At 39.6% G+C, this 144179-nt stretch overlaps 1 protein-coding gene across 1 annotated transcript; it reads left to right on the top strand.

The window, feature by feature from the left end:
- Window positions 1–19423: 19423 nt before the first annotated feature.
- FSHR (follicle stimulating hormone receptor) lies at window positions 19424–102109 on the top strand (the record flags this gene model as incomplete). The annotated part of the gene is made up of 10 exons (XM_084283500.1): window positions 19424–19575; window positions 52205–52276; window positions 75887–75961; window positions 76407–76481; window positions 83072–83143; window positions 85270–85347; window positions 88243–88311; window positions 88429–88503; window positions 93650–93835; window positions 100882–102109. 10 exons carry the CDS (start codon window positions 19424–19426, stop codon window positions 102107–102109), a joined length of 2082 nt encoding a protein of 693 aa, XP_084139626.1.
- Between the last annotated feature and the right edge of the window lie 42070 nt (window positions 102110–144179).

Raw genomic sequence — 144179 nt, forward strand, 5'->3', positions numbered from 1 at the left:
TCACCCTGCAACAGCTGTGGTTTGTCAGTGATGAATACTGGAGTTCGCAGTAGGATGTGAAAGTGTGAATATTGGCCAGGATCAGCCCTGCAAACTTGTTCCTGCTGGCATACTGTATGACCATAAGTTGCATGACTTTCTGGTGCTCTGTCAGATGATGCTAGCTCGAGATTTGGCCAAAATCCAAATCCTATCTGAGGGTACACTTCAGCTTGCTTTCTGTTTCCCCCAAAACTGTAATTTCATAGACCTTTATGGTGGTTCATATATCATGGTTGTTATTCTTTTTTTCTTTAGGCACAGTTGTGCCTACTGTTATGCCAGTATGGTAAGGTTGCATAACCACCATGCAGAAGTGAAAGATTTCAGTTTCTTAGAGTTGCTTTTATTTTTATTTTTTTTTTCCCCACAATGCCTTCTTTAGTAATTTTCTGATTTTCTTTCTCATTCAAAACTCAGTTTTCTTCCCACAGTTCAACGTCACCATTAGCATTTGGTAAAATCACTCCAAAATGTATTTGAATTGAGGTATATTAGGGTGACCAGTGGCTTAATGGCTCAACAATAAAATACTGCTTGAATAAGCTCATGGGCAATAATCAAGGTAAGAATAGATCCTCATCTTGTCTGCTGCAGTACCTGAGGTCCCTGCAGGCAGTCATTATTACAAGTTACTTCCATACACTATTTGGCCAGATAATGCCTTGCAATTAGGTCTTAAGAGTAAGCAACGGAAAGCTCTCTATTAAAGTTGATGATGCTAGAGCTTGGCAACATATCCATATCACCATTCTCCTAGATTTGTTGCCTTTTTGATGTCTCACTGTTGCTGCTCTGATGCAGGGGCAAGCTCTTTAGCCAGACTGCTGCAGGCCAAATCTTCAGCCATGGTGCTCTGTCATAGCTGCACTGAGGTCAAGGGAAATATGACCTGGCCTCTTGTAACTTACATTCCTTCATACTCCATAATGTTAGTTGTATCTCATTGGTACTTTTTCATTTCAATTATTGTCACATTCATCTTCAAGTGGTATAAATAGTGTGTCAGCATTAACTCAAGAGATCCGTTATTGGAATCTGGGCTGCTTCATGTTTTTTGCATGGACGATAAAATGTTTATAGGGTCTGTGGGGAATAGCACAGAAACAGCAAAACCTGAAAGTATGGTGAACGTCAGTCCAGTCTGGGAAGATGTCTTCACTGTCCCATATGGTTTCACTGTCATGTGTGGAGTGGCCAGACAGCATAAAATAGTCCCCAGCACTAGCTGCATAGCTGAGCAGATGGAAACTGCTTTTGTCATGCAGGGTAGAAAATAAGCATAACTGGCTAAGGACAGCACTGCATACCCAGGTTTCACAGATTATGGTGGGGTGAGGAATCTCTAACAATTGGGATAGAAAGTTGATTTTCAGCTGTCCTGCATTCAGTAAGAGGGCATCAATATGTTGCCATGAGTATTCTTTGAAACTATCAAAGCTGCTGTGGTTTGGGAGGGTGCAAAGTAATTTGCTTTGTTTTCAAACATGCAACAAAAATCTCCCTGAGGCTGGGAACACAGTACTTTCTCTCCAAGGGCACACCACACATTATTTTGCAAACAGAGGCAAAGCCATTTTAGCCATATGCCAGGCCAATCAGAAGTTATATGAGCAAGATTGGTTCATTGGGTTGCTGTGCCTGAATAGTTGTCAGCTTAGTCCAAAAGGTTGGGTTTGTTTTTTTGTTTGTTTGTTTGTTTTTCTCTTAGCCAGATGTAACATGATAGGATGTGTCATTAGTAGACAAACTGTATTATACTAAACCATTTTGTGTGAGTCAAAAGGATACAGAAAACTGTAGCAGAGGAATGAAAAAAATGAAATGTTGGTGGAGCATGGCTTTAAATTTTGCTTTGAATTTACAGTATTCAATAGATTTATATTTTGGAGAAATATTTAACACTTTTCTCCTCTGACCCCTCAGTGAGCCATGCTCCAGCATTACCACAAGGGTGATAGCAGCCTGAAGACTCTTTCTGAGTGGAAGACATAATCTGTTAAGGTGTTTAGATGGGGAGGCTATGGAAATATTTTAGCACTTTTTTTCAACCCAAAAAAAAAGGTCAGGATGTTCTGATACACTGGCCAGGTTTTAATCTATGTAACTATATGCCTCTGTGGACTTCAAATGTGGCTTGTATAGTTTGGTTGAATTCTTTGAAGAACACCTAAATACTATGTAACTATCATGTCTAATGACGATTTAGAGACAAGGGAAAGATTGGATGTTGACTAGAACGTGAGCGGGAACCTCAGCACATCTCTGCCCTTCCTCAGGCTTCCCAATGGATGTCAATGAAACTCCGTCTACACAAGGAGTCAAATTTTAACTGTACATGCAGAGTACAGTGCAAGTACCCAAAGTGACAGTGGTTAAGCTAGGGGAGACCAGGAGTCATATGTCTGGTATTGCAGAGTGGACTCTGGGGACCTCTGCTCAGCTTCCTAGTGAATCCACCCACCAGGCGTGGTGGTTTTACCCAGCTGGACAGCCGAGTTCTGCCACAACCAGTCTCTCACTTCCCCTCCTCAAATGGAAAAAGGGTGAAAATAAGATGAAAAGGGTTCAAGGGTTGAGATAAGGACACAGAGATTACTCAACAATTATTATCGCAGCCAAAACAGACTCAGCATAGGGAGATTAGAGAAATTCATTACCTGTTACTAACAAGCTAGAGCAGTGAGAAACAAACAAAAACACCTTCTCCCCAGCCACCCTCTTTGACTTCCTCCTCCCAAGTGACACAGGGGAATCAGGAATGGGGGCTGCAGTCAGTCCTTGATGCTTTGTCTCTGTCATGGTCACTCTCTACCCTTGCTCCATGTGGGGTCCCTCAATTGGGATGCCATCCTTCCCAAACTGATCCTGCGGGGGCTACCCACAGGCAGCAGCTCTTCAAGCACTGCTCCCACATGGCTCTGTACCATGGAGTTCATCCATCCCCCAGGAGCAAACTGCTCCAGCACAGGTCCCCCATGGGTGGGCGTCAGCTTCCCCTAGGCCCCCTGCTCCTGCGTGCGCTCCTTTCCACGGGCTGCAGCTCCGGCCCGGGGCCTGCTCCTGCAGGGGCTCTCCATGGGCCGCAGCCTCCTCCAGGCTACATCCACCTGCTCCATTGGGGGCTCCTCAATGGGCTGCAGCGTGGAGATCTGCTCCATGTGGGACCCACGGGCTGCAGGGGGACAGCCTGCTCCACCAGGGGCCTCTCCACAGGCCATAGGGGAACTGCTGCTGTGCACAGGAGTTTCCCCTTTCTTAAATCTGTTCTCACAGAGGCACAAACAACATTGCTCACTGGCTTGGCTCTGGCCAGTGATGGGTCCCTTTGGAGCTGGCTGAAACTGGCCCTTATCTAACATGGGGCAGTTTCTGGATTCTTCTCACAGAGGCCAGCCTTACACCCCCCTGCTACCAAAGCCTTGCCATGCAAACCCAATACACCAGGGTGTGCTATAAATTTCTCTGACCCTAAACCGGATGCATCTGTAAAGTGACACTAGAGCTCTTTCTGTACCTAGAAGTAGGGATAAAAATCAATATTAGAATTTTGCAGTGCTTTATTAACATGATAACGAAGGCTATAAAAGTACCCGAGTGTGATGGAGAAGATTGTTTTTCATCACCTGTAGAAACTCATTAGTCCACCAGCTGTTTCATTCCTTGCATTAAGAGCAACAGCAGGACCTTATTGTTCTCCTCCTCTCACAAAGAAATGTGACTGACCTCCTTACCATGTGCTGAGATCACTTGCAGGCAGATGAAGAATGAGCCTCTCCGCCACCTTCCATGCAATAATCTGCTTCCTGGCAGAAGAGGTGTCAAACAAAAACTACTGCAAGGAAGCATTTATCACTGCGTAGTCCTATAGCACCAATTCTAGCTTGCTGACACAGCTGGAACCTGCTCCTTGTTTAGACATGCCCAACTTTCCTTTCAGTGCTTATTTGCTTGCATTTAAATGTGAATGTCATTTTTCATTATTTTATATGCTAATGGACAGATTCTGATGTTTTTAAGCCACGTTTGGCAGAACCTTGTTTCAAAAATAATTCTATTAGCTCCAGTGGACCTGGGTGTCGTGGTTTAACCCGACCGGCAGCTAAACACCACGCAGCCGTTCGCTCACCCTCCCCCCTCCCTCTCTGGGACGGGGGAGAGAAATGGAAAGTGAAGCCCGTGAGTTGAGATAAAGACAGTTTAATAAGACAGGAAAAAAAAAATAACAAAAATAATAATAACAATAATAATAATGATGATACAATGGGAATAATACGAAAGTAATAATAGTATGTACAAACAAGTGATGCACAATGCAATTGCTCACCACCCGCTGACCGATGCCCAGCCTAACCCCGAGCAGTCCGGCCCCCTCCCCCCGGCTAGCCACCCCTATATATTGTTTAGCATGACGTCAGATGGTATGGAATACCCCTTTGGCTAGTTTGGGTCACCTGTCCTGGGTCTGTCCCCTCCCAGCTCTTACTGCACCCCCCAGCCTGCCCGTTGGCAGGACAGAGCAAAGGCTGAGATGTCCTTGGCTTAGTATAAGCACTGCTCTGCAACAATTAAAGCATCGGGGTGTTATCAGCACTCTTCTCATTCTAAGCCAAAACACAGCATTCCACCAGCTACTAGGAAGAAAATTAATTCTGTGCTAACTGAAACCAGGACATCTATCCACCCCTTATTCCATACCATTTATGTCATGCTCAGGTTACACTCTTTTCCATACATTCTAATTAGTCACCTATAGTAATCATGGTAGTGATAACATACAGTATAATATACTATTTAACATGGTGCAATTCAGTTCATGGGCTATTCTCACCCAGTATTAAATCTCCTTGAGGTACACACCGGACCTCTCCGTTCTTTTGCATCACCCACCAAGTATATCCAGGTCCCTGAGCGAAAACAATTCCACGAATAGGTTTGCCTTTTCCTGAGGCAGGAGTAGCCCAGACTGTTTTACCCAGCATATTTTTTACATGCACTACAGGAACTTTATCCCCATCTACAGTACGTAACAGGTTTGATTGGGCAGGTCCAGCTCGGTTGGTAGATCCCCTAGTATTGACTAACCAGGTGGCCTTTGCCAAATGCGTATCCCAGTTTTTGAACGTCCCAGCGCCCATTGCTTTCAAGGTAGTCTTTAACAGGCCATTGTATCGTTCAACTTTCCCGGAGGCTGGTGCATGATAGGGGATGTGATACACCCATTCAATACCATGTTCTTTGGCCCAAGTGTCTATAAGGTTGTTTCGGAAGTGAGTCCCATTATCTGATTCTATTCTTTCTGGGGTGCCATGTCGCCATAGGACTTGCTTTTCAAGGCCCAGGATGGTGTTCCGGGCGGTAGCATGAGGCACAGGATATGTTTCCAGCCATCCGGTGGTTGCTTCCACCATTGTAAGTACGTGGCGCTTGCCATTGCGAGTTTGAGGGAGTGTGATGTAATCAATCTGCCAGGCCTCTCCATATTTATATTTCAGCCATCGTCCTCCATACCAAAGAGGCTTTGACCGTTTGGCTTGCTTGATTGCAGCACATGTTTCACAGTCATGAATAACCTGTGCTATAGCGTCCATGGTCAAGTCCACCCCTCGATCACGAGCCCATCTGTATGTTGCATCTCTACCTTGATGGCCTGAGGTGTCATGGGCCCATCGGGCTATAAATAATTCACCTTTATGCTGCCAATCCAGGTCCACCTGAGCTACTTCAATCTTAGCAGCCTGATCCACCTGCTGGTTGTTTTGATGTTCTTCAGTAGCCCGATTCTTGGGCACATGAGCATCTACGTGGCGTACTTTCACAGCCAGGTTCTCTACCCGAGCAGCAATATCTTGCCACAATGCAGCAGCCCAGATAGGTTTGCCCCTACGCTGCCAGTTGTTTTGCTTCCATTGCTGTAACCATCCCCACAGGGCATTTGCTACCATCCATGAATCGGTGTAGAGATAGAGAACTGGCCATTTTTCTCGTTCAGCAATGTCTAAAGCCAGCTGAATGGCTTTCACTTCTGCAAACTGACTCGATTCACCTTCTCCCTCAGCAGCTTCTGCAACTCGTCGCGTAGGACTCCATACAGCAGCCTTCCATCTCCGATGCTTCCCCACAATACGACAGGACCCATCAGTGAACAGGGCATATTTCTTTTCATTCTCTGGCAACTGGTTGTACAGTGGGGCTTCTTCAGCACGACCCACCTCCTCCTCTGATGATATCCCAAAGTATTTGCCTTCTGGCCAGTCCATGATCACTTCCAATATTCCTGGGCGACTGGGGTTTCCTATTCGAGCCCGCTGAGTAATCAGTGCAACCCACTTGCTCCATGTAGCATCAGTTGCATGATGCGTAGAGGGGACCCTTCCCTTGAACATCCAGCCTAGTACCGGTAATCGGGGTGCTAGGAGGAGCTGCGCTTCAGTACCGACCACCTCCGAAGCAGATCGAACTCCTTCATATGCTGCCAATATCTCCTTTTCAGTTGGAGTATAGCGGGCCTCAGATCCTCTGTATCCCCGACTCCAAAACCCCAGAGGCCGACCTCGAGTTTCCCCAGGTTCTTTCTGCCAGAGGCTCCAGGTGGGGCCGTTCTCCCCGGCTGCAGTGTAGAGCACATTCTTTACATCTGGTCCTGTTCGAACTGGCCCAAGGGCTACTGCATGGACTATTTCCTGCTTGATTTGTTCAAAGGCTTGTCGTTGTTCAGGGCCCCATTCAAACTCATTCTTCTTGCGAGTTACTTGGTAGAGTGGGTTTACAATCAGACTGTAATTTGGGATGTGCATTCTCCAAAACCCCACAACACCTAGGAAAGTCTGTGTTTCTTTTTTGTTAGTTGGTGGAGACATAGCTGTTATTTTGTTGATCACATCCATTGGGATTTGACGACGTCCATCTTGCCATTTTATTCCTAAAAACTGGATCTCCCGTGCAGGTCCTTTGACTTTATTTTGTTTTATGGCAAAACCGGCTTTCAGAAGGATTTGGACTATTTTCTTCCCTTTCTCGAAAACTTCCTCTGCTGTGTCACCCCACACAATAATGTCATCGATGTACTGCAGGTGTTCAGGAGCTTCCCCCTGCTCTAGTGCAGACTGGATCAGCCCATGGCAAATGGTAGGGCTGTGTTTCCACCCCTGGGGCAGCCTATTCCAAGTATATTGGACTCCCCTCCAAGTGAAGGCAAATTGTGGCCTGCACTCTGCTGCTAGAGGGATGGAGAAAAATGCATTAGCGATATCAATTGTGGCGTACCACTTGGCTGCCTTCGATTCAAGTTCATACTGAAGTTCCAGCATGTCCGGCACTGCAGCACTCAGTGGTGGCGTGACTTCGTTCAAGCCGCGATAGTCCACTGTTAGTCTCCACTCGCCATTAGACTTTCGCACTGGCCATATGGGACTATTGAAAGGTGAATGAGTCTTGCTGATCACTCCTTGGCTCTCCAATTGACGAATTAGCTTATGGATGGGAATCAGGGAGTCTCGGTTGGTGCGATATTGCCGCCGGTGCACAGTTGTGGTAGCAATTGGCACTTGCTGTTCTTCGACCCTCAGCAACCCCACAACAGAGGGGTCCTCTGAGAGACCAGGCAAGGTAGATAATTGTTTAATGCCCTCTGTCTCTAAGGCAGCAATACCAAAAGCCCACCGGAACCCTTTTGGGTCCTTGCAGTATCCTCTTCTAAGATAGTCTATGCCAAGGATACATGGAGCATCCGGACCAGTCACAATGCGGTGCTTTTCCCACTCATTCCCAGTCAGACTCACTTCAGCCTCCAATACAGTCAACTGCTGAGATCCCCCTGTCACTCCACAAATATAGATGGGCTCTGGTCCTTTATAGCTCGATGGCATTATAGTACATTGTGCACCGGTGTCTACTAAAGCCTTATACTTCTGTGCGCGTGATGTGCCAGGCCATCGAATTCACACAGTCCAATAAACTCGATTGTCCCTTTCCTCCCCCTGGCTGGAGGCAGGGCCCCCCTAATCCTGGTCAGAATCTTCCTCGTTTCTGTGTTTGAAGGACTGTCTGCTGGAAGTTGGAGCAGCAAACTTTTCGGAGAATCCCTTTTTCCTGATAGTTTTTTTTTGCAACTCACGTACCCGTGCCTCTAGGGTCGCGGTAGATTTTCCATCCCACTTTCTCATGTCCTCTCCATGGTCTCGTAAGTAAAACCACAGGGTGGCACGGGGTGAGTACCCACCATATCGTCTTCCTTGTGTGGGTGAACGCCTACCCCTGACAGCTGAGACACTGCTTTGTACAGGTGCGAAGGAGAATAATCTCTCTTCAAGTTGGTGAACCTTTTCAGAAAGTTTCTCCCAAGTGTTCTCCTTTGGTCGGTGGGCACTGGTTGGTTCAGGTGGGGAGGACAATAGATTCTCTTCAAGTTGGTGAACCTTTTCAGAAAGTTTCTCCACAGCTGAGACGCAGGCCTGTAAGGAAGAGGAGAGACTTTCTTCGTACTGCCGGAGTTGTTTAGCCGCTTCACCCACTGTGGGTTCCTCATCCTCTTTCCAGGCCATTATTGCCAATGAGCTGGCATATGATGATGGTGCACTCCGTACAAACTTCCGCCACATGGGTCGTGTACACTTGACTTCATCTGGATCTGTGGATGTTTGATTGAGGTCTGGATCCTCATAAATCACTTCCCGTACGGCTAATTCCCTCAGGTACTGGATTCCCTTCTCCATAGTGGTCCACTTGCCTGGTAGACATAAAATATCTTCCTTGAAGGGATACCTTTCCCTCACAGCTGAGAGGAGACGCCTCCAGAGGCTGGTGGGTCGTGCTCCATCTGCAATTGCTTTGTCAATGCCGGCGTCTCGAGCAAGGGATCCCAGCCGCTTGGCTTCCCTGCCGTCTAATTCCACACAATTGGCTCCAGAGTCCCAGCACCGGAGCAGCCAGGTGACAAGCTGCTCACCTATACAGCGACCAAAATCTTTTCGCACATCTCGTAGCTCGCGCTCGTTTAGGCTTCGGGTAGTTACTGTTGCTCTTTCGGCATCCTCATCTTCCTCCTCCTGAATCCTTGACGGCCCAGCGTCGTCATCATCTTCGTCATCTCTATACTTAGTTTTGGCAGAAGCCTTACCTGGATTGGCAGAAGACTCTCTGCGTTCTAAACGACTTGAATTTCTGTACCATATTTTCACCTTCTCTACAGGGGCAGCTTGCACTGCTACTGCTCGTTTCTCTGACTTTGTTACAGGGTCTGCCACAGGGGTTGGAATGCCCTCTGCAGGGTCAACTTGCACTGCTACAGCTCGTTTCTCTGACACGGCCACAGGAGCTGGAGCGGCTACAGGAGCTGGAGCAGTTGCAGGAACCGGAGCTGTAGCGGCTACAGGAGCTGGAGCTGGAGCTGGAGCAGTTGCAGGAGCTGGGACTGGAGCAGCAGTAGGAGCTGGAGCTGGAGCGGCTTCAGGAGCTGGAGCTGGAGCGGCTTCAGAAGCTGGGACTGGAGCAGTTGCAGGAACTGGGACTGGAGTAGCGGCCGGAGCTGGAACTGGAGCGACTGCAGGAACTGGGACTGGAGCAGCTGCAGGAGCTGGAGCTGGAGCGGCTTCAGGAGCTGGAGCTGGAGCAGTTGCAGGAACTGGGACTGGAGTAGCGGCCGGAGCTGGAACTGGAGCGACTGCAGGAACTGGGACTGGAGCAGCTGCAGGAGCTGGGACTGGAGCGGCTGCAGGAGCTGGGACTGGAGCGGCTGCAGGAGCTGGAGCTGGAGCGGCTGCAGAATCCACCGTAGGGGTCACAGTGGCCGTTGGATCTGTCACAGGGTTTGGAGTGGCCGCAGGGTCTGTCACTAAGTTGACAGCAGTATCAATGGCAGCTCGATAGGCATGAGCCAGGCCCCAGCACGTTACAATGATTTGTGTTACTTTGGAACTGCCAGAATCATTACACCTTTTTTTCAAGCATTCTGCCAGTTTTTGAGGATTTTGCCATTGTTCAGGGGTGAATTTCCAACACACTGGGGGTGCCAACTGCTCTAGATGCCTGCCCATATCCACCCATACTCCCTGCCACCCACAACTATACTGCCTCCGGGCAGATCTCCGGATGAGCTTCATAAGTAGTTGTTTAACTTTAAGCAGAATCTGAAGTGCATTCATGAGGCAGAACAACAAGACTATGGTATTCTGAGTATTCCAGAAATATTCAATATCTTGGAGAGCTATTGTAACAAGCTCAGGGGATAAGAGGGTGGTGAAGGAGGAAGGCAGAGTGACCCAGGAGGATACAGGGGTGGTGAAGGAGAAAGGGAGAGTAAGCAAGTAAGGAAAAATATCCTCCCCTTTCCCCTCCACAGATTGACTCTCTAATGGAGAAAAACAATAGGTATAATTGCTAATAGTTTCCAAGATGCTGTTTCCAAAGTACAGAGTCCACGATGTTACTGAGTATAAATACCAAGTTAGAGTCATGACCAGATATCTTATCGTCTCATAAGCCATTGCTATAACACTTAGTACCATAATGGTCTGAAACCAGGGCCCGGAGAGGAGAAACAACACTACAGAGAGCAAATACGGAAAATAATGTACTATAATACTCAATTTGGAAAACAGGCGCAGCAGAGTTGTGATTAAAGCAATCAGCATCATGACAAGTGACTATTAAGCAGGTCTAATCCTTACACCAATTTTAGTTTAACACACTCTGATCAGATCTGCCGTTATCTCAACCTTTCGGGCCCCACGTTGGGCGCCAAAAAGACTGTCGTGGTTTAACCCGACCGGCAGCTAAACACCACGCAGCCGTTCGCTCACCCTCCCCCCTCCCTCTCTGGGACGGGGGAGAGAAATGGAAAGTGAAGCCCGTGAGTTGAGATAAAGACAGTTTAATAAGACAGGAAAAAAAAAAATAACAAAAATAATAATAACAATAATAATAATGATGATACAATGGGAATAATACGAAAGTAATAATAGTATGTACAAACAAGTGATGCACAATGCAATTGCTCACCACCCGCTGACCGATGCCCAGCCTAACCCCGAGCAGTCCGGCCCCCTCCCCCCGGCTAGCCACCCCTATATATTGTTTAGCATGACGTCAGATGGTATGGAATACCCCTTTGGCTAGTTTGGGTCACCTGTCCTGGGTCTGTCCCCTCCCAGCTCTTACTGCACCCCCCAGCCTGCCCGTTGGCAGGACAGAGCAAAGGCTGAGATGTCCTTGGCTTAGTATAAGCACTGCTCTGCAACAATTAAAGCATCGGGGTGTTATCAGCACTCTTCTCATTCTAAGCCAAAACACAGCATTCCACCAGCTACTAGGAAGAAAATTAATTCTGTGCTAACTGAAACCAGGACACTGGGGGAGTACACTTGAATAGCAGTGGAGGAATCCCAGCAGGAAGAGCAAGGAAAAGTGAAAGAGGAAGACAGCTGCAAGAGATTCAATCACTATTTAGATTTTAATGTAGCTCTACATCAGGCATTGATTGAAGTTTGTTTTTTTGTTTAATTTGCTGTAAAAGCCTCAGCCAGAGTAGGAAGAACCTTGTTTGCCCTTCTAGGGATGCCTTAAAACACAGATGCAATATTCATTCTCACTGTATCATGTTAAAAAAGACTCCATGATTCTTTGGCTCCTAATTATCACCTCAGGCAGCTTATTTAGCCTACCTGCAATGAAGGCAAAAAGTATACAACATACTGTAACACTCACAAAGTAATTGGGCCACTTTCTAGCCTTCCTCTATCAATATTAATAAACTGCACTAATTGCACAATGCTTTCTTTTTTATCCTTTTTCTAAACCTGCTATAGGGATTTGCATCTTCTTTAGAGGCCTTAACAGATGTTAATTTGTATTCTTGTCTTTGTGGTGTTTTGTTTGTCTTGCTGGGTTTTTCTTGTACTAAGTGCCAGAAAAAAATGTGTTTCCTAAAAGGATATTTAGTGTCTTTCATGTATCAGCCTGGGCTAAGCTCTTTCTTTTCTCATGCAGAGGTGGTTTCTCCTAAGATGTATGAGGTCAACAAAAGAGAAGGTATACATTGCAGCATGACTTGAAAATAAAAACAAAAGTAGAAAGTTAAGTGATCTATGGTATCTGTCAAGATATTTCCACTTCAGACATCTTTACTATATTTCAGTGTTTGAAACGCTCATCCAGTTTGAAAGAATTTCAGCAAATCTAGTTGCTCTGGCCAAGCCACAGGTTGTCAGTTCTGTCCATAGGCAGGTCATAAGTATTAGAGGAGTTAAGCAAGTTTTCCCTTTATGGATATCTCAGCACTTCAATCCTTGAAATTCCTCATGTGTGTTCTGCCAGGCTGCTCTCTTTCAATATTAGGATATGGTAATTACATTACACGTTATGGAGGCATCATTAGGATAATTTTTTTTTTAATTCATTTTATTTCATAATAAATTGTACCTGAAAGTATTAATGAATTCTTGAATTTCAATAAGTAAGACATTCAAGTTTGCTGCTAAACTGCATGGTTTTCTGGATGGTAGGCTCATGAACTTGGAAACAGTGGGCAGGAAGCATTGCCAGGCTATTTTTTCATGGATTAAAGACTAATGGCTGAGAAGGATATTGTAACCATGCTCAAAAACAGCTGACAATATAGGTTGGAGGAAAAGCATGAATAGTTGGCCTCTGTTTTGTTTTCTGAGCCATAAATAGGATAACAAAAAAAAAAGATCAGGTAGCAAGGGACATCAGGAGGTGTCCAGTCCCATCTTCTGCTCAAAGCAAGGTCAGCTGTGAAGTCAGGCCAGGTTGCTCAAGCATCAGGTCTTTAAAACCACCAAGGAAGCAGACAGCACAACCTCTCTATTGACCTGTGCCACTGCTTGAATGTCCTCAGGGTTTGTGGTCCAAGGTTCAGGGCTTTGCATTTGTCCCAGTTGAATTTCACCACATTCTTGTCAGGCTGTTTCTCCAGTCTGTCTAGGCTCCTTGGAAACCGGAAATTAGATCCTTAATTCCTGTGGAATTTTAATGAGGTTTAGGTACACAAGTTTTCTGGTGTCTTCCCATTTAAACTATTCCTCTACAGATAATAACATGAACAATGGGTTGTTGCTATTCTTATGGATATGTCTATCTTTTGCTACAGTTATGCAAGGTTTCTCTTGCCTCATACCTCTGGCCTTCAGATACACTTTGCTGATGGCGAAAGGCAACAAAGAATACATCGTGCAAAGCTAGGCAGTCTTCAATGCTTCTTGTGCATTGTTTTGTTCTAGTCAAACCGATTCACAGACTGTGCAAAGTAAAATTACTTGCATAACTAACTGTGCTTTTGCAGACAAATGAAAGAAACCTAGTAGATGGGCTGTACTTTATTATTGACTGGGGATGAACAGACTCAAGCCTGGAGAGTATTAGATGGGGTGGCAAGGCCTATTCTTTAATTTCTGTGTTGCCTGTTGCATAAGATTTCTTCATTCCTAAAACACATGAGGTGCTTATATTTTTAGGCTGCCTCTGAAAAATCATGTAGATGAAAGGCTGGGCAGGAACTTGTCCACCATCAAAGCCACAGAAGTATCAGGCAGAGTGAAGTAGTCATAATTCCCTTGCCCCCTAGATCATAATGCAAGATCATAATTCTCACTGCAGGAAAGCATCAGCAAAAATGTTAGAAGGAGGTGAGACTTTCATGCTGAGAGGAGTCATTCCCTAGTTTAAACAGGTAGACAGCAGATGCTAATTAGGTTTTAAGGTGGGGTAGGGAGGCAACAATAACAGGAGGGAAGAAGTAAGCACAATGCACTTGGTTATTGCTTTATTACATGTAATGCTGTACAGCATGCAGCTCTGTGGTCTGCACAGGTGCTATTTAGTAAGGGAATTGAGCACGGTCAAGTTTTGAAGCCAAAGGGCAGGGGGTCACAAACATCTGTGTGAGACTAATTCCATACAGTTTTTTATCCTTTCTTTATACCAGTGTTTCTTCTCTTCTTGAGTGAATGCACTCCCTCTGGTGGCTCATTTACTATCTCCGTTTCATTTCTTTTTCAGTTAAGGCTGCATGCAAGCAACTGGCTAAAAACTGGGAGAGCTATAATGTTATGCTTTTATTCAGCTAGCTTAATGTTTTATGTTCTCAGCACTGAGGGCATAAATAAAGTTTTGTTACCATAAAAGTCAGTCAAAGAAACTCTCTAAGACTCAATTTGGAGTTTTAGAAAAGAGGCATTCTTGGATTGTGGCACTGGACACACGGGACCACTCCATCTAGTGTGCATGCTGAATTGTTCAAGCTACAGGGGTTATATGCTATTGGATTATACATATTTATTAGATTTCCAATACATTATTAACATATTAATATAATTTCCTGTAACTCATTAACATATGTAAATGTCCTTGATGCACATGCATTTGTTTCTGCTGGTGGTCTTTGGAGGTCTTCTGGTTGTGGTAGATAGTCTTGCCACTGTGTTCAGTGGCTGAACCCAGTTCTTGCGCATGCTCAGGTCATCTCCTTCTTCCTTATCTTATTGTTTCAATTTAGACATGCATACTAGGCTAAGTCATTTATATATCCAAGGACCTATGCATACCATGAGTTCCTCACTGCTTCTTTTCAGACACATCCTCCAGGTCTGAGTTATCTTGCCCCCCCTCCCCGATCCTGAGATACAATTCTTCATGGTCTTACAGATAATGCTGACTAATTAGTGAGTAAGGTAGCACCAGAGATTTCTAGACTTCCTTCTATGTAGCTAAACATAGTAAAGGTTTGGCCTATCTGTTCATAAAACATGTCAGATTTTGTTCTATTTGTCTATCAGGGAGAGAGCTAGTCCTTCTGACTCCATATCTGTCTAGCCATTCAAATGCCTTTTAAAATAGTCTCCATTCATAAAAATAAATAAATAAAATAAAACTTAAAAATAACAACAAAACCTATTCAAAAAGAAAATTTCTGAGATGAAAAAAATATATATATCAGATAAATGTTTTGTTGGCCTCAGTGACCCACTCTTTTAAAACCCAAGTTGATCATTCACAAAAGGTAAATCAATGATGTGTCCAACTCCCTCTTATTATTTTCCTCTTAGGTGTCTATCTGTTATGTCTCACACTAAGTTTTTCAGGGCAGAAAATGCCATTTTCTGATCATAACACAATAGGAAAATAAATGTCATTACTGCCTGCAAAGCCTACAGAAAAAAAAATGTGCTGGAAACCATCAAAGAGTGAAAAATCTTCACTCTGAATTATGAACTTCTTTTGGATGTGGTTTGCATGTCATCTGTTCATACAGGCAATTTATTTGCCTGAATATTTTATAGAACAATTATAGTTGAGGAAAGCCAATCTTACAGTGGTATTCAGTAATTAAACACTATTCTGAGACTAGGAAATATCATTAGAAAGAGTGTTTACTTAATTAGATATCATGTTATGTTTCAAAACAGAGAAACACAAGCAGAAACTGTTGCAAACTTGCTTGCTTGTAGGTTGATGTACTCCAATATTCAGTAAACATTCTGCTGTACAAGAAAACACTTTCCACAGCTCCAGAAGTTATATTTGGGTGCTGAGTTGACCATGTCTTTGCACTGCAGTAGAAGGACTTTGAGTTATTTTGGTGTATTTGAGGCAAGTTTAGTTAGGACAAGAGGTAAAGAGCTGGGATGTTTCCTTTTACTTCTCGTTGTATACCCAACAATCCAGGTGACAGGCACCTTGGTCAGTGGGTGGCATCTACAAAACACCTCAGTTCCTTTAGGTCAGTGCTTGCATAATTAGGCCAATGCTAATTTAGAGGCCAATCCTATTAACCAGATTCATTTACTACTGTCTTTAAAAAGAGCTCTCAGTGACCATATAACACTGAATTAACTGTCTATCCCAGAAGTCATCTAATTACATAATTTACAATATCATTGTTGAGTTTCTAGCATAATTCACTTGATTGCATGTTTGTTGCTACAGTGCATCAATTTGAGGAAATTTCTGTTTCCTTACTCGGGAAAACAGTTTACACTCTCAAGACCAATTTGCCAGCTGGAGCATAGTTCTTCTACAAAAGGATGCAAAGGCTCCTAGAAATATCTGAAGGCATCATCATCTCTGCATTTATACTTTTGCTAGTATGTATGTCAGTGATGACACATCACAATTAACTATCTGCACGAAAGGTCCTTACTCCTAGCATCTGAGCGTCTGAGGCTAGCAGAGTATGCTTCTGGAGCATGTCTATGAACGTGTTAGTTTGCCCCCTCTGTTGCTTTGAACAAGCTACTGAAGAAAAAGTAAAAAGCCCTGTGGTGACGTAAAGATGCAGGACATATATGTGACTAGCTTTAAGTAGCTAGTCACAATGGATCTCCTTTCATGGTTCTTTGGGTTCCCAGGCATGTTGTTTATTCTACCATGGTGCTCAGGAAGGGCTTGTGAGTCCAGCCACCCCAGGAAGAGACCAGGAGATATCTTGGCTTTTTTTTTCCTCCTTTTCATGGGTTTTCATCCTGGGGGGAGACGATTGTATTCCTGAACTGGTAACACAACTGTAAAGGGAGGATCATCACCTGATTGATTAATCCAGGGGGCTTTAGTGACGTGGCTGTACGTCACTTGACAATAGAGAGCAGAAATTTGGAGAGAAATACCTGGTTCATTGAATTTAATGATAACTGGATATTTCCCTCAGTCTTACCTCCACAGTATTTTGACAGAACCATGGGTTTAGGCATTTTTATATTATTGAATAATCAGCATCTCACCTGTTGTAAATGAAAGTGGAGCAGTGTGTACCACACTGATAAAAATGCCTCACCAAACAAAAACAGGAAGGAGAGAACCTCCCTCCAATTTTTCTTTATTAAACTCATAATTTGTTGCTGGGCATGACCTGATGTTTTAAGATGTCTCCTTTTCACTAACTGTTTTAAAATAAAGCACACTTGGCATAGTTTTGAAAGTCATTAATAACTGAAAATATCCCTAGTGATATTTTTTAATCTCCTGACTTGTGCATATAGAAAAATTGTTACTATGATCTGCAACAAATTTTGTAGTTTGATATATGAAACCCAAAGTTAATCAAATTGCTATGTCTTCACATTTGTCCTATTTATTTTGACATTCGGAGAATGTTACCACTTTTTAAACTTTGTTATAAATATTACTATCCATTTCATCAGTATAACATGACCATTTATACTGATGTATTTCAGAATGAAGAGATATGGCTTACACTCATTTGTAAACAAATGAAAATGTGCCCTGTATATTACTGAGGTCTCATTTTTGGTGGGTTTTCTTTTTTTTTTTTTTTTTTCGTGTTTTTTTTTTTCTTCTTTTTTTTTTTCAGCTGACTTTCAGTCTGTAGCTGCAAAAATGAAGATTTGCTATTGAAAAAAAAAAACAAACAAACAAACAGAAAACCTAGTATAAGTTGTCTTCCTGGCATTCACTTAAATCATGAAGGGTCTAGTTAGTTGTTCATCTTTCAGTGGAATGCAGCTCTTTTTTTTCACTAAATTGGAATTTGTTTGACCATAAAACTTACTCCTGCAGTTTTCATCCCATTGAACATGAAGGAAAGTAAAAGTTTTGCTCATTAAAGAAGGTCTTGTAGGTCTAAGATATTTCAAAGGAAACAATATGTATATAAAAGTCTTTTCCAACCTAGATGATTCTGTGGTTCTGTTCTATATATTCTATATTTCATATACTTATATATGAAAAGAACAAGGAAAAAATCATTTTTTTTTAGCAATCACTCTGATTCTCATGACACTTACTTAAGATGGCTTAACAAAATGGACTCTATTTTACATATATAGCTAATTTAATGCTCTTACAATTCATTACAAGCCTACCATTGTTAGAAAGAGATTGTCATTATTTTTTTAATAACTTTTTCTGTGTAAATATCACTCTTCTCATCCTGAGTAGGCTTGGGTGACTGGGGAAAAACAGCAAATATTTGGTAAAATTATGGTAACAGTTAAGTTAACTTAAATAATTAGTTGAGTTATTTTTTAAACTGAATTAACCCCACTCAGAAATATGTATATTTTGGTACTTATTTTAAAGGTGAGAATGGTGGAAGTTTTTCTATCAGCTCCTTATAGAGAAAAAGATGCTCTCTTGTGTCTCGTTAGCTTTACCTACATTTTTGATTATGGAGGAATTGTGGGGGGGGGGAGAGGAAAAAAAAAAAAAAAAAAAAAAAAACAATTTAACAGCTACTTTTAACAAGATTACAATCTTTACAAGCAATCTGAATAACTGAGTGTGAGTCAATTTCAGCAGTTAACCATGGAAATCCATCTACTGAGTTTACTTATCAGGCAAGCAACTTAACAGCTGTGTGTGTCTGAAATAGCCATTTACAGACTCAAACAAACAAGCAAAAACTATGTATCTCTAAACTCTCATTTCAAGTGTCTTCTAGACAAATCCTGGTTCCAGATGACAGACTAGTGCAGAATGACAGAGACAGGAAAGAGTTAGTAAGGTCCCTTCCACGAGGATTAATATTTGTAACAAGAAAGACAATTTTACTTATTCAACAAGTAAATAGATAAGGTCTCAAAGATGGGATTCTGTGTCCAGGCCTTATGATGATGTTCTTGAAGCTAGTTTGCTCCTGTTGTGTCTCAAATCTGTTAATTTTCCAGATGATGAAATTAGGTTACTGGTCTCCAGGGACCACTTGGGTTGTGGCATTTTCTCTCTCTGTGTTCATTTAAAGGTGCCAAGGAAGAAAGGAAAAGAATCAGAAAGTGCATGTAGAATAATCACAGTTAAAAATAAAGGTGTGTTATTTAGCTCTAGCTTCAGTGTTATATAGCTTTTAATCAAATTGATTATATACTTTATAAAATACAAATACACACACATATGTATATATTTACCTAGGAGCAACGTAAAAGCAGGGACTCTTGGATCCATGAAGGGAAGCACAAATAGTACCTCTCCTTCCGTGGCAACAGTGCCTAGAATCTAGGACATGAAAATACTTTTTTTTTCCTTGTCTTACCAAGTAAAACATACAAAAAACCATAGCTGAGATGGAAGGCCCCTTTTCCAGTGTAGATATGCAGTGCATCAAAAGCACTCTGGGGCCTGTGATTTCAATGACACTTAAAATAGAAAGTAATATTATAAAATAAATATTACAAAAATATTATAATATAACTTTATTATGGAAAGCCATCACTTCTCTCCATCCCAACAGCAAGTCCATAAAGGATTTCTGGCAATGAAGTGAAACTTGCTTAGAAGGCCTCCCCTACAAGTCACGTGCTTCGTCTCAGCTTTTAGGGCGGATCTTTGACGCAGGGAGTCTCTCTGAGTTGCATCGTGAGGTCTTCACACTCCTTCCTTCTAGATGGAGGATAAGGGGGCAGATGTGAAGACAGAGATGTTCTTGGTTCTCACATGCTCACTGATTCTCCTGGCAAGCTGCTCCAGCTGCCAGCACCACACGTGCCACTGTGCAGGCAGGATTTTCATCTGTCAGGAGAGCAAGGTGGTCCAGCTTCCTCGGGACATCCCCACCAATGCCACTGAACTGTAAGTGGGGAGAGGGAAGGGTTGTGAGTAGCAGCCTTCTTGCTGGCTTTCAAAATAAACTTCTGCCAAGGATCGGGTTTGGAGGGATCACTGGGGAAATTTACTCCAGCTGTTGGAAAAGCACAGAGCTTCCTCTGACACTCACTTAATTATGGCTTGAAGCTCCTCTCCCTCACTCTTATCGTGCTCACTTTAAAATCTCTGTTAAGAAAAGACGCAATATGGTATAATGCAAAGTGCAGAGTACATTTTAAACAGGATTCCTTGGTACTGTAACAGTAACTTGAAGTATTAAGTCTTAGCTTTCTTTACAGCTTACTCTCACATTGTCAAAGCACATAGTACAACTTGTCTGCCCCAAACAACTTGGTGAGCATTTCTGTCTGTGCTGGAGGAGCTTTCAGAAGCTTTGGGCTTATTTGGCAAGAAGTAGTTTATTGTTTTTTGTTTGGAAATCATGAAGGCATTAAAGAAAGGGCTGCAATGAGGTTCAGAGAGTGACTCTCCTCTATCAGAGGAGCAGCATGACTGAGTTGAAGAGAGTGAACCTTGTAAAGATACAATATTGCGCTACTCAGAGAAGATTTTTTTTTTTTATCTTAAAGCTTCTTTTTGTTTTCCATAAAGTAACATGAAGAATATTGTATGGCAGCTGTTTTCTGTGTCACTAGAACAGGCCAGCAAGAAAACTCATGCAATGTCAAGCACATAACTGTGCAAATGATTGTTTTCTTTATTCTTTTTTTTTTTTTAAAGCAATTTATATTGCCCATTGCCTACACCCACAGGTGTCTGGCATCATTAGGACCTAACACAAAAAAAATGAAAGGAGTCATCCTTGGTAAACCCTTTTATTAATAACTAGAGAGGCAAGTTTGGAGGGAGGACACAAGGAGGAATTATATGTCCCTGGCTGAAAAATATGTCTCTATAAATATGTCCGTATCCTGACCTTACAGACCATATATATCCTTGGTTAACGTCCCACAGTTTTCCTAGCACAGAAGTTTTGTTTCATTCAGAAGGAGTAGTCATTATGCTCACTGAATAAGCAGGCTGTGGTGAAAACTTGAGAAAAATGCCTGAATTAACCACATAAGGTCAGTAAAAGTTTAAATCATTCTCTCAACTAGAGGGAAAAAATAATCCATCTGTAATTTGTGTCATCTAAATCTTGGGTAAATTGTGCTCCAGGCACACACTGCTAATTTTGTTTAATTTTGCTTTGATTGTTTCATTAGATTAGACAGGTAAGGGTTGCCTTCCAGGGATTTAAAAAAAAAAAAAAAAAAAAAAAAAAACACTTTATTTTTGCAAAGAAGTAGAATTTTAAATCACCAAAAACACCTGCTAGTAAAATGGGGTTTGTTTCCAGTAGATTCTTGTTAACTTCTCTAGGGTTTTTTCATGTTGCTAATGTGCTGGTTCTTTGGCACAACTGTGTGTTCCCTGAGACAGGCTGACTACAACATGATGTGACTGTAAACAGCAGCTGAATTCTTTCTTCTTGCAGTGTTGTATAAATATTGCAGTTTGAATCTCTTGACTTGACTCTCTTCCCATTTACACCAACTTTTGTTTCCTTAGGGGGCAATTTTTGTCCTGTCAAATCACTATAGCCCTGGAATTAATTTTAGTATACCTTAAGAATTTGTCCGTGAAAACTCTGTAGATTCTAGTGCTAATGTGGCAAAAAAACAGATGCATTAGCTGAGGAGTTTTAAAGTGACAGATAAACCTTAGATCCCCATTCAAGGTTAAAAGGGTTTTCTGGAAAGGTGTTTTCCTAAACTGAGTACCCAGTGGATTGTTTCAGCTGTCTGAAACAGACTTTGCCACTCCAGATGCTGTTGCAAATGCACTGTTGGTAGCAGGGAATAAGATCTCTTCGTGTTTCTTCCAAACACCTCAAGGAGTCAAAAGGGTTTTAAAACCAGTGTAGCAACGTGAGTGTAAATGGCAGTGGCATCTAAGGATCCTCTGTAGGACATGCGCACAGATTTCTCCCTGCCAAGTACAGCTCCTGCAAGGTGCTTTTTTCACTTAAGAACTCATTCTGAATGTGCTGGATATGGTTTATGGTTAGACATACGTGTGTGTGTCTGTGTTAGTCAGCATTCTTGAAGCTCTTCACCTTCTATGAGAAGGTGGTCTAGACAGCTTTCCTAAGCTACCCTAGTGCCATTTAAATGATGAAAAACATGCCAATGAAAGCATTGGAGAGAGAACAGAGTAAGTCTCAAGCACTTCTGTTTCTGTGTGTTTCTGTTTCACTAAAGATGTTTAAGTTGGGACCGTGTATGTGGCATTACTAAGTACTATGTTACTTAGTAAAAAATCTCAGTATAAAAACATTGTCCTCACAGAACCACCAGCTGTATGCTGTACAGCAGCGCAAAGTTCACACTCTTGATACAAGAGCTGGGGCTCTGCTCCTGACTGGATCAGCACCTGCTTTGGCAAGGGTGGCACAAAGGGAAGAGGGGTTTGATAGAAGTAGGTACTGAAATGACTGTGAGAAATTCATATGTCTGTGACTTAAAGTACTGGAGACAAGTCACGAGAAAAAGGAGGCCAAAAGTTGAGATGGAAAGCTTAGGATCATTTGTGTCAGTGTATTATTAATCACCATGGGGGGAGGAGGGTTCAACTAATTATGGCAGTTCAGTCCTTGAAGATTTAAAACAGTTTTTAGGAGTCAGTGTTAATCTTAGCAGTCCATTCTTATTCACTGAGATTTTATTTAGTCGTTGGAGATCTTAACTAGAGAAAGTAACGTAAACAAAAATAACTTGTTCTCAGAATAGAAGGGATCTTTCCTAAGACTTAGCAAAGTACTTTAAGCAGAAATGTATAAATTTCAACTGGGAATCAACTAGAAATGCCAGGAAAAGCTTACTCATCTCTTACAGCACCCTTTCTTGCTTTTGGGTTTCTCATCTGAGAAGAGCCTTAAACCATTCTTACCCCAGGGAAACAGGGAGCAGTACACAGCAGTTAGGGGCACTCATGTGGGCAGTATAATATACCTCTTTGACAAAATAAAGCATCAGTACAAGGCAGCTTTGTAAGGGAAGTGGGAAAAGGTTGCATGGTCCAATTCTACTTGCAGTTGGCAGAGTTATTAGTGAGACAAATATCAATATCAGTGTTTTATCTGCATCCTGTAATTAATGCTATCATAAAAAAGTGCTATGAAATCAAATTTGGTCATACTGCTTTCATTATAAAGAGAAACTGTCTCCCACTCATTTAATTTCCTGATTTGCTGCTGCTCCTAAAGGTTGCTGTTTTGACAATTAATTCTCCTTAGCTGATACAAAAGTGAAGCAGCCCACAGCAGCAGGGAGATGTGGACCAGTAAATACCTTCTGCTTCCCTGTATTCAACACCATGGAGATGTTATAAGAAACATCTCTTGAGAATGGAGGCTACTCAAAGAAAGCTTGCAAATATGTCACTCAGATAATTAAAAGTTCCCTTGTGAGCAATAGTTTAAAGTGTTAGCAAGCCAGAGGCTTCAGCAGGAGAATGGTGCCAGTTTTGGAAAGAAGCAAATAAGGTGATTGAAATAATTGACAACAGAAATGGTCAATCATTTTGCACCCATCCAAATGCTGCCTGAGAGAGAGGAAAATTGCAGGTAAAACAAATAAGGCCTAGGACTGGTCATATGGTGTTTTGTATTTTACAATACCTTCACCAGCTTCACTAACCAGTTCAGCCATTGATGGAGCAGTTTAGATGTATGTTATGCAGAAGATTTTCTCCCAAGAATCTGCAAACTATAAACAGTGGTATTTTTTCTTGCCCTTTGCATAGGTGTTTTTGTACAACTGCTCAAGGATATTTATTTTAGACTATCAAGTCAAGGCTGGGTAGATGTCTGCCCACTAGAACAGTGGCTGCCTTGAAATAGCAAGTTCTTTGTTATGAACTAAATGAGTCAGATGTGCTTCCCCAAGACACAAGCTACAAATGATGTGAACAGTAGCTGCAACGCTGTCAAAGACAGCTGCAATTAGAATTTTTTATGCTTTCACACATACAGTTGAAAGCACATTGAAACCTGCAAGCAATTACAGCTCTTACTCAGGTGTTTATACTGGAGTACTAACCTTAATATAAGACAGACAGGGTGATGAAGACAAGCTAATGAAATGAAGACCCATGAAGCTGTCAAATACTTATGTTACAGTAGTTAATTATATAGTTAATCAATAAATCCATGCATTATCAGAAAGGGATGGAAAATATTTGCACTGCAGAGCACATTCAGAGTGTATTGCATGCTATCTAAGACTCTTTTTTTCCCTTTTAAGCAGCATTGCCTCTGCTATCAGTGTAGGAAAAAAAAAAAAAAAAAAAAAAAAAAGTCTGTAGTGTTAAATTCTTCTCTTTTCAAATTTATGACCAGTTCATACTTTGAAGCAGAAAGCTATAGAACTTGGTGTATGATCGCTGGCTGTACATTGCCTGAGAGGTCCAATGCTTATGTTGGATTCTGTATTTGACATTTTCACTGTGAGGATAAAAAGAAATAAGCAGAGCATAACAGAGAATAAAGAAAAGCCCAAGGAAGGAAGTGACACTAAAGAAGGATAATAAACTCTGCAGGGCAGATCCTCAGCTAGTATAAATCGCCAAGTGTATATCTCTATAGAAACATCCAGCTTCTACAGCTTTAGAAGCATTTTAAGATGAGGCGGTGCACTGTGTGCAATACGAGGGGCTTTGTGCTGCAACCCACTCTGCTGGATTACTCATTGTACTGTGGCAATAAATACATATGCGTGACTTTCACCTGACTTACAGTGACTGAGATATATGATCTAGTCTGAAGATGGATCGGTGTGTGCACGTATCTTTGAAATGATTCATATTCATGTAATGTATCTTTGAAATGAAAGTGCATTCACTTAAAATGCAATGACATGTATATGACTTGTTAAATCAGTAAGCTCTTTCCGGGGAAACACAGTGAAGGACAAGACTTGATTTTTGCTTTCACAGGGCACTGAGAGGGTAACAAGGCCTGTGACACTGGAGTCAGCTACCAATTGACTTCTGCTGTACAAATACTGACTTTCCTAGTAGTCTCTGTCTTGCACATGCATATAGAAAACAGAGCTGGTTCCCCATGAGGCATAAACTGGCGTCCTAGTCTGTCTGGAGCATCTCCACTCCCATTGCATTTTTGGAGATGCTTGTCTATGCAAACAGGTGTCCCTAGGACAGAAGGTGTTTCAGCTCTCCTCCAACCAAACCAGTAGCTTCAGTCTTCACTATTTTACTTACTATTCTGAAGCACTGAAGTCATAAACTGTAACTGTCAAATGGAAGTGCTCGTTATAGGATGTTTAAAAACATTCCAGTTTAGGAAACAGAAGTTACAGAAGCACTGATCTCTGAATTTTGTAATTGATAAAAAGGCAAGTAATTCTTGCAAGCTATGAAACTGGGGAGAGAAATATTTTGTTTGGGACTTCACCGATGTGGGACATTTCTGTTCTTCCTGTGTCTTTTTGTGTTAATGAGGAAGATAAAAATATTTACAGTATAAGTGATATTCAGAATCAAAGATTTGTATAAAGATTGGGTAATGAAGTATATGCTTGTTTTTACATTAGCTCAAAGACTGTCCCAAGCACAAAAAGAACTGGGCTCAGGTCACTTCCCAAATGTCTGATAGCAGATGGAAAGAGTCTTGTCAGCTCTGTGTACAGTCTTCAAGTTAGACATTTTTGATACAACCTACTTCACTTCTACTTACAAAGAATCGTAACTTGCTTATTGAATGAGTTTATTATCAATGTTTTCTAAAGTGTTTGGAGGATTAAACAAATCATTTGTAGCTGTTTCATTTTCTTCTCTTGTCTGGAATAGGATATCTTTATCTTGGGTGCCTCCCCATTCAAATCTTGTCTCATTTAATTATAACCTAGGAGAGCCTGGCAGTAATGTGATTTATAAGATGCAAGCTGGTAAGCACCAAGGTTTAGCACAGAGGCACAGCAAGAGAGAAAAGTCCTGGTAAGATCAGAAATAAGTAGTTTTCAAACTAAAATGTGGTTAAAACGGAGAAGTTGTTAAGCTCAGGGGGCATTGCAATGGAGAATGGAGCTCAACCTTTTATCCTTCTGATAAGAATATGAATCAAAAAAGAGACTTGAGGAATCTTGAATTCACTAGTGTCCTGCAGCAGTTAATTTTCCTTTGCTCTAAACGGTATGCCTCACTAAACTCTTCAATCATATAAATGATTTCCTAGCTTCATTTACTCCCCTTTCTATGGCTTCTCACAACTCATCGGTTTTCACTGCCCAGAATTAAAACACTGATTTTTTTAGACCTTGTTGCTTTCTCTTTCCTAATATTGAAATCTGTTAGTTTCATGTCACATCCCATCCTGTGATACCAAGATTCTCTGGCCCAGAATCTTATTGATACCTGTGTATAAATATTACTAGGTGGGAGAGCTCTAGGATGAAGTTTTTAAGTGTTTTTATGAGTTTGAAGGACATGCTTCTCAGATGATTCTGTGTTTCTGTTGTAGTTGTTCAGCTTAGCTAAATTACCCTCCCATTCCTTTCATAGGGGCCTCAGGCTATTTATGCTGAGGTGGATGCAGAAGGATGCATGTTTGTCCTCCCCCATGCCAAAGGGGTTCTCATTGGCCTGGGATCATCAATGAAAATATTAGGTACATGGAGAGCTTAAAAAGAAGAAAGAGAACAAGAAAGAGAGCGGATAAGAGCCAGAACAGAATGAATGGTCATATTTAAGATCTCAAGTGAATATACTGTCCTGGAGGGGATAGCTGCTCTAAGTGCCTGCAGTTTGTATACAGGAAGGGGTCCTCTGAAGCCAAACCAAATTATCTAGCATAGCAAAGAAAAATAAACCTGTCAGACACCTAACTGAGGAATGGAAGAAATCCATGCAAAGTTCAACATACTTCAGACAATCTCTTCTAACTTGACAGCTTTTTACTTTAGTTCTGCTTAACTTTTCCTGAGTGTCCTTGTGAAAGCAAGCTAAAAGATAATTGGGGTAGGTTCACAGCTAATTTAAATTGTCATAGCTTCATTAACTTCAGTGGAAAGAACCGAGTTCATTTTAGTGGTCTGGCAATGAGGACCTCTGTCAGGCACTGGTTGTTCATTTTGGTGGCAGTGGACTGGCAGTTATTTGTGTGTGTATTTGGTAAACAAGATTTACTTGGCACAAAAGACAAGTATCATTTTTCATAATGGTGTATTAGTTTTGCACTGTGAAGGACAAGCACTTTGGTAGGAAAAGTCACTTTTCTTTGTTTAAGACCTTGACCTTTCCAGATAAAACTTGTAAATTATTTCACAGTCTCTGCCTGTAGTTTGATTAGACTGCACTTATTAGCAGTGAAATTTAAGTCATTAAAATGAAGCTTATATCAAATTATAGGTCAGAGTCAAGCCTGGGTTTCATATAAAAGTATAGAAAATTATTTCTTCTAATTGCCTTGTGTAAGCTATAATAAGGAGCCCAATTGCTGCCTTTATTCAGGTGCAGCTTCCTTGATTTTTGTCATCTAAGGTTAGAAAAGCATGTGATTTGTTTGCTTTGCTTAATGTTTTCCTTCAAACATCCTTATGCGCTTCAGGAGCTCAGCCTGAAAGATATGGATGCTTCTTATCTCTCATTACCTTATCAGGCCATTTCAATGTATTTTTTCATAGTTAACTAGAGGAGAATTTGCAGATTTATTACATGCAAAGGGAAATATATTTCTGCATGAAATGAAAACAGCCTTCAACCCAACTGAGCATGAACTAATCTTTGTTTTCCGTAAGTATATTTCCATAACTTGTGAGCTTTCTGAGCCTGTGTCTTTGCCTGGACTGGTTAAATAATTCTCTATCTTTGACTGTAACACATTCAAAACTTGATATAGTCAGGGCAGCCTGGACTTTGAACTTGTAGCTGCTGGGTGAGCTGTGAGCTGAAACTTTCCCCTCTGTACACCCTCTTATCTGCACAAGAATGTGGTTGCTAGTCAGCATGTTAGCATGGAAAATAGCCTGGAAATCCTGTTTCAGGAAAGTCTTTGCCAGACAGCCCTAGTAATGTTCCTACTTAAAGTTTCCCCATAGCACACATGAAGTTGTGATTTCTGATATGATGCTTTGCTCAAATATAGCCAGTTACTTGGAACTATTTTGTGAATAGTTATTTGTAAGTAACCTGTGACTCTTCAGTGGTTTTCCAAAAACACAATGTGCATAAACTTGGGGTGGTGGAGAAATTCCAAGTTTTCTGTGCTTGATTAATCTCTTGTTTGAGAATAGAGTAAGGAGGGAGCATATGTTGAAACGATGCTCAGTGGACTTTTTTTCATTTGAAAGGGGACTGTGGAAGTCATGAATTTAGATTCATACCGATTTGAACTGTTATATTAAGTAAAGCACAAAGAAATTTTTGTTTGCATTTCTGACCAATTGATATTCCAGGTTCCCTTCCTATAGAAAGCTTGTGGTTAGCAGAGGCATGAAAGGGAAGTAGCACCCAAGAACAAATTAATGGAGAAATATTAGTGGAATGCAGAAGGCTTGGGGAGAGCCCAATTTACACAGAAAGTTCATAAGCAGGGACAAACCACTCCACAATTTTAACTGTTAATGTTCCATAAGCAAAATTGTCAGCTTGCAGCATATTGACTTAATGGTTTGAGCACCTACTTCTCATAACATTTATATTATTTGAAAAATTAGCACTAGTTCTAGTCATAGACTGTCGTTCAAACAGATATATTTTAAATAATTTCTCATCAGTCTCTTAGAGCTGACCAGTCTCTACCAAGCTTAGGTTGTAACTAAAACATTTCAGTAGGTATAGGACAAATCTTGCTTTCCCTGTTCTGAGATGACTTTTCAAAATGGGTGGGATTGCTTGTGTGAGTCAGAAACGTAAGATTTAATTTATGTATAAATTACCAGCAGGCCACTCACTTCATACAGGGAAAAAAAAATGAAGAATAGGAATTACCCTGAAGATTGGAAGAGGAAGTGGGAAAAAGTGATGTGTATTTATTTGGGTTTGTTTTTCTTCATTAAAGAGCATTGTCACACAGGCAGGCTAGGAGTTCTAGTGGTTTTCTTTACGAACCTTCTGGAAAGACTTTCAGTGGTTTTATATTCTGTGCTATGCCTCATGCTTAGAAATGATCCCTGATGTAACACTCTTGCCAACTCTGGGCTTTGAGAAGTGTGGATTTCTGTGCTAACTTTGTTTCAGCTTTGATTTCATTACATCACTGCATGCGATGAATATATTTGGCTATTTACTTTTGTAGCACAGTAAACATATTTGAGGACAGAGCCTATGTCGAATGGCATGGCAAGTACTTGCATATATGAGGGCCACAGACACTCATCCAGGCAAGACAACAAACTTAGCTCCAGCAGTAGAAGTTACTGCCCATGCTGCTCAGTCTAGCATCTACAGTCTCCTCACAGCTGCAGAAAATGAGCACAGATCAGCCAAATGCATTTTTTCCTTGTTAACTACTGAGAAATAATCAATGCCGAAGTCTTTTCTCAGACGAGCCTTGTCTCGCAGCTGGAATATTTACAGACGTGGAAATTTCTGAGCAAACTATGTGTGAGAAGAGGGGCTATAAATCCCCCAACTCCCCACTACTGTTGGAAGGTAGAGGGCTGATGCTAAAAAAACTTGCCTCATCCCTTAAGTTTTCTTTGGCCAACAGAGCTACTATGGAAATTGTTTTCTTTTCTTTCTTGGAAAGTGGAGAGTCATAAAAGAAGTACAGACTGAGTCAGAAAATGACAGCAAAACAAGACATGCCCCAACAGAACAACAACTCTCTCTGGGTGGAATTACTGGTTTGGGGAAACGTTCACTGTATCTGAATCCCAGGAGTTATAAATTTCCTATTTGCAGTATTGTTGCTATGGCAGATGAAGCCCAGACCTTGTTCTTCAGCACTTTGAAATCACTATTAGTGGCCCCTGAGAGGGAATACCTTACAAGAAAATGTAGAGTTTGAGTCCACAAATATTTGTACACATCCTAATTGCTTGCCCAAGCAGCTCTGTGGCGTTCCAGTGGGACAAATCACAGGTGCAAAACTACCCATCTGTACGTATTTGCAGATTCAGGACTTTGTGCTTTTGCACTGCACAGGAAACCACTCCAGGGAAAAATAAAGAGTTGTTGAAAGCACAAATGAAATATATATGTAGAAGTTAAAATATATTTTAAGTTATTAATGAGGGTTTTAATTGTTTTAATAGGCCATATGGAGATGAGAAGACTTTCTTAGGGCTCACAAAGTTTGCTATAATTAGTAACATATTTCACAACATTCTTGATAAGTAGGTAAATATAATTTTATCCATTTCAGAAGTGGTAAAGCTGTAAGATACAAAGGAGTAGTTTCCCAAAAGTACAGGGTAACAAATAAGTTGTGTAGCTGGGACTACAGCCCCTTCAGGATCTTATTCACCAGACCATACTCTTATGACAATGTATTCCCTTACTCAAAAATAAAAAAATAAAAATAACTTTTGCACATTCATATTACTTTCTGATAAATATTTCTTATCATAAAGACTGTGCTCAGCAGCATGAAATGCAGGCCTGCTGTTTTGGATCTCCTAAATAAGGAGTCATAATGTTCAAGCAATGTATATACAATTTCAGCGGGTTTTTTTCCTCAAATGTATTTATACTGACATGCTACCAGTGCATCATTACATTTTCCAATTTCTTGTGTGCTTTCCTTGTATCAGTTTCTGTCACTTCACTAGAAGGGCAGCATTGCACAGTAGTGCTACAGTCTAATTTCAAGACAGCTGAGGTGGAGATTTTTGTGAGCATTTCAGTTACAGATAATTGTTGGATCTGTTATAGAACCATTTAGGTTGGAGAAGACCTTCAAGATCATCAAGTCCAGACATCAACCTAAATTACTGTGTCCCATCATTAAGCCACATCCCTTAGTCCTATGTCCATACATCTCTTGAATACCTCCAGGGATGGCGATGCCACCACTTCCCTGGGCAGCCCATTCCAATGCTTGACCACCCCCCTTTGAAGAAATTCTTCCTGACATCTAATCTAAACATCCCCTCACTCAAAGTCATTGCCTCACATCCTATTACTTGTCATCTGAGAAGAGACCAACACCCACCCACCTTACTAGAACCTCCTTTCAGGTAGTTATAGGGAGCGATGGGGTCTGCCATCAGATTTCTTTGTCCAGATTAAACAATCCCAGTTCCCTCAGCCACTTCTCATGTCCTCATACTTTCTAGTCCTTTCCCCAGCTTCATTGCTCTTCTCTGAAAGCATTCCAGCAACTCAGTATCTTTCTTGTAGTGAGTGGCCCAAAGATGAGCACAGTACTCGAGATGTGGTCTCACCAGTGCTGAGTACAGAGGACGATCACTTCCATAGTCCTTCTGGCCACACCATTTCTGATGCAAGCCAGGATGGCACTGGCCTTCTTGGCCAGCTGGGCATACTGCTGGCTCATGTTCATCTGGCTGTTGACCAACACCCTGAGATGCTCTTCTGCTGGGTTACTTTTCACCCACTCTTCCCCAGGCCCATACCAGTGCCTGGGTTTGTTATGACTCAAGTGCAGCACCCAGCATTTAGCCTTGTTGAATTTCATCTGATCAGGCTCAGCCCATTGATCTAGCCTATTCAGATTCCTCTGCAGAGCCTTCCTACCCTCATGTAGATCAATGCTCCCACCCAGCCTGTTGTCGTTTGCAGACTTAGTGAGGATATACTCAATCCCTTCATCCAGATCACGGATAAAAACGATAAACAAAACTGGCTGCAAGACTGAGCCCTGGGGAATGCCTCTTGTGACTGGCCTTCAACTGGGTTGAACTCTACTCATTATGAATCTTTGAGCCTGGCCATCCAGCCAGTCCTTCACCCAGTGAACTGTACACCTCCCTAAGCCACCTTCTGCAGGAGAATGCTGTGGGAGACGGCTTCAAATGCTTTAATAAAATTGAGGTGAACAACTTCTACAGCCTTTCTCAAAACTCATTATGTCTGCATACAGAGTACTAATTGACAGGTTTTCATCCATTATGAGTTTAGCTACTATCTTTGTGCAGTTTCTTAGCTATAGCCCTTCATAAATACATGAATAAATTTACAGGATATATTTTTTTAAAAGGTACATAGTATTAATGTTGCAAATAAGATTACTTTGTCTTCCTTCGTTTTTATATATGTTTTTGCAATGTTATATTGTTGTGGCTGAAACCATAGAATTCAGAGTGCATTCTTCTAGGACTTTACAGGAAGACTGTACAGCCTGGACATTGAGATATGAGTCTCAATGAAGCACCTGTCAAAGAGTACTTTCCCTTGGGCATACCGGTGTCCTGGTCTGGCAGGGACAGCCTTGTAGATTCAGGGCTGTGGACTTGCAGCAACTGCTGCTTGCCATTTTGTTTGTCTGTCATAAGTATTAACTGTCTGGATGAAGTGCTGTATGATACTAGAAAACAGGGAATGTGGCTCTTTGTTCAAGGCTTTTTTTTTTCTTTTTTTTTTGTCTGTGTCAGGCTGCCAAGAGGCGGCCTTGGTTCTAGGCATAGATTCATCAGCTTGGTGTCCTCCAGGCTGAAGAAACGTAGTTGTGGTTATCAGCTAAAATAGGGAATGAGGCAGGGGTTGCTTCAGAAGTTCCTGCTTGCACCTACCTGAAGATTTTGTGTTCCTCAGAAAGCTTGCTAACCTTTGCTTTTGAAGGGCTAGCAGGCTGCTGTTCTCTATAAAGGAATGTATACATTTCTGTAAAGCACTTTATGCTGGTATCCTACTTTTATGAACAACATCTCTGGGCTTTAGCTTATGTTGAACAGAAATACTCAGTATTTCGTGGGTCCAAACTCTATGAATTCATGTGGGCTTTCAACCTTAGAAACCCACAAGATCCAGCAGCTTTAATCTTCAATGTGATGTCAACTGCTTTTCTTAAAACACTCCAAAGACTAAAGGCAGTGCACCTAGAATAGATGGAGGCCTAAATTTCACCTTTGGCATTAAGTATAACATCATTGTAGGAGTTTCTGTTGCACTGAGCCCTTCCAACAGCATCATATTTCAGTAGCTGCTGCCACAGAATCCAATGACCCTGCTTCTGTGTTAGCATGCCTAACAGCACACTTCCAAATTATGCTTGGTTTGCATGTTCATCCAAATGTTATTCCCTCTTGTTTATTTAAAAAGAAAAGTCCATGGATCTTATTGAAAAAGTGGTAGCTGAAAATAATTTCTGGGTAAAAGAAGGTGTCAGACCAATTCCTGCCATCCTAATGCTAAAATAGCCATACTCACTATGTCAGAGGCTACTTATGCCAAATAAATGAATAAGCATCTGAAACACCTGTGCGTTTCAGGTAATTACCCTTGAATGAAGGAGGCAGGAAAATCAAAAGACATACACAAAGGCAGATAATAAGTTAGTTGTGTCTTTCTGTACTTTCTTTATGTATTATTTGTTCTCTTGTAACTTAATATACAGACCCTAAATATTGATTTGGTGAATTATATCTTATACAAACCGTGACTTTTGCCAAAAGCAGCATTAAATAATCTTTTCAATAGTAGAGTCTAATAAACAAAGCCCAGGAAATAGATGTCCTTTACAACTGTCAAACTCAGAGCAAATGTTCATTTTCTCATCACTAAGAAAGTGGTAGAAAATGACCAAGATCATGCTAGCTATTGCTCAATCTATTTGCAAGAATAGATGTAAATATTACCTTAAATAAGGAAGAAAAGAAAAAGAAAAAAAAAAAGTGCTTGCATAGTGAGATGAAATAAACAGAAGTACTGATCATTTACCAAGTGCTACATCTAACCCAACAGCTCAAAGGGTATAAATTAGTGGTACGTTTTCTCAGAAAGCTAGTAACACCAATAACCATTCATTGTCTCTCTTTTTTTTTTTTTTTTTTTTTTTTAAGAACTTAAACTTAACTTAAACTTTTTTTAAAAACGTAAGGGACCTTTTACCATGTAAGATAGAAGGAAAAAAATGGAGATCCTGCAAGGAACCTATAATTAGAAGAGATCTTAAAGTAATGATACAGGCCTTTGAAACAAAGCTGTATGTAGGTAAAGATTCTGCAATGGTAAATGTGAAACTTTACAATGACGTTTCAGGTTCAGTAGTGACACTGACTGTCATTTTTACTGGCCCTAAAGCAAAACCAAACATAGTTAACCAAGTCTCTTGCAGCGGATTCTATCAGCTAGATAAGATGTGCAGCACTTAATGTACAGTACATTTGCTGATTGTAGATGTCACTGGAGAAGAATGTGAGGCCAACTCTTTTTTTTTTGTTACAAACTCTGATCAGGACGATTCCATCTCTGCATAGAAAGATTATCATTATGTTCCTGATTAGTTTAACCTCTGTTCCCATTATTTGGGCTTATGCATGTGATAAAAGGTCTATCCAATACACATTGAAAAATCAGTGGAAGAATTCCTATTGATTCCCATTGGATTGTGCAAGAATATTGGGTCTGGTCTTTTACTGCATTGCTTTAAAACTTGGTCATCAGTACTAAAATGTCAGCTGATAAAAGCCAAGGAGCCTTGGCAACATTTTTCTCATACTACTCATGAATAGATGTGTATATAAAAATGAGAGCATTAGACAGAGAAAAGTTATTATACAATTTTTACTTCTTTAATTATCTTATGTCACAGCAAATTATCGTTGCTTTTAATTAAGCATATGTCTTTGGAGTGGCAAGATGTGCTGCCTCATGCTTTATCCCTGATGGAAATGTTTGTTTCTGTTTTGAAATTTTAATATGAAATGTCAGGGGGTGTAAGGAGAGCAGAGATTTCACATATCCTGGTATCAAGTACTGTATATTATGTTTCCTTAACTCTGTCTTCAAGGTGAGCAGTCAAGATAAGCCAGTGATCTGCAGCCCATCTAATTTGTTTTCCGATCATTTTCTTAAGTTGTTTTATGTCCAATAATCATTTCAGTGTAAGTGACACTGCTGGGAAAATCAATTCTTCCCAACTGAATAGAAAATAACTTATACTACAGTTGAATCATAATTGGTATTTTGTTTATTTTGTGAGAGTTGCAGTCAACTTCTGACTTCTTTGGCCAAGGAAGTTCTGTGTCTTCTGCAAGGGCACTGCTTGCTATGAAACATTATGAAATCTACTGCAATGAAAATGTAATAAAAAACGCTTGTGGATCTAAACTGAATTTTCTGTCAGATGGCCAGTATTATCTCCTTGAAGATTAAAAATTCTGAATATTTATTAACAAGGTGTGAGGCTATTCTGGATCACTTCTGAACCATGCTCATCACTAGAGTATGTGAATGACTTTCAGTAGTACATCTGGCACGTATTCAGTTATAATAAGGTTATTATTACCCTTTAGCTGTTTATCTGTGATTCAGCCACAGCAATGAAAAAGAGTCTTATGTTCTGTATGTGGGCACCAAACCCATGTAACCAATGGCAGCTTTTTAATGAGAGTATGAATGAGAGTTAGTGAAGGTTATCTGTACTGGGCATTACTCTCACACTTCTAAGGTGTCATGTGGTATGCAAAAAAAAAAAAAATTCGGTTATACTGTATCTGATTAAATACATTCAGGACTGGTAGTTTGGACTTCGCTTAATTTTATTAAGAAAACTGTACTGAATGGGGAAGAAAAGCAGTCTTTTGTTTTTTTGTTTTTACAGTGTTTTTTGTTTGTTTGTTTTACAGCCTCATTTAGACAAGAAAAGACACCCCTTGGCTTATAACGTTAAGCTACTGCTTAGATCGATTTGATCTGTGCTTTTGTCCTTCATCACAATTTGAGCTATTGATTATATTTATTAAAACCAAATCTCAAGAAACATAAACCTTAAGTGCTATGCTGCTCCAGATCAGGCTGGTCTGGGCAGTCTGATCTGAAGCTAATCCATTCCCTGCTGATTTCACTCTATTTTCAAGCAGAGTTCTGTTCTGTGTTCATTTTTTTTGTTTGTTTGTTTGTTTTTGTTTTGTTTTGTTTGCTTTGTTTTGTTGCTTTTCCTCTCTCTCGGGGGGGGGGGGGTGGGGGGGTGGGGGCGGGAAGAGAGAGCATTTAATTTTAAATTAAAACTGCTAATGGGAGCAGAGGGGTCTGGGTCTGGATTCATTTTTCTGGTATACAAAGTGAGACCATGAAGTTTATCTGGCTCATATTTGTGCAGATTTTTCTCTCTGCATACCACATGACACCCACACTTCACATTTCCGCACACCTAGTCTAGGTTTTACTAATTCAGTACATCTTCAGCATATCTTCAACTGCTGAGATTGGTGGCTATGTGCTACATGAAGGCATTTGATGCAGAGAATTACTCAGGGATCCTTTGGTTAATCCCAAGATCAATGAAAGCAGGATAACCCTGGAGGGATGAGGGGGAACGGGCTAAAGTTGCACCAGGGGAGGTTTAGGTTGGATATTAGGAAGAACTTCTTTACCGAAAGGGTTGTTAGGCATTGGAATGGGCTGCCCAGTCACCATCCCTAGAGGTATTTAAAAGATGCTTAGATGTAGAGCTTAGTGATATGGTTTAGTAGAGGACTTGTTAGTATTAGGTTAGAGGGTGGACTTGGTGATCTTGGAGGTCTCTTCCAACCCAGATGATTCTGTGATTCTGTGATGGTTTAGTGGGTGATATCAGTGGTAGGGGAATGATTGGACCAGATGATCTTGGAGGTCTTTTCCAACCTTAATGGTTCTAAATTATCTTTTCACAAATTATTCATTAAATCTATTCCAGAGCTTATGCCAGCTTCTTGCATCCAGGCAAGCTGTATGAAGGTGTTCTGGCAGTCTGTGTGCAGCATGAAAAGCCATGTCATCTTGTTTGCTTACAATCTAGCTGCCTCTTGGCCTCGCACAATGCCTCTGTTATTTCATGTCTTTGATCAGCGGTATTGCCCTTCTCTTTACCTCTTCTGATGGTAATATAACCTTTTGGATGTGAAGGGGATCAGAACTGTAACCTGTATTCAAACAGTGTGTGAACCACTGTTTTTTACATGGAAAACGGGGAGAAAGTTATTAGAAAAATAGTGCAGCAAACAGGTCACACAGAGCCTTTAAGCACTTGGAGTGTTATGAGCCTGAGTCTGCTTTACAGTTCAAAAAAAAATCTATTCCAGCTGCTACCATCACTTCTCCCTGCTACAAAATTCAGGGCTTTGTGTGTGAAGTCTGGGAGAAGCCAATTCATAATGCCTGCAAGCTGTGAGCGAAGGAAGAGATCACCTCTTGGTCAGCAGTTTGCTTCCTGAAGGACCTAGTCTATGTGAAAAGAAATTTCAGTCTTGCTGAGTTTCTGATTCCCTGGCTATTTTTCAGTAGATTATGTATTGCAGTTTGATATGATGAGCGGGAAGCAGCAAGCTTCAAGGAGGAATGGTTTTGAGGAAAGTGTTTCGAACATGGAAAAATAATAATAAATAAATAAATAAATAAAAGTAGTACAGGTGGAGAGGGCAGTAAGAAAGAACTTGAAATTTCATACTGGCAGCATATATCCCCTGGTGTTACAAAGATTAGCAAAATGACCTTAAAGAAGAGTTAGTGGAGAGATGAAGCATTCTTTTAATATTTTTATTATTGTAGAATGCTGAAACATTTTGGTGGCATTTATTTTTGGAAATGTTTTGTAGAGCCAATTCTCAGTGGAGACACTGAAAGCATGACCTCTGATTCAGTTTTACCTTTTGATCTTCTGTCAAAGACAGTACACTAATCCTATAATCATTTTAATCTAAGGAGCAACCTCTTCTTCTGTGATGTACAAACGTTTGCACTAGCTGTAAATATTGAATAATATTTCATCACTTCAGTCTAGACAGAGATCACCTGCTCCCAATAGTGCTAGAACAGGTTGTGTTTGCCTGTCCTCATGCTGGCATGTCAAACAGCAAGTCCTCTTCTGACAGAGCTGCCCTAGGCAGGTTTTTTGCTCCTCTGATGTGTTTCTCAGTGGAGATATGTGTGTCTCTCCAGCCCTGTCTGTCTCAGGGACATCTTGAGTGTTGTAATGTTTTTGTAGCCAATCCTCTTTACATATTTCACTTACATGAATTTATCCTTTCCTTCCTGAATGTCCACCACCCAGAGAGTCCTGTAGAAAGGAGCTGCATAGCTTAACTAGATGCTGTGTAAGAATTAAGTCCTTCCATTTTTGTAACTCTTGTCACCTAGCTACTGCCCTGATCATCATGGACACTTGTCACCTTGCTCCTCACTCCGCTTCCAGATCATTTTTGATTATGGTATGAAGACCTTGTGCAGGTCTCTGTGGAATGCCTATTATGACATTCCTTCACTTAGATAACAGTTACATCCTTGTTTCTTCCAGTCAGGTTTTATCCAATTTCACGCAAGATGTTGTCTTTCACTGCCATTCAGAGACCTTATAATTCAAGAGAGCTGATGGAAAGGTGCGTAGGAAGGGGGCAGAGGTATAGGTTTCATCCGCTGAGGCTAGATATTGCAAAGGATATATTTTTCCAAGCGTGACTGCTAAGGTTTTTCTTTGGGGTCTTTCATAATCTGCAGCTATGACATGAGCAAGTTTCTCCTGTTTCTGTTTCACCATTCTGTTGGCTTCTTTGATAGAATCATCTATGTTTATTAATTTTAGTTTAAAAAAGAAATGTCTCTCCACAGCGGGTTCATCTTCAAGCAGAACTTGGAAGGTGAAAGCACTAAGCATATCTTTATTCTGAATATAAGCTAAACTTTCATTTTCCAGTGTCATCAAGGTGGCATTTTTCTGAAAAAAATAATACTTGCTTTCAAATTCATTATAGATCCATTTTTGACACTAGTACAAGATTGTCATTGTTTGCTATTGATCTGTCAACCTTAAACAAAATACTGCAGTTAGTATGTCCTACTATATTTGTTCAGGATCATCATTTTAGCATCTAAAGGTAAATCCATGTCCAGTGGAAGGTAGATAAATAAATTCAGTATTTCATAAAACCATAGAATAGTTGGGTTGGAAGGGACCTCAAAGATCACCTAATTCTAATCCCCCTGCCATGAGCAGGAACACCTTCCACTAGACCAGGTTGTTCAAAGGCCTATACAACCTGGCCTTGAACACTTCCAGGGGTGGAGCATCCACATCTTCTCTGGGCAACCTTTTCCAGTGCTTCACCACTCTCACAGTAAAAAATCTCCTGGTAATATCTACTCTAAACCTACCCTCTTTTAGTTTAAAGCCATTACCCCTTGTCCTATCACTACACTCCCTGGTAAAGAGTTCCTCTTCAACTTTCCTGTAGCCCTCCTTAGGTACTGAAAGACTGCTATAAGGTTTCCCCAGAGCCTTCTCTTCTCCAGGCTGAACAACCCCAGTTTCCTCAGCTTTTCTTCATAGGAGAGGTGCTCAATCCTTCTGATCATTTTCATGGCCTTCCTTTGGACTCACTCTCATAGGTCTATGTCTTACTCCAGAGCTGAATGTAGTACTATAGGAGGAGTCTCACAAGAGCCTCCCTGAATCACCTCTCTTGACTTGCTGGTCCTGCTTCTTTTGATGCAGCCCAGAATATGGTTGGCTTTCTGGGCTGCAAGCATGCACTGCTGGCTCTTATTGAGCTTCCCAACAACCACCCAAGTCTTTCTCCTTAGAGCTGCTCTCAATCCATTCTCCACTCAGTCTGTGTTTGTGCTTGGGATTGCCTGGAGCCAGGTACAGGATCTTGCACGTGGCCTTGCTGAACCTCATGACGTTCACATGGTTGCAGCGGTGAGCTAGTCTTTGCTAATATCATGGAAAGTGCATTTTATTTTATTTCATTTAGTACAAGTGGAAGTATTAAGGCTTCCTGGGTTTGTCATTTGCTTCTGTATATCAAATTGGTGATGTCTGTGGGGAAGAGATCTCAATAACTCTGAAAGACTGTGAAGAAGAAAAGAAACTGTCAGGGGAATGAAGAATGAAATTGAAAGAATCCATCCACCTGCAATTTATATCCTTGTGAATGTTTCCCTCAGCAGTAGTTAATAGTTAATCTGAGAAAAGTTTGTGACATGGAAACTAGAAAGAGCTTGAAAGAGCACCAGTGCCTTGCAAATACATGGTGAGCAATGGCAATAAACGGAAGTGTTTATTGGACTTGAAAGCAATGTGCAAAGTGTGGCAGTCATTATTTGAAAACCTCATTGTGGCTGTTGCTATTGCAGTGCATGGACTTCAAGCACTCTTATGCACACAAGAAGAGTGTTGCTCTTGGTGCTCCCATGCTTGGTGTGCCATGTCCTTATTCTTCTTGCACAGACAGCAGCACAACCAGGAAACAGCTGCTGACCCCTAGCATTAGTTAGCTGGCATATTCAGATCAGAGGAAGGCCTGAGCAGAGGACATGAACAGGAGGTTTTGCTTCTTTGCATGGTGCCAGAGTAAGAGGAGGATGGGATTTATCAACTTTGTCACTATTGGTGTTCGTTATTTCAAAACATATGTATCTAAAATTCAAATGTACGTTTTAGTATGTAAAAGGAAGGAAATGATCCTCTCGCCACAGTGAGATGTGAGATCACGTGGCATAGGGCCAGCATATTTATGTTTTAACTGAATCAACACAAGTCTAGCTGGTACCCTGAGAACAGCAGAGGACATGCCGTTCACATCCTGGACCCTGCGTTTGGGAGATGCTATTTTCCCCAGACTGCAGGCTGAGTTAGTTATTTTGGCACTCATGATGCTCTTTGGAAAATACAGCACATATTGGATAGCAGAAAGAATATTTACAATTACACAGCTCACACTCAGACCCAGACTGAAGGAAAAAAAAAAAAAAAAAAAAAAAAGTACAATTGAGTCTCCAAGTGCTATTTCTTAAACAGTTTTTGACTGCTCAGGTATTTGGGAATATCAGACATCTCATTGCAACTTCAAACAAGGCTTTCGATGTATCCAAATAAATCCCAATATTTGGTGGCAGCCCTGGTACTTCTTAGGCTGTGTGCACTAATTAAGGGAAGTTACAGTGAGTGTCTTTTTATTTTATTATTCCATGATATTTCAGCTTGGTACCATTAAACAAAGTTGTCGTAGTGGTTATGAGGATACAAAGAATGTTAAAAGAGGTTGAAAAGCATGCTACTTGACACACTAGAGGGCTGAGCAATCACTAGTTGTATGAAGTTGAATGGGAACAAGTTCCAGATTCTGCACCTGGTATGGGGCAACCCTGGATATAGATACAGACTGAGGGATGAAAGGCTGGAGAGCAGCCCCACAGAAAGGGATCTGGTGGTTCTGGTCAGTGGCAAGTCAACAGTGTGCCATGACAGCCAAAAGGACCAGCTACATCCCAGGGTGCATCAAGCATGGCATTGCTAGCAGGTTGAGGGAAGTGATTGTCCTGCAACTTGTCTGCACTGGTGTGGTCTCACTTCAAGTTCTGTGTGCAGTTTTGGGTGCCACAACATAAGAAGGACATAAAACTATCAGACAATACCCAAAGGAGGGCTATGAAGATGGTGCAGGGTCTAGCGGTCAAGACATATGAGTGGCTGTGGTTACTTGGTTTATTCAGGCTGAAGAAAAGACTGAGTGGAGACCTCATGGTGGCCTACGGTTTCCTCATGAGGGTGTGGGGAGGCACTGATCTCTTCTGTCTGAGGACAATTATGGGGCCAAAGGGAACAGCATGAAGCTACATCAGGGGAGGTTCAGATTAGATATTAGGAAAGGGTTCTTCATTGTGTGGGTGGTTTGGGCACTGAACAGGCTCCCCAGGAAAGTGGTCACAGCACCAACCCTGCTGGAGTTCAAGAAGCATTTGGACAATGCTGTCATACACGTGGTTTGATTTTTGGTTGGTCCTGTGTAGAGCCAGGATTTGGACTTGATCCTCGTCGGTCCCTTCCAGCTTGGGATATTCTATTATTCTATGATCTTTCTAATGAATTAGTCAAGCAAGATGACAAAGGCATGTTATTTGGTGTTTTGCTAAGCAAGGGTTCAGCAATACATTATGCAGAAATACTTCCACTTTGAGGAGGGTTTTACCTTCAGTAAGGCATCCAACAAAGAATTTATGGAATTTTGTCCCTACACAAATTTTTTCAGTCAATAAAAATAGCATCATATATGGAGAGATTGCCAACTCAGCGAGTCCTGAGGTCTTAGAGGTAGAAACACTACACACAAAGAACACCTGTCACCTTTCTGGTATGACCTCAGTTGATGAAGAAACCACTGTTCCTCTCCCTGCTGAGGAATAAGATCCTTTTAGACACGTTCTTGGGACAGGAAAAAAACTGAAGTGACCAGCTGTGTGTAAGCCAGATAGCTATTCTTGCTCCAAATCAAAAGAGGGGAAGAAAGTTTTGAAGAAGACAATACCTAAAAAGCCCCCCATCTGCTTAGATTGTAGACATTTTCCATTACTCTATTTTCCTTGACAAGTTGCCTGCAGGAAAGAACATAAAATAAAACACTCTCTGCAGAAGAATAAAATACGTCGGACTTGTGCAATGTTCCTTTTGTTAGGAAAGTATGAAGAGATACTAATATAAATAGATACAACACTGAGAGTTTACTCAGAGTGAATTAATTTTTAATAGCTCCTCACCATAAAGATGGTTGTAAACATCAAGGTCAGATTTCAAGGAAGTTGCATGTTTTATTACATGCTATACATTTCTCTAAGACCCCTGTAAGTTAAGCAATGAGGAATGAGGAAGTGCTCTTCCAAAAGTAGCGTAGTGTCTCACAGGATAATCAATACTAATAAAGTACAGCTATTTGTAAAAATAAAGCAATCGCTATTTTCTGTTTTCTCTGTAACTGAGACAGAGTAACTTCATTCACTTATGTTATTTATCTTAGATGAAACACTTTTCACAGCATGTCTTTGACATTAATAGAAGCAATTTTGTCTGAGTTTTCAAGCTTACTGCTGGCACTTTTTGTGGGTAACTCCTTCCTACCAGTTAAACTGTTCCTGAATGTGAGCATGGTAGCTGTGATTCTGTTCTCTGAACCTAAAGAGGACTCATTTGTTTTTGCACTTTGTAACCTGTGACAAACCATTTTTTTCTCTGTGTATGTACTGAAGAGACCAACATCCTTGCGTCAGAGGGTGTTCTGCAGTCATTCTGCTCTGGGCACATCATTTGTGTTTGTCAAATGTGCTGCTTATTACTGCCTTGCATCTAAATCTTAACAAAATTATTTGTCAGACACTTTGCAAAAAGAGTTGACACATCCAGGTTACTAGCCTGAATAATCACAACTCTGGAGAGCTCAGTTCCTCTCCAGCTTTATTTCAGTGTAAAAAGCAACTCAGCCTAAATAGATGCAGAATTTTCACTAAGCAAGGAGCATAGAACATCTCAAATTGAGCTATGGTCTCGGTGTTTCATCTCTTTTCCTGGTTGTGATTCTTGTAATCTACTTTTTTTCTCCATCCTCTTTTTTTTTTTTTTTTTTTTTTTTAAATCCCAAGACTCCAAATTCACCCAAAGCTATTCAAGCAGAGGTATTTAAAGTAATTTTGGAGCTTTGTTTTCAACCATCTGCACATGTGTCCTTAGAAAGGAGCTATATACAGCATAGTGGGGGTATGAACAGTGTTACTGTTCAGTGGATGCTTTGTCCAGAAATTAAAAGTGTATCAGTTCTGAGACTAAACATGCCATGTTTTTTGGAAAACTAAGAAGAGGAGGGGAGTGAACATACAGGCATTTTCTTGATGATTTTTTCCAGTCTTGTAGTCTAACTGATGCTTTTTTTTTTCTCTTACAAAAAAATTGTGTCCTTCCTCATCTCTCCTTATCAGCTCTTAACTGGTGAGAGGCACAGCATGCAACTTATTAGCTGACCTATGCAGGGACTTGGTAGAAAAACAAATCCCACAGAGATATTTATGTGTGTCTGTGAGCAGCATTGCAACTCTGTTGGGGAAACGGGACCTCAGCAGGGCAGGCAGAGAAGTGCCTTGTTATCTATGTTACAGGATGGTGGGCACTCAAATGAAACATCAGCTGTTCCATTAAAATGCTTCACTACAGCTTTTTGTGTCTGGATGGAATTATTTCACCTAGTAAGTATTCACTGCATTTAAAATAGGAATGCCATCACTACTATTCATTGCACTTCTAATCTAATTTAAAAAAGAAAAGGAAATTGATTTTAAGGGAGACGACTAGTAAAAAAAAAAAAAAAAAAAAAAAAAACTAAATTTTCATGAGCAACTGCACATATTGCCTTTTAAATTCAGCCCTGCAAAGCAGGCAGGCATTACTAATAACCATACCATCACAGTTCTAATTGTATTTACTTTGTCTGTACATTACTTTGTCTAATAGTGCACAAATGAAAACATTTTCTTTCCCAGAGGTGCCTACTTACGTCACTGCCAGACCTGGAGAGATTCCTGAGTAGCATACCTGAAAAGATAATGTTGTCTCCCATATTTATAGGACATTTTTCAGTCAAATTTATAGTACATTTTTCAGTCAAATAGAAGAATGGTGTGACTGTCCTATCTTCAGAAAGGACACAAACTTGCATGCAGCTGTAATCTTTGCACTTTATGGGTTTCACTCCAGTAGTCTCTTGTAAAAATTTAATGTTTCATCAGTTGGCTTATTTCTGTTTGTGGTTGCCAGCTGTGATCAGATTGCTTCCATTTCTTCCATTTTAGTGGAATTAGAAAGACAAAAAAAAAAAATGTAGTAGTCTTTTACAGAAAAAAATAAAGGGCTGACTTTCTGATTACAATGCTGACCTGAAACTCAGGATCTCTAGTTACAAGCCATGACCATGTGACAAATTTCCTCTGTGGTCTAAGAAAATATCTTCTGGTTTGTGTTTGTATAACAAAGGCAAATGTAATTATTTCTGTCTGAAATTAAAGGGAAAGGGCACCAAGATACCTGTAAAAATTTATTGTATCCAATTTTCTTTTGGTTTTGGACTGAATTAATCCTTTTTCAGGACCTGATGCCTCTGTTAAAATATATGTATAGATATATATTAATTAGACCTTTATTTTGCCCATTGATTCTGTTAGGAGGTCTCGCTTAGGGGATATTTGGATGTTTTTTTTTCCTTGGAATACTCTCCTTTAACTGCTCTTCTCACCCCATGTTCATTAACCAGCTGCAGTCTGGATAACTTTTCAGTTATATGAATAGTCATTACTGAAAAATATTCTGCTCGGTTTTAGTTTTCATTTGGATGATGGAGTAGCTCTGTGAAAACAGGAGCCAGTAGTATGCTGGAGCAGTGTTTTGTCAGTACTGATGCCATTCCTCCTGATACTGTCAGACATATGAAGTCTCAGCCTCAATGTCTCATGGAACTGAGGAAAATTATATAGATCTCACTCTTTTTTTTTTTTTTTCTTTTTCCAAATTAAATCCTCATGACTGCTGAAAATAGCTTTAAAACATTATATGAATGCACTCTAAAGACATGGAAACCAGAAAAGCAATCTTTTTGCATTTAGCTCAATGATATTTGAAGCCTTTTTTGTGATGGTTTTGGATCTGGTTTATATGTTTTGAATTCCTCTCTGCATACTGATAGGAAGGGGAACCATAGCTATGTCCAAAAGCAGCTGCAGACTGCTTTGTAGATTACAGATATCTTCCCCCTAGACAGCTGATTTTCACACTGATCCATGAAAATAATTTTTTAAAATTTTAAATTTAGAATGTTTAGATTTAATCACAGTTTGAGAAAGGAATCATACGTTCATACATCATACATTTGTTTTTAGGTGAACATACTGCAACTCATGCTTCAAGATTCACAGGGTCTGAAGTCTGTCTAGGCTCTGTATGCACTCAGAACAGTGCTCTTCCATTTGCTTCAGGGAACCTGCCTTGGGCTGAGTAATCTAGCCACCTTCATGCCAAAAACACATGCAACAGCTGCCTTAAAAAAAAAGGCTGAACACAGGGTCTAAAGAAGACAGTTCTGGTTAGGGATTCAGGCAGCTCACTGACTTATTGTTAGGATTTCTGTGCTCAGTGTATGAATTTCTACTCCAAAATCAAAACTCTTAATTCTTTACCATTAACAAAGTAGGTTTTGCCCTGTTATATTATCAAATTTCTATTTTCCCTTAATGATTCATTGCAGTATTTCAAAATATTAAGAAAAATATATTTTTATGACTAATTCGAGGAAAAATATATTTATATTCATGTATTTCTGCATATTCCTCTTCCTAGAGACATATTAACTAGACCCACACCCTAGTCAAAGATAAGGCATTTCAATGAGCTGAGGGCTTATAAATTTTCTTTACAAATTTAAATCAAATCAAATCTGATCTCAAAAGAATTTCATGATTCATTCCAGTGAGAATTAATATAAACGTTTAGGGCCAGGCTGACACAGACAGATTGGTTTACACCATCTAGGACACAATCTGCAATGCCTCTTTGTTTTCTATTACAGAACGAAAAGCAAAATAATCCTTCGCTGTTGCATTGACTCACCAAGCAAAAACACAAAAAAACATGGGGCAGGATTTTGTTGGTCCTTGTATTTTGTCAAAAGAACACCAAGTAGGTCATGGCATCATATTGTCTTATCCGGAAATATAACGCAGTCTCACCTGTTGCTTGTGCTGGTACCTCAAGTGCATCTCCAAAGCAAGATGCAAAAACAAAGAAACAACAAAAGAATTACAAAGAGAATAAATTACATTTTATTGTAAATCTTTCTATCTGACAAAATACACACTGCTGTAGAGGATTAGAAGGTGATAGCATCAGTCTATTAGCTCGGAGACTAGAGTAAAATGGTTTTCAAAATTCTGTATTTATTTCTTCAGAACTTAATATGGTTATTTAGCATTATGGTCACCAAATCTTTTGGGCTTTTTTATTTTGTTTCCATATCTGACTGATGCTGTTCACTTTAACATCATGAATTTGCCATTTACATAAGCCAGGATAGACAAATGTACAAGATGCGTACATTCTGATTAACTGTGTAGATCAGAGAAGTTGGTTTTAGAGTGTTTTGAAAAAAAAAAATAAATTTAGCCATGCTTAATGAAGCAGAAATAAATGTGTTTTTTTGTGTGTGTTTGTTTTGTTTTTTTTTGTGTGTTTTTTTTGGGGGGGTGGGTGGGTGTGTTGTTGTTGTTGTTTTACTAGTTTAATTTATGATAATTGATGCAGTCCTTTGATGTGCAAGGTTATTGCTGGTGGGAAGGAGCTTTATTGAGGAAGAAAAGTAAAGGAGCTGGAAAGAGGTGGGAAGAGGGGACACCAGCTCAATCGGAACAAATTCTAGTGGAGACCTTTGCCAAAGAGTGTTTTCATAATTACTCAAGAAAAAGTTTTTGGGACCAGGGTCTGAGAATTCATTTGATGAACACAGAAAATACAGCATTTCACACTTAAGTGACCAACCTCACAAACACAGTGTATTTACACTGATTTGCTCACTGCGCCCACTTTACATGTTTTTCATGTACTTTTGTTTCTAGAGACAATTTGAAGACCTTTATGGATCTACTTTTCTAATCTTGTCATTTACCAAGTCTTTTTACTTATCTGCACCTTAGGCATCAGATACTTGAATAGTTGCATACAGTCCTCTGTCTCTTCTTGGTGAAGCCAGTCTGATTTCTGTACCTGAATTCACATAGGGCTGAATGGAAGAATATTGTTTTTTTCTGGAGTATTTTTTTCCCCTTCATGTCTTATGCTATGTCTGTCTGAACTACTTCAGCTGCAGAAGACTCTATTTTAGGAAAAAGTTCAATAAATCTCTTTGTAGCTGAAAATGTTGGAGGATTATTCAGGATCACTTTACCAGTACCTGATAATTTCTGTTCTTTGCATCATGTCTTCTACAAGCTTTGAGATTAACTTGGCACTATGATATTTCTCTTATACTAGACACAGCCTTACAGAAACAAGATGTATTTGGGTTGTTTGCTACTCATTGTGATATAAAGTTGTATAAGTCATCTGTGTCAGTGGCTTCATATTAACTGAAACCTTGCCCTCTTAAATAGCCAGGTTTAGATATCTCTGTATAAATAAATAAATCAGTAGGAGATAGTTCTGATCTAGTCCTGACAGGTCTAGCCTTAATTAGAAACAGTTTTTTAGTAGTTTTCTAATAGAAAAAAATACAGACAGCTATTCATGAGATGAACAAAAAATGATAAAAGGCATATAAAATGCACAAAACTTAGGAATGAAACGTGAAAACCTGTGGAAAGTGTGCATGTTCAGTCCAGAGAAATATCTGATAGTAAGCTTTATTGTCTCTCCAAACGTAAAAGTATTTTACTGCACAAAAGAAACCAACTACTCCCAATGGTTAGGAAAAACTATGTAGGGAATAATCAGTTAAATACTATGCAAATTTGTATATTTAAGTGCATGTTTATACTGTAATTTTTATATATATATATAAAGTGCAAGTGGGTTTGCGCAACTTTAGCAGCTAACTTTAGTTTCTATCAATAACCTCCCAAAGAATAGCTTTCAACAGATGTGTTTAAATCAGAATTTAGAAACCTCTCCAGCACTTTAGGGGTTCTATGCAATGAGAAATGGGCTAGATTTAAATCTAGTTTATACTGCTGTACATAGGTAATAACAGTAGTTATTATATCCGTCTTCTATTTCCAGACATGTAGGATGCAGGATAATCATGTTCACCACTTGGGGTTTGTTTTATTTCCTGTCATTGTTTCTGCTTTCTCATTATTTTTTAAGTTTTTGGTGGCTCCAACACTGGGGGCCTTGCTAGAATTTCTAGGATGTATTGTAGCTTATATATTGATAACACTAACCGTACTGAACTTTGGACTTTAAAAAATTATTTATTTTTTTTTAATCTGTCCAAAGGAAATCAAATCTAACTGTAATGCCTTTAGAGAGAATTCTAGGGTTAAGATCCCTCTTGTCCTCCCTCATTGCCCAAGGAGTATCATAGCCCTGGCTGTGCAATGCTTGAGCTGCAGCCAGACACAGGGAGAGGTCTCTTGGCTGCTGAGCAGCACTTGGGATGAGAGGGGTACTTGAAGCTGAGACTCCCATTCCCTGTGTCTGTCCTTCTGCTGCCAGGGCAGCACTGAGAGAGCACAAAGCCTTCCTCCACTTCAGCAAAGCTGCTGTGAGCAGGAGCTTTAGCTTTTTGTACTTGTGGAGGGCATACAAGACCTGGGTGCTTTGGACTTGAGATGGAGACATGCATTTAGTTTCCTGGGGTCTAAGTCTGCACAGCTCCCTGCTTAGGGTACAGGTTTTTGGATCACCTAACCTTTGGTCTAATCTTTCTCACACCTTGTACCAGGCACCTGGCTCTTGGTTTTTAATTTTACATCATGTGCATAACTTTTATGGTTTTCTGTGCTCTCTTTGCAGGTGCCTAAGTCCTAGCATTATTTTTTACTACCAAATAATGCATCTTTCCATTAAGCACCTGTTTTTTAAAGGATGCTTTTGTTTGTTTTGACATAAAACATGCTTGAAGAAAAGTGGACTGTATTCATTTCTTTGACTTTAAATATTTCCAGTAACAAAAACAAGGAAATGCTTATCAATTATTTTCCCCATGTGACCTAGCAAGAATTCGTACTGAATACCAGTATCTCAAGTAAAGTACAGATTGATTCTTGGAGCCTAATTTGTGAGATTTATTGACAATACAGCATGCCACTAGTTATAATGGACTCCTATTCATTATACAGTTGATAATTCAACAACTAGCTGATTCTAATTTTCAGTGTTAGTTATAACATTAAAGCTAACTTTATTAGCCTAACAGGGACATTTAAATACAATTAACCTTAGTTTTTTAAGTGGAATGTGCGACTTCAGCTATTAAACTTCAGTTCTACTTTAGCAGCTCCAGGGCATCAGATATGAAGCTCCTGAATTCTGGCACCTTATTAGCACAAGGCAGGCTATTCAACAAAGAAACCCAAGGTTTGATCCTTCTATGCACTTATGGCTTTACTTCTGTGGGTGACCTCATACATCAATGAAGGTTCTTTCTTTTAATAAATTTCAGGATCAGGCTGTAAGTTCTTATTGTGGTAAAGAATGGCATAGGCCAGTATCTAATTAAAGAATTGCAAACCTCTTGATGATCTACAGAGAGAGGATCCATTTTAGAGTATTGCCATTAAAAAAATATAGGTGGCTTTTCAGACTGTGCCCACTTTCTAGGGCTCCAAATTCAGGCATGTGTTTCTACAAAGGAGAGGTTAGAAAAGGTTTCAAAGCAGATCAAAAAGTTGCCTGATGGTTCATCTTTGCAGCACTAAGCCTGCCGGGTGTTCTGCACAGATCCAATATCTGAACTCTGAAAGTACAGACATAGCTTTGCATGCATTACACTAGCCATGTTTTCAGTAGGGCTTTACAAATTGCCTGATCCAGGTTAGGCCTTTTCTGGAAGCTCTTTAATCCTTCTAACATTTGCATAATGATCTCAATTCTGCAATACTTGTGTGACAGTATTTAGAAGCTTTTTCTGACTTACATTAATAATTGTACAAGAATAATGGAATACCAGATTTACTTTATTATCTTTTCAGAATGAGAATACAATGCATTTTTAATGCTTAAAAAAAGTATGGGGCAAAATTCACTCCTGATGTAATCCCAGTGGCATCTGTAGAGCTAAATGAGGTGTGCATTGACCAACAAACTAAATGACAAATTGATCTCATGTATGTAGCAAACATTATCTGATGTTTGATTTGTGTTATCTGCTTGGTGTTTAACACATGAGAGTTTGAGTATGACATTTATTTCTGGCAGTACTTCTCCCTACAAACTCACTGTAGGGTTTCTCATGCCTCAGCTATGCTTTCTTGACCTGGCATCTCGTCATAAGCATATCATGTGAATTATGTGTCTTTATGAGTAGGTCATGTTTATATATGCAGTGATTTGTACTCACTACCTATGAATCATTAAATGCATGAAATAAAATAATTACCTAGCTAATACCTTATTTCTCCTAAGTGAAATTACTGCTCCTAAGTTATTGCTCTTAAGTGTAGTAGATATCCTACATTTTGTTTTTTGAGTAACATCAGAAGTTTTGTAGTCTTCTTTGTTTACTGTGATAAAAGAAGAGTTCAGGTTAACAAAAAGGTTTATACGGTATTTTAAATACTTATTCTTCATAAAGTATCTACAGTGACCTTTACAAATGATTAAAATGTTGTCTTGGTTCCTGTGTGATAGAGGTGTGTATTCTGAAGTCCCAATTTTATGGCATATTATTAATTAGAAGAAAGACTGTGAGAAACAATGAAGAGTATTAAAGTGGCACTGATGGGAGATACTATCTGACTCCTTAATTTATCTTTGCAACAGCTTAAGGCTTATCTTGCATAAGCATGCATGTAGCACCTTACAACATTGTGTAAGCAACTCATCCAGGTTCAGCTCCACAGAGCTGTTTCATTCTATGCTTGAGTATCTCTCAAAAGAGAGGACAAGACGAAAAAAACCACTGTTACCTACCAGCATACAACACAGCTGTGGTGACCAGCTGTTTGTTTCTTACTGAAGCCAACAGGGTACTTGCAACTCACTGGTGGATGCTTTTTTCCCACCAGCTCCAGCAGCAGACCAACACAGTGCTGTAATTTTGGCCCAGGCAGGCAGCTGGAGACCTATGAAGCATATGAACTTTATAGCTGTATTTAGACTGTGAAGCCTTCAGGATGGAGACTCACCTTGTATCAGTGATATCAGCTTTGTATCAGTGTTGGGGCAGAGTGGCTTGAAAGTTTTGCAGAGGAAAAGGATCTGGCAATGTTGGTTGATGCCCACCTGAACATGAGCCGGCAAAGTGCCCAGGTGGCCAAGAAGGCCAGTGGCATCCTGGCTTGTGTCAGGAATTGTGTAGCCAGCAGGAGCATGGAGGTGGTCGTCCCCCTGTACTCTGCTCTGGTGAGGCCGCACCTCAAGTATTGCATTCAGTTTTGGACCCCTCACTACAGGAAGGACATCGAGGCCCTGGAGTGTGTCCAGAGAAGGGCTACAAAGCTGGTGAAGGGCCTGGAGCATAAGTCCTGTGAGGAGAGGATGAGGGAACTAGGGTCGTTTAGTCTGGAGAAGAGGAGGCTCAGGGGAGACCTCATTGCTCTCTGCAACTACCTGAAAGGAAGGTATGGGGAGCTGGGGGTCAGCCTCTTCTCACCCAGATAACTAGGGGGAATGGTGTCAAGTTGTGTCAGGGGAGGTTTAGTTTGGAAATTAGGAGACATTTCTTCTTAGAAAGAGTATTCAGGCATTGCAACAGGTTGCCCAGGAATGTGGTGGCATCACCATCCCTGGGGGTGTTTAAGGAAAGGTTGGACTTGGTGCTCTGGGACATGATTTAGTGGTAATAAGGAGTTGACTGGACCAGATGATCCTGGAGGTCTTTTTCAACCTCTATGATTCGATTTACCTTCTCTTCTATTCTAGGCCTAGGCCTCTTCTATTCTATTCTTGGCCTCTTCTGTACTGACAAAGGGTGTCACGCAGGTGTGTATTGTGAACAGTGAATAATCACATAATTTTCTCTATTTTCAGGAGATTTGTCCTTACCAAGATGAGAGTCATTCCAAAAGGAGCTTTTGCAGGACTTCATGACCTAGAGAAAATGTATGTATTGTATCAATATTTACTAGGAAACAACCATTTTACTTCAAACAACAGTTTCTAGATGCTGCTCCTTTTACTGCCTGTAAGCAGCTCCAGTCTCTGAACTCAACCTAGTTTCATCTTTCTGTATTTTTTTATTAAAAAAAAAAAAAAAAAAAGATAATTTATGTTCCAAAACACTGTTGTCATAAATACATTTTCATATCAACAAGTGGGCAGTCTTTGGTCAAAGGCCAGCAGGGAGTGTCATTGCAATCACACTCAAAGAGTTGTGCTCAACGGTTTGATGTCCAGATGGAGATCAGTGATAAGTGGTGTTGCTCTGCAGTTGGTGTAGGGACTGGCACTGTTTAATATCTTTGTTGGTGACTTGGACAGTGGGATTGAGTGTGCCGTTAGCACGTTTGTGGAAAATGCTAAGCTACGTGGTGCAGTAAGCACAACGGAGGGAGGACTTGAGACATGGGCCTATGTGAACATCATGAAGTTCAACGAGGCAAAGTCCAAGGTCTTGCACCTGGGTCAGGGTAATCCCAAACAGTAATAAAGGCTGGAAAATGAGTGGATTGAAAGCAGCCATTAAGAGAAGTGCTTGAGTTGATGAAAAACTCAACATGAGCCAGCAATACACACTTGCAGCCCAGAAAGCCAACCATAGTGCTGCATCAAAAGAAGCATGAACAGTAGGTCAAGGGAGGCAATTCTTCCACTCTACCCTGCTCTTTTTAGACTGTACTTAGCTGTATTACTTACTGTATTCAGCTCTGGAGTCCCCAGGACATGAACCTTGAAAGTGTCATGGACCTGTAGGAGTGAGTCCAGAGATGGACTCAAGGATGGTCCACAAGGATGATCAGAGGACTTAAGCAAGTCTCCTATGAAGAGAGGCTGAGGGAATTGGGGTTGTTCAACCTAGAGAAGGAAAATCCCTGGGGAAACCTTATAATGGTCCTTCAGTACCTACAAGGGGCTACAGGAAAACTGGGGAGGAACTCTTTACCAGGGAGTGTAGTGATAGGACAAGGGGTAATGGCTTTTAACTAAAAGAGGGTAGGTTTAGATTAGATATTACCAGGAGATTCTTTACTGTGAGGGTGGTGAAGCACTGGAAAAGGTTGCCCAGAGAAATTGTGGATGCCCTATCCCTGGAAGTTTTCAAGGTCAGGCTGGATAGGGCTTTGAACAACCTGGTCTCGTGGAAGGTGTTCCTGCCCATGGCAGGGGGGGGCTGAAACTAGATGATCTTTGAGGTCCCTTACAACCAAAACCTTTCTATGATTCTATGAATTAATAAATGAAGTGCCAGAAGATCATGGGAAACTGATTAATTTGAGATTTTTCTAATAGGTCACAATAAATCAATGAAAGATTAGGGAGGAAAGTACTGCGGTTCATAACAGGTAAACCAGTTCTAAAGAATAAAAAGGACTGTACTGTTCATGTTTAGAGCCAGCTGGGAGGATGTGAGAAGTTCTTTGCAGATGATAGTTCTGAAAATCTTAGCACATAAAGAGAGGAAGCATTTAATTTTAGTGATAAACCTGAAGATATAATTATGAGCGCTCTTGATGAACAGATGTATCAGGTACCCATTAGTCTATTAGGGAAGTATTGCAGCCCTCCACCACTAGTGTGATCATATGTTTCTTGATATTTTTTAGCTACAGAAAAATCTATGGGTTAACTGGTGCTAGTACCAGAAAAGGTAACAGTCACCATCAAATCTGAACTATTCTGGGGCACGTATGTTTTTTTCTAAATTATTTCATCTGTAAACAACTCACATTTTGTTTAGAAATGTATCCGGTATTTGCACTCTTACTGGAGAGGATCACAAACATATTGTTTGTCCAAAAGGGGAGAAAGGAGTCCGAGCAGGAGTAGGGAAATACACCTTAATATTTTATCTTTTCATTCTCTCTCTGTAAGGGCAAAAATGGAAAGGAATCAATTGCCAACATTTCTTTGCTTCAGCTTCTTTTTCCCCTCATACTCTTGCATAAGTAAAGGATATAGCAGAAGATGGGCACACCAGAAGACATGGCAAGTAAAGGAAATATATTTTGAACCTAGAAAAGTATAGATAGATAAAGAACAAGCAGTGAACATGCTAGGGGGATTCAAGAGTTGTTGGCCAATATCAAGTAGAACCGCAGTAAATGCTTATTTTTCTTGACAAGAAAATAAAAAGGTCTTATTTTCTGTGTTAAGGAATTACCCGTTAGGGGTAGTATCAGTACTGTGTTACCAGTTTTTTGGCACTTGTTTCCCTGCAGTCATGCTGGATTCCTTTAAGCCTAGTTCTTATGGAAAACCATTCAGCTCTCTGGACAGTGAAGTGTGCTGCAAAGTGCATTAATCCCATTATCTTTAATTACTCAGAAACCATATGTCGGATATGTATGAAGTTAACGATCACATTGAATATGATGCCTCTTAAGTGGTGATTTATTGTTGACCAAAAAAATTACATATGAATGTGAGGTAAATTTGAAAATGTATCAATGTGCTATTAGTACCTGGAAGAGAAATGGGGACAGGCAGTTTATAGCAAAATATCCTTGAAAATAAAAGTGTGATAAATATGTAAATGAGACCAATCAACATCAACCAAGAATGCAGTATTTGCAAATGGTGTGGCAAACAGATAAAATTTAAAAATGATCACAAATCCAAAACCTAACCCATAAAACATTTATCAGAAATATTCATGATAATGTAGGGCAAAAAAAAAAGTGTGCAATCAAATGATATATTTGCATATAAAAACTGAGTCTTTGTATTAAAGCCTCTTTTTTCTTGCAAGATCATGCACAAAAAGGAAGTTTAAAGCAAACTGCAGTTTATTTAAGGAACAGAGCTATTAATAATGTGATATCTCCATGTGGTAAAATGTAGATAGCCTGATGTATACAAATGAGATACTTCAATGTACTGCACGTAAGTGTTCGCATAGAACTAAATAGATTAAAAATTAGGAGAGTGACAATATATCCCGAGTGTTTTACTGATGAAAAGTAGTATCTTATGAAACCCAAAATATCTGTATTTGTTTTCACCAGTTGATCTCTAGTTGATTTCCAACAGTGTTTCTGAGAATGGGGTAGGTTTTAAGGTTCACAAATTGCAGGGAATGGTCATCTTTAGAATCATCCATAGGGGATGAGGTAGTTAAATACAAGTTAAGTCAGAGATGAGTCCTCTATAAGAATCTTAGGTCTTTTTTGTTTATATTCAAAGCAAATGAAGGTTTTTGAATACGGTCACTAAAAATGTCTGGTTTTCAAAGAAAAATCATTCAATAAGTTTTTTAATTGTTCATGCTTTCTTTATGCATTGCTGTTTCATCCTATATATCTAAACAACTGAAAACCTTGAACAAATGTTTTTTGCCACAAAATGTTGAATATTTCCAGTCAGGTGCTTTCAGTCAGGCTCCAGTCATGGTACCCATGGAAGATCTTGTTTGTTTTCCATTTGTACTGTCCAAGGAATCTCCAATATGAACAGTAGAAACCATAAATCCATATGGAAAAAACTAGTGTGACCTCAAAATGTCAGCATGGAAAATCTGATCTGCCCTCCCTGTGAAGCTCCAGTTTTAGCTGCAGATCAAAATCTTGGTTTTCATCACATGCCAAATACAGATATTGGGGGAAGAAGAAAACTTCTGGAAAACTTCTACCATTTTCTGATTTTTAAAAGAATGAGAGCCCATTTGAAGCAACTCCAGCTTGTCTTTTTCTTTTTGCCCATCTAAAGTCCTTCAGATACTGAAAAAATATAAAGTGTCCATCCTGCAGACTGTCACATGGACAAATATTTTCCAGGAAAAAGATCTTCTTTTGTTAAATAAAATGCTCTAAGATATGAAATAAATTGGCAGGTTGTGATTATAAGAGATTTCTCTTAATAATGGTGTAACTTAAGTTTTCGTACTGAAAACTATTTCAGAAACCCACAGGTCTGAGGAGCAGCCCAACCAGCTTATTGCTTTTAGCTCTGCGACTTCTACACAGCTTTGAGTTCATGTTAATTTTACAAATAGATGTTCAGGGAAGCAGCTTTGTTATTATAAGTTTAGTTTGCTGCTAAGAAGTCTTGGCCAAGACTAAACTGGACCATGGCAGCTTTTCTAGACTCCTGCTCAACCAACATATTTACACACCACCAGAACTGATTAATTCTTCAGTTACTAAAATAAAAAGCAATGCCAGACAGGCAAATAACTGGCAAAATCAATCCAGCATACTCTGCAGCTGCTATGTCATCTTCAACCTGCACTGAAAGTACTTAAACTGGAGAAGAGAAAGCCTGAAGCAATATTGAAATCTCATTTTTCTCTTGCTAAGTTTCCTACGGATTCTACAATGTAGCAAATTTTTGAATGTTGATTTAACAATGCATGACTCAGGCATCGTATTTATAGGGAATTTGGTCTGATCCTTAGTGGCTGAACTAATGATGGGGAGAATTAGGATATATTGTTATTACTCTAGGGAAAGGTGAATGCCTTGGTCCCACTTGGAAAAATCAATTGTCAGAAATGCCTGGCGCTAAGTATTAGATTTTATTTCAAGTCTTGGGGTGAGTGTGGTAGAGCAGAGAAGAAGAGGGATGGTGACTAGTAAACCTTAGCCAAAGAAGCTAGAGAACAATCGCAGCTCTGAGTCATCATGTGGATGACAGAAGCGGTCTGAGGATGCTGGTCTCCCTTGGCTTGAAATACCCCTGTAACGATTTTTGGAGGACAAACCAAGTCTGACATAGGATTTTGTCATGTTCCTGCTCTGTGTCATCAAGGAAAGATACTCAGCATATCCAGCTTTCTATGAACAGTGATATTGTTGTGGATAGTATTGCCTTACCCTGTGCAAGCCAAATAGCCTTTACTTTTGTATTCTGAAGCATCCTTGAAAATTTTTTGACAGTTATTTCTTTTGAAAGGTTTAAGCTAAAAAATAGTGCTTTACTTCATCATTTGCTATCAAATCTAACTTGTGTGCAACCCAAGAAAATTCAACCATGTGGATGAAAAATTTCTTGAACTGCAAGACATCACAGAAAAACACCTTTATTGACTTTATTTTATAATTTGCATTAATGTGAGAAGTGGTTTTCTTTTACATTTCTGGCAACAGCACATCATCGGAGCTTGATGAGCTAGATCCTTTATGAGAGCTCTGAAAATCCTGGAAAGTATTAAATCTTTTAGAGTTGAGGGAATCTGCTAGAGTTGACAGTCCTGGAAACTGAAGTCTTCTGTCCATGGAAGACAAAGATTATGTAAGCACTAGCTATCTATAGCATCCACATGAATTTGTAGAGAAAATATCTCTGGATCATATATTTATTTCATCACTCAGTGCATTCAAGATTTTATGGTTTGTTCTTTGTTTATTTGTTTTTGGTTTTGCTGGGACTGTTGACCCGCTGATAGTTCATATGTACAGATGTTGTTGGTCTGCTGTGACCTAGATACATGGGCACCAGCTTATTTCATATATGAAAATCAATCTGATATGATGCCAAAATCTTTCCTATTTGCTCTGTAGGCTAAAAGGCAGGTCATGCATTCCTTTTCAAAATTAATTATCATACAGTGTCCAAACCAAAGTGAAGTACTTGAGGATTGTGAAGATTCCTCAGGAGAGTAATTTGAGACATGCTAAATCAAGGTGCTAAATCAAGGTATAACTTGCTTCCCATGAATAGAGAAGGAACAAAGTTCTTCATTTGATTGTAAAAGTGTTATCAGGAGACTCTGGCATAGTGGAAAGTCTTTTGCTTTATTTAGCAAATTTAAGCAACCTGGCAAATTGGTGGACTCACAGTCCAGACCTTCTTCAATAGTAGCCACCAGAGCTACCTGGGATAGCAACTGGCTAAGGGATGTCCAACACCCCCTCTGCTCCTGAAATTGGTTTCAGTCAGCCCAGACATGGTTCTGTAACACTTGGCAGCATATAGCTCAGGAAGAGGAGAAAGAAGGGATTGGGAGGCAGGAACTGTGTGATCACCGAAGGATGAGTTTATGTCTTCTGGTCAAAAGAAAGCTTGTCAGCATGCTGCAGTTTCTCCAATTTTTCTTGCACAGTGTATTGTGTTCTGCCTCATTCATTATGTGTGAGGTAGTGATTAAATATGATCATTAAAATTCTTCTGAGAAAATGGATAGGATTCAATGTAGTCAAGACATTTGGAACTTGGTTCTAGTCAGGAGCTCCTTTCCATCTTTCATTGTATCCACTGGAAAAATCTGTTGCCCACCTCCCCTCCCTGCCCGGAGGGGAAAAAAAAAAAAAAAAAAAAAAAGAATTTGCAGGAGCTCCTGTGATATGCAAATTAAATAGTGCATATATATATATATAAAATTTATTCCTAAGGTGGAAAGGAGAAAGGGGGACACAGTGCAATTTGAGTATCAAAAATATGTACTGAATCAGGTAAGGATCATACTTTGGTAATAAATACTCCAGGGTATATTCTCAAAGTGAAACTCCATGGATATTGAATTCTTATCTATACTAGAGGAAGTTATGCATAACATTCTGCATCTTAGGGGCATGTCATGAAAATAAGTATGCTACTGAATTCTTTTAAATGAGTCTAAATATGCATTTTCTGTTAGGGAACAGGGAACTACAGTTCAAAAATACTAAAGCCAGTAATCAGCAGAAGCAAAAAAATTCAAAGTTCAGGCTGACATCCCAAAGAATAAATCTTTCATTGGGGCCACTTTTATGATATGGGGTTTTGCCCTCCCTCTCCTTGGTCTAATCCTGTGTGAACCAGCAGCATCTAAAGACTGCTCAGCATCACACACTGGTATGAGGGCCGTGATAAATCACATGAATTTTCCAGGTTCCTGCGGGTGAACTCACAAGTCTCAGAAGCCCCTGACACAGTTGACTATCCACATTGAACAGTGATCCATGATTTTGAACTCTCTCTTGTCTGTGTTGGAGTGTTTGCTTGCACTTCAGGCCTCTGGTTCAGCAGAAAAATCATGTAAAGAAGCTTATCCTGCACTGTATGCATTCATTAGCCGAACAGTGTCCAGGGTTTCAGTCTTCATTTCCCCATTGCTATGCTCTGCCCTTTGAAATGGGTTCCCATAAATGGGGTTTGATGGGGAGCAGCCATGCAAGCTTCTGCCAGAGCACCTGCAACATATCATCAGTGGAGGAGCTGGGCAAAGCACCGCCTTTTGATGTTGTTTCTCAGTGAGTGGCTTAGACACATTTCCTTCTAGCATGAATGCTGTTACTTCAAATGACTATTCTCCAGCCTCTGCAAATATCATCTGTGGACAACAAATTTTAGTGTTTGATATGAAAACATATGAGGCCTGTTATATCCTTAATTAAATTTATTTTCTGAAAGTAGAAGCTGTGCCTTGTGTTCTAAATACAATAAGTAACGAACCAAGACCATTTTTTTATATTCTAATCTATAAATGTTTTGCTGTATCCTTGCCTAGCATTTTGCTTTTCCTTGCCAAGGCTTATCTGTGGAAGAGATCTTACATGCTGTAATTGTTGTCACCCCTTGCACAGTTACAAAAAAGTGAAGTAGACATTTAATATCCATGTCAGTGACTCACTGCTGATGTCAAAGAGCAGAGATTTTAATTACAGCTTTGTAATACTTCAGTAAATGCATAACCTGATCTCAATCTTTTGATAATGCTTTAATGGAACAAAATCACAAATAAAATTAAAGTACTTAAAAGAAGAAGCTAGGAAATGTAAAATCAGTTCATAGTGTCCATATAAGAATTTTCTAACTTTCCAATTTAAAATGTCCCTGAGAATCATACTAATATGGTTAGTGTATGATTTTAATTGAAGTATGTTAGACTGCAAAAACCAGAGTATTCTTTCTGTGTGGTTAGGTATCTCAATGCTTGCTGATACAAAGATTTTCCATGGTAAAATCAAGGAAAGGAAATGTAAAGGAGTTGCAAGAGGATTATTATAAAAAGGTTTCTGTCTACAATAAATAAATAAATAAATAAATATCCACCACCAACAACAACAAAACAGTGCAATTGTGTAAGCAAACAGTGCAATTCTGAAAGAACTCAAACACATGTATTGAGAATGTCACAGAGGTTTCACTTCACTTGGCTGTTAGATCGAACATGTAAGCAACTTCACCTCCTGTGCCTGACAGACTTGCTGGTGGGGGGTCTATGGTTCCTGATGCACCACAGTGATGTTTCAGTGTGAATCTCTGGGAATTTGGGTGATAGCATATCCCAAAGGCATAGTAGTGCCATATCCTTCCAGGTATATCCAGCCTCTGGGTTTGCTTTAAAAAGTACTGCTACTGAAATAAATAAATAAAAGTATGCATTTTAAAAGAAAGGTAGGGTTTTTTCATTATTAATGTTTTTTATGATTTTTTCTATTAATCTTATTTGTGTGTGTTTCTAACTGCAACAGTGAGTGCAAAAGGTGTGACCTAGATGACACTATGCCCGACTAATTTTAGATGGGATTTTATTCAGTATTTATTGTTACCATTACTAAATGCTTCTTATTAGAAAGAGAAAAGTTGGCACCAGATTAGAAATGGTAATTCAATTTGAGGATGACTTCAGGAACATCTTCCCATATTAATTTTATCTAGCTTTTCCATTTATTTTAGAAATAACGCGAGTGGAATTGGCATGTTGCAATGAAGAATTGCTTCCCATTGCTCTACAAATGCTGATACAAACCTCAACATTTATGGAAAACAAATATTGAGATGAAGTCAAGACATTTATTTTCTAAGCAGGAGATGTTGATTCTCTGACAACACTATATTGCACAGCCTTTATTTCTATTATGCCAAATGATTGATGTGGATTTAATCATTAGTTTGATGGCTGTTTTGCTCAGTGGAGAGGCAGTTGAGCATTTCATCATTATTAGTGAGCTGCATTTTGATTTTTCTATAAGACACTGCTAGCCTCAATTCATCCCAGGTGGAAATCCAGTTTCATTGTGCCCATTGTTTGCTTTGTGACCAAACCAAGAACAATTTGCATACAAAATACAGTGAATATTTGTGTTGATTTTTTAAGCAGGAATATGTTTTTGATGAAGGTCTCCATATACGTGCTTCATCCTTTAAAAAATAAAGAATAATAAAGAGTGGTACCATTTGTGAGTAAACTAAACATGAAAGAATATATATATACGTAAGTATGTATATACACACATGCATACCTGTATATGTATATATGTTTATATATAGGAGTCTGGAAATGATTTCAGTTGTTAGGATTTAGAATGGAAGAAAGAAACCAAGCCAGAAAATATTTTGAATGTTTAAAGGAGCCAACGCAGCAGATGGAAATTACAAACAAATGTGAGAGAAATGCAGAATGTTGAGAAGCTATTGGTGTCTGTGTGTTTTTCAATGTAGTCAGCAGAGAATCAGAAGCTGGGGACAGTAACAGGCTGGTGTCTTTCCCCGGTCAGAACTTTGTCCCTGAGAGCTGCTAACATCAATTACTGAAGGAGGACATTCAAGAGAACATTTCTGTAACAATTACGGAGTAGTTTCTCCAGATGGAGAATACATTTTGTCCATCTCCTGGGGTGCTTTCTACTCTGAGGAGGAGAAATGTATGTAATAAATGATAAGGAATAGCTGTCCAGTGCCGATACTAAGCACAAACTCCTTGAATGGTCTCTCTGTGTTGCCTTTGTGCTGTGAAGTTTCACCACTAAAACAGGGAATAATGCAGAATTTCACTGGTGAACTAAAGTAAAATAGTCTTTGTTATTTGGAAGCATGATTTAGTTCTGTCTTGTTTGTCTATTCAAGAGAACAGAGATTTACATCTTTATGTGGAAATGTTTATCCTTTCTATGAAGTGAAGATTCTCATTAGACACGTCAGATTCTTTTGATAGTCTTGTTGTTTATTTTGAATGAGATTTTATGGTTATGTTTTTCAGCTTTGTCTTCCATAATTTTAAGACTTCTTGTGCTAGATTCTTAAGATTTTGGCTTTTCTCACCTGCTCTGTTCAAACAAACAAGTGGGATACAGTGGAATGGATTTGGTTATTTACTTCTGTTCCCGATTAGATGATGCTCCTTAGGAAAAGTGACAGTGGCAGAGCTCCATGGAGGAATTGGGATTGGACATTCCACTTGTAGGTGAATGAGAACGTTCAAAGGGGAGCAGCTTTGAGGTACTACAAGTAGAAGGAATTTTGCAAGCAGAGGTGGAAATGTGCCACTTGGAGACTGCACTGGGGAGCAGTATCCAGTGATGAACAGGTTTCAAAGAAGGTCTGAGCAGAGCTTACTGCCACTTGGAATAAGTCATTGAGGAACTCTAACCCTTCTCCAAAGGCTCTGGAAGTAAGGGGAGGGTGTTTAAACACTTTTAAGTTCTCTTCCACCTAGCCTCAATTTCCTTTGAGGTTTTTCTGCTTTATAGTTAAGTATCCTTGTTTATATTTTAATAAAAACTGCCTTTTTTGAGCTAAAAAGCCTTTTATTCTTCTTTGGATCATTCTATACAAAGGAAGGTCAAAACAGATTGTGTCAAAGCTCACAACTTGAAGTGCTGTCGTACAGCACTATCCAGATTTCCTTGCCATTACATTTTCACTGTGTGCAGTGCCTTTGCTCTTCCATTCCCAGAGCCCAAATCTCTGTGCAGAGCTGAGCTGCAGTAGAGAGGTTATCCCCAGCAGAAGAACAGAGGGCAGAGCCAAATGGCAGGACATTTTTACAGAGAGGCAAGTAAACAGATCACAGTACATCTGTGACAGCCTCCTGCCTCAGCATAATTGACAACACACACTGTTTATTTAAAAATAAGCTTTTTTTGCCTGTGTTTCTTGGTAGCAGATGTAGAAGTGCTAACAAGTAAAGTGGCTTTTCATGAACCTTCATCTGTCAGTACGAAGGAGCCTGTTTTGTGTTCCCTAGGCCCAGAATACCTCTGAAAAGCACATCATGTTTTCATCCAACTGTGCTGCCAGGCACAGAGCTTTCAGAGTAAGAGGGAACATGTTAACAGTTGAAAAAGATGGTAAAAATGATGGGAAAATTTGTCAGTGATGTGCAATCACTTGGGTCACTAGAGGAAGGACTTCCTAATGCGATGTCATCTGAGCACTGAACTTGCTTAAATCCCATTCCTTGTGTACTGTTTGTTCTCGCCTTGTTCCAGGTTTAAAGTATCCTTCCCACATAGAAATGCTGATTACAAATGTAGGGACACTGATAAAAATCTATGACATATTTATTCTTGCTTTGTTATGGTGTAAGGTCAACATCAGTCCCAACAATGTAAGCATAAGGTATCTTTTTGTCTGCAAATCTAAGAATGTTTCTATTCTCCTTGTTTTGTGAATTTGCTGATGATTTAAAAGCTTTCTACAGTTAGGTAAATGGCAAGGTTCTCCATTGCCGTGACTTCTTTTGTTCATTGGAGAGTGAGTAACAGCAGAATAGCAACCATCTACTGGGGGAGATTGTCCAGGAGTCTGCTCATTCTCTTCCAGCCATTATTGGCTCTCAGTAGCCTTTTTTAAAATCTATTGAGCTTACTCCAGCAATGACCTTGTCTAATCATATTGATTGTTACTAACTGAAGGCTAATTAGGAAGCAAGTTGCTATGGTAATTCTTGAGTCATATATATAAAGAGAAAATACAACTAAAACCACTGGTGCATGGTGACTATTAACATAGTTAAACAAATTAAAAAATATAATTCATTCAGATTAATTCTGGCATTCAAATGAAGATACAGTATGCAACAAGAAAGTTTTTCCCTTGCTACCAAACTTTACTCTTTTGTAGTCATTTTGTTCTTTTATTTGTCTGTTGTGAATTATGCATAATTTTAGGACCAAAGGACAAAGTAGAGTTTGGGTTGTTCTTCCTTGCTCCCCCATCCTTCCTCCCACACAAAATATGTCACAACAAGCTTTCTATGACAGAAGGATGACTCAGGCAAAGGGTAGTAGGACTCGGAACCTCCAGAATTCTAGGTCACTTTTCATATCCGGTCCGTGTATGTGTGATCGATGGTGTATTTTCAAATGGGTAGGTTGGTGGATTGCATACCATGAAATGCCGATCTCAGATTGTACCCTCAGGAGATGTGATTCATTACAAGGTGTGGCTGTTGCAGCCAGCTTTAATCAAAAGCCTCCTTTGGCCAAGTTTTGAAATGTCTCTGCAAAAGAGCTGGTCACTCAGTGGGTGACCAAGCTCCACTGTGGGACACTGTGGGAAGGTTGGATTATTTCAGCTGTGCTGTGGCTCATTTTTGGATGGATGGAGGATTTCACCAGTCATATCTAATAAAGTCTTTCCATCTTACTTCTAACTAAATGTGACCCAAAGGAAAACCAAGAGCTTTCTTCCCAATTTAATGGGAGTTCTCTTTCTCCTCGTATGGCACCTTACTCACCAGTCATGTCACGCACAACATTTAACTCTCCTAGTGAGTCTTCATCTCCATCTGCAGATCTTTAAGGAGAGGGAAAATAAAAGAGCATGCACCTGTTGCTACTCTTCTGGACCATTTGAATGAGGAGGCAAAACATATCTAGGAGAATCACTGAACTGGATGGGATATAGGAGTGTACTGAGTTCAGGTAGTACCCGAGTGAGTGTGAGTTTCTCAGCCTCTCTCAGTCTCCACTATACGACTTTACCAGCAGCTAAAGAAAAAAGTGAGCAGAAGTGTTAGCATGAAACTATCTGTAGGTCTCATAAATTAATCTCTTTTGTTAGTTGGGACTTGTGTGTTTATAGAGTTGTATTCATTTAACTGAAACTGAGATATAAAATTGATGACTATGAAGTGTATGCCACCTAAACAAAAGAAAAGGAGAGAGAGAGAGAGTAGAAGCTTATTGATTACGATCAACTAAATCTGAATAAAACTACACTAACAGTGAAATGAAAGCATATAATTGGAGGTTTTGCATGGTCCTTCAGTTAAATAGGTGCCACTGTAGAAATAAGTCCTGAGCCTACCATTTTGAAGTACTCACTTCATTCTACCAGCAGTTTAACGCACAGGGATGCCACAAGTTAAAAGCCTGTGTACTTACCTGCTACTTAATCCATCCAAACCAAAGGCTACTAGCTGAGAATGGGAAACAAGGGATTCACCTGGGAAATCTTTTCCCTTCCATGTCTCTTAACCAGAGAAATCTTGCAGAGGTATCTTCAAACTAGTAGAAATAATATAATGAAACTACGTTGCCTTGACTGTCAAATTATTCTGTGTAGAAGAACAAAGTATTTGTTATTCTCGATGTTTGCTTTCTGTTTATTGTACATTCCTGCATGTAAGAAAAATACAATCCTCCCCAGGGATCCACTCTAAATCCTTAGGGCTTTGGGTAACTTCAAGATAGAGAATATTTCAGAGGGAGATTTGATGATGTTCCATAATATGCGTTATATTTGTTTCCTCATTTTCTTGTGAAAACAAGCTGCTCTAGACTCAAAATGCATGTTGTTTTTTTTTTTTAGTATGACGAAAAAGCACTATAGGACTTACCTTATTGTTTTTAATTTGGTATTTAACATACACAAAACATTCATTTAAATCTGAAAGCTAAATTGTTCTCAGAGGATTGCTTTCAAGTGTCTTCACTTCTGTGTCTCTTTGTGTATTGAGCTGTGTGGTTTCTAGAGACAATACTTATTTTAAATTACAGAAAAATTATACAGCTCTCTAAAATTTAGAATGTTAATGTAAATACAGATCCAATATATTAAAATCAATGGATTTCCATGCCTTCTACAGTAAAGTGTGAAATCATCTTCAGTCTCAACCAAAGCAATGATAGTAATCAGAAATCATGCACTTCATTTTCCTTTTTTTTTATTTTTTTAATTGTATTTCATCAACACAATTTTTCCAAATGGTATTTTTTGTGGTTTGGGACATCTTCTGCTTTATCTTTTTTTTTTTTTCCCTCCTTATCAGTAATTTATTTTTTTTTAATGCTTTACTGGAAACAAGAAAGGTTTTGCCAGGCTTGTGTGGTGTGAGTACACTGCAAGTCCCAGTTTGTTTACACTGTTACAGGAAGCCAGACAGAAAAATGTCATAAGTATATGCAGTGGAGTACAGCAGGGGAAGAGATACAGCAACTTCCAAGGACAGCATCGTTTCTGTATTCAAACCACATTTCTCATTCAGCCTCCTCCATTAAGCTGTGTGGCTAGAGAGGAGTATCCCACTTACTTTTCCCTTGATGAAGGAGGAAAAACTACTTCAGATAAGGTTTTCTGCATCATCTCTATCTTCAACTTCTTTCTGTCTCCAGTTAGCCATGACACAGGAATATATGGAGAAGAGCTCCCAGGGAGACCAAAGTAGTCTTACCTAGGAGAAACAGATCACTTCCTAGCATCAGGAGTTGCCTTTTCAAAGGTTGCACCTTGTTCCTCTGAAGACTTCTCTGGAGGAATTGGTACTGAAGACTTCTGAAAGGGCTGAGTCTAGCCTGAGGAGCTTCTTTTGAAAGCACTGTAGTTGCAGATGGTAGCAGGAAGCCCTTGTTTGTCTAAACTTTCTCCAAATATGAGGTTACACAGCATAGTTGTGTCACAAACTCTCATAAACAAAGTTCATGAGCATCTTCCCTGTAAATGGAGTTCGATGTGCAGAAAGGCTCCTGCTCACTAATAATAGCGAGTAAGCACCATCATGCAGCTATTATTTTTATTGTTTTTTGTTTTAGTTTTTGTTTTTTTAATATTCTGTGTATAAACACACAAATACATACCATACAATATATTAATATATTGGATTTTCAGACAAGTTATATGACATAATTCCTTCCCCCCATGAAGACTTTCGTACCTGTGTGCAGTTTTGCAGTGTTTGCAAGTGAAGAGGATTATTTATGCCGGGGAAATGCAGGTGGAACATGTGATTTTCCTGGGAGCAAAGGTTTCATAGTGGAGATCTGATCAGTTATTTGTCAAATAAGACTCTAGATTTACTGAATCAGGCTCCTCTTTGCTGTCATCAGCTGCTTGGAAAAAAAAAAAAAAAAAAGATTAGGGATTGTATGTAATTCCCATTTTTGTATAGTGTGTCATCTGTATGTCTTCCAAGAGAGAACCTGCAGATTTGGGCTTACTGATGATTTTTGTCTGCTTTTGATAGAACAGTTGCCTCAATCAGGTAAGTCATCCTCATTACATGTTCGTTTTGTAAAGGTTTTGACTAAGTAGCTTTTTTTCTGGTGTTCATGTTTTCCATGGTATTCTGTTGCAAAGAGGGGTTTGGATTTAACTTTGGAAGCATAGTAGATCCCTTCACCAAGTAGGTTATATCTGAGTGCACCAATCAAGCAAATATTTATTCAGTAGGGTCTTGGCTGAATCTGGAGCCAAAGCTCAAAAATAAGTTTGTGGGGTCAAGCCTTCATTAGACAGAAAATAGAAGAATAGTAAGTAGTTTTTATGGAAGGAATAAATGAACACAAAGAGAAATTAAGACAGATGGAAATCTCTGTGATAGAAAAATATATTTTGCAGGAATTGTGGAACTCTGACTAAGAGAGGCCTAAATCCCTTCAAGAAGACATTTGGAAGATGTAGTGGATGAAGCAGCTGTAAGATAATGTCTGTATTCATAATTATATTTAACATTAGCCAATCTAAATATCTTTCTAATGATAGGTCAGGGGGATTTATTTTCATTGAAGTGGGTGTAACATACTGCATGATGCTCTGGCAAATATTCAGGGTCTTCTCATAAGACCAAGAACATCTTTATTGCCATAACTGAGGAGTAAGAGAGTTTCTTTTTACAATTTTCCCCTCTTAGATAAAAAGTTTATTTGTGCATTTGTGAGACACTTGTTATTCTGGATCTCCTCATTTCTGTAAGGCATTGGAGTTAGTAATGAACAGTTCTCCAGGGGCATCTCCTTTGTGTGTCTGCTTGCTTAAAACATTTTAAAACTGGCTGTTAAAGTGTCCAGGCATATCTGCTTCAAGATGGTCTCTTTTGAAAGACTTTGGGTCCTGTAAGCCAAAGTCCAAGACAATATTCCTATTGATATTTCCCTAAAATGAATTTGAACTGTAGTTTGCTACAAGAAGAGTATTGGGGTCAGGCAAGCAGCAGTCCTCTCTGGAGCAAGGCTTCCAGTTTCTTCATTCAGCTGCTTTCCTGGTTGATTATCCCCAGCATAATTTTCTCATCTGCCCAGGTCATTCTCAATAAAACTATTCATCATTAGCTGACTACCAAAGCCAGGAAAGAAGCAATAAAAGATAAGTGGCAATAAACACTGCTAGCCCATTTCCATGGGAGTTATGAGGCAGGCATAATGCTTGTGTCAGCATCTCTGGATGAGGAGGACCCTTTTTCAGCTGAACAACCACCTTCTTTACCACCAGGGTCTCAAGATCCTCTGGGGCCCATCACATCTGAGAAAGAAGTACCACTGCTAGGGTGGGTGCTTATATTTTCAAGGAATCTTTCTGCCTTTCCTATAAGCTTTCACAGTCAATGTAAAACTCTAGTGGCTTCATCACCTTCCCCACAGCAGTTTGGTTGTTGGTCAGCCAGGATGCTGGGGCAACAGGTATATCTATCTGCCCAAGTGGCTGGGCAGCACCAGGGTACAAACATCTTTCTCTGTGCCACCAGCTATGATCGGGAGGACTGAGAGTTTGTGTTTCATCTCCTCCAGAAGAGGTCCAGGCAGGGCGTCTATCTCTCTTTTTAAATGCTTCAGAAAGAGCCTCCCAATATATACGGAGGATCTCGTATGAACATATGAAACCTAAATCTCAACACCTGCATGGGTATTGCTTATTAAGTACTTTTGCTTTATAGCTACTACTCAGCCATTTTCCCTGTAGTTTGCACCTTCCAAAACTGCACACATGGCCACAATAACTCCCAGTCCACTGCAAGCAGAGTCACATCAGCATTCCTCTATTAAGAGCAGCCTGGAACTGCTTACTCAAAAAAAGAAGTGGAGATTTGGAGTTTAATTTTAGACCAAGAGAGCAGCCACAGGGTAGCAGCTCTCCATCCCAGATGTGAAGTAGAGGGTTGGTGGTGCAAGGTCAGCATGTATACTACTGGCTCCAAGCCCTGGAGCCTTCCTTCTGCTGAAGGCTGCCATTTCCTCCAAAGACCTGATCCTGGTTTGTTTGACTTGCAAGGCTTCATTCCTTTTCAGCTTTACTGGCAATAAACTAAAATTAGTATAATACATCCCCTCAGCTCTGGAGTATGAGATATCTATCCCCCCCAAAACTATACTGATTATAAAATCAATTCTTATGATGATGTGGCTTCTGTGGCTGGACTTGGTCATTATCAGCTCCAATTCTGCAGACTAATCACACGCTTTTTCAGACTAGAGAGACCAATTTAATACTGTTACATGGACAATTAATTTAATGCAACCAAACTCTCAAAAGACTTTCATCTGGATTGCTGGCATGATGCTAAAGTACTGATAGAATTAAAAACCCCTTTGCTTCAGTCAGCCATGTGGAAATTTACATTTTATTTTTCCCATGCCTGAACTGATTTACTTGAGAATATGGTGTGGTACCCTTTGGAGAAGGCAGGAAGGCACAGTATTGGCGCCTCCTGATAATCTCCTTCAAAGACTTACGTATAGACTATTTTGTTCTAAGTGTGAAATCAGTATTAATACTCAGCTGGCTAAATGGACATTACACTTAGTCAGGTCAGTATGCCGTGTGTGTGTACCTTCAGAAAAGTAAAGAGATGATGAGAAGAGTCAGTGTTTGAATTCATTTTTTGAAATGTCAATAACTACTAAGATATATTAGCCTGTAACTCCCTGGTGTTCAATAAATCATAGTAGAGAGACAAGTTTTTCATGTTCACAAGGACAGTGGCAGGATAAAGTGTCAAGTATCTATTTTTAAAAGGTTAAAATTCTCTAATACTTTTAAGAAAAATAACCTTTCTTTTGTAACCTGTCTAAATCAATGTAGTAGTATTTTGCTGTCACCATAGAGGGAAGTTTTCAAAAGGAGATTCCAGATTGGCCTGGTTTTGATCAGACCAAAACAAGTAAGAGCTCCTCTGTCTTCCACACTGAGACTGACGTACCAATGCTGAGTGTCTAATTTTTTATTTCAGACACATCACAAGCTGTTCCCAGGGGTGCTCACCCAATGAATCCTGGGTGGGATTTTCTGTGTGACACCAGCTACTGCTAATTCCTTCTTAAACTTGGCTTAAATTTTTGAATCACTAAAATCTATGAGTAAAACCAACCTGAAAAATTGCCTGATATAACTGCAGAAGTACTCTAAAGAATATGTATATCTAAAGGAAGGAAAAATTAAAATAAAATAAAATAAAATAAAATAAAATAAAATAAAATAAAATAAAATAAATAAAATTAAATTAAATTAAATAAATAAAATAAAATAAAATAAAATAAAATAAAATAAAATAAAATAAAATGTTGGCTTTCTTACCACCACCACCTTTTCTGTTAAATCAATGCAAAGCTATTGTTTTTTTGTAATATAGAGTGCCAAGGGAGGTCACCGGCACTGGGAAGTGGTACCTGGTACCTGTAGCATCAATGGTTTCCACTTCATGATCTATGTTAAACATCTATCTCTCTCTAGAATCCCAGAGTCACAGAGTCATAGAAAAACTCAAGTTGGAAGGACCCTCAAAAGATCATCAGGTCCAACCTTCCATAAGAAAATGGAGCTCGTCTTAGAAGAGATTACTTAGCACCCCATCCAATTGCATCTTGAAAACCTCCACCACATTCCTGAAGAGGTTGTTCCAGTGATGGATTGTTCTCGTTGTAAAAATTTCTTTCTTCTATCAAGATGAAAGAAAGAAAGAATTGCTTCTCCTGGTGCAATTTGTATCCATTGCCCCTTGACTTATCCATGTGGCTTCTTGTGAAGAGAGACCCCCCACCCACTCTGTAGTCACCAGTTAAGTACTGCAATACTGTGACGAGGTCCCTCCTGAGCCTCCTTTTCTCCAAGGTGAAAAGACCTAACTACTTTAGTCCTTCCATCCTCATAGGACAGGTTCTCCAGCCTTTAGATCATCTTTGTGGCCCTCATTTGGACTCTCTCCAGTCTGTCTGCATCTTTTTTGATTTGTGGGGACCAGAACTGGACACAGTAATCCAGGTGTGGCCTGGCAAGCACTGAGTAGAGAGTGATGACTGCATTTCTGTCTCTGCCAGCACTGTCCCTGTGGATACATACCAAGATCTGATTTACCTTCATTTCTGTAGTGGCACACCCTGTATATGGAAACACACACACATACGTTTTTAAATAACACATTTTCTATTGGGGAAGAAATTGCCCTATCCCTGTCTATGTGCCCCACACTGATCCTGAAAGACATTTTTCTCATAATAGATGAATAAATACCCAGTCTTTTATTCTTACATTAATTTAAAATGTGAGATCACTTGGCAGTGAGACCATTAGTTTGTGAGTTTAATGTAGTCTTGCTTTCGCTGTAAGACTTTGATTGGTTTAAGAGACTTCTTTAGAGGACTGCAAAGAAACTGGCATGAACTATAAATTCCTTGCTAATAGAATTGTTTAAAAGGCCATTTCAATGTATCTCGATTTTTATAGATGGTGCTTGGCATGCAGCTAGCTTGAAGGAGAGTATTTCCTATGCCTCATGCTGGGCTCTGTCGCAGATGTCATCGAAGCTGCAGTACCAGCCCTGCCTGAGGGCAGTTTTTCAGGCAGGTCATCTTCCTCTTCATTTTCCTGCTCTCTCCTTCCTCTGACTATTGCACATTGAAACACTGCACTACAATCAGTTCCTTCTGAACAGATAATAATGATTACTCTTTGCTGTGTTAGCAGCAAACTAAATGATTTTTCTTTGTGTGCTATTGTCACACCTTAAAGTCATCTGTTCTCTTTAAAGAAAAATAAAAAAATAGTTATCCTTCATAAAACACTTTTACTGAATTCTCTTCCCTCTTTTAGGTTGTGCTTGGGTAAACAATTTATGCTTTTAAGGATCTCTGTTTATTTCAGTAAAGTTGCGCATGCAGTGGAAACTGAGTTTAGGCAGATGCTTAACCATTTTGCAATATTGGGGTCTTAGTGGGCAGTTTGGGATTTTGGGGGTGGTTGGTTTTTCTCTTTAAGAAATTGCCCCTGATTGTTTCACATACCATATATTCAAAGGCTTGCATGCATCAGGAATTATGCTCAAATTACTGACTGGATTTTCTGTGATAGATAGCACTGGTGCTAATATTATCATTCATTACAGGCAAACAATGTAATAACAGTCCCATCTTTTGTCATGATGACATATAATAAGATCTGCATTATGAGCAATCATCTACTGATGTGTATTTATACTGTAAAACAAATCTCAGGCACAAATACTAGCCAGCAATCTGCTTTTTCTGTTTGTAGCTACTGCTGCAGGTGTTATTTGCTCTCCTCTAGAGAGGATCTGAGTCTGTTGAGTTAGTTGTTTGGTGTGAGCAGCACTGACTTACACTTCCAGTGGCAAAGATACCACTATTGTCCAAGACAGTGTTCTTCAGGATTTTGATGATCAGGGTGTGCATTTGGCACTATTTATGTTTGAATAAATTGTTCACAGAAATCATGCAAACAAAACCCAGACCGGTGCTCATTGTTCACAGCATGTGACTGCTCTCTTAAACTGAATTCTTTCTTTACTTCTCCTTCTTACCTGAATGACAGCCTGTAACAGGTACATGGAGACTCCCAAGGCCAAGAATAGTAATGTCTTCCATTAGAATAAAAAAAAAAAAAAAAAACTTCCATGCTGGGAAAAAGCTCAGAAGACTGATTCCTACCTGAAGAACTTACTTGTCTTCATGAATGTGAAGGGGGGAGGACATTCATATGGAAACCAAGTCACTCCCCAAATATCTGATCCTCCCTCACACAAGTATTATTTAATTCTTTTATAAACTTAATCTTTTAAAATCAGTTTATAGATTCCTATTCTTACTCCTCTTTCATTCCTTTCTTAAATTTGTATTCTCTTAACCTTCCAAAATGTCATGACCTGTTCATGCACTACTTTAATCAGGCCTGTATCTCCCATTTTTCAAACCAAAACAAAGCACATAATTTATCCCAGTCCTAGAAAGCCAAAACACTCTCTTGATGCAGAAACAGTCTTTTGTAAGAATTAGATTAAAATGCTTATATTGTCCAGGTTGGTTCATAGTTAGATAATAGACTGAATCATAAAAAATTATTATTCTTGACAGCCTTGAGGAAGAGATCACTACCACATTGTGGTTTCTTAATAAACCTTTTTGTCTGTGTAAGGCCAACAAATCTGTAGCACTTTGCCCTGAGCTATTTTGCGGTGTGAAATCTCTTCTGGCTAAACAGATTTATTTTGGTGTTAAAAGTTTTGCTTTTTCTATGTTGGGTTGTTTGGTTGTATGTTTTTTTTTTCAGAAAACTGCTTTTTAGACTGTGGGAAATGCCACAAAAACATCCTTGGTGGAGACTTGTGTGTTCATTCACTATGGTACAGCACAGCAGGGGCAGCACCAGCTCCCTCCACAATGAATGATAACCCTGGGAGCTGGGAGTCATCTCCTATCTCTCCCATGGACTTGCTGCATGAAGCCTTGAAAAAGTCACTTCTCATTTCGTACCCATTTTCACCACTTCCCTTTGTCTGTTTAGGTGGGAAGCTTTCAAGTGCAGCATACCTTGTGATGGCTGGGTACGTCACATAGCATGAAGGAAACCAGCCGAAGCATTTTGTTGGTGATGAAACCTAAATGATAAAGAGGGGCATGTTCACATGTGAGCTGGTGCTTCAGCACTGTTAAACTCTTTCCCATCACAGAATCACAGAATTTCTAGGTTGGAAGAGACCTCAAGATCATCGAGTCCAACCTCTGACCTAACACTAACAGTCCCCACTAAACCATATCCCTAAGCTCTACATCTAAACGTCTTGTAAAGACTTCCAGGGATGGTGACTCCACCACTTCCCTGGGCAGCCTGTTCCAATGTCTAACAACCCTTTTGGTAAAGAAGTTCTTCCTAAGATCCAACCTAAAAGGTTGGATCATCAAGGTGTGACTACAAATCGCTCCCCTACCAGTAGCCTATTGGTCAGTCCTCATCTACTTTTATTTGCTTATTCTCTAGTTACCAGAGCAGAGAGCTGGATTTCTTCTCTCAAAGCCTTGAGTATACAGAGTTATTAAACTAAAATTTACCAAACCACTGAAGTGTTTTTTAAAGCAGAAAAGGTCAGATGAACAATTTATCTTCTTTTGCAAGGCTTTTGTTGTCTTAAATGGGTGGGTAATTTGTCAGGTGTACTCCAGTTGTTACTTAAAGGTAGTGGAATAATTTTTATATTACTTGTAATAATATTGGCATTTTTTTGACTGTTGACTGTGCATTGAATCGATTGTAACACAATCCATTATTGTACCTCAGACCTATTTGAATCTATTTGCAGCTATCACAATTTCAAAAGAACAAGTTATCCAGGAGCAAGTGATAGCCACTTTACAATCTGACTATTTATTCAAGGTTTAATTCCAAAAATGTGCAAAGTTATATTACCAGAAAAATCCAATAGACCATCACACTATCACCGAGTTATATCTACATTATTATATTTACTATTTACTGATCCCAGCCCGGGAAATAGCATTTTTGCAACATTTACAAAAATGGTCATGTTGAATCTTTTGGCATAGTCATCTTCACCCCAACTTTCCTGGTCATTGTCAGCATAAGGGAAGGAATCAGTATGGGTTGCACTGCAATAATTCCCCCCTTAGTTACCAGGAGAATTCTTGAACTCTGAATTATATTAAAGCCCGAGCTATCTCTTTGCCATCCCATAGATTAAGGAAGCAATGATATATGTCCTCTGGACTAGCAAGAGATGTATTCTGGTGTGTTGATAACAGAAAACTAGCCATTTTTATTCTGCAGTTCTGTGGCTGCAAGTGGGCATTAATCATATATATAAAAGATTAAATAGGGTTTTCTCCAGGGTGTGGAAGAGTTCTTAACATCTGTGGTCTCCAGCTTCTGTCAATAAGGATGTGTCTGTTGGTGACTTAATTTTAATCTCTGAAGTTTACATCGGGTCAATATAGCAGCATGTCTTACTTGCTGAGGCTGTGTCATATTTCTTGGGAACTTCATAGCTGTTTTCTCCATTTCAATCACCTTTCATGCCCTATTTTCTGCACTGGGTTAAAAGCTTTCATTAAGTCTCCATCGGTAATTAGTGATGTCAGAGATCCAGTAGCCAGTGGTGGTGCCTTTCAATACACGCAGGTTGTGGTGACAGAAGGAGGTGCAAGACTGCTTTTTTAGAAACAGGCTTCAGCCTCAGAAGATGTATTGTTCTGGACTGTCATTGTTTGCCTTTGGTGGCAGCTCATAGGCATTTCTGAGGTCTGTTTTGTTATCTGATGTCACCTGATTTTTAAAACTGATCTGTAATCTAGAAAGAAGTTCCATGTGAGTTTTTCTCTTGTCCATTCTCTGCTTTCACCCTTTGGCTGAAAGCATTGCTTGAAATATCTTGACTTTTTAATTATTTTTCAGAGAGATCTCACAGAATGATGCCTTGGAGGTCATAGAAGCAAATGTGTTTTCCAACCTTCCCAAACTACATGAAATGTAAGTAATGAGCAATCTAAATTCAAAGAATACAATTATAAAGATGCATTATAGACAAGTATCAAGGTTTTGCAGTTTGGTTCAGGTAAACTCTGAAGAATCCATAGTAATACAAGAACATTGGAAATCTCCCTCTGTCTTTCCCATGTTCTTATCTAACACTCATTCTTTCCCTGGTCAGTATGAAACCTATCCTCAAACCACTGCTGATATCAGAAAGCAGTGGGGTCTGCCAGTCTGTGATAGGCTGCTATTTGGAAGTAGATCTGCTCTCCAAAAAAAAAAAATATATACATATATATATATATAAAATAATAATCTGTCACAGTATTGTACAGTACCACTACATCCTGGGGCAACCACACATATTTTAGGATGCAAGCACAGACAGTTTAAGATCAATATATTGATGTATTTCTTCTGATGTTTCACTTTCTCTTTGCAGAAGAATTGAGAAGGCCAACAACCTCGTGTACATTGATCAAGATGCCTTCCAGCACCTTCCAAGCCTTAGATATTTGTAAGATTTTTTTGCTTTTTGAAAGTACTATAATCATTTTAAATGATACAGATGTCTTTCCATCCAACCTGTGCTAAGCAATTTGATGATGACAAGGTAATGCCATGTCTTCGCTTCCCCACCCCACACACTAAGTTGTGTATTGTCAATCCACATTTTCATACACAAGCCTGTACGTGGTCCTCAGAAAAGCTGAAGGTAATAATGTCTATGAAGAATCTATGGAGATTCTCCAATGATCTCCACACACTAAATATTTGAGCTTTTCTAAGTAACAAGTGGAAACTGAGTGATGAGAGAAGGATGTGGGAATTTTTTTCATGGCAATGAAAACAGGTCTAAGTGGAAATTCCTCCTGCAAACTTTAGGATAAAAAATCTCTCATCTCTGTTTGCTATGGCTCTGTCTTCTGTTAAACTTCATACACATGGTCTTAAGCATTCAAATTCTCTTTTCTTTAGCAATGACAGTGCTATAGCAATGATTTTCACTAACACTGGATGCGAGATGATTAAAACCTTAGAATGCAAATGTACTGGTGTATGCGATAACTTTATTTTATTAGTCAGCTTCATCGAGAATGCAGTTTGCACAACTGTGGTTGCCACATCTGCTCTCATGGGGTTGCCATCACAATTCAGTGATAATTTAAGCCATCCTTAAAATAAACTACTACCCAAAATATTTTCACAGCTTTTAGCGTGTGACCTTAACATGACTAATGACATCTCCTCTGCTATGTATTAAAACCCAAATGAAGTCCAATTAACTCCATTTAGTGGTAATTGTTTTTAATGGCTGTAGCTTAAATAGGCTCCTACAGTGCTCTTTGCTGAACAGTATATATACCAAACAGGATATTATCTGGACTTTCATATGTCCATCCTGCTGAGCACATATACCCAACCTTCTTTTCCTTGCTCATATAAGAAGCTTTGCTGATCACAATATCTACTTTTGAGTAAATAAGTGCTTAATTGTCTGGTTAGCTGCTTCTTAAAGATGGGATAAAATCAGGTCAGTGGTCCAATAAGCATGAGTGTTTCGAGTCTCTGAAAATCACTGGTGTCTGGCAGATTCTGGGCTTAGAAATGGCAAGAGACACTGGCTTGAATTTGAACTTCAAGATTCAAGATTTAAGATTTGGACTTTAAGAGATAAGGTTTATTTAGCGCTATACAATGTATCCCATTTCCTACTGACTCCACTCCTTGTATCCCATTAATTAGGTAGTTTATTGGCATTACTGGTGTTTTCCACTGGTCCCTCCTTTCTCTGTTTTTCATAGAAAGCTTTTCCAGAAACACAATGATTTGGTGACTAGAAAATTTCTTCAGATTTAATCCATGGCCATTTAATTCAAGTTCATTTTCATTCCAAAACTTTTCTCTAATTTAAATAGAAAAAATCCATCTTTGGTGTTTAATACACTAATGGATTCATATTTCTTCCACTGTATGTTTTTATTTTATTTTATTTTAGGAGGCAAAAAAAGACTCTTGCAAGACTGTGAATAATACAAAAGATGCAGACATCATTGCTTCTAAAGTCTGAACTACTGAATGTGTCTTTCATATTAATGACAAGGTTTGAGGTAGCTGCACCTTTGGCTTTGGTGAAGTGACATCAGTTAACATCACAGGAATATGGTTAAAACACTTTAATCGAGATAGCTTTTCAGCAGTTTCTGAGCTATGTTCCCCACTTAAAAAGGGCAGATGTGTCTGAATTAGTAGAGCAGATACCTGCTGGTAAATTGGCTTACCCTCAGATGCCCTGGTCCCCCAGGGGCATCTCCAGCTGGGGTCCACACCAATTTTCCAAATAGACCACAGTGAAGCAAGAGAGCTGGAGAGGAAGTCATGTACTTGGAGAGGTCCTTGGCCCAATCTTCTGCTGTAGACCTTGCTGTAAGACCTCTGTAATCCTTCCTGGTCTGTCCCACAAAGCAGAATAGCTGACACAGGCACCCCTGAATCTTAGAATAAAGAAGTTTAGTGAGACCCACCTGCAACCAGCACAGAAAAGCAGGGTGCTCTTGTATGTGCACATTGCTTTGAGCTTGTTGTGATTCTTCCTTAAGTTTCCAGCCTCAGTGGCAGGCTGGCAGTGTATGAGACATGTAGTCTGTCTGATTCTTTATGACAGTGCCATGGTTATAACAGAACTGTTAAAATGCAGTTCAGAAAATCTTGCAGGAAAAAAATATATATGTATGTGTGTGTGTGTATGTATTTACTAGACATTTTCAGAAGGAAAATTTAAAAAAAAAAAAAAAGATTTGAGAAAAATTAATCAGTGTTAATGCATGAGATGGAGGCTAGGCACCATAGTCCATCAGTTTAATGACCTTTGCAACTGTTGCTTCCAAGACTTTATCTGTGCTGCTTCAAAAATAGTCATATAGCCACTAGATCTTATTTATTGGCAGGCAAGAAGCTCTGGCTAACATTGTCAGCCCTCTCATCAGCTTTACGGGCTCGTTATAGCCACTAGCAGTTGAACATGAATATGCTTTTATCTGTGTCAACTTGAGTACAAATACATTTTCCACTCACCCTACTCCCTTTGTCTCCTGCATCATCATTACTAGTATGGCCAAAATACTATGGCAAGAAAAATACTTCTAAAATCCAATGCTGAAATTTCCTAAGCCTTCTAGAAAAATGCAACCTAAACTTTCCTGCCAGTCTTTTAGAAGAGGATATGAAGAGGATTGTTAATTGGTCTTCTTGGATATGTGCCAAAGAGACAGACTGCTTCGAAATGGTAACTTGTTGACCTTTTCATGGGTACAAGATTATTTGTCTGGCTCTCATTAGGGAGAGCTGTGGCATTGTCTGTTTAATAATGCAGTGATGGCTTTTCAAACCTATTTTCTTTCCAAAATTAGTTCTATGTCCTTTGGTTGTTTTTACAGTGCATGCATGGATGTTCTGTATTAAGCAATCTCATCTTAAAATAGAAAGGTTTAAATGTGACACTTTTTTTCAGATCAATTTTAAGGGCATACAGCTAGATTGTTGGTGGGAAGGGAAAGGTAGGCCATGAAAATGTTTTTTATCTCTAAAATATTTTTCATTATGGAGAGAACAGCCCAGCCCCAAAGACTCGCAGATGCTTGTACATGCCTGTCCTTATCTCATGGAGAGCCTGACACATGTATGCCTGGCATGCTTCTTAAATCCAGTCTGTATTTATTGCAGATGCAGCTAGTCATGCTTAATAGAGATATCCACATTGTCTGCAATTGTCCACAAACTGATGACCCTTCTCATAGAATGGGATTTTCAATCAGAAGAGATGATCCATTCCATCCTTTTGTATGGGAGCCTCATGTTTAAAGACCTTGCCCAGCAGTGAGTGCCATGGATTATAGACTCAGCATAGCCTGCAAGGCCAGTTCACATGAGTCAGAGGACTTTCTTGCTGGAGTGCAGTACAAAGTCACTAGTGTGATTAAGGGGCACATAAATAATACGTCCCGAGTGATGCTCTATTTAACTCAGCCTACCTTGCATTTGCAATTTAGCCAACATCCTCAATAAATTGATGGAGTAAACTATGGTCCAGGTTTTGTCAGAATAACTCCTACCAACTTGGTATTAAAAAGGCCTGGAAATTTGCTCTATCTGGAAATAAGCAGCCAGAATCTTCCAGGAATTAGTTACTGAAAAATTTTTGTTCTCTGGTGCTCTTGGTGCAATGTTTTCTTAAATGCTGACTCCAGTAAGCCTTTTCAGAAAGATAATTAAAGCTTTGGAAAGCAGCCATCAGCCATTTGAAAAACAGGTTCTTACTGAGCTGTTTATATATGGCAAGGGGGAACTTAGTTAAAGCACAGATTAAAGAGGACACTTGTTTAAAGCAAGGCTACTAAGGATGTATACATTATATGGTAAACATATTGACAAAACTGTCCTTCAAGAAAGATATTCAGAAAATTGGATTATCTACATTCTAACAAGATTATCCACTTAAAGGCCTCTGGAGATTTGTTGGCTGAATAAAAAGAGAAGAGAGATCTAGGCCGCACTCTAGCTAAGTATTTTTTCAGTTCTTTTTCTGCAATTAATTAAAAGAACATCCTCTCCTATTCCTAATCACTGTTCTGTGCCTCTGTGCAATCAGTACCTCATACCCTTAGATTTACTTCAATATGTAACAATTTGTTGAAGATGCTTTTCTCTTCATCTCATGCTGCTCACTCATGTGATGTCAAATCACCAGTGTAAACTGAACCCTGAGCAATTTTGGATTACTTGAAAGATCAGTAGTATTGCGTCACGCAAGGCCTTGAATGTGTTTATTCACATATATAAGGCAAAACCCCTCCTAACCAGTATTGCATTTTGAGTTTGGATTAAGTTGCCACTGGGAGTAGTGCTTGAACAGCATATAGTAGAGTACCATCATCCTTCACTACCAGAACAAGAGGATCGAGCTTTCCTTAGGAAAGTAAAGTAGAAAGGAAAGCTTTTCATGTCTTCTTGGTTCTGCAATAACCACACAATATTTGGAAGCAGTTTGCTTCTTCATTTACCTATTAAAGCAAATGCGTGCTGTAATTTGTATTTAACAAGTGGCTCTTAAAATTAATTGCATGAATTTTTAGCGTATGACTCATTTAAAAGTAAAGGCACCTTTCAAATAAAACCCTCTACTTCTCCAATGATTTAAAGAGTGTACTTTAAAATACTATAAGGGGGGATTTGAAGGTTCTTCTTCTATTGCTTCTAATATTTTTTTTATTTTTTTTGCTAATTCCTTTCACAAAGTATAAGTGCAGAAGTACTTTAAATAATAACAGGCTTATGAAATCCACCTGTTTCATTAATCCTGCTTTCTATTTAAGTACATGCAATAGTTTTTCAAAGGCATTTTTGTAGAGCTTTCTTGGTCACACATGACAGCTGTGATTTTTAAGCTAACGTAATGTCAGACCACTCTGACTCCTGGGATGAAACAGTCAATGACATTTCATCATTTCCAAATTGGCTTCATGAATATTCACTACACTTCTTTAATTTTTTCCTACATATAATGCAATGCTTTTTGTTATGAGGAAGATAACCAGTTGGCTTTTCAATATGAACCTCTGAGAATATCCAAATACTACCTCAGAAAGCTCAGATGAGTATTCCTACAAGTGAATGACTATTTATGGACCTTTTTGGTCCTTATGGATTTGGTTGTCACAGTTGGCTGTTTGGTTTCAGTTCAGTTCATAAAACTTGAAAGTCTGCAACTGTTCTGAAATGGTCTAGGTTCATAATAAACATCAAATGAATGCCTTTACTTTTTTCCAGTCTCAAGCAGTGCTTTTCATCACCATCTAACACCATTCAAGAATGAATCTGCCCCAAAAAAATCGCATCCAGTAATGGAAGGATATTGTTCTATTTAAGTGCCAAGATAAAAAATACCTTCCATATACTACATATACTTCCATTATACTACACCTTAAAGAACCAATATGTTCAGTAAGATATTCTCTACATCTCACACAGTAAAAATACAAAGAGATAATTACCCTTTCAAGAACCCGTATTTTCTTTCTTTGGTAGCATAAGCATGGTAATGAGACATTTTGGTGGCTGGGACAAACTCCAGCTCTTCTTTCCTACTGCACTTCCCCAGCCAGGCACTCCACCCTCCTTCCAGCCATCAAACAGCCAACAACCTTCTCTTTCTGCATGGCAATATCGTTTGTTGCTCCTGTCCTACACTTACTACTGTTCTGGACAACAAAAATTGCTTAACTGGACATGGTGCAGCTCTGTCAATAGCTGTGCCTCCTTTTCCTCCCTGGCTGTGGGCACAGGATTGTCCTTCAAAGTCAGCATTTCTGGGACAGTGTTTCACAGATGTGAACAGCAAAACAGAAGCCAGCAGTGCCCAGTATGGAGGAAGGTGGTTAAATGCCGAGAATCAAGACCATTTCCCATCAAGCAAACTGCTGAAATGTTCCAATGTATTCGGTTTCTTGCTATCAACAGTGCTTGGGAACATTGTCCTAACTTTCTCTCACTTTCATGAAATAATAATATTTCCAATTGAATTAATGTATCATCATTTAGATAAGAAGATTAAAATTGTGGTAAGTGAATTTGTATTTTTTTTATTTGAAGAGCTACTATGAAAATTGTTGGACGTGGTGCTTAGTGACATGGTTTATTGGGTGACAATGGTGGTAGTGGTATGGTTGAGCTAGATGGTCTTGAAGGTCTTTTTCAACCTTAATGATTCTATGATTCTCTGAAAATAATTATCCTGTGTCAGTGTGGTTGATTTCTTAGAATAAGGTGTGGGAATTAACACTGAAGATATCCTGAGATCATCAGGAGAAAATGTAATTATCCCAGATATGTTTTCTCCCTTGACTGCAGTGGGGGAGAACTCAACTTGCACTTTTGACAAAAACCTTTTTACATTACAATATCAAGATTCTTGTGGGTAGATGCTGGGTATGTGGTGAAAGCCTACTTCTTGTGGCTTACATTTTAAGTACAATCTACTTTCTTCTTTTTTAGTTATTGCTTCATTCTTGGGACAGAATTAATAATTGTAATTTCTCCTCTCTTCTTTAGGTTGATATCAAATACTGGCCTTAGATTTTTACCTGTTGTCCAGAAGGTGCACTCCTTCCAGAAAGTTTTACTGTAAGTTGTAATGCTTTTAAAAGCTCCTTTTGAACATTTTGCTGTTCTAACAAAATCTTTCAAGATGTGATTGCCCTTATGCTTGCCTATTAGCTTCATGATAGCATTTTGGGTTGCAATTTTGTAGGCATTGATGTTAATGTCGCCTAAAAGGTCTCAGTATTCTCTAGTTCTCCTTTCTATCAAGCATTGTAGCTTGCAGTCTACTGACTACTCTTCCATTAACTACATTATAAATGCACAGCCAGATGTCTCAGGGGACTAGTAGTCCCCTGAGTTCTGTTTCAGTGGTTGAAATTCAAGCCAGGCTGGTGGAAGTGGAAATTTGTTGGCATCTGGTGACAATTCTCTAGCCTGCATAGAAGGAGTTGCTGATCTTGGTGCCATTTTCAGTAGACAGATGGCCACAACAAAGAAAACAAAAAACAAGGAAAAATAACTCTACCATGCTCATTTTTTTTCACTGGTAATAAAACTGTCCAGGGAATAAATTATATTTTTCTAAGAAAATTTCCAGTGCCAACACACTTTTTTTTCTGGAAAAAAAATGTATATATCAAAATTCGAGGTTTTTGATGGAAAAATATCTTGACATAAATTTTCCCATCAGTTCTGAGTATAACTGAATGCAGAAAACCTGAGAAATGGGCAAATATTTATTCTCTTCTTTTGAACAAGATATATTACTGGTGCATAGGACAAGTTTTGAATCTTCAAGTCCCTGATTAGAAGATTAAAATCTGCAGAAACATGAATCATGCAATTGTCTTAGTAAGAGCCATCAATATAAATAAAAATGCATAGAAAGCATACAGGGAGACACTTGAATATTGTATACCCATATAATATACAAAATACACTTCTGTAATACACTTGTAATTTTGAGAACTGCCCTTCAGGGCTCCTTGAAACCATCAAGCAAATACAATAGGTGTGGAGCTACAGAAACTTCCTCCAAAAAACCTTTATCATCAGTCTTAACTAGACTTGAATTACCATGTTCTGCTGAGAAAGAGATATTTTCTTCAGGTGAAATTCCTTACTTTCTGTAAGAATAACTAGGCCTTGACATTGCTTAAGACCTGAAGAAGACCTTAGTTCAAACCCCACTGAGGTCAATAAGAAGAATCTTGCTGGCATCAGTTGTGCCAATATTTAAATCTCAAAGATAGATCTTGATGGGTTATTGAGGTTTATAAGGGCCTCATTGTTTCCCCATAGCAGTAGGAAACTTTTGCTTCTATGGCTGCTGCACTCCCTCCCTATTCCTACCTCTGCTGATCTCAACGTGCGGAAGTGTGGAAGTGTCAGCTAATGCAGTGTTGTGAATGGTAACACAGTTGTGGTTAAATAACTGTCAGTGCAAGATAATTTTGGAATGGCTTTTAACTTCAAGCTTTGCAGATAATTCATTTTGTTCCATGCTTTCCAACAGAAACAGCATGAAAACAACCATATCCCCAGTCTAAATTATGAGTAATACTGTTTAACTTCTTTGAGGTCTATTTTGAGCAAGCAACAGAATGTATATCTGCCGTTCTTTTTGTGCATCAGTCAAAACTGCTGAAAGACTGAAATGCATACTTGTCACTTCAACAAACTGAACTGACAGGGGTCCCATGTCTGAAGTTCTTAAGCACATACAAAAGCTTATAATCAAACACATTGACATTAGGAGGGAAACTATTCATGGAACTATATTCATTTAGGTACCCTGCTGAATCAGGCCAAAAAGGCTAATAGCTTTTCCATCTTCTGTTTGGGAGGCTCAGAGAAGTGGTGGCCTCCCAACCACTCAACTTGCATTTTCTGAATAGTGTATTTTCTGGAGGAACTATTCCATCCACATTAGGGTTATGAGACCAAGGTTCTATGCATTCTAATGGCTTAAACCATTCTGGGAGGCAGGTATGGGGATGTGGAGAACAAGAATATAGAAATGCTTTGCCTTTACCTTTTTCTGTCAGAAAGGTTTGCTCTCTTAAAAACTCAAGTCATCAGCCTTTGCATAAAACAGTTCCTCAGACTGAATATAAGAAAAAATACCATGTTTGAAATATCTTTGCATATTGAGAGGCTTACAGACATGCAAAAAGGTGTAGTTTATATTGTATTTTATTTTTCAGAGATATTCAAGACAATATCAATATACGTACAATTGAAAGAAATTCATTCATGGGCCTGAGTTCTGAAAGTGTGATTCTGTGAGTAAGACATAACAAACCCATTCTTCTTCTTTCTAGCTTGTTCCTTCTTCAGAAATGGGTTGAGAGGATGGTCTCTTTTCTATCAGCTTCCAAATTCAATTATAAGTTTTAGACTTCTCCTCTACCTCCAAAATCTCTGTATTCTGCTTTACTGTCATGAAAAATGAATGCTTTTGTGGTTTTTGTTGTATTCTAATTCTGGCCCTAATTTTAGAACCACAGTGTAGAATGAATTTCATAATTACTGGTGCCAAGGTTAAATGTATTCCACCTACAACAACAACTCATGTGGTACAAATTGTGTTCAAAAGGATGGTGTGACATAAATATTTACAGTCAGACACATCATTCAAAGAAGTTTGTTACTCAGGCAAAATATATGTAGGTGTTTTGGAAATATGGTATATTTGTATACAGAGTTAATGCATTGATACAGGCCAGTTCACTATGCAGTTTCATGCTGTGTGGTTAGATGACTTTTTGTTTGATTTGAACGGTCATGTTTTTTAATAAACTACTTAGCTTCTTTGATCCTTTCTGTTAGTATATCAAAATGCATTGTGTGCTTAATAACAAGCTGCCTTAATTTTGCCTAGCCAGAGTGGAAAAATTTCCCAGTGTGTGTGCCATTTACCTCTCATACCAAAACAGGCAAGCAAGAACTGATTGATTTGGTTCGCATTGATTTTGGTGGGACACAGTCAGGCCACCAATACTTGAAGAGAGGACAGTAAAAAGTCACTTGACTGTTACTTCTCCTTTTTCCCTATCAGTTGTCCACAATCTGTATGTCAAGTTCCCTGAAGTTTTTAAACAGACAGACACAAACACACACACACACAGCTGAGATATGCATTCAGTTAACTCAAACATATTCAAGTAACAATACACCAAATGTACTTATTTTTCTCCTCTGATAAAAGTATTTGCTAACTACATAAGACTTGTTTTTGTCAGACTACTACATAACACATACCTTATTTATTTCCATAATACTACTATGGGGTGAGATATACATGCCGGATTTTAGTGGGATTTGACATCCCTATACCACTCAAGCATTCCAAACACCCAGGACCCAATGAACCTCCACAGTGTGGGGAGAGCCAGTTTTACTAGGTTTACTGTAGCAGGCTCCCAGCATGTTCAAGCCAGTAATTTGGATTACATCTAAGCTTACTCTATGCAGGGGTCAATACAGAGCAGGTGAATTTTAAGTGGGTTTTAAATATACTGATCTAGCCAGGGACTTGTGAGTAAAAGTCCATATGTCCAAGCTCTGGATCTGTGCCTCTATTGTCACTTGTTGCTATCATAAGACTTCCAGTTTATTCAGGGGAGTCAGTAAGGATGCTGGTTGAAGTGAGGAGAGAATTTGTCTCAATAGAAGCTTGCCCAGGTAACAATGCAGAAAGAACTACAATGAAACCTTGGGATTTAGTTAAAATTTTGTTTTCTCTTTTTACTGCTTGAATGCAATTTACCAGGTGACAGGAGTCCACACTGCATGGCAACAGTAATTCAGATTTTATGTCCTTAGTATCTCATTGTATTAGCATAATATTCAGTGAGAGAAAACAGTAAGAGCTAATCCAGTGATTAAATGCATCTATATCAGCTTGGCAGCTATGAATGGGTAAGACCAATGTAATGTAATAAATGTTTTAAATGCTATAAGCAGGGACATGTCTCTCCTGTGTGCCTGCTCAGTCATGTCTAATAGTGTATGCAAGCGAAGGGGACAGTGACAGTTTTCTTGATCTGACCTGACAGACACTGGAATTATGCACATCTGCCTTCCATGGTCAAAAGAGTAATCCTTTCAACCAGACCCATAACTGATTTTCATGATGACCTGAGCTCACCACCTCAGACCTCAGATAAGTGGGTCACTTGCATGCTCAGTTTTCAGTGTGAATTAGAAACCCTACATCCATGTTTGCTGATAGTTTTATTAAATCATGCCAGTTTTGCCACCTATCAAGCTTGTCATGCCCTGTTGGAAAGAGCATGAGTTACAAAGCAACAAGATGAAAGATTGCACTGTAAAGATGATAAATATAACTAACTCAAGTGTAAATTTTCAGAACCGTGAAGGGAAGAGATGGAAAGACATTAAACATTAATTACTTAATGCACTTCAGTAAAAACTTGGCAGAAAGCCCCTCCAGTTCACTACCTGTGTCTTCTCTCAGGAGAAGGATCCTGGGGAGATGGGGAGCAGGAAGGCAATATAATTTGAAGAGACAGCAGGTGCAGGAAGAACCAGGCAGTTTGTTACTAGCCTCATCCTTTTTTACTTCCTGGGTCTTGTTTTTTTTTGTTGTTGTTGTTGTTGTTTTGGTTTGGGTTTTGGTTTGTTTGTTTGTTTTTTGTTAGTTTGTTTTGATTTGTTTTTGGTTTTGTGTTTTGTTATTTGTTTGGTTGTTTTTTGTTTTGGTTTGATTTTTTTTTTTTTTTTTTTGTAATTATAGGCAAAGGTTAAGCTATTTCAAAAGCATCTTGAAAAAAAGCATCTTGTAGATGGCACCAACAGCACCAGAAAGGTTCTGGTCTCACCCATTCTGGGATTAACCTGGACCAGCTTTGTTAAATTCACTGGAGGCTTTCCAGGGCAGCAGAGCAGCACCAGTGTCTTAATCAGTACTACTTATGTTTCAGAAACTTACTGTAGCTGTCATCTCTTATGGTAATGCTGATCTTCCCTGTTCATACCTGTATCTAAATCCTTCCTGTAACTATTGGGAGCTTATCAGCTGGGATTCATAGAAATATCATAATTTACGCATTTATTTAAAAATTTTACTTGTTTGAGATCCTTTTCACTGATTTTAATTACATACATATAAATTGTGAACATGTATAAGAACATTTTTTATTTCTCTGTTGCAGATGGCTAAATAAAAATGGGATTCAGGAAATTGAGAATCATGCATTTAATGGAACCTACCTGGATGAGCTGTAACTATTTCTGTTGTTTACTATTCTGAAAATAAATTATTAGAAGGTAGCTATTTCTGCAAGATATTTTTTTTTATTTATTTCAGATTGTTTTAGCATCAATATTGTGTTTTTCAGAAACCTAAGTGACAATCAAAACTTAGAAAAATTACCAAATGAGGTCTTCCAAGGAGCCAACGGGCCTGTTGTTTTGTAAGTAATATTCAGATTTGACTTTTGTTTGTTTTTTTTGTTTGTTTGTTTGTTTGTTTGTTTGTTCTCATCATTAAGCCCCCAGAAAAGGTCAAAGAAGAACATATGAATACAAGCCTGGATTTCAACATCTCACAACTCCTGCAATTCAAAATTGGAGGTGTAGTTCTGAATATAAAAAACTGGAAGCCAAGTCAGTCTAGATCCATGTTTTCACTCTTTCCTCGGGGTTTTTGAAGTATTTGCATCCAGGGATTTATATCCAGATTCACCACACAGTGAATCACCATAACGGTGGATTAGCTGAGTTAGTTCTCAGTGCTTAAATCTGAATTGCTCCCCCTTGAACTATTTAAAACCAGTGAAGATCTGCCCTGCATCTCTAAAGCTTAGTCCTAAAGATAAAATCCCTACCCTGCAGGGACAGGGATCCCTATATATATATATATAGGGATATATATATATATACACGCATATATATATTACACATATATATCACACAGTTACAGCAGGATCTCTTTGCTGGGTGGTAGGCTGGAAAGCAAGATCTCAGCAATAGAGTTCAACAATAAGATGCTCACATCTATCAGTCATCAGCACCTCATGCTACACTTTGACAAGTTGTAAAACACCTGTGAGTGTGCACAACTTCTTGTGAGCACCAGCCACAGAACATAACACTTGCAGCAAAGACAATGATGTCTTTTTTTGTGTCACAAATTCATAGGCTCTTTTCTTTCTTCCCATTTTTTCTGGATGTCCAGAGAAAGCTAGGAGTCACCCAGAAAAGGTGAAAGCAGGTATTGGGAGCTGCTGGAAGATTTTACACAGAGATTAAAGTGGTTAGAAATCTAAAAAAATGAGAGGAGAAAATGACCAGTTAACTTTGAGTTCAGATAAGAGCACTCCTGAAGGGCTTTTTACATGTTGTTATGACACACCTATGCTACACCAATGATAGAAAGAGCTAACCTATGGGTTACCGCATTCTTCCCTGTTACCATCACTCCTTCAGTGACTTTCTCCTTTGGAAAAGACTAGCAGTGAAGTATCTTTTCAGCATCTTTTCAGCAATAACATCATTGATGTTTCTTTGGAAAAGCATTGTTTCCTGTAGCAAAGAGTAAAAGCATTTTCTTTGCAAGTCGTAGCTGATTCACAAGGTTTATCAAATAGATTTGTCTGTAGTTCAGACTCATTTGATAGTTCAATTTCTAACACTAAGTTATTTGTGCAAGAAGTTTTCTATTCCATTACTTGTATATCCACTGTTCTATGGATGGGAAATTACCTTTTTATCCTGACTGAGATCAAGAAAGCTACATCTGTCACTATAGCTTACACCTCGAATGTGCTTTGTGGAAATGATTGACCCATAATAATATCTTTGCTGGGAAAAACAATGCTGTTGAAATAAAATTTGTGTTGCAAATTGCAATGTTTTATTAGACTGAATGTCAGGATGTTTTAACTCTTGTTCTTCCTGAGCCAGTGCTCTACAGTCAATTAATAACAACTCCTATTTTATATTTCAGAATATTGAAACAGCGTGAAAGATAGACAAACACAAATAGTAATGTCAGAAAGCACAAGCCTTAGCACCTTGTCTGCTTCATACTTGGCTGCACAGTTTCAGCAATCAATGCCTTTTGGAAAGACATCAAGTTTTGAGTTACAGAATTTCAGTACTGACAGTAAGCAAGTAAATCAAATGCCTAATTAATCCCACACATATACACATTCTTTCTATACAGAAATACACTTCATTGCTAACTTGAAATTTTGTAGCTTCACTTTTCATCCACATTGTCTCGTTTAGTCTTTTCCTGGTGCTCCCATAGCTGTAGCAGCCTACATGAGCTTTTACTGGAGACCCTACACAACTCTTCATTCCACAAGCATTAAGATCATATTGGGAGTACCAGCAAATTAAAGGAAGCTGTAGGAAGCCTCACAGATTCCCCATCTCTATAAATATAATTCAGCTGCTTAATGATGGTCCATTCTGGGCTGAGTTCTCTGGCTGTGTCCTGCCTCAGAAACAGGGCAAGGTATGTCTGTGGTCTGTCCTGTCCTTGCAATTTGTTTTTGACAGAAAACACACATATGTTGGCCATGGGAGAGCTCCAGTAGATCCCCAGCTAGACAGCTGAATCCCTGAAGCACAGCCAGAGAGTAGTTTAGATACAACTGCTGAGAAAATTGGTCTCACTGATCACTCCTCTCTGATGTCTGTTCTTGCTCTCTTGCTATGTTCCTTTCAGACCTAAACGGGACTATCAGCTGGTCAGTATTTTGGCCAACCCCAGTAACTGATTCCCAGAGGAAAAGGGAAGTGTTTGTAAGAAAAGTCAGATTCATTTCACTGTTCCTGCACCGGCTGCTGTCAAAGCTGATGACTAGCAGCCAAGCATTAATAATACGACGTATTCCTGTCACTGATGCTTTCTGGTTTGATTTCTTCTGCTATTTTATCTTCTAGTTCATCTTGCTTATTTAATTTACCATTCCTGTAACTAGGAAAACATCCCAAAGAAACTCTGCGCTGAGTTCTGCTTCTGCTCGATGATGATTCAATGGATAAAGCAACCAAACTACATACACAACATCTGTGTTTCTGTTTGGGGGGGGGGGGGGGGATAGTCTGCTGATGGTGTATCAATAACTATCCCTAACAGGCATCCCAGCAAGCCCTGCAGTAGTTTACAAAGCACTTTCCTCAGCTCACTTTGGTTTATGGACAATAATGAACAGAAAAAAAAAAAAAAAAAAAAAAAAAAAAAAAACTTTTTAAAAGAAGAAGAATTTTCATGGGAAAATATTGAATATTTATGAAATTGTTTAGATATGGCCAGAGACCCAGTAATATTTTAGCTGCTGGAATATCAAGGTGATATTCCTATTCTTATTTGCTTGTTACTTCTATGCAGTATAATAACAGTTCGGAGGTACTGAAGATTTCTGGCTAATGAGACTAGGAAAACATTTTTGATTCTTGTTCAGAATTATGAACCCTTGTGAAGTTCTGTAGGCTCTTATTGATGCCATGAGTGATACTGTCTGTGGATTTAAATAGAAAGCTGCTTTTGGTGAATAATGAACATGTTCTCTAGGTGACAGTTTTCATTAGGCAGTGAACTAAGGACAATAGTCAGTCAATGAAACAACTGAGATTGTTCACTGCAACCCAATTACTACTTTAGGTGTCTAAGTCAGAAATCAAAAGCCTAAAATTTCTCTTCAGCTGCTCCTGTGAGACACAGATCAGTCCTAAAAGAACCTCAGGACCAAACCTTGGCTTCTCTCAGCCTGACCTGCAGAAGTATTTCTGCTTCCACCAGCCCATCTTGTCCTTGTTCACAGAAGTTATGACCCTAGGTCAGGGCAGCAGCATGTGGTCCATCTTCATTCCTTTGGTTCCACAATTCACTGTCCAGTTGGCAACTGAAGCTGACAGCAAGCTACAGGTGTTAATACCCCAATATGAAAACAGGCATACCAGTGGGGCAGGCACAGACTGCCTTCTGAAGGTGTTAACTGAAGGTGGGATATTCTTTCAGAGCCTGGATCCAAACCCTCCAGCTATGGGCACAGTATCGACACAAAGATCCTCTTTACCCACACCCAGTAACTGCTTTATTAGATGAATATAAATTTCTTAGATGTGACCACCCTACCCTACAGACAGAGTCAAAACAGAGACATTTTCTGGTATTAATTCTGGTTTTCAGAGAGGAAAAGAGGTGCAAATGTGCATGTTGTACATAGAGAGGATCTGAACTTCATTGTACACTGCCAAAACTTTGTCTCCCCTTCAAGTAGCACCACTCTAATGCATTAATATGGTAATAAAAGCAATTTGTGCCTGTTATGTAATAGAGATAAAATAATATGTTGTCCTGATATCGTACTGTTATAGATTAATTTACCTTGGGAGGGGAGGCATGGAGAAAATGGCAAATATTGTCAGTTCTATTCCCTTGTTAGGGGGAATTTTTTTCTTTTGTGAGAGAATAAAAAAGAGCAGCCTCAGCAAACACTGCATTCTGCATTACTCTCATGCCATAAGAGCATGGGAGCTAAGGGAGGACAGGGTGGTTTTTATGTAGTCCATTTCACTGTTGATCTAAGAGAAAGAAGTATGCACTTCTGCTGTCACAAGCTGAGGGACACCGTCTGTTCCTAGCCAAGGAAATATGTGGATGTTTTGCCCCAGCTGTTACCACCCTGGAGCCATGGAGACAGGTTCTGTGGAGATGGAGCACCACTAGTCCTTCTTCCCTTTCCCTACCTGTGTAGCGCAAGTCATGAATTAGTGTTTGCATAATGTTTTTCCCCCTGAAAGCCTCGCTGTTACTCTCTGTGATATGTTTGTAGCTGCTGCTTCTGTTGCTGCCTTTGATAGCCCATCCCACACAATAATTGCCTTCCACATAAATGCACCTCTCCTAACCTCCTGTAATCTTACTCCTTTGCTTCAGTCTGTATTCTTTGGTTTTTAAACCTCTGGAAATATTTCAATATTTTTGTTCTTCAAAGTTTGAACTACATCACTTCTGTCTCTCTTTAGTCTCTTTTCCTTCTTAATTAGTACAAAATCTGGTATCCTCAACATCTCCTCACATCTGTAACCTCCCGTGAGATTCTCTCTTTGTGTTTATTGCCTTTTCCATGGTAGGCTTTGCATGATGTGATGTTCATGAGGAACATCACAAAATTCTCTTGTGAGTTCATCAATCTATTTCATCAACCTTTTTATTTATTTATTTACTTACTTACTTACTTATTCCACCTGTAACAGCATTCTTGGATGAATAGTGTGTTTCTTTTGGTATTTACTAAACCTAGAATCATATGGATCTAATAGTTTATGTCACTGCTAATCTTTACCCAGAGGGTTGTGGGATCTTTTTCTTTTTTCTCAAATCAGACTAACTTCACTTGATTGTTGTTTGCAATGAATATTATTTAATGTTTCATTGAGAAACTCTTAATTTATCACCTGAACCTGTTTTCAGCACAAATTTCCAGCTGATCTCTTTTTAATCGGTACTCTGATACTGACTAGGACAATCTAAAACACGTATCTACTGTAGAGCTGAAGTAAATTTGCTTTTTATCATAATTTTCATATGTTTTTTTAAAGGGATATTTCCAGGACAAAAATCAGTTTCCTGCCAGGTCACGGATTAGAACTCATTAAGAAGCTAAGAGCAAGGTCTACATATAATTTAAAAAAACTTCCTGATTTAAGCAAATTTAGATCATTGATTGAGGCAAATTTCACCTATCCTAGCCATTGCTGTGCATTTACAAACTGGAAAAGACAAAAGTAAGTGACTTCATTTGTTTCTCTTTTTGATGCTTCTCAGACATTGATAGTGAATTAAACAAACTTCTTCAAAATCTGGATATAAATAAACATATAATACATACATGTTTATTCATGTTACACAGTGTACTGCCTCTCCATTCCAGGTTGGTAATAAATTTTGATAGTTGTACTAGCATCACTATTATCTCCAGCTAAGACTCTAGACCACATTCGTCATAGGGTCATCTCTCACTGGGACCTGCTGTCCTGGATCAGCCTGGAGCCACACTGAAGATATCCGACAAGAAACATGATGATAACTTTTCAGGAGGTAACTGGAAGGATATTTGTGTTTCCAGAGAAGCTGGTAAATACCTTGCCACCAATTCACATGGGTGACAGAACTACGGAGTGGGGTTAACCTCTTAACCTCAGGAAGCCACACTGATGTTGGAACCAAATAGAACAGAAGAGAACAAAACAGAACAGTTCAGTTGGAAGGGACTTACGAAATCATTAAGTCAAACCACCTGACCACTTCAGGGCTAACCAAAAGTTAAAGCATATTAATGAGGGTGTTGTCCAAATGCCTCTTGAGCACTGACAGGCACAGGGCATCAACTGTCTCACTGGTGTTTGAGCTCCCTCACAGTAAAGATGTGTTTCCTAATATCCAGTTGAACCTCCTCTGGTGCAGCTTTGTACCATTCCCATGTGTCCTATCATTGGTTACCAGGGAAAAGAGACCAGCACCTCCCCCTCTATTTCCCCTCCACAGGAAGTAGTAGAGAGATGTCACCTCTTAGCCTCCATTTCTCCAGACTAGACAATACAAGAGTCCTCAGCCTCTACTCATAGGACGTGCCTTCCAGCCCTTTTACTGGTATTGTCCTCCTCTGGATGCTTTCAAGTATCTTAACATCCTTTTTATATTGTGGATCCCAGAACTGCACACTATATTCAAGGTGAGGCCTCACCAATGCTAAATATAGTGGGAGAATCACCTCTGCCACAGATAATTCATCTGTCACATCTACATACACATGATTTTTGGACATAATTTCTGAAATGGTTGAGCTAGAGCAATCCCCTTAAACTCAAATTCACTGGGTCAGGGAGGTCTTTTTAGACTCCCAAACTAATTTTCAGTACTTGTTTTAATTTGCCATCATCAAGATGCACTGAGACTTCAGGTATGAAGTGACTCACATTGAGTATTTTCAGCTGCTCAGATAAACCTTAAATGTTACATGTGATCTAATGAACCTCATGAATTTGTGCCACTGGAAAACCTGAATGATTGGTTCCTGTGGGAACACGTTATTGTTTGAAATTCTTCTTTTACTGGAAGTCCTCAAAAACTTGGAAATTGCCATGGCAGAAAAAAACAAAAAAAAAAAAAAAAAAAAAAAAAAAAAAAAAAAAACATTATGGATCATTGTTATAATTCAAGACATTGTCTTCAGAACATGCCTAAAATTTCAAAGAAAAGTAAAACCATGCATAAACAGTACAAACTATTTGTAAATTTCATTTAGATACTTATAATAGCCGTTTATTTTACTTTTAGTAGTGTATTGTCACCTGGCAATGAAAGATGCCTGGTCCTGCTATGCTGATAGCTAGTACATATCACCTATACGTGTGTTGAAAAACTAGATTGGAAAAGTGCAAGTTTGATATTGGACACTATAGTGGTAAGGAAAGTACCTGGCAGAATCCATCCCTCATTGCCAGTTTCTGATCCAAAATTCTAAACTTTTTGCTGCAAGTGGTTATCAGCAGGTGATATTTTCACATATTTTCTACAGGCTTACTCAGGCACAGTGCTTGGTTGCCTGCTAATTAGAAATGGTTCCAGTCCTTCCAGTGTGGTGGCAGAGTGGTATTTCCAATGAGTTCAAAGGAAGCATGTTTAGTTCTAAAAAGATAAATCAGCAAAGGGATTTTTCATGTCACTTTATCATACATATTTTTGAAGGTACTTGACTTTTGGGCTGCCTGAGCCAAATCAAGACCCAAATCCTAGAATCCACACTGGAAAGTAGGCAACAGGGCTTTTTAAAATCAGGTTAAGAGTTACTGATGAAGGAAGGCAACAGGAGGAGATGGCAATGAGCTTTTAGTAAGCTCTCAGCATCCCCTCCCTCTGAATAACTTTTGTGCCACAATTACCCAGGGGAATTGAAGCCCACAGCACTCACTTCCCCCATAGTACAGCTCCACTTTGGGGCACCTCTACCCTGGCAAGTAAGAAACCAAGGAGGATACTGACAGCCCTTCCCAAAACCCGGGTGAGTGTAATTTTGCAAAGACATGTCAATGCACTGAGCAGCACTCAAAAGACAAGTGCAGATGGCCAGTGAGTTGGCCAATCTATTTTAAATGAATGAAGAGTCCTTCAAACAGCAGAAGAAAATGACTTAAGATAATTTTTTTGTAGAGTTAGTAAAACTGAATTTTTAAGGTGCATTAAAAACCTTTTTGTTTTTTTCTACAGTAGCTATACTTAAAATATTGAAAAGGATGTTAATTTCTGATTTTAAAAGCTAAAAACACTTTTGAAAGAATAGCTATTCTTTAGTTAGAGACTTTTTTTCCATTTCACTTTATTCTAGTAATTTAATTCAAAGAATATTCCACTTAATTGTAGCTGACAAGGCAAGAAGGCTTTTGTTTATTATAGAGTAGGTGTAGAAGAGGAGCAACACATTGAAATCTAGAAGGACAAGGGAGCAAGAAACAAACTGTGTCTATCTCTGTCTATCATTATGAACTCCTGTGTTAAATACATTTAGATAAACCATTTTCTGTATACAGTACATTCAAGATAGTTTTATTTCACTGTTAAAACAACCAATTCCTGGTTTCCCACATTTAAATATTAGTTAAGTTTTCAGCCAACTAGACTAGGACAGGAATCATTAGGAATATAGCATTCATTGTCCTGTAAAAGAAATGCATCACTTCTGGGTAAAGAATATAAAAATTCAGACGTGAGATCTGTATATGCTCTGATATATGATTATGTGAATAAACATATACATCTAAACTGTATCTCCCTGATCAACAGAACAAAATTGAATGCATTTATCTATGGTTTTAATGGTTGCCAGAATTATCTTTTAAAAATACCAGACGTAAATACAGAATTATTTAGATCTTTTTTTTTTTCCTGTTAACTGCATTTAAATGCAATTAAAAATGTTCATTTAATTCATAGAGTCGTGTCGTGTACTGAAATTGGTGGGAGACCAATATCCTCTCTCCAGTTTAAAGAGAGAATATGTGTGCAAGTTAGTTCTGTGCTGTGAGTCTGAATATGATAGGTATTCCCATGCACTTCAGCAGAGGTTAGTCACATCTGCAGCAGCTACATCCACTTGCATTTCAAAGCAGTTTTCTTGACAAGATGTGTGTGCATTCAAAACTGCTCAGGATTTTGAAGAGCTATTAATAGTCTGCAATGTTTGCTCACACAACATCTAGTATTCCTTTGGCAAGAGCTGCATTTGGTTTAGTGCAGCAGACATTTCTTACTCTGGTGGGAACAGTGATGTTACCTGATTTGCTGTGCATCTTCACAGGAGCCACACATTCCTCTGTAACAGTTTAGATCTCAAAATATTTCCAGGTAGTCCAGGAAGTATAAGAAGGATGCCTCATTACACTGTAAGTGCATTTCTAAGGATCACTGAAGCATTTGATGCTCATGTGGGAAATCTCAGAAGGAATTAAGTCAGGGGTGTGTGGCCCCTTTCTGGCTGCCCCATTTGCCCCAAATCAAAGATTTCCTATCTTTGATATTTCTCCAGCACTCAAGAACCTTAGACAAAATAAATCACCGATAGTGATCACCTCTCCTAAACACATTTACACCAGCTCTGTTGTGCTAATGGAAATGTTAAACCTGTTATAGAGGCAGTGCCTTCTACATTTTGGAGGATGTCCCATCAATCACAGACCTGCCAGACTGAGACACAAATTAAAATGTTGGCAGTTTTGATTATTTTCTTCCCTATTCTAAGAAGGATTTTACAATAAATATTGATCTGAAGATTTATTACACTGGAATATTGTGATGGTGGCCTAACAGGAGCTAACCTGCTTTTTAGGACAAGTCCAGTGTAGTGTGTTGAACTCTCCCATTCTCCTGTGACTGGAAAATAATATCTTTCAAGCTCAGATAGGGTAGAAGCTGGATGTTAAAACCCTCAACTTGACATAGACCATTATATAATCCCACAGGCTTTCCTTGGTATAAAGATCACCTTCTGTTTAAATATCTGCATCATTATTACTGTCCTTACACATGATCATTATTTTTTGGAGAAGCTATCACTTGAAAACCTATTTTTTAAAGAACATGGCACATAGAGTTGTGTTTGGGCCTTGTTTCATGAGAACGTAATACCAGTTGCTCCCTACTCAGTTGATGTCATTTTTTGGTAAGGATGTTCAAGATAGGGCCTAACACAGAACTCAGGTCTGGACTATTTATTCTGCTAATTACGTTTCTCAGCACATGAGATCCTGTTGTCACCAGATCCAGATGGAGTGCATGAAATAACTACGTGCACAAGGGTAGTTATACTTGTCAGAGTGCTTTGCCAATTTTAATGTTGCTTTTTAAGTTGTCCTTTCCCTGGTTTATTATTCAGAGTGTTTACTTGAGCAAAACCATGTTAAACAGCAGCAGAGTGTTGAAAATAGTCTGAATAAATGAATTATTATGATGCTTGCCTTCTCAAAAGAAAGCAAGGCCCAATCTCTTGCCAAAAATGTTTTAAATTATTGTTCTGAGAGTACAAGGGACAAATATCTCAGGACAGTCAGTACCAGATGATGGCTTTTCTTTCCCTTGGGAGTTTGCTACTGCCCGTCACTCTGCTTACAGTGCAAGGAAGCAGCCGGGAGACTCCTCACTACCTATCCTCAGAACAAACATAGTGGCTAACTCCGTGGGAGTCTGATTTTGTTTGGGAGCTCTGGGTGTTAAATAATTCAGGAATGAATAAATAATAATAATTAGAAATATTTCATTGGCCTTACATAGCTGTCTTATCTGTTAGATGGATTTAACTCTAGGTAGTGCCTCCATAATTTAGGAAAACCTTTTTTTTTTAACTCATAGCTGGGAAGCAATTGGATGAAACCAGTTTTCTTCAGTTCATTTACAAAGAACTACTAATTGCAGTAGTTTTCAGTGTTCTCAAGTGCATGTTACACTGAAAGCTGGGGGACTTTCTCATCCATTATTGCTCCTTGGAAGCATACACTCCCTCTCAGCTAGAGAACTGTTGATATATTGATCAATATGCTTGGCCCCTCACTCATCCTTACGCAGGCAGAACACAGGGGAGCGAAATGTAATGCCTTGTTATTGCTATTGTGACCTCCATAGTGCATATTTGACCTCACAGAAAATCGGCTTTCTGCCTCAGTTGACAGGCAAGATAAAAAATATTGATAATAGCAGAGGATGCTCGAAACCTCATAGGAAATGTTCCTCACCTTCTGGTGCTGGGCCTTCATTAGTTTTTCTTTCTTCCTTTTCAACTTGATTTTTGGAAGATGTAGTGAGTGCACAAAGTCAAAGGGTAAAATTGGGTTACAAAAAAAATAAGAATCTTCGCTTTTAATCTGCTACAAGTTGTTTAACCATTTCGACCTACCTTGCCTAGGAAGCTGTCCTCTCAAGTGTACTGCAAATCAGGGTGGAAGGTAACCTGTGGTCCTGTCCTGGAACATAGACACCTAATTTGCTGTCTAAATGATAGATGAAAATAGGCAGAGATGAACTGTGTTTGTTTTGCAACACACTGTCAATGGTTTTACTTGCTAACTCAAATTAAGTCTGGGTCCATCTTTATGCAATGTAATGGATGCAAGTTTCTGGGGCAGCAAACTTTAAAGGAGGTCTAGGAGAAACTTATTCAAAGTTGACCCTTTATTTCTTGCTAACAGACCTTGATATTTGTTAATTTGATGGAGCTGAGCTTCTTAGCCAAAACACTTGTTTCTTCAGTTGGTCTGTACATGGAGAAGATGGGCTTGAGGTTAATCCTCTAGGAAACAAAGCTAAATACATACTGTTAAAATAAAAATAAAAATAATTATATTAAAAAAAAAAAAAAAGTTTTACCTTCAAAGTAATTTTTTCCTTGAGACTCTTTTCCTTTATTGACTTTTTTTCCTACTAAAAATTCCCAACACATTTTGAAAGACTTTCTGACAGAAACAAAAGCAACAATTGTTTCTACAGAAATGTTGATTTAGTTTGGCTTGGCTTGGTTTGTTTTGGTTTGGTTTTACTTGTTCACTTCACTTCACTTTCCTCAAAAAACATTTTTTAAGCAAAATATTCTAACGTGTCTAGTGTTTGTATCTGTGATGGACTCTCTTTCAGAGACTATCTGGAAACCTTGTATGATCTCACTTATGTTATTTATTTACTTTAATAGACAGTGACCAATATGATAGATATACTTCTTTAAATGAATTGCACAGACTGGAGCTGTTCTGTGCCATGAAGGACTTTTGATAATGAATATGACACACTGACTGACAAAAACTTTGGGAAAAAGGAAATTTAAGAGTAATAGTAATGAACAGTGGAGTAATTCTGATTATACAGACTCCTTATCTGCACAACTGAATTGTCTCATTCTTCAAAGTCCAGTCATATGTAGGAATTCATCATTATGTGTTTCCCCCATGCAGAATCACTTATAATTGTCAGGTTACGTGGGAAATTCAGTTGAAATAGTGGAAGCTTCTTACTGAATGTTTCTGTCCAGGTGGATAACATCATCATGATCGTTAGTAAGTCAAACATCAGGCTTTCCTTTCCCATATGTTTTATGTTTTAAATCTATCTACATTTTCACGTAATATTAGATAAATAGGCACTACTCTGCCTATTAATTTCAAGCTCCAGGGAAATCGATACAATCAGCTAACCCAAAAACTGATTTGTTAATGTAAACTTCATGATTCAATGTTTGTTGTATGCCTCGTGCTATGTGCCTCAGTTTCTAACTCTTCTCTTTCTACAATTTCAGCACTGAATTACATCCAATATGTAGCATATCTCAGGCTAAGCAAGACCTTGATGAGCAACCTGGCAATAAGATACATAGACGATCTGCAGCTGAAGATTATATTTCCAACTATGCCATTGGTTTTGACCCTTCAGAGAATGAATTTGACTATGGTTTATGCAATGAAGTAGTTAACGTGGCTTGCTCACCTAAACCTGATGCTTTCAATCCATGTGAAGATATCATGGGTTACAACATTCTGAGAGTCCTGATATGGTTTATCAGCATTTTAGCTATCACTGGGAACATTGTTGTTCTCATTATTTTAATAAGCAGTCAATACAAACTCACTGTACCTCGTTTTCTAATGTGCAATCTCGCATTCGCAGACCTCTGCATAGGTATCTATCTGTTGTTTATTGCATCTGTAGATATACAGACTAAAAGCCAGTATTACAACTATGCCATAGACTGGCAAACAGGGGCTGGATGCAATGCTGCAGGATTTTTTACAGTGTTTGCAAGTGAACTCTCAGTCTACACATTGACTGTGATAACTCTGGAAAGGTGGCATACTATCACCTATGCCATGCAACTGGACCGCAAGGTTCGATTTCGGCACGCTGTGATTATAATGATTTTTGGCTGGATGTTTGCTTTCACGGTGGCACTTCTTCCCATATTTGGTGTCAGCAGCTACATGAAGGTCAGCATATGTTTACCCATGGACATTGAGACACCATTTTCTCAGGCTTATGTTATATTTCTTTTAGTGTTGAATGTACTCGCCTTTGTGATCATATGTGCCTGCTACATCTGCATCTACTTTACTGTAAGAAACCCTAACGTCATCTCTTCAAATAGTGACACCAAGATTGCCAAGCGCATGGCTATATTGATCTTCACAGACTTCCTCTGCATGGCGCCAATATCATTTTTTGCAATATCAGCCTCACTCAAGGTTCCTCTCATCACAGTGTCCAAATCCAAGATCCTCCTGGTTTTGTTTTACCCCATCAATTCCTGTGCCAACCCTTTCCTCTATGCCATTTTCACAAAGACTTTCCGCAGGGATTTCTTCATTCTGTTGAGCAAGTTTGGTTGCTGTGAAATGCAAGCCCAGATTTACAGAACAGACACTTCCTCATCTGCTCATAATTTCCACACAAGAAATGGTCATTATCCTCCCGCATCAAAAAACAGTGATGGGACTATTTATTCACTGGTTCCTCTAAATCACTTGAACTGAAATGCCTGCATGAATTTGTGTCTGAGGCAGTGTGATAATCACTTTCAACTGTGAATTTGAATAATGACTACAACATAACATGGAAACTTATTTTGATGGGAAAACATTTTTATTTCCTCTTTGCTTTTTTGTTCAATGAACAGTCTTCAGAGATGACACATGATCTTCATTAGTTCTTGAAGGACAAAGAACAAAACGGCAGTATATGTCAGAGTGTCCTTGTAGAATTGTCTTCAGAAATAAATGAGCTTATAAACGGGTATCTCATACTATACAGGCAGAGATTGCCTTCATTCTAGGAAGATGTTACCTGCTTACTGACAATTAAATAATGGTTATATGTAGTCAAAAGAAAAAAATATGTAGAATTATTTTTTTGTCTGTGAAGCATGTTGTAACAATGACCGATAATTATCTCTTTTCATTAATCATCATATCTCCTAAGGTTACAGGAGAAAGAAGTCCAGTCTTTACAGTTTTAAGCCCTCCTTCAGTACAAACTTACCAGGAATGAAAATATCTTCTGTTGCTTCCATTTGTGTTTACCATAGCAGTTGGGCTGATGCATCTCCAACTAGGTTAATGTTAGCTGTCCCACACTGTGTGTACATATTTTAATCTGCAAAAAAGTATCACATTGGGTAGGATTGTGTTGATCTAGACTGGTAGGCTCAAAGAAACAGATTTCACGTGAATTAATATCAAGGAGATTAGTTTGATTTGTTGGTTATGTTTCCAAGACAAGAAAGAGAGGAACAAAAGCAGAAGAAATCCTTCATAACAAGGAGGATGCTTCCTCAAGTTGATTTCACAAAGTTGTGTTGAAATAGCTTTTCTGGGGTTGGACCCCTTGGTTATTTGGACCCCTTGGCTATGTGGGTTGTTCTGATATGATTCCTTGGGCTATGTCAGGGTCATTGTCTCCAGATGCATCCTTTTGGCTTATGAATATTTGAACAAAAGCTTTTATGATATCCTGGACGTACTCTTTCTCCTTCCCTTATAAATAATGGTTCATGTGCAGCTTATAAGATGAGGCTCCTGACTGAAAGATGTGAAAGGCATAAGCTGCATATGTTGAAACAAGAGGGGAAAAAAAAAATCAAGATTTCCGGATTTTACAGATGTTTTGAATAACATCTGAATCTGAATGCAATCTTTTTGCAAGGCTTAAAAATGAAATGGTTTACAGGTTAATCATTCCGAAATGCATTGAGTATTTAGAGTTGGGTTGTGTTTTCTCCTGGTGACTATGCATCTATGTGAAGATATGGAGACATAAAAAAGCAAAGAAATAATCAAAAAACATGAGGGCAGGAGTCTGAACTTCATTTCCACCTCACAGACAATTCACTTTTTTTCCCCATGATATTAAAAGTCTTTGGAGTCTTCACGGGTTAATATGATGAGTTTTGAATATTTCCTGTTTACAACTCCTAACATTTCAGCAGCTGTTTTTCATGTTTCCATTCATAATTTCTCCTGTCATCAGCTTTACATGTCAGCACCTGAACCTGATGTGAATAACTACAGGAGATGATTGAGTCCTAGCTGAGAAAGGAGGTATTAGCATAAAATTAGCATAAAACAGGGGAAAACAAAGATGGGGGGATGGGGGAGAGAGAGTTGGAATTTTTGTTACTTGACATGAGTAACACTTCCTCCAAGATCCAGGAGAAGGAAGAATGGAAGAGCTAAACCACAAAGACTGTCCATCTCTGGGAAGCCCTTCTGAGTACTCAGAGGAATCATTTATTCACAAACACTTTATGTCATACACAGTGTAGTTGCATTCAGAAAAAAGCTCCTGAATCTATTCTTGGTCAAAAATTAGGGGTATTCTTTGGCAAATGCTAGACCATTTTTGTTGATAAATAGGACAAATTTATGCAGTGTGTCACATGTTTGCCTGACCATTTTCAAAGACAACAGAATGAGACCTCAAAAACCTTGAAAGGTAGTCATTCTGGATTTCCCTGTGACTGTTTCACACAACATTTAAACAACAAGCTCTTATTTCCACGGGGCACAGTCCCTGGTGCTTGTGAACTTCACTCAACAAATAGCTTATTGTGATCAGTATTACTGCCCTCAGGATCAAGCACAACTCACCCTGACTGAGCATAAGGAGCTTTTTGTGTTTGGTCATGTAGTATTGGGTCAAAAGGCAAAGCCTAGAAGGAGGAGGAGGGAAGGGAAGGGAAGGGAAGGGAAGGGAAGGGAAGGGAAGGGAAGGGAAGGGAAGGGAAGGGAAGGGAAGGGAAGGGAAGGGAAGGGAAGGGAAGGGAAGGGAAGGGAAGGGAAGGGAAGGGAAGGGAAGGGAAGGGAAGGGAAGGGAAGGGAAGGGAAGGGAAGGGAAGGGAAGGGAAGGGAAGGGAAGGGAAGGGAAGGGAAGGGAAGGGAAGGGAAGGGAAGGGAAGGGAAGGGAAGGGAAGGGAAGGGTGTTGTAGGGCCTGTACCATTCCTTTTGTGGGACATTGGTCCTTTTATAGCTGTTTTCAAGGTAGTCATTTTTACACTGGAGAAAGAAAAAATAAGAAAAAATGCAAGATACATTTTATTCATGCTTGTAATGTCAAAAAAGCCAGCTCATGTTTGGTGTGGATTTTCTCAGCACTGAACAATGTGTTTTATTTGTGTAATCTTTAAACTATTTTACATTTTCCTTTCTGAAATCTGTTTTAATAAAAACAAACAAAATGCCTTGAGAACAAGTCAGAGATATGCTGATGAAGTAAGCAATTAATGTTACTGCTTATCTGGAGTTCCATTTATGCAGTGCAGCCTCCACAACTGGGTCATTGTGACCTGCGAATGAAACTCCCGTGATGAAAGCCTCCACAATTTAAAAAAAAAAAAAAAAAAAAAAAAAAAAAAGGCTTGCAGAGAGCTAAGAAAATACAGAAAACTGTATGTTTGAAACTTCTAAAACAGGTAACTTTGCAACACTCATATGTCTTTGTTTTAACCAGTCCCTTCCATTAATTCACATTTCTTATGAAGTAAGATACAAATCATTGACAGAGTTTGGTCCTTTTTAATATATATAAATGACTCTTCTTAGATGAGACACTCTTCTGTCCCTCTTTTTGACAGGCAGTGTGTCTGATCTGAAGACTCAAAACAGAGATTCCAAGCCTCGGCTGTCATGAGGTGCACCATGGAAACTGAGTCTTTGCTAAGCTCTGTCTCACAGGAAAAGACAATCTTTTTCTATCCAGGAGCCCATTGCCAGCCCGCTCCAAAGACCATCTGACAGCTGACAATACTGTAATGACTTCTGGTTTTCCTCCCTACCGTTTGACAGGTGCTGCACAAGCAAGGAAAGGTTTCAAGACGGTGCAGAACTCCAGGGTATGTCACAGCTTGAGTCACTGTGCTGTGTAAGGAGACCAAAGGCCCACCATGACAGGCCTGGTGATCTCCCCCATTCCCATGAACCGCCAGTGACACTGCAGACTCACAGAGATAAAGAGAACAAAGGAATGTAAAAGTGCTGAACAAACGCAAGGACAATGACTTGTTAGAGACAGCCCAGAGCATAAGCTGAGCGCCAGGAGCTCGTCATGAGCACCAGACTAATATTTAACTAGTTTGAAAGGGCTGAGCACAAGGCATAAGATCCAAGCAGGCACAGTTTGAGCTTGGTGAGAACATTCCAGGGAAAAACAACACCAGAGGACTGTTTCTTCTCTCACTGGATGTGGGTGAGAGCAATAATTCATGAATATGTGTAGTTTGGAGAAAAGGCCTTAAAGAATCAATTGATTGTGATGACTTATCTAGCTGCAAACTTTTTCTTTCTTTTCAACTTTTTTTTTTCCTGCTGTTGTTTTTTTTCTTCCCATTTTTACTTGATTTACATTTCCTGTGAGTGATTGCTTGATTACTCCCCGAATCTGAAACATCCTAGACACCCTGCTACTGGTGCCTCACACCCTTACACGGCCCTTGTATTTCAGTTTCCACCAAGACCCAAAAAATGTCCAGTTAAAGAGATATGGCTTTCTTTCCTCTTATAGTGCCATCATCAGAGTGACATAAGAGATTGTGCTGGAAGTGAATTTTCTGCCTTTGGGGACACCATAAACTTTTTCTTGATCTGCCTGATAGAGGCATCGCTCCTTCAGGCATGTATTTTGAGGGGAACCAATACCTGACCTCCCAAAGCAGCACATTGCTGGTGTTGTGATGGGAAGTGAGAAATGGGGCCACTGGCATGATGGACTAAAGGTCACATCATGAACATTGCCACCACAGGTAAAGTTAATGGGAGCTGCTGGTCAAAAGCATCAATAAAAGCAAAAATCTAACTCAGTAGAGAAAATGAACCAGGAGCCATTTTCTTTACAGCATTGCTCTGGGGGTTGCACAGATACACCAAGCAGGGTTTGCTCATTAGAAGGCAGGTCTACATTTGAGCTTGTTAGGAATGCAAGATGAGGCTTTGCATCCCATTTAGCAAGCCTTCAGATCATCTGACTGCATTTCTTTCCTGTAGATTCCTTCCTAATCATTCCACTGAGAACACAGCAGATAATCTTACATTTAATTTATGCAGCTTTGTTGTTAAGAAGAGTTAATAATGCAAAATGATTTATCCTTAAGGAATAATTTAACCATCCCTCCTCCTCCCTGAAAGAAAGAGCAGAAAAGGAAGGTACATCCAGTTCAAATGGTCAGGTAACCACATACAAACCTCCTCACATGTTTGCATTCTTAATATTGGCATGTGTAATCTCCACTGTGAATTGCAAACATGAATTGCATGTAAACACTTTTCTTCAGAAGGAGTTTTTAGTCTAAGTACTTAGCTGCAGACACATATTTGAAAATCTGGGCCTTGTTGCTTTAAAATATTCATGCACAGGAACAGGATTTTACAGCTGTCATCTGGATAATTAAGCTCTTCATTAACAGTTGTTCTCAAACCAGTAGGTGACCTTTAATTTGGGATGAAAGTACTCAGGAATGGATTTCAAGCATTAAAAAACTGCAGAGTACTCCCTCTCACCCTGTCCATTGAAAATCTTTTGTAAAGCATTGGTTTTCCAAGAGAAATAGTGCTGGGTGAGACAAAAATATATTTCCAGGTCTAACAGAGCAAATGAGTGCTTCACTTAACTTTGTTGTCACTGAAATACAGTGGTGGTTTTTTTCTGTCTCATGCAGTCTTTGCCATGTGTCACCTGGATCTTTTTTACCCCAACCCAACCACCAGCAGCAAGATGCATCCACATCAAAAAAGAACCAGAAAAATCAGCAAGACCACCATGAGAGCAGTGCATGTATGGGAACATACTGTATATATGAACAGGTAGAAGATTGCCTTCTTAGAAGGGCAATCTTCTACCTGCACGATATACTTTTCTGTTGAGTCATCGTAACATCCATTGCTAAAATTCTTCATTAAAGGGGCTATTTTGGCTGAATACCCTGATAGGTGAGCACTGCTGGCTGAGTAAGGAAAATGACAAATGGAATGGATGGACAGCATCCAGGAAAACAAGATGCAACAAAGCACTTAAGAGGAGTTTCAATCGTACATCAGAAGTAGAATGATTTTCTTAATCTTAAGGCCGCATCCAGACACCAGATGATATTGGGACAAAATCTTCCATGTCCTGTGCCCTTCAGCCAGCAAGGAGAAGATACAGTCAGAGAGAGTCCCGAGGAGGCTTTCTAAGGCTTTTTCCCTTTTTTAATGTTGGCAAACTCTGAAGAAATGCAATTGAGGAGGGAGGGAGGTAGAGACAGGGAGAATTAAATTTCTCTCACTTAAAATAAGACTATACAAATAATTCTTATGGGGCAGTGAAAAGAATTGCACAGAGGAGGCTAATAAAAAAACAATGTTTAATTTTTCTAAGCTGGGTGTCCTGCAACCAATGGTCTGCACCAAGACTAATATTCATCCCTGCTCAGAGTACCAGCACAAGGACCATTTCCACAACAAATGACCTTTAAAGCAGGGCTGACATGATGTGTAAGTTTCTTTCTGGCCCTCTGCACTGCAGTGAATTGCACATCAAGCAGGTAATGCTTGCCTTTCGCCTATGAAAAATTGCTCACTTCCACCCCACACCCAGCCACTTTTAATGCACATTTCTTTACATGTCTTTTTGACTAGCAGGCTCTGCATCATGAAATTACAGCAGAGTAACTTGCTGTTTTGAAAAATGCATGGGAAAATACAGCCCTGAAAGATGGGGCTTCTAGCTATTACCCAGGGTCTGGACATTTTTTGAGTTGAAAGGCCCAGCAAGGAGACAGCCAGGCTACAGGAGCACCTGAGCTCCTATCTGCTCCAGTTGCATGGAAAATGAACAAGGGAAGAAAGCCAAGGAAAAGGGAAGGTGTTACAGGTCTCAGCCTTCAAGCAGCACCCTCTCCTCTGCAGACAGAGCCCATGGAAGCTGCTGTTCTCTTAACAGTCAAACAGATGGGATGTTTGTTGCTTCTAGAAAATGTTTTTGTATCCGTACCTATTAAAAATAAATAAATAAATAAATAAATAAATAAATAAACAGGTGAGCTCCTCTGCTGAATTACAGCTTTATTTCCCCACACACTCCCAGACACAGAAGTTGTTTCATCACCACTTGTACGATTGCTGAACCCTGCCTCATCATCACCAGGCTTTATCTTCACCTTTTCCTTCATTTTTAATGAAAATGATCCATTTCTAACCAAGTCCCTCCTACCATCAAAAAGTTTGTCTGGAATGAGCACCCTTGTCATGTGCAGAAACAGGCACTCTGTGGTGCCATCCCTTTTTGTTCCCGGAGTGCTAATGTCCAAATCAGCAGTCACAGCTGTGCCTGCAAACTAACTCAGGCCTCTTCTTCACTCCTCAGAGGTCACCAGAGCTGCACGTCCTGGCAAACTTACACATGTATATGCAACGCATGCTTTCCCTGGGCAGCATGTTAGACACTGCAAAACAAGATCAAGCCCTCAGTGCTTTTTCAAAATTGCTTTTGATCATAGGCCATGTGAGAGTATCTTGCAGAAAAAAAATGCATGGGAAATAATTGAGCATATATTGTCCCACCTACTGTGCAGGCATAAAGCAAAATAGGTGGTAGGGGCTGCTTAGAAGAGAGCAGACAATATGCTGGATAGTCCCTGCTCTTCCCCCATTTCACAGAGCATCCTTCATCCTACTGCAAAATTTCCCAGGAGGTTTGATGCAAATGTGTATGATAAGCAAGGGATCAAGACCTGAGCTGGGGAAATAAACATGTTTGGCAGCTTGTGCTTTGCTACTGCATTCTTCATGCTACTTTTTAAGAACCAGGACACAGCAATAAGATGGTGCTTGAACAGCATTAGCTGCTTGTGGTGAGTGATCCACGGGAATGAGTTGAGCTGGTTGAGTGCTTTCCTGTTTATGCCATTTCTCACTCTTTTACATCTCTTTGAACCAATGCTTTCACATCTCCCTCTTGTCTCAGCACTTGTCCCTGCCTGTAATGGACACCAGTTTTACAGAGTTACAACTAATATCTGAAACAGAAAAATATTGCAATCAAGAAAACTCTCTTTAAAAACTAACAATATACTTTTCCTTTGATTTTTTTTTTGTCTTTTTTCCTTCACAACATTCTTTGTCATCCTGAAAGGTTCTGTGAAATGGATGCTGACAGTTCTCATTTATTTGAGAGGACTTTTCATCAAAGAAAATGTTAGTGTTCTCTTCTTTCCCTCTGCACATATATTTGTCTCCTCTCTTCCCCTGTACACACAAAACTCTCTGGTTTTCTCTCCCATTCCATTTTCTAGTCTGTGCCTACAAGCAGAGACAGAGAGCACAGCTCTTGGACAGGAATTACCTTTACTCCTCAAGCACATGAACAACTTGTGCAGAGGTTTGGAAGCCTGAGCTTGGCCAGTGTTTCCTAGGGTAAGCAAGAAGCTGATGGTTGAGATGATTTGTCTGAGAAAATTAGAAGACATAGAAGCAGGAGCCTTGAACTGAAAGTATTCATGTCCTGACTTGGGATAGACTTTTACAACCAAAGAACATACCCTTCACAAGCTGGGTTTAGATAGATTGAGATTGTCTGCTGTGAAGGAGAAAGGTAGTGAGTGATGCTGGCAATTATGAGAACTGATCGTCACATTATTTACATGACACTGGCTGGCATTTACCAGTTAATAAGAGCAATAGCAGAGTAGAGAAGCTGTGCTGTGTTTAAAGCCCTGCCAAGAAAAAATAATAAAAATAAAAATTAAAAATAAAAATAAAAATAAAAATAAAAATAAAAATAAAAATAAAAATAAAAATAAAAATAAAAATAAAAATAAAAATAAAAATAAAAATGAAAATAAAAATAAAAGCACTGCTGCACTGCTGGCAGCCTCCAGCCACAAAGCCAGGCTGGCCGGGGAGGTGCATACCCACCAAAATGCCCCACACTTCTCAAGGAACCGGAATGGTGCTGGGGCAGGAAGATGGGGTGAGCTTGTGCACACACCTGCCCCCCATTCAGCACCGGTGTTTTGTGACCATCTGCTATTTTTGTATTTGTAAGCCTTCCTCACAGTTTCCTGCCCATTCTCTTAATGAGATTAACTCACACTTGCATAAAAAATCCAATCTCAATCCATCCATATTAATAATTCAGAAGCTTCCCTTTCCTCCTCAAGTCACAAGCAGCTGTCCTGGATTCCTACAGCACCCAGTGCTTAGAATATGAATGCGGTGGCATTAGTTACTCCTGTTGCTCAGTAGCAGTTCCTGTCATATCTTGCAGCATTATTTATAACCTGATTACTATGCTTTCTAGACTCAGCCCATGCATCTTCCAGGAATGGACTTCAGGCTGTCTTCTCAGAGTGGCTCCAAAGGCAGCAATGAGCATGGCTTTCTTTCTCACACCTGCAGCCTGACAAGTTTTTTTCTGGACAGCTCGGTTAACCCTTTCCTTTGCTGTGACTGAGGCTTAAGAAATTGTTATCCTCCTTCCTCCAGACTCGTTGTCTTAGGGCAATTAGACCAAAATGACTCCACCCTTAGCTTTTTCTGGTTTATCTGGTATAAGGATGTGAGATTTTAGTGTAATGTAATAAAAACATGTGTATAGTACTAGAAAACAGGACTTATTTGATGCTTTCAGTGTAGAAAAAGATAGCTTTTGCATTACAGCATATGCCCTACATGTTCATTCAAGCTTCTCTTCACCTCTGAGTCATTTTGGGCAAACAGCATAACGTTTTCTACAGAGGCATTAGGTCCTGACACTTTAATGATTGTTGTGAAGTAAAACCCAGTCAGCAGCTGCTCAGGTCAAAGATCCTTTTTGACCTCTGACTTCTTTGTATTTCTTGGAAAGCAAGGTTCTATGAATGGTCAGGAAGATTTATTTTTAATAAGCAGTTCAATTAGAAAAATACAGTTAATTTTCAAAAAATAAAAAAATAAAAAACTTACATACATCAGGAAAATGTGCTTATTGTGCCATAGCATTTCCAAACTTGCAAAGCTGGAAAGTTGGTAGGTATGACGTTTAAAAAAAAAAAAAATCCCTTTCTATAGCATCCCATCTCCTTCCCAGACTGGTGTGCAGGATGTTGCTGTGCTCTTCTGGGAGTATGGTGCCTGTGGACACGACTTCACACGTATGCACTGACTAGAATCGCTCGCTTAGAGCTGTGCTTCCCTAACATCTTTGATCAGGTTCAGGCCATCACATCTCACAGGAATTTATTGTGAGGTGCTTTCATGGCAATCACTTTATAATAGCAAAATAATAAAAATACTAATAAATTCTGGGCTTGTTTTTTTAGCAATAAAATAAGCTTTCATGTTGGAGGCTCAGAGGAGGACATGAAAAGCAGGCCTGTGCAGCAGGAGCTGACTGAAGTATCCGAATGCCTGAAAACTTTTGAAGGGTCTAGAAATCAGATGCTTTACCAAAGGGAATTCAGCAAATCTTGTGACCAGGAAAACTGGAGGTGGTGGAAAGGAGTGCCCTCCTTCATCCACGGGCAATGTCTGAAACACCCCAAAGCAAGCACAGGCTTTAAGGGAAAAACAGCTTTCTCCTGCTGCAGAAGAGCCAAGGAATCAATTTCTCCTGGATCAGCCCCCACGCAGCGGGCAAAGCAGCCTTTGGCACAGCTCTGTCTTTGGCTGCTCCCCCAACCCAAGGTCAGTACTGTGGTCAGTCCTCCTTCCTGAAGTTGCTGTGCCTGAAAAATGAATGACTCCAAGAGTGGCATGGCAGAGCACTCCCACACACAGCTGCAGAGTGTTATTTAACTGCATAGATGTTATTGAAGTACAGATGGTAATGCCTGTTTTCCTCCAGGATTATAAAAGGCAGCATTACATCATGCCTATACTGAGAAACACTCCTTCCTTAAGGACAACAGCAGAAAGCTTATCTCAGAAAAGCATGATAAAAATGCAAGGGTGCTGGCAGGTAGGGACAGGCAAGGCTGGATCCTTCCACTCCTACACCTCGTGACCTTGCCTGTGTTGCTCATCTGCTCCCTGTCCAAGAGACATAACTCACAGGGGAGAGGATGAGGCATGCAAGGGAAGGTTTGCGGTGCCTCCACTTCTGCTGTCCATGTTGCAATCATAAGTTTTATGATAGAAAGTACCAGAAGAAGTACTAAAAGGAGGTATGATGGGGATGTTGTATGTCACCTATGTAAAAATTTTAAGGTACCAAATGTCTCCTGTGGGCCTGGGAAGAGCCCAGGACCACCCCAGCACATATTCAACATCAACATGGAAGGGTCAGAGGGGACATAAGGTGGTGCCCACATAGCTGGCCCTGACCTATGGCCAGCCCTGCTAGCCCCTTGGAGGGAGGCACAGACCTCAGCCCAGACAGGTGAAACTTAACTTCTTGTCTCATCCACAAGTGAATTCACTTCACTCTTCATGTCAACAGCATCTGCAAAGTGCACAGAAAAACAAGAGCTGCAATCAGCCTGAGTCAGCTCACCATGACCAGTGTTGTAGTTTCTCCTGTGGTATGTAAAAGATCCCCAGATTTCATTTCTGCCATCTGTGCTCTTGATGATGACAGGAGTTAGGATATATTTAATACCAGGTGAAAAGTTTGAGACGGTGCTGCACACATGGGTGAACCCTTATAGAAGTTTGACAGAAAAGATTTGCTTGCAGCAAAAAGGCAGACATTCGTCTTGATATATTTTCTGTCACCTACTGCTGCAAATATGTCATTTTGTTGCTCTTTCTTCTCCTTCTCAAATAAACATTTCACCTAGGAAAAAAAAATCAGAAAAATAAATTTATTTCTATTTCTATAATAGATGCACTTTCACTTCAGGATTTTTCGCTCTGTGCATGGGTAAAGGTATACTTTCAGTATTTATTCATATATTTTTTCCATTTATGGGACGACAGATATTAATTATATCAATAAAAATACAATTTGCTCTGCTGTACTGAAGGAACAACTCCTGTAAAAGGGCAGCTTCTCTGAGGTTCTCATTATCTCCTATAAAATGTTCCACAGTTTAATGTCCTCCTCAGGATGAAGAGCATCCTCAGAGTTGCCTTGGGAAGACAAGGAAATACATATTTGAATACATATATGAATACAGGTAGTTTAAAAGTGGTGGTGCTCACTGAAGGTTTACTCTTCATTTATTTAATGATATCAGATACTGTGTGGTGATTATATGGAGAAATTAGTAATAAATCTTCTTTAATAAGAAAATAAGATTATATTTTGAAAAACTAATAATCAAGGGCATAACATTCCTAAACTACTAGCTATAGCACTGTTACCTAGTATAATATCAAGAATATAGGTGTTATATGTTGGCCTAGCCAATTCAATTTTGTTTATAAATGATAATCACATTAAGAGATAATTTATTTGAGAGAGAGATGTCTGAAAATTAATACAGCAGCAGCAAAATCTCCACAAAATAAAACCTTCAAACATATTCCTGGAGCTATTATTGAAAAGGTTGTCATATTTGTGTGAAATCACAGGGAGGGAGTGTATGCAAGCATTCTGCTCAGCATGAATGCCAAACACCCACCACAGTGCTAGATTAAATTTAATAATAATATGTTCCAAAAGGGAGATACACTGCAAAGCAGATTGCACAAGCCTTTAGTGTGTTTTGACACCCAGAAGGGAAAGGTACCAATGTAATGCTTTTTTCCACCAAACATACCAGATCCACAACAATTAACAAGAAGACTGCAAGAAAAAAAATACAACCAGTTTGCCAACAATAGCAAAATATGATCACAGAAGGGAAAAGTCAGTCTCTGAGGAAGAACAGGCTCCATATGGACTTGTTGCTCCCAAAAGGGCTGGAGATACCATTTACAGAAAGAACAGACTGTAAGCAGGGGCTTTATCCTGGAAAACACTCATTTCTTCTTAGAAGTGGTGCTATTAAGCATGTATGATTGTTGAGGAATGAGGTTGGGTTTTTTGTGCAATAATGTAACGCAAAATGAAATTACTGTAGTGTCCTATCTTTCCCCCAGTAGATCAGAGACTCATTCCAATGGGTGTGCTTGAATTTCATGAAATAATGAGCAAGGGAACCTGCAACATAAAGTGTAATTTCATATGCTCTTAGTGTGTGTGCTTTTTTTTTTTTCTTTAATATTTCCTTCCTCTCTCATTGATTTTCTAAGAGCAATGAAGATTTAAAAATAAAGGGCATCCTACCTCACATCCTCCATCATTAAACATTTCAAGATATATGTGATTTATCAGCTGAACATATGGTGAATAACACTAGCAACATGGTCAGAGCATGGGATTAATCTAAACCCCACAAAGGAACAAAACTAGACAACTCCTTGTTTAAATCATTGTGTAGATCCAGATAAAAAAATACAGTTGCCCATTGGGTATGGACATTACGCTTTTCAGATTGCTAGAGGACTATATTCTTCTCAAGGCTAGCTCAAGGCTCCCCAATTGTTTTGCTGCTTCAAGGATGAGGACAAAATAACTAACACTGAAACATTGCAGTGACAGCCATCCAGATCCCACCAGCACTGTCCTTCCTGAATAAACCAAGCCCAACTGATTTGGAAAAATCTCTTCATCATCACCACCTTGGTTGGAAGTATAGAGGAAAAATCAGATTTTTTTTTTTTTTTAATTGTCACACATCACATTATTGCTTTTTTGTTCTAGAATGTGAAGTGACTGGGCTGTCTTTATTGGAACAAGTGTTCCAACGGCCTCACATCTTGTATTAATTGTCCCTCTCCAATTAATTACATCTCCATTCCTACAGGCAAGCTGAGCAACTGAGGTTTACAGACCTGAGCAGTGTTCTACATTTAGCTCATTGGGAATCAAATAACCATGAGGAAATAGAGAATCTGATAAATAACAAATATCTAGCTGAGATTATTTCTTGTAACTCCTGCATGTAAGCCCAGACAAATGAAGGCCCAGAATACTTGCCATGTGACTTTCATTAATGATCTTGAAACAAATCAATGTGTTTCTGACACCAGAAGTTTGTGTTGCTCTGGAGGCAGCTAAATTACTCCGTTTGCAAATTCTGATGAAGATTTGCAGTGTCTAATAGATATCAAAGAAAACCCTGCCAGAGCCAGTCAAAAAACAGCAGCCAGGTGAGTTTCATATGACTTTTGAGTTTGATGGGAAATATTTCTCACTGCTGAGTAGAAAGGGGTTACTGGATTGAATTATTTCAAGCCACAATCATAACAATAAGTAATAATAATGAAAGAAAATGCAGGTATATGTCTTTGATTCACATCAGAGAGAAAAAAACAACAAACAAACATAATTTGGAACTATTGTCAAAATGTGCTAAAAGAGCTCATTAATGCTGTTAACTGAGCCTAACTCGGTGTAAAGAGGAATGATTTAAATGTGTGAATATATTCAACACATCTTCATATGAGAGCCAGTTGTCCATGCTGAGCGCTGAGTGCCCTGTAAGGACAGATACTCACCTGAGCAGCAAACCCTTCTTTCCAGAGGATCCCCATCCTGTGGTCTCAAGAAGAGATGTTCTACCATATTAGAGAGGCAAAAGCAGACATTAATGATAACTTATTGCACCAAGAACTGTTGTTCTAGGATTCAAATCTGAACCACAGTGATGTAGTGTAACCATAGGAGGCATGTGCTGAATACAGAGTTTACATGATGATTTTTCTTTTAAAAGTGATCTCATTCGTAGTTCATTTTTCTAATTCTTGTTATTTTACTGGATAGTTTGGGAAATAATGGATTTTTTTTTTTCATCTCTGTTCCATGATTAGTCTGAAAACCTACAAGAAATTGGCTTCAGGTAAGATCAGAATACTGTGGAATTTACCTGGAATATGACAATGAAAAAGTTATAATATGGATGCTCATTTTCTTCCTTCTTATCCATAATAAGAATCCTGAAGGACTGGGCTTTTTCCACCTTCCTGTGAAGCACGAGATCTTGTCCACAGGAGACATGATAGCGTGCTCTCGATGCTATCACAATCCAGGTGTCCAGCTAGTGTGTTTCCCTGACAGGATCAGAGACAAAGTCATCATCTGGCTAGAAACTGAAAAGAAATTTTTCTTCCAAATTAGTTTGAGATGATCATTGTTTCCTGGCTGACTGCTTTCATTTTTTTTGTTGTCCATCTTTTCCTGTTGCTGGTGTGGCCTACTTCCTGAATATCTGGAACTTTTTCCTTAAAAACTTAAACTTTACTTTTTCAAGAGCTGCGATGCTGGAAATGCCTTCAGCTGTCCCATGGCACAGCGTATTGGGGGGTTTGGTCTTACACTACATCTCTTCAGTTAGTTTTGTAGTTGGTGAAGAAAGGAATGATACATGCAACAAACATTCAGTGGTTCTTTAAAATAAAATGCATAAAATATGTTTGTTTGTGAATGTGAGGGGTGGGTCATGGCGACACAGCTAGTTCCTTCCACCTTCCCACATGGCAGCATTTATATACTACATGCTATTTGGGGCTAAAGCAAGCAATAAATGTAAGAGATGAAGGAGATGTTGTGACAATGACCCACAGTCTTGACCTTGCCTCTATGTCTGTGATGAGCTGAATTGAAATCCAAGATCCAAACTGTACCAAAGCCTAGCCAAAACCAGAGTCTGACAACTGATTTGTAAAGAAGTGCCTTTTTAAAAAATTCTAGTTATACTATTTCTTTGTCATTCACCACTGCATGATACATTCCTCATGAAAATATGAAGACAAAGCTGATGAGGAGTGCTGACTATGACTAATACTGTGGAGCTATGATGCTTGTGCAAAAGGAGCCTACTTTTCTTCAAATTTGTCCCAAGATCTGCCAATGGTGGTTAACGTCAAAGGATAACCAAGAGCTGTGTGCTCATGTGTGATTCAAGATACGCACTTTTTTATGAGAAATTTTACATGGAGAAAGCAGGCACTGGTGAAATGTACTATGTAAATAACATGTGGAAAAGTTTTCAGTATGTACACAGTAATAATATTAGGCAATAAAATTCCTGCCAAAATTGATTGATATGCCTTAATAATGCCTTGCCACTTTCCTAAGGGAAGAAGAACAAAATGGAACTGAGACTTGCCTGTGTTGGAGATGATATTTTGTAAGTACCTATTTCTTTTCAGTCACTTTCTAGGAAAGGTTTTTGCACTGATAGTGTAATCGTCTCCTAAAGAACCCTCCTAGTGTGCTTCTCTTTATGAACTGACATTAGCTGTTATTAAAATACATATTTATTTACATGGAATTGAAAGCACACTTATTACATTTAGCTTCTACAAGTATATGGTAATAGTAAATGTATTGGGTCACTGCACTCTTTGTAGCATGTTATCTCCTTTTAGATTCTTCTTGCAAGTATAGGAATAGATTAGAGCAAAATATATTTTAATACATAGAAAAGTACAAAGTGCTTCAAAATAAAGTCATTCATTTCCATCTGCTTTTTTTTTATTATTATTTTTTTTAAAAAGGAGTTTTGCCTAAGGGTTTGATTTCATAAAAGCTAGACAGGAGTCCTGCAGTTTATGCCATCCAGAAGCTTTTATTGTGGGGATGGAGATTTTAAAGGTGGTTTGAGATTTTCAAGCTGAGCACTTGTGTTCATAAGAAAGAACAATTTGCTGATAAGTTAGAACTGAAAAGGATCATTAAAATTCTGGAGTCTGGAGGAGGGAAAATAAAAATAATTAAAAAATAATAATATGAATCTGCCAGCGTAAACAGCAGTACAATAAGCTGCTTTGTGAGAAAAAAGCAGTCCTTCAGACAGCCTCAACCACCCTTTTAACTCTAGCAAAAATCCACTAGTTTGCCAGCTGAGCTTACTCACCTCCTCAGCCTGAAGTTACTGCTAATTTAAACCAGTGAAACTTTCCTGACTTCTAGTATTTTAAGACCAGAAAGACAATTCCAATAGTGATATGTGCATGGCAGCAGCCAAACAATTCATATTTGCTAAAGTGTTAAAATAGTACTGAAATGCAATCTTATATGCAATCTTGTACTCTTTTTGGATAACAATTTTTCCATTCACAGTTGCGTTCTGTAATTTAGCAGATTAATTGGCATACAAACCACCTAGTAAGGGCCCGCCATGACATTTGCAGACAGCTAATCTTTTAATCAAGATGGCAGATTTCAATTGTTTTGCAGAAATCAAAATGTGATATTGACATCATTAAACTGAGCAAACTGATGTTTCATAAACCCAAAGCAACAATTCTGTTATTATTTTTAATTCATTACTTATTGATTCTCTTTTATTTTTACATGATTTTTCCTCCAGAGTGCTGCAAAATTAATTGGTCTATAATTTGCTGAGTCATTCAATTCACCTTTTTAAATTGTGTCACAATATTAGCTCTGGCATTCCTCAGCCCTCATGCTGCGAGACTTGCTAGAAATCAGTGCAAGCAGGTCATAAATACCCTCAGGCAATCCTTTCCATGCTCCTGGATACAGGCACTAGATTTCTGAGATTTAAAAATGCTTAATTTCAATAGCTGTTGTTTAACATCCTCCCTAATTAAGAATAGAACAGAAAGTGTATGTTACCATGCTGAGACACAAAATCATCATTCTGCTTCTTTGTGACCATAGAACAAACCTTTTTTTTTTTTTTTGCTATATAAACAATACCTTTATTAGACTAACAGAAAGCATTGATCATAAAGACAGCAAGTCGAATAAAAGACTATCATTCCCAAAAAAAGTTTGACTTACCTAAATCTTTACACCATCATAGCTCTGAACAGTACCATTATGAGGAAAAAAAAATAAAAACTCAGTGTCAGGACTAATTTTATCATGCTTGTCTACGACTTTTCATGCACCAAAGCTAAGGTCTCATCTGTTTCTCATACATTTAAGGAATCCCTTAAAAACAAAGAGATTTAGACTGTTCAGTACTTTCTTTAGCCTCTTTTATCTATTTTCTGAATTTTCTGTAGGATTTAAGAGCCTCACATTCCCATTTCCTATATGGTAACATGTATGAATGTGTAAACATATCTGTTTTCTCATATAATTGCTGCTCTCACTTCTAATCTGCAGCAGGCTGTAACCTGTTTTTCCCTGATTGCTGAATTTCAGGGGCTTGAAATTTAATAAATCTTTCTTCAAGAGTTTTCTATTATCAGTTGTAGACTGATGTTTCAATTTTTCTCATTATCAGTTTGTCTTTTGAGAATTATCCCTTTTTAGAGAAGAAAAAAAGCAAGTGAGAGAAATTGCTGGATATATCTGTCTTCCAGTTACAATCAGTAAATGCATCTGGGTTTGATCTCTCATGTTTCATCAATACTGTTTGCTTTCTTGCACAGCAATCAAGTTGCCTTACACAACAAAGTAAGGCCTAATATGAGTGTTACCTAATAATATTTAATAGCGATTTTTCTTTCATTCTTAGAAAGCTACATAACATTTTTAGAAACTCATGTGAAAGCAGTTTTAACAACTGCTTATTCCCTCTGCTTATCTCACTCAAATTATAAAGAGATGCTCCTGGTGACCTGCAAAGGTCTTTCTCCCTCACTCTTTCTCCTCCATTCAACCACTGCCTCTTAGCCCTTCCGTATGGAGGCCTGTGACCATCAACATGCAGGAGCTCTTCAACTTGAGAAATAGATGACTCCAGGGTACAGACAGCATCTTGAATGCAGAGAGTTTCTCCAAGCTACCACAAGAACCCAAAGCCTGCTGCCCAATTTAATTTTCCTGCAGAGGCTATGGCCAGTGATTTGGGCCAGTTCCTTTTCACGAAGGGGAATGTGTAATTACTCTTGTTTATGACCCAAGATTCTTGTGTTGGTAAAAAGGTTCTTAAAGGACTGTTTTTCTTTAAACCCCTCAGTGCTTTGGTTCTTTGCATCACTGTAACCTTGAGTTTAAGTAATACAACTTGAACAAATGTACTGTGTTAGTGTCCCTTAATTCAGTCTCATTTTTATGCTGGTTTAAAATCCTTGGAGTCACTTTAAGCAGGTAACTCCCCAGAAGTTGGACAGCTGTCTTAGACCCAAGGCAATTCACACGCCTTCCAGCCCTCCCCTGTCATGCCCTGCAGTGTGCTGTCACCTGCAACTCTGCAATGCCGATTTACTGCAGGTATAAAACACTCCCTCTCTCACTTAGAAGTACTGGTGTCGAGAATCATGTCCAAAGCCTTTTTAAGATGTACTTCCTCCTTTATCTAAATCCTATAATTTTTAAGCCCAGGGGTCCCCTCCTCCTTCCAAGTACCTTCACCATGGAAAGCTCTTCTGTATGTCCGTACAACATAGTGATGTGTACCTATTGCACCAAAATTATTAACTATGCTGGTTTTGCTGACCACTATTTGTGTAATTCACTGCTGCAGCACATATAAAGTGCCTCCAGTTCCATGTATAACATAATTTCCCTAGGATATAAAGCTTTATGACCACCTGCTGCTCCACTAACAGAGGTTACAGGCAGCCCATCTTATTGTGATGCCAACTTGCAGCATCAACAGAGGTCTGGAAGACTAAACATCCACCCTGTTATACAGGAACCCTGATTGATAGCTCCACCCTCCCCCAAGCGCCATTTCCCTGGTGTTGGTTGCTGTTATAAATAAGCTGCATGCTAGCTGTTTTGCTTTCACTGACTGGTGTTCCTCAGGCAGTTCTGTACAGCCTTGGGATGAGCTGCACAGATTAGCTCTGGGTGTGCAGCCCTCGGGGATGTGTTGTTGTCAACTGTTCTCTTTTTTTTTTTTTTTTTTTTTTTTTCCCTGCAAGGGAGAGGAAATCTGACAAGTGCAGCTAGGCCTGATAACAAAGCTTTGGTAGGAGATCAAGTGAGAGAGGTGCCAGTTACTGTGTTGTGTCTCCCCCTGTTCCCTTGGCACCTAGCAGTCTATTTAAATCCTTTCTCATGTCTATAGACAAAGTCTGGGACACGTCATATTGCAGAAAAACAGCCTTCTCATCCCCACATGGTAAAACATGAGCAAGTCACTGCAAAGCATTATCTGGGCTGAGCCTGCCTCTCTAAGTGGGGGGAATGGCATCCTGCATGTTTTTGCACAAAAATCTAGAAAAAGTATTTGCATACTAAGGCACCAGTAGGATACATCCTCCCATGGCTTGCAAGTAAAAAAACATTATCTTCAGTGGGATCTGCAGATCATCACTTCAGTGTGAACTCAATACAGTACTGTGGTCCCAGACAAATATAATCATTAGGTACATAATTAAAGAGCCTTGATAGAGAAGTAGAGAGCTTAGATTTTCTCTGCACATGATACTCACCCACCTGTGATGGAAATACTGTTGTGTCTGTTGCTCAAAGAAAAAAATATCCTGAGAATGATTTGAGGATATGACAACACAGTTAAGAACAACTAATTCAAGGAGCTCAAGCTATTTATCACGTCAGGTCACCAGGGTTACTTGGTTAGGTCCCAGGGAAAAATATTTTGAGTAGTATTCAGTCTGACATCTAACAGTAAAATACATCAAAGATCAGATGGCTAGAAGCTGAAGCTAGGAAAAGCTAAAGACTGGAAATCCAATACAACTTTTAAAAAATATTTGCACTTAATCACTGGTAAATTGGATTCTCCATGACAAGATGTTGTAATATAAGGGTAGGATTTTGTTTGGTTTCACTAATAATTCAAATGAGAATTAGCTCAGGGCAGTCCTGTGACCTTGATGGCAGCTTTCAGGTTTTGGCCTGTTGTTTTCCTTCTCCTGACCTACATAAGAGGCAGAAAGCTGTTCTGCTTTCTGCCTCCCTGCCCTCCTGCCATCAACAGCAAAGGGACCTCAGCAGGTCCCACCACAGGAGGCCTCAGCGCGCACAGAAAAGGGACCCACAGCACATGCTTCTCCAGCCACTGCTGGCAGGTCAGCCCCTCAAGATCATCACATACAAGTCCATTCACCCCTTCATCCCCTTTTATTTGGTGTCCTTCAATATATAATGCTCAGCCATGTGTGAAGTTACATGCCCCCCCCTCAATGGAGTTCAGCTCCATCCACACAAACCCAGTGTTGGCATATATTTTCTTGAAATGATACATTTTGTCACTCAGCATCCTAGTCTGTAGCAACAATCTCAAGCTTATGCTTTCCGTAAGAAAACCAGGCAATGTAAGGAAACAGACAAACAGCAGAAGTGCCTTTTAAATCCCACATGACTATTGCTAGGGCAATCCTATGCTTCAGAAACACTCTGCCATTCACCTCAGAAGCACAGAAGCTCCTTTTTAAGGACTTGTTCACATACAGGCATACTGGGGTATGTCAATGCCAGTCTGCTGCAGGCAGGAGGCAATGCACGTTATTCAAAGCACAATCAGCCCCCAAGAAGATGCTAAGATGGCTCCAGGGTCCAACTCTTCAAGATTTAGCTGGTGTGACAGAGGATGCTGCCTTTCCCACCTGTCTGCCCTCTTTGCTTATTCCTGTCACCAAAGCAAGAGCTCAAGAAACAGGAAGAGTCTAATTCACAGTGCCACAGCTCATTGACTCAAGAGTTAATGCAAACCACAATTGATTGTGCAAGCAATTAATAAGTCAGTGATAAGCACAGCACTGCAGAGAGGCTGAGGGCAGGCCAAGCTATGACCCTGCTGAAAGAGTCTTAGGCTAGGGGAAGGAAATCTTCGCAACATGAATCACCTGAGTTTGTGCAGCAGAGTCACTGTAATTTAATTCTCTGAGGCATAAACTAGAGATCTACAGCCACTTAAAACACCTGAGGGACAGCATCCAGGCATGCTATGAATTTTGCTCAGTGTCTTCACACCTTCACTTCAATTTCTGATTCTCATGCAGACGTGGACCAGGAGTCATAAAACCACTTTTCAGATTCAGCCTTGTGCACCCTCCCAAGGAGTGGTTTGACCACAGAGTGTCTTAGTGCTTTGACCAGAAACTGGATTTTTGAGAAGCTGTATGTGCAACTCTCACCCTGCTTCACTGGTTGCATCCTTTACCAATCCTGATGCAAGCAGGGCATTTAACCCAAAATGCTGTTTTTGTGATTAGGTGTGAGGTGCTTACAGGCCTCATATAGACCTGATATTGTCTTATGCAGGGATTTTTTCAGTTGGTGTAGGTGCATAGCAGAGTTCCAGCTGAATAAGAACTCCAGCTCCTTGCATCCAAGTAGTGTATAAATTTTTAATGCGTAAGATTTTAAAAATTGAGTGTCCTTAATGAGGTATGGGTCATAAGTGCTTCTGCTGTTTTTCCATGTTACTAAAAACTACTATGAAGAGTAAGGTAGTGAGGTTCAGAAATGTATTTTAATCATTATGGGCAGTTTATATGAGAATTATGATTTTAGATCCATGCTGCTGAATACACGCCTAAAACCTAGCTGGGTTTTAAGAACAGCATGTCTTTTGATTTGTCTTTTACTCAAAGCCAATTAATATTTATATTTTACAGTAAGCTAAAAATAAGCTTTAAAGCTTTTAAAAAAAGCTTTAATAGAAATCTTTTCTATTTGAAACTATAACTGTTTAAACTATCCCTATCTTGTCTGAGGATGTTGCTTCCTTTAAACTGTAAGGATAGCACTTCCCTGTACACTCAGTTATAGAGAGGTGATAAGGAAATTTTTGAATCCAGTAGAATTTCATCAAGCTTATAAACATTACTACACTTTTATATTTAGTTCAGAGATTTCTGTCGGGTATTGGGCTGTTTATTTTAAATAAAATTATTTCTTTTCCATACAGCATCAGAATATTGCTCTGTGTTTGTAGAAATTATTACAGCTCAAAAGAGCCTGATCTCCACCAGTCAGGAATTTACCCTCATATATGTAAATCAGTTCCTGCATTAATTTAATAAGCACTTCTGTCTGTTCTTATCTGATCTTATGTAGAAGAGGAAGTGTTTGAAGTGAACCAGGGATGTTGGATTAGAAATCTTAGTTACATCTAGAAGACAATCAGCAGGCTGGATTAGTCAACTATTTCCAAAGTCTCTCTGCTGACACCTTTTCTGTAGAAAGTCATCGTTGGGCTCCAAGAAGAGGCAAAATGATTTGACACATACTCCCTGCAGTAACCAATGTAAGTAGATACTTCAACAAGTGTTTCTGGGCCATCACGTTCTGACCTCTTCCATAAAAGACCCTCAGGCTACTGCTGGACTCCTGCACCACATCCACATTTCTGCAGCATCCACCCCTATACATGTTTTTGCTGTGCAGCAAAAGGGAGTTGCTGTTTGCCTCCCTATAACTGAGGATCTGCTACCTGACATTTCCTAATCTGCTCCCTACATGGGTGCAGCAGCTACCAAACACAAGATAACATGGCACAGTCTCACCCTGCCTCTCTTTGTGATAACCCATTTATCTCGCCCTGCCATTAATAAGCCTTTGCAGCTCAAGAAGCAAACATCTTTGGAAACAACAGCTTAGACTTTGTCCTGATTTCACTCCAGCTCCCTGCTGACAGATACTGCAAGCAAGCTCTTATAACTTGTCTCACTTTTCTGATTAAAAGTGTTATATTTATGTGAGGCTAGAATTTAAGGCATCAGATTGGACTCCAGCCGTAGTTAAGTGACAGTGTTTGCTAGATAAGTATCCTGAAAGCTTTGCTGAGGGTTTGCTCTTCTGAAACAAACTGTAATGATACCATAAATAAAGAGTGGCACACAGGAGGGCTCAAATTGGATTTCAGCCTTAGTCGAGTGATAAAATGGCAGTGCCTTTTAACTAGGATACAAGAAACCTTTCTGCAAGGGGTCCTCCAGAAATGAAATCCAATAAATGAACACAATTAAAAGAGAGGGAGAAAAGCAAGGGGCTGTGCAAGGACAGTTTTCCCAGGTGAACTGGAAACAAAAAGTGAATATGCAAAGTACCCGGTCATAAGAAAACACGTATGAGCTCATCAATCACTTTAACCATAATCCTCAAAGACAAGTCTTTTTCTTACCTCTAAAAATAGAACTGGATCTTTAACTGTGTCAGAGCAGCAGATAATAGCCATCAAGAACCCACAGAGATCCAGCTACCAGCATGAAGATTTTATTCTGTATGAGAAAAAGCTCAATTTTAGCTTTCCAAACATAAATGGGAAACAGCATCCGGGAAATCATAGTTTCATAGTTTGCTAAGGGGAATATTTTTTCTAGGTGGGATAATAATAGTCTTTTCAGGCTATGTCACATACATAATTGGTTCTCTTTTTTTCATTAATGAATTTCTATCTCTGGCTCACTGAACTGGACCAACTGAACAAAGGTGATCTAACAAAAAATAATACACTTCATATTAGTAAAAATCATTTGATTGTAAGTATGTATGGGAGAGGAGAAGCAGACCTGTGGAAGAAAGGCCTCCTCTCCATACATCCATATAAATGAATGATTTTACTAATGTAAAGAGAAGTCTGCCGCTGTTAAGCCTTGTCAATGAGATTAGAAACAGGGCCCTGCTGTCTGCTCCTTAAAGTATATTATTTTTTGTTAGATCACCTTTGTTCATAACACGGTCATTGAAAATTTAATGTTCTTACATATATCACTGTCAGACTTTATTGCACATTCACAGAAGAAAGTAATTCCATCAAGTGATAGACTATGAAGGCTACTAAATATAGATTTATTGGAAACTCCTGTTGAAGGTAAGTGAATCCTGTCTGCCAGCTGGAATAGAGAGCTACAGTCAAGACATTTTCTTACCTGTCTTGATGTAGAAAAAATGATGACTGCTGAATTCTAAAATCAGATTATCACTGCAGTGTCTATAAGCTTACTTTTAAGTATCCAGTATTTGTCTTACCTCTCAAAGAAAAGTGATTTTAGTCCCCAGACTAACCATTTGTCCAGAATCTACTGATCAAAGCAAATCATTAGGGAGAAAAAAAGGAAAAAAAAAAAAAAAAAAAAAAAAAAAAGAAGAAAAAAAAGAGTCCCCTTTGAAAAAACATCCAGTTTCTGCATCTTACATTCAGCACATAGTTCCCAAGCCCAAACCAAAGAGCTGGTAAACAGGAAGATGATGTAGGGCATGTGAAGATGACTGCAGCTCTGTACCATAAGAGAACCATGAAATACAGCCTGGGCAGATGGGCGTGCCTCAGGTTCACAGTCTGATTCCTTGTAAGAAAGGCATGTAATTGCTGATCAGAGTAAGATAATCAGTAAGCCAATTTGCTTTTGTCTCTCTCTCTCACTGCAAGCCAGAAAGACCACAGTGGGACACAGGGAGCATGCAGCAGACCTGCTGATGGGAGCTGATAGTCAGAAAAAGGGTTGCTGTCACAACCTGCATCAAGATCTTCCCAGTGCTCCATCTTTTGCCAAAAAGGCTGGCTCTTTTGCCATATCCTGGCTGTGAATCAAGTGTCTGCTGCTGGATATGTAGCTGTGGTCATCTCTTTTGTAGATAACTCAGCATGCACTGAAGGCTGCTTTGGGCAGAGTTCACAACAGAGCCAGGATGGGCCTTAGTAGGTTTGAATCAAGCCAGTTGTAGGAAGGAAAAAAAAAAAAAAAAAAAAAAAAAGAAAAAGAAAACTGCCTTAGCAATATCACACTCACGGATTTTGGTCTCAAAGATATATTAAGTCATCCACTCCTCCAATGATAATTACTTGTATCAGAACCATGAATCTGAGGTTATACACTGATATGTATAAACTCATTTTAGAGCATTTAAAGTTTTCTCAGGAATGTGATTCTCTGCCTCCTTGCCACCCCCCCCCCCCACCCCCCCCCCCCAGGTTTTACATCATGGTTATGCATAACCCTTGTGCACTATTAGGTCTGATGAAGAAATCCCATCTTTTGACATGCAGAAGAAGTTTTGGCTTACTGGGTTTTATTGATGGAATATATTATCAGATCTGCTGTTCCATAGTTCTTATTATCTGCTATTTTCTAGTTTGAAAAATCTGTGAAGTGGGATTTATTTTGCTTAACTACTAAGATCTAAAATAATTGTGTTTTGTTTTTGTTTTTTTTAATTCATTCTATTTTCATCAGTGGTCAGGAATACTGTCTGAGTGAATCTCAGACTTTTTCCATTTGAGTTAATTGGCCTAATTTGAACTAACAGCACATTGGTAAAGGGATGGTGTGGTCTCTAAATAGTGAATCCAGCCCAGTAATGCCAGTGATTTATCCTAAGGCTCAATCTTGAAAAACAGATGTCCCCACTTGACCATACCACTAAAAGAATAAACTCTTAGTATTTCAGTTGGCTCCAAATGCCCTTTTATGGGATCAGTGATATCTTTCATTCCATTTCATTCCTCTCCACTGTTTTTAACTTTATCATGAGCTGCTGTCTTCCTACAGGAATGGTAAATCCTTCCCAAAGGCAGTACATTTATTTGAACCACAGCCACTACAGCAAAAGGATCCCCAAAAGCACTCAAGTGCTAGCACAGCTCACTGATTAAGCCTAACTGGTACCTTCCCAGCCAGCTTACAAGAGACAAGCCAGTTATATTATCAAAGCTAAGGGGGACAATTTCTTCTGTTTAAAAGTCAGTATTCAGAGCATTTAAAGTACCCCACTGATGTGGACCTGAGTCTCAAATAGATTGTGAAACTGCCCAAAGCATTCTGGCTTCTCAACGGTATGGAGCCATGTTGTAATTGTAGCTCTTTTAGTATGCCCCAGAATAGTATTTAGCCTGCAAGAAAAACAAGCATGCAAGGAGGAACACCTCCCTCCTTGGAGATACTCAAAAGCCATCTGGATAAGGTCCTGGGCAACACTCTCTAGGTGTTCCTGTTTGAGCAGGGGGATGGACATCGAGAGGTGCCTTCCAACATCAGGCATTCTGTTATTCTATGATTGATACAGGTACAGATGCAGATATCATATTGCCATCAGAGCTACAATATAATAAGAATCAATATCAACTTAGAATATAAATATCAATTCAGAATACAAAGCACAACAGTCAGAATATGTTGGTGTAGCATTGGCTAGGTTAACCTGAGTTTGGATACCCAGGAAATGATATAAAAATCATGCAAAGATCAGCTGGAATTTTTCCACCAACAAACAAGAAAAAGACTACATGGTAAATCATTTTTTTTTTTTTTTTAAAAAAAAAAAAAAAAAAACTCTAAATAAGGCAGAAAAGGGGGGGGGGGGGGGGCACAGGGAAGAACATTCACCTACCATTGGGCCACTATTTTTATCCAAAGGTTCCTATTTGCAGATACCCCTATTCACCTCAAGAATTTGCTGTTTTCTGCCCTAGCAGGTGAATATTAGTACTCTTTAGGATAATCTTTCCTTTGGATTTTAAATATTCATTCAACCCTTCACATTTATTTTTCTTCTCATTTAGTATCCCCAGCATCACTCACTGCAGATGCTCCTTGTCACAGCAGCATAGGACTGAGCCATGTTGTGCAGTATGGCACCACTCATTACTTACTTTGTGCACTGCATAATTATCTGGTTACATATAATCCTTTCCATCTGTTACCATGACAGCCCAGTTGTCTTGGGGAGGCTTCCTTGAACTCTCAATACTTCCCACACAATGGAGTCAAATGACAATTACTTCACTTAATGACATCTACTGTACACCTGGAAACCACACCATTTCCAACAGCATCCAGTGAAGAGTTAAGCTCAGTGGAGAGATAAAGATAGAGCCTAATGCTCATAGAGCATATAAATTGCACAGTGCATGTGCAGGCCAACTAACTGAAAGGCTGTCTAGCCTGCCAGATTTCACATCCACTGGGTAGCTTGGGGGGACATGCAGTAGCCACCAAATCTGACCTACACCCCGTCAGTGTCAGCTCAGATCAGAGAACTGGCAAGAGCCTGGAAAGAATGTTGCTGCTATCTGACTCTGTCAAAAGGGGTTTTATTGTAGTGGTTTTATCTTGGGGAGATGTGATCTGAGAAAAACAGAAGATGCTTAGATGCATTTTCAAAAAGAAAGTGGTAGACATATGTAAATGCTTGAAGAAAGGGATAGGGGAAGTGAACAGGACATATGAGAGGCAAGAAGGATCAGAAGACTCACATAAGGGGTGGAGAAGCAGAAAAGGGTAATAAGAGGTTAAAAGCAGTGTGATAGTAGGTAGCTAAGCAAGGTAGGAAGAAAAACAAAACAGCATCTTCTATGCTCTTTTTTTCCCTCAATCAGATGAGTTAAAGGATCATAGAATCATGAAGGTTGGAAAAGACCTCAAAGATCATCCAGTCCAACCATCCACCTACCACAAATATTGACCATTAAACCATGTCCCTAAGTACCACATCTACCATTTCCTTAAACATCTCCAGGAACGACGACTTCACCACCTCCCCAGGAACCCATTCCAATACCTAACACTCTTTCTGAGAAGAAATTTTTCCTAATTTCCAACCTGAACTTCTCCTGGCACAACTTGAGGCCATTCCCTCTAGTCCTATCACTAGTTATGCGTGAGAAGAGGCTGAACCCCAGCTCCCCACACTTCCAGGTACCTTCCAACTACCTTTCAGGTAGTTGTAGAGAGCAATAAGGTCTCCCCTGAGCCTCCTCTTCTCCAGACTAAACAACCCCAGTTCCCTCAGCCACTCCTCACAGGACTTATGTTCCAGGCCCTTCACCAGCTTTGTAGCCCTTCTCTGGACATGCTCCAGGTCCTTCTTGTACTGAGGGGCCCAAAGCTGAACACAGTACTTAAGGTGCAGCCTCACCAGAGCAGGGTACAGGGGGATGATTGCCACCCTGGTCCTGCTGGCTACACTGTTCCTGATACAAGCCAGGATGCCGCTTGCCTTCTTGGCCACCTGGGCACACTGCTCGCTCATGTTCAGCCAAGTGCTGACCAACACCTCTGGATCATTTTCCTCTGCACAGCTTTCCAGCCACTCTGCCTCAAGCCTGTTGTGCAGCATGGGGTTGTTGTGGCCAAAGTGCAGGACAGGATCCAACACTTGGTTTTGTTGAACTTTATCCCATTGGCTTCTACCCTCCTGCAGACAGACACTTCCCCCCAGTTTGCTGTTGCCTGCAAACTTACTGAAGGCGTACTCAATTCCCTCACCTAAATCATCAATAGCAAAGAGGACAGGCCCAAACACTGACCCCTGGGGAACACCACTTGTGACCACTCTGGGCCCAGCCATCCAGACAGTTTTTAACCCAGCAAAGAGTGTACCTGTCCAAGCCATGGGCTGCCAGCTTCTCCAGGAGAATATTGTGGGAGACCATGTGCAAGGCCTTGCTGAAGTCTAGGTAGACTATGTCAATAGGCTTTTCCTCATCCACCAGGCAGGTCACCCGCTCATAGAAGATGAGGTTGGTCATGCATGACTTGTCTTTCATGTACACATGCTGACTGGGCCTGATCCCCCAGTTTTCCTGCATATGCTGTGTGATTACACTCAGGATGATCTATTCCATAAACTTCTCCAACACCAAGGTCAGGCTGACAGGCCTGTAGCTCCCCAGGTCCTCCTTATGACCCTTTTTATAGATGGACATCACAATAGCAAGTCTCCAGTCATCCAGGACCTCTCCAGTTGACCCAAGACCACTGATAGATTTTGGAAAGTGGCTCAGCAATCACATCCACCAAATCCCTCAGCACCCTCAGAGTGATCTCATCTGGCCCCATGAACTTGTGACTGTCCAGGTGGAGCAGGTCTCTAACTGTTTTCACCTGAACTGTGGGAGGTTTCTTCTGCTCCCCATCCCAGACTTCTAGGTTAGGAGGCTAAGTACCCCAAGGATAAGTGGTCTGGCTAATAAAGACAGATGTAAAGAAGGCATTAAGAACCTCAGCCTTTTCCTTATTCTCAGTTGTCATATACCCCACCATGTCCAGTAAAGGATGGAGACTGTCCTTGTCCCTCCTCTTACTGATAATATATTTGTAAAAACCTTTTTCATTTTTTGTTCTCTTTTACCACAGTGGTCAGATCGAGCTCATGCCAGGCTTTAGCGTTTCTAATTTTCTCCCTGCATATGCCAGCAACTTCCTTGTAATCTCCCCACGTTTTCTGTCCCTTCTTCCACCAGACATAAACTCTCTTTTTCTCCTGGAGACCTAGGAAAATTTCCCTGTTCAACCACACCAGTCTTCTTTCCCACCAGCTCATGTTACAGCACACAGGGACAGCCTGCTCCTGCATCTTGAAGACTTCCTTCTTGAGGAGCATCCAGCCTTCCTGGACCCCTCTGCCCTTCAAGACTGACTCCCACATGACCCTCCCTACCAGTGTCCTGAAGAGTTCAAAATCTGACCTCCAGAAGTCTAAGGTAGCAGTTTTACTGACCCCCCCCCCTGACTTCACCAAGGATAGAGAACTCTACCATGTCACGGTCACTCCAGCCAAGGCAGCTCCTGACCACAGTATCTCCCACCAGTCCTTCTCTGTTTGTGAACAGCAAGTCTAGCAGGACACCCCCCTAGTAGGCTCACTAACCAGCTAAGTCAGGAAACTGTCTTCTACACACTCCAGGAACCTCCTAGACTGCTTCCTCAGGGCTTATGTCTGGGAAGCTGAAGTCCCCCACAAGAGAGAGCGCTGAAGATTGTGTGACTTCCACCAGCTGCTTGTAGAATACTCATCCATCTCTTCATCCTGGTTTGGCAGTCTATAACAGATCCCCACCAGGATGTCTGCCTTCTCCCTGATCCTTATCCACAAGGACTTGACTGTATCATTCCCAGCCCCAAGATCTATAACATCAAAACACTCTCTAATATAGAGAGCCACACCACCACCTACCCCTTCTGAAGAGCTTATAGCCACCTATTGCAACCCTCCAGTTGTGGGAGTGGTCTCACCACATTTCAGTGATAGTAACTACGTTGTAGTTTGCCTGCTGTACAATAGCTTCCAGCTCCTCCTGGTTATTGCCCATGCTGCATGCATTGGTGTAGATGCACTTCAGCTGAGCTATTGGCCTCACCCCCGCTCCTTATCTTCTTCCTATGCACTTGATTAATTGAACTGTGTTTCTAATCAGGCTCTCAGAGAGCCTTAATCACTCAGCATTTACCCTAGCTAGCAGGCATCCCTATTAGGATGGAACAGGGAGTGTTGCTCTCAACCCAGATGAACTTTAGTAGCCAGGAATGACCTAGCTCTCAGGATCAGGACAAGAATGTGGGAAGAGGATACAAGAGGTTGCAGGGGGGCTAGGCTGTGCTCACAGAGAGTTGGCTGGCAAGCAGAGAAGCTGGACTAGTCAAATGAGCCTGCATTTGTACACCACAAGGATACCCAGCAACATGGATGAGGGACATCTAAGTAAGGGGGGGAAGTGGGTGTAGCAATATAATGCCTAAATTTGGCTAGCTCATTACAGCAGTATGAGAGGTATAGACAGCTGGGGAAAGTGCTAGTCAAGAAGGAATCTATCTTATGGGCAGGGAATTGATGAGGTGGGAGGTGGTACACCTGAGGGCAAGCTGTACCAAGTACTCAAAGAGTTACCATTACCTTCTTATAATAAAATAAGCAGGATTTTCAATACTGCACTGGAGAAATTGGTTTGGGGGGGAAGATTCATGACATCCATTTCACTGACTAGAGTATAAACAAAATAGGGTGGAAAATACTCAGAAATGACATATCCTTTATCCAAGCCATCATGTGACCTGAAGATATGGTTGGCAATTACAGCCCCCTGTATAATCCTAACTCTTACAAATAATGCTTTTATTCCCACCAGAGAAAAGGAGGGATTGAATTGCAAAGTGAAGAGCTCAGGTTGGCTGATAGAACTTGCTAATTCTGGAAAAGCTCTGTCTTGAAAATCAAAAATTGGAAAATGAACGTAAATCCACATAAAACCTTAATTCCACTATGTCTGAATGGTGTCTGTGAATTCTCTTATATCTTTACTGCAACTCTGCTTTTGAACTGAGCTATGAGGAGCCAAAAGCTCTGGTCCTGTAGGCTACCACTTAACTTTCTGCACATACAGAGTAGCACAGCTGCTAAACTGCACAGCCCTCCTCCCCTGCTTTAGCCCAGCAGCCCTTTGCATGAAAAGCCACTTACTAAAGCACATTCACCTATTGTAATTACACCAGCAACCCATGATCACCTCCTACCAAACTGCTGGCAGTCCCTTGGCTAGAAAAGCTCAGTGGCCTTCGATTGACACAAGTCACACAGTGCAGCAGTGAAATAAGAAAAGGCATGCCAGATCTCTCCAGGGACACTGTGATATCTGTATTCGCACGGAGGTCAGGCAGAAGGCTGTGACTCTCCCAGATCGTTTCAAATCAGGCTGCTCTAACATATCTACCAGCTATTCAATGCAACTGCCTCGACACTGAGAATGCAGCTGGTGTGTTGGCCACTGCCAGCTTCAGGGAAGCCAGCTCACATTGGCATGTCTATGTGCCTTAATGCATTGCCACCTGCCTTGCTGAAATATGGAATTTGCAGAAGCAGACCTTCTGGGAGGACCCAGGCTGGCTGAGACATTGGCTGTGCAAGTGAAGGTTCTCTTTATTTGATCAAATTTGAAACCCACTGTAAAAGAGTGTAGTGAAAAGTTTTATTCGCACATTAAGTTTTACAAGTTTGTAGTCTGCATAGGACATAATATATGGGGGGAAAGGAGTAGAGAAGGAAAAAGCAAGATAAATTATAATGAGTTCTGAAATGCAGCTAGATATATTACACACAAAGAAAGCCACTTGTGCCAAACTAACTTTCTGGGCACGGTCTTTTCCTGAAAGAGCACAGGCGGTTTTGATCACCTGCATTGAGAGAGTTGAGATTTATATTATGTCCAAATTAAATTAGGGAGAAGAGTCTAAGTGCAATTTGTATTGCAGAAGGAGGGACTGGTGGTGTGTTTTGGTTTGAAAGCTGCGTGAAGCAGAGTAGGGAATTGCTGTCGGTGTGATGTGCACAGTGGGGTTGGAATCCCTGCAGAAGGAATCCATGTGCTGGCACAGTGCTATCAAGAGACTTGGTCCTGTCCCATTGCCTTGTGGACAGACACAAAATATGCCAGGTAGTTTTTACAATAGTCGCACATCACTTACTTCATGAGGATTTGAAGGGCCAAATACCTCCATCCAGTGCTTTCATGCATAAAGATTCTTGTTTCCTTATGAAACATTTTAAAAGCATGTCTATCTCCAAGATCACCCCTTTCTCTTCTTCAGATGTGCTGTGTGTTGTTTTGCGTTATGACGCACAGTATTGGGCACTGTCTGTCAGATCATGTTAAGCTAAATCAGTGGCCTGCAGCAGAGACTCAGTGTGATTCCCAATAAATTGTCAGCAGAGTGGAAAGCAATAGCTGCCCATAATTTGAATTTCATGCCTGCTCCTCATGGAAATCCTATGTGACAGTTTGCTGTGCCTGAGAGCTAGCTCAAATAGACGCCTGCATCCTTAGAAAGTCTGTCTACTGGTCTGTATTGCCCACACAGCTTGCTGGTCACTCATCTCATGGCATAACATTGCTATACTGGCATCATGAATGCTTAAAACAAGAGGTTCATCAGTAGTTTAGAGTCCTGGATCCTGATTATAACAGCTGTGTAGAAATGGAAAACTGAAAACAACTGAAATTGAACTAACAACTGAAATTGAAATTAACTTGGCAAGAGAAAATAAAGAAATTTAGATGCTTTTATCCTGGCTCAAACAAGGAGTACACACACTGTCCTATATTTAGCTCTATATTTAGGCTTTCATGCTGCCCAAGAGAGTTTCTCAAGGCAGCTTTCTGCCTGGCCTTTCCTTAGGGTAAGTGCTTCTGCAGGAGATACCTGTGTCCCCTCCAGGTGTGCAGGAGTTCTGCCTGACCCCTCACCTGTCCATGTTAGGAGTTGCTGAGCTAGGATGAAGGCATGGTCATGGCTAGGACCACACAGTCATGCTGTAAACACACAATATCAGAATCCCGCTGTTCACTCAATAAATGAGCTAAAGGCAATATAAAACTGTGTCACTTGATGGAAGGGAACACCAAGGTGCTGTCACTCATCACAAAGAACAGCAGTCTTCACACCTGGTCATCTGTTATCAAGGAGTTTCTTGTGTAAGAGTTTTTAAAAGGGATTTGAAGGAAAATAATGAGGGGGTTAGTGAATTTTTACAGGAATTTTTTTTAAGCATGAAAAGCAACATGGAAGACTGGGAAGTGTTTACAATGTTAATAAAGCAAAGGTATTGGAGGCTGCTGTTTTGGGCAGGCAGAAAGTGAGAGTCAATGTCTTACTGAGAGATAACACAGAAAGGTTATCAGAATATGTCACTGAAAGTGAGGACAAACAATGTGTATTTAGGGCTTGACAGACAAGGGAGAGCTGTAGAGAGGTACAAAATGAAGCACACAGTCAAAGAGACTGGTTAGAAGAATTCTCTTTGCAACATCATTTGGAACCGATACACGCAAGTCATAAATAAAATATAGTGCTTGACCATCTCAGATACTTTGCATGGAAGTGTATGAATGTAAGGGTCCTTCACTCTGGAAAAAGCTCTTATGAATTCTGTTCTCAGCATTTCACAGGACAGCTAAAAAGCCTCCAAGGTACTCTGTTTTGTTCTCCAGAGCTTTGGAGCAGTATCTACTGAAGCTTTTACTTTTAACATCTGGATATCCTGTAGGCACATTTGCTACAAAAGATGGCTCATTCCAGCCAGGATTTGTAGTTACTGTGCCCACTCCAGACTGAATACTTTCTAAGCCTGTTTTCACCTCTAGCGATCAATTATTTGAGAGAGAAAGCAAATCTCCCTAACACCAAGAACGCCTTTCAAAGCATTCACACATTCTTCAAGCTTTGTGTGAACACTACCATAAATTTCATTCACAAGATAAATAATGAGAAAATACCTAACCTGAGTTGGCACATTCCCTAAATTTTATTTTAAGAAAAATCCAGAAACTCAGATCTGAGATAGGGCTTCTAGATACAAACGCAACACTGCTGTTACTACTATGATGACTGCTTCCGCTACTAATTGTAAGCGAAGAAAGAAACATCATATTCTGTGATTCTGTATGTATATAAAGGTGAGAATTATGCTGAAGAAAATGGCAATCTGTGATCTCTACTGCTGATACAAGGCAGAAAGTACATGCCAGCTCATTACTTACAATAATAAGAAGAGGGCAAGTAGCACCTCCACATTCTGCCAGGGAATACAGAAGGTGTTTTTCTCTCACATTGCCAAGAAATCTGCTTATAATGCCTGGTAGAAGGCAGGTAGTATCTGCTTGGGATGCCAGTGAACAGGTAAGTAGCATCTGCTCATCATGCCACCCAACTGTGGGTCAACTCTGACACCAAGCCAAGTGGTGTAGTTGGAAGGTGTCCCTTCCAACAGAAGGAAGGGACGTCATCCATAGGGACCTGGACAAGCTTGAGAATTGGGCCCATGTGACCCTAATGAGGTTCAACAAGTCAAAGTGCAAGGTGCTGCATCTGGGTGAGGGTGATCCCAGACATTAATACAGACTGGGAGAAGAACTCATTGAGAGCTGAGAAGGACTTGGGGGTTCCTTGGAGAACAAAAAGCTTGACATGAGCCAACAGTGTGTGCTTGCAGCACCAAAGGCCAACTGCATCCTGGGATGCATCAACAGAGACATGGCAAGTAGGTCAAGGAGGTGATTGTTCCCCTTTGCTCTGCCCTCGTGAGGCCCCACTTGGAGTGCTGTGTCCAGGTCTGGGACCCCCAGCACAAGAAGGATGTGTGGTTGTTAGAGCAGGTCCAGGAGAGGGCCACAAAGATGATCAAGGGGCTGGAGCACCTCTCCCACGAAGAAAGGGTGAGAGAGCTGAGACTGTTCAGCCTAAAGAAGAGAAAGCTCTAGGGTGACCTCATTGTGGCTTTTCAATACTTAAAGGAGGCTTATAAAAAAGATGGAGAGTGACTCTTTTCTCAGATAATGACAGAATGAGGGGGAATGGTTTTAAACTAAAAGAGGGGAGATTTAGGTTAGAGAGTAGAAGGAAATTCTTCACTCAGAGGATGGTGAGTCAGGGTGGCACAGGTTGCCCAGAGAGGTTGTGGATGCCCCATCCCTGGAATTGTTTAGGACCAGGTTAGATGAGGCCCTGAGCAACCTGATCTAATGGGTGGCATCTCTGCAGGGAGGTTGGAGCTAGCTGATCTTTGAGGTTCCTTCCAACCCAGGCCATTCTATGGTTCTATGATTCTATAAATTAATGGTTTTGCAGTTTAAAATGCTTTAAAAGGATGAAAACAGTAGTTAATAAATAAAATAAAATAAAATAAAATAAAATAAAATAAAATAAAATAAAATAAAATAAAATAAAATAAAATAAAATAAAATAATACATTTTTATCCCAAACTGTTAACCCCTAAAAATTCAGTGACAATCCCTAACTCTTCTCGAGCTATTGCAAGTAACTAACAAAACCAAACTCCTTCAGGCTCATCGTCTGCAAAGTTTTGTTCACACCACCAGCACTAATGCACCCAAGAAGCTGAACAACTGGGTTCAGTTTTGCCTGGAAGCAAAATACTGCAGGACTCTTACAGGGTAAGAGTGTGCTCAAGGCAGAAAAGTTAGCATGGTCTGGTCCCTCAGCACATCCTCGTCTTATTCCCAGTTCTGACATACGAAAACCCCAAATGTTAATTCCATCCAGTGTCTTTATTCTTTTGTAATAAAGTAAAATGCTTTAAGTGGCTTTCTGAGAACCTCATACCCATGGACAGAATATAGTTTTCCCCCTTACCTCCCTCGAAAAGCAGAAACCATATGAGAAAAATAGAAAAAATATATATATACTAACACTTAAAAAACAATGAATATTTCACTTTGTGTCTGAAGCTTAAGGCTTAGGTCATTTCATTATCATCTAGCTGGACTATTTCCTTTCACCAGCTTCCCAGGATGTCTTCTTATAACAAGATAACACATTTCAAAGATTTCAAAGGACAGGGTATTTAAATGCAGACCAAAAAGTAGATGCAAAAATAGCAGAGCAGTGTTTCAGCCAGTCAGACTTGGACTCTTAACAAAGCAGTAGCTCCTTTTGTAGGGGACAGGAGGCTTCAGTCAGTGATGACAGACATGAGTGAAGGAATGAGGATTAATACCACTTCTCTTACAAGCTGACTCAAACCCAATGCAGAGAGTATAAGAGCACATCAAATTTCTGAGCCCCTAGAAGAACCACCCAGCAGAACTATTTACTACCACAAAAATAAACTCTCAAGAACAATTTTATCAACATGAAGACTAGAAGCAGTTTCCAGACCTGATACATTTGAGTGTTGTATAAATCTTCAGTCTTTTAATTAAATGTTTTCAGAGTTAGCAAAACTACAGCTATTGCAGGAGATGGTTAAAGCCCTGTTTTCAACTAGCTCAGGTCACCATCTTTTCAGGCCTATAAATCCAAGCAAAAAGGATAGACTGCTTAAATCTGATAAAACCTAAAAATATTTTAATTTCAACTAAATTTTTAGATTCTGAGACAGCTTCCTGCCTGACCTGTTCTCACACCTCTGCCTCAAGTCAAACCAAATCTGCATTTAATAAGTAAAACCATGTTAAATTATACAGGTCTAGCCCATTCAATGTGAGGCTGAATATATTTGATAAAATCAAGAAGAAGCAGCATTAGCACATCATTTTTATGTAACATCAATAGGCACAAGCTATGGTAGTGTGTGATTTACAGTATAGCTGAACATTACCTATATTTGACAAGCGTGCATTCAAATCCATCAGCTTAAATGAATTTCAGTGCTTTGCGAGGAACAACTCCATTTATTGTTCTTTTAATCTTTGAATATAGATGTTCTTCTAAAGTGAACTACACCAAGTGTTCTTGAATATGTTGCTTCCTCATGATTTTATAGCAATAATTATCCACTATGGAGTGCAAGTATTTCTGAAAGATGTTTTGATGTTTTAAGGTGCAGATTATAATTATGTGTTCCCAGCAGATTAGTGAGAAAACAGGTACTTCAGCCTGCCTTCCTTTCCCTTTGTCCCCTGCTTCCAGCCCCAATTCTCTAAACATGCACAGACACACTCGAATAAGCAGGAAACTAATCTTATTATAGTAGCAGGAGGTCTAGGGGCTTCTGATCTTTAAAGCTCTAAGATGCTATTTAGGAACTAAAGCAATATGTGAAGTGAATTCTAAGTTGAAGGAGGAGTAAAAACTCACAAAGGTATTTACAGTCCCTTTTTGGCTCTTCTAGGCACGGATGGTGTATTGCTTCCCTTTTCAAGGTTTGCTCATTTGTTTTTCTGTATGTTATGCTGCACGTTTCAGTGGCAACCTGAGCTCTTCCATGGTGCCATTGCTGATCTCCATTTAGCAGAGCTGCTAGCACTGGAGGATAGAAGAAAATCCTCAGCCTTCCTGCCCCCTTCATGCAATATCCTTCTCAATTTTTGCCTTCCTCAGACGTGCGTGAAGAGAAGAGGATACCAGAGTCTGTATCATGGGTCAAGCTCTGTGGCAGAGTTACAGCACAGAAGAAGCACCCTCGCTACTCGCAGAATTACATCCCTCCTTATAACGATGCAGCCAAGAATATGCTTCCACATCTCCCTTATGCTGGAAGAAGAAAAAGCATAAAAACAACAAAACTAACTAACTAACAAAAACACACTACAAATCCAAAGCAGAACAGAAATAAAATGCAGGCTTTGTGCGTGCACTAAATTATTGATTTTAAAAATCATTCTTTGAGTGTTGCTTCTGTATTCAGCCTGAAATTCAGATAACCCAAGAATTTTTAAGCACACTCATTTATATTCTTAACGGCTATTCATTGCAGCCATGTTGATTTCCCATGACACTTAATATTGGCTGCAACAAAGTTTCGTGCAAAAGGATCATTCTTCATGCAAGTATCCATTTATCCCCACAAGAAAAAAATTTAGCCTGCAAACAAGAGTATATGTGATTAATTATTTAGCAAATGCTATCTCCTAATCTCCCATTTAAGAAGTTTAAATTACCCAACTAGAAGGCAGAAACAATGCCACTTGAGGTAGCTGTTCTACTAGGCTAAGTTAACATGAAACAGTGAAGATGAACTGCATGAAATCAACACAAAAACTACAGGCAGTTAACTCAGAGTAGCAAAGATTTATAACTAAAGAATACGTTCACAGAAAAGACCTCTTGTTTCAGCAGTATCATGGCAGCAAAATTCCAGGGATGTCGATATTACATACTTTGCTCGAGCAATATAGGCACAGCATACTTCTCAGCAAGCCTTGTTTGACAGAATATGATTGTCACCCACACATTTCTACACCTTTTACCCCTGTGTTTGCACACGCATGACTCCAGCACTGACTGTTGTTGCCCCAAGGCTAAAACTAATGGGATTTTCTTCAAAATGATGGGATAGTCTTCAAAATGCATCCCAAATTGAGAGCCAATCTTCATTAGTATTCCCATCATACCCTCAATCTAATCAATCTCTCTGCATTGTAATTCAATAAATAAATAATTAAGGATGAAAATCCTCCACAGGCAATCCATAACATTGCTGTATGACTGCGCATAAGTGCCCAGTTATTACTGTGTGATAGTAACCACCTCTGAGCCTGAAAAATGAAACACAGAAATTAGGTCCAGAACCATTTTGTAATCACATCTACAAGGCTGACAATCTTTGGGTCTCAAAAATTGAGTTTTGATTTTTATTATTTCTGTTTTAGCAATAATTGCTTTCTGTTAGAACTACTGGTTGGATGTCATCCCAGTGTCTACCTCCAGTACCCTTTCAATTTATCAGATAACGATGTGTCTTTTAATGATGTTCACAAATTCAGTCCAAACTCTTGTTGATAGCTACAAAAATTAAATGTTTCTCGGGAGCCCATCCATGCTTTGCAGGGTCTTTCCCAGAAGGCAACTCACCAATCACTTGATTAATTTCTTTGTTTCTAATAGAAATGTCCATTTCTTCCACTGCTTTTGATGAAAGTTTAGCAAAAGCCCATCGCTGAAAAAACAAAAGTGCTTACCTCCTAAATAGATATCTGAGACAGAGGGTCTCATAATATCTTCAGAACCACCAGTCAATTTCCTAAGGAACCTTAATCCTTCATCCATCTTATTTCTTCAGTGAAGGGATGATCACAGAATTTTGTGAGGTTTTTAAATCCCCTTAGGAAGCAGTCTTGCCACCCTGTGCAAAATATTGCAGTCAAGGTATTTTTCCCCCTTCTTCTAAGTTGCAGAAATGACCTTCCTGTGGAAGCAGCGAGAGGTGCCGTTAACCAGTGCCTGAGATCGATCAGCAGTGATAAGACTGACCTACCCCTCTAGTTCAATAAAGGATGCTGGAGCACTGCTTAGACACTTGAATATTATTTTTGCAGATCTTAGAATAATTCAGCCTTTCTCCTCTCCTTCTTTAAGACATATTTTCTGAGTAATGCCTCCAAAGCATTCCAACAGCAACTGCTGAGAGCTGTAGAAACTGGCCTGAGGCCATACCACCCTATGCCATGATTCTGCCAAGTTTCAAGGAGCAAAGCTGTGAAATCACCCTGAAGACAAGCACCAGCACAGGAAGCAGCTCTCTTTGAGAAGCCATGCCAAGTGATGAACGTTTCTGCATAAAGGAGGTTGGAAACATCTACATATACACCTGTACAACTTCAGATCAGTGATGGGTCCTTCCTTAAGTCATAGTCCCTAAGTTTTACTGTAAGCAAATTCCTCTTTTTGCTGAATCACATAAATAGGGAAAGTGGTCTGAAATGAAAATGTAAATGTTTGTGCCCAGGTGTTGTATAAGTAACTGTTGTCAAGGAAAGCTCTCCAAAATGGAGTCCTGGAGTTTACCAGTGACTGGCCACCAGCCAGTCTTGTGGCAGCCTTGTGGCATGACAATACAAGCTCAAGGCAGCTCAACATCCGGTTTCCAGACCTAGCAGTGCTGGAGGTTCCCTGTCTCTGAAAAACTGTGTTACCTCTCCAACTCTGCCAAAGAGTATTTCAGTGGGGCTGGCAGTGTAGGCACCACTGGGTGCCTAGCAAGGCGCCAGAGTCATATTTGCAGAAGGCTGGAGCAGGTGCAGCTGCAGCCGAAGGCAATGTGTTGTATAGTCTTGGATCAAATCCCTGATGCCTCCCTGTGGGTATGCAACCAGAGATGTTTTTGACCTCTATCCCTGTCTCATAGCTCCTGATCACTAAAATGAAGCTAATACTTCTCACAGTGAACAGTAAGAGCAAGTACATTAATATTTGTGAAGCATTTGGATACTGTAGCAATGAACATCAAAGGAGAGCCCAGGAGGAAATTAATAATTGTCTTCCGAATATGCTTTGAATAGTGTGCGTAAATAATTCATGGAGCTGCACAGCGAACAATGAGGAAAACAGCACTACAGAATATCTGCTTGTTCCCTGAGCACCACCTCTTCTGTACATGGAAGATGATGAGGTTGGAAAATAGTATGCAGACATGTACTGTGCTATTGTACACAAAGGCAATCTATTAGATTTGGACAGGTAACCTAATTCTCTAAATTTTCCTTTTGCAGGAAGGGGACTTATAAATGGAAAGATAAGCAGCTGAGAAGGAAGAAAATATAACGGACACATAATCCAATCACACGTAAAACTGTTTGTGCCCATTCAAATTATAAGTATGGTTTTGCAGCACTCCATTTCCCTATAGTACAGAAGGGCTATGTTTGGTTCAGGTCCAACTTTCTGGTACAACTGAGTATTACTTACTCCCCAAACTAGCAGAAATGAGGAGAAAAAAAAAAAAAACATGATTCTAGAAAGATAAGTGCCAGGTCCTCTGCTGCTGACAGAGAAGTTAGACATAGTCCAAAGATTTTTGGTAGAGTAATTCTGTACACAGAGGAAATGGTTCAATACAGGTGAAGATTTTTCATTGACTTTCTAACTGGGTACAGCAGGTATTTGTATTAATTTAAAAAAAAATGCTCTGTGCTTTGAAGTGCCAACTTTTTTTGTATTTGATGATGTAATAAAATAATTCTAATTATTTATGCTTCCTTAACTGAGAAATTCTACTGGGGAAAAAAAAAAAAAAAAAAAAAACGGATTTGCTCTAATACCTTCCTATCAGGTGCTTGACATATGTTGCAGAATGCAATTCAAACTACATATTAGTGCAGAGGACAGACCTGAAGGAACAGGTGCTGGTGGCCTGTTCTGATTCATTAAAATCAGTGGAAATATTGGAATGGATTTCAACAGGAACAGACAAGCACATTCATAGAGGAGGGATGGCTTTATGCTAAAGGGACTCATAGGCCCGTGCTCTATTTTTAGTCCTGAGACAGAGTCTCACTGCAATCCTGATTTAATCTGTGGAACAGTGACATTAATCTTGTGCTTTATAAACTCACCTGGCTCCTGCACAGCTTGCTCTATGTGCTTTTACAAGACTTAACATGTTTCTGGCTATCAATGATCACACTCAAATACACAGGCCAGGAAAAAAAAAAAAAAAATCAAGAAAACTCAAATTCTGTGAAGGCATGAGGAAAAAATATACTGCAGGAAGTAATGTCTACTGCAAATGCCTATCAAGAGATCCACTTAATTTTCCTTCTTTTGGACCTCTCTGCTTTCAAACTTTTCAAACTTTCTCATGCAGACATTCTTTTGTGTGC

The sequence above is a fragment of the Netta rufina genome (assembly GCF_964035555.1).
Source record: "Netta rufina genome assembly, chromosome: 3".
NCBI lineage: Eukaryota > Metazoa > Chordata > Aves > Anseriformes > Anatidae > Netta > Netta rufina.